Below are 144179 nucleotides of genomic sequence, written 5' to 3'. Positions count from 1 at the left end.
GAGAAGTCAATGCATGGCTTTAAAGCCTCAAAAGACAAGGTGACTCTCTTATAAGGGGCTTATGAAGCTGGTGACTTTAAGTTGAAGCCAATTTTTGTTTACCGTTCTAAAAATCCTTGGCCATTAAGAATTAGGCTAAATCTACTCTGCCCGTGATCTATAAATGGAACAAAAAATGTTCATGGCACATCTGTATAAAGTGTGGTTTTATGAATAGTTTAAGCCCACTGTTGAGACCTACTGCTCAGAACAAAAGAATCCTTTCACAATATCACTGCTCATTGATGATGTATCTGGTCACCCAATACCTCTCATGGAGATGTATGAGGAGATTAAAGTTGTTTTAATGCCTGCTAGCACAGCATCCATTCTGATCAAGGAGTAATTCTGAATTTCAAGCCTTATTACTTAAGAAATACATTTCATAAGGCTGCAGCTGCCACAGATAGTGTTATTATGATGGATCTGGTCAAAGTAAATTGAAAATCTTCTGGAAAGAGTTCATCATTCTAGATGCCATTAATAGCAATTGTGATTTATGGGAGGAGGGCAAAATACCAATGTTAACAGGAGTTTTGAAGAAATTGACTCCAATCCTCATGGATGACTTTGAGGAATTAAAGACATAGTAGAAGTAGTAATGCCAGTTGTGGTGAAAATAGCAAGAGAACTAGAATTAGAAGTGGAGCCTGAAAATTTGACTGAATTGCTCTAGTCTCATGGTAAAACTTGAACAGATGAGAAGTTGCTTTGTGTGAAGGAGCAAAGAAAGCAGTTTATTGAGGTAAAACATATTCCTGGTGAATATGCTATAAACATTGTTAAAATGACAATGGAAGATTAAGAATATTATATAAACTTAGTTAATTAAGCAATAGAAGGGTTTGAGAGGATTGACTGCAATTTTGAAAGAAGTTTTACTGTGGGTAAAATGCTTCAAACAAGACCACATGCTATGAATAAATCTTTCATAAATAGAAGCGTCAGTCAATGTGGGAAACTTTATTTTTATCGTAATTTTCATAATTGCTACAGCCATTCCAACCTTCATCAACCACCACCCTGATCAGTAAGCAGCCATCAACATCAGGGCCAAGACCCTCTACCAGCAAAATGATTATGACTTGCGAAAGGCCCAGATGATCTTTAGCATTTGTAAACAAGAAAGTATTTTTTCTTTCAAGTATTTACATTGCACTCTAGACATGATGCTATTACATACTTAATTGACTAGAGTATGGTATAAACATAGCTTTTATATTAACTGGGAAGCCAAAAAATTTGTCTGACTAAATTTATTGTGATACTCACTTTATCATGGTGGTCTGACACTGAACGTGTAATATCTTTGAGCTATGCCTATAAGAGTGCCTGGTTGGAAATGCTTTATGAATATTACATATTTCATTAATTGTAAGGAGTTCAAAGAAGAGAAAAGCCTAATGCCCCTCTTCTGTACTATAAATGGAACTGTGCTTGTTCCACATACTTGAAACACATGGATAATAGAAGAGTATAGAAGTTGATTTAAGCAGTGTATGTTGCACAAAAGCTGGTAGTACTAAAATTATGGTACCTGGCCAATAGCTTGAGGAAAATAAGATTTAAAACATCATAATCCCTGACAATAGTCTAAGGGGTTTGTCAGGGTGTACTACAGCTGTTTATTTGCATCATTTTTAGCTTCCAACATCATCCATGTCCTTGGGAATTGAATCAGGAAGCAGTTCAATAGTGGACTCTATTTTGCAGGCACAGGCTCTTCCCACCTCTTGAAAGGTATATTAAGAGAATAAGTAACAAATAGAAGCATTTTCTCTTCCAGGGAGAGCACACCTGGACTTTGCTATTTAATTCAGGAACATTCCCTGCAAGATATCTTTCAATATAATCATGAAAGATGTAAAGTCAGTGCCCACAGTATTGTGGTTTGTTAACCATCAGATCCCTTTAATCATTCAATAAAGCCACCCTGAACAAGAGCAAAATGTGTATTTCTGAGTTATAAAAATTAAATTTACCTTTCTGTTGTAATTTTAACCATTTGTGTTGCATTTTCCCTCTTTTAGAATAATTGTTTTTGAGTAAATGGTAAAATAAATGCCTCTTTAGAGAGCCAGAATGCCTTCAATATTTTTCTCTTTAGCCAGTAAGAATGGCAAGCTTGATTTGTTAGAAACCTTGTATGGAAACCATCTGTTCTCTTTTAGCTGTGGGACAAACGGTACACCAACTTCCTGTCTTCCCTTGTGAATAATTAACAGTGAATCTTAAGGAGATCCTTCTCTCTGTCTTCCAAACAGGTGCATTTTGGTATGTTAACACTCTTAAACCACTGCTTTTGTTCTCCCAGCTGGCAATTTTGTACCTTGAACCAACTCAGAAGATTTATATTCATGAAGCATGTGTTTTTCAAGCTATAACTTATTTCGTAGACCACATCAGGTCTTGGTTAAGGCAGCTTGGGATGTGACACAGAGTATAGTCAAAATTAGACTATCAATACATCATGGCAGGGTATCTTACTTAGATGGGCATTAAATTAGGAAAATACAGGAGCTGCTTCAGGCAAGAGGTGTCTAGAGGTCAACATTAGAGGGGCATGATTTAAGGCAAAGAGACAGAAGGTCATGACCAAAGTCTCAAGTATGTGGTCCACCAGTTTAAGGAAAGATGTGCACAGCTCAACATATTCAACACACATCCTGGGGAAAATTTTTTTTCTAAGAGATTCTGAAGGCAACTGAAGGTTTTCATCCACAGAACCGTTTTGATTGACTTCTCATTCTAATATGATACAGCATGACAAATGGTCTTCAGAGTCACTTTGAGGCTGAGCTAAACCTTTTGAGAAGTTGGTAAATTAATCTCATTTAATTGATTTCCATATGCTCAGTGTGTAGATCCACCCTTTTTTTCAATGAATCCCTTCTCTATGAGACAGTCACGAATAAATAAAACAGATAGTGTCATCTTCCAGCTTAAAAATTTTCTTTAAAAAACATAAAACATATTTTGTTTTTAATTGACACATAATTATGCACATTTATTGGGAACAGTGTGATATTTCAATACATGTGTACATTGTGTAATGATCAAATCATTATATTTGGTGCATCTATCACCTCAAACATTTATCATTTCCTTGTGGTTCCCAAGTCCTGATTAAAATTCTTAAATGATTTTCCCTTTGTTCTCAGGATAGCATTCAGAACTTTATCCACATACAAAGTCCTTTATAATCTCAGACTGCCAACTTCTCCAACCTCATAGCCTGACACTTTCTCTGCTTGCTCTCTGTGCTTCAATAAGAAGGAAGGGACCAAGTGCATGGTCTCCCAGTAGCTCCATGCACTCTTTTAACCCCAGGCCTGTGCACTGCTCTTTCCTCAGGAGCCAGGTTTTCTATCTTGCTGGTCTGTGTAACTCCCAATTCATCCTCCAGGTCCAGCTTAGATGGCACATTTCCCGGGAAGCCTTCCATGAATTCTCCAGTCTAGATTAAGTTACCTTGTTTTCATGTACCTAATAGTACCCTGTATTCCCCTACAGTAGCATTCCTCATGTCTGATTTTAAGTATTTACTTATAAGTTTTTCTCTTCCACTAATTTGATAGTTTACTCAAGAAATAGTTTTCTTTGATGTATCTCACTCTCTCCAACATGTAGTCCAAAAATTGGTACCTAAAAAGTAGCCTACTACTTGCCACGAATAAATGCATGGCAAAATGAATTAACAAATGAAGAAAAGAAGAAATTTATCTAGAAGCTTTTAATCTTTTGTTGAGTGATACATTAATATTGGCTAACTTGACCTAGAATTCCAAAGAGACGTTCATCTCTTTCAAGAGTCTTCATTGAACTATTGCCACTCGGGCTTCTCTGTCTCCTAGGGTAAGAGAAAGGGACCTTGGTCCTATAAAGCTGTTTTATTCTGTCCTTATTTTGTTCATTCTACAACAGGGCTCAGTAAAATGTATGACCTTGAATAACTGTACAGGTTAAGCCTAGCCAATAAACACTACATGCAAGTTTAAATCATAACTATGGGAGAAAAACAGCACCAAGTGAAAGTTGAGACTCCTGGAGGACAACCCTGGATCCAGAGCCTGAGAGACCTTACTTCCCTGAAGGGAAGGACACAGGCCAGGCTGGCTTTGCCAGTGGCTGATTGTAGAACCCCCAGATACTTAAGTGAACATAGGCAGTAGCCAAGGAGTGGTTACAACAGGTCTTGGGTGAGACCCAATGCTGTGTTGGATTCAGGTCTAACCCAACACAATTATGCTGGTGGCGGCCACAAGGGTGCTTGTGGCACTCCATCCCCAGGTTTAGGTGGCTCATAACAGAGAGACAGAGGTTGTTTGCTTGGGAGAAAGTAAGAAAACAGAACATGGGTCTTTGACTGGTAATCCAGAGAATTCTGAATCTTATTCAACCAAGTGGTACCTCTACAAAAATATAAAAACTACAGCATTACTGAACATTGGGTGCTGTGATGGTTAATACCGAGTGTCAACTTGACTGTATTGAAGAATACAAAGTATTGATCATGGGTGTGTCTGTGAGAGTGTTGCCAAAAGAAATTAACATTTGAGTCAGTGTGCTGGGTTTAATCTGGGTGGGCACAATCTAATCAGCTGCCAGCACCACTAGAATATAAGCAGGCAGAAAAATGTGAAAAGAGAGACTGGCCTAGCTTCCCCAAGGTGCATCTATCTCCCTTGCTGGATGTTTCCTGCCCTCGAATATTGAACTCCAAGTTCTTCAGTTTTGGAACTCGGACTGCCTCTCCTTAATCCTCAGCCTACAGATGGCCTATTGTGAAACCTTGTAATCATGTGAGTTAATACTTAAATGTAGATAGATGATAGATGATAGATAGATAGATAGATAGGAGGCCTACTGCATTCCTACTTAATTTATACAAGCAGAAAACTTCTAGGTCGGATGTAAAAAACACTAATTTGAATTATCAAAACAGAGAATCACAGCCCCTCAATCAATTTCCAGACTTGAGCCAGTTTACAGACCCAGAACCCCTTGAATAAAGGGGAGGCCAGGTCCCCTTGAGGAAGGACCTCACTACATTACCGATAATTTATGCAGTGACTCTTTCTCCCATTCTTCTCCAAGGAGACTTTCAGCCCTTTACCAGAGCAACTGTGCATTGGAGAAAGGGAACTGATCAAACATTTTGGGGTCTACTGAACACCCCCTCTAAGCTGACATTGATTCCAGGGGACAGAAAACTCATTGTGGGCCTCCAGTTAAAATAGGAGCCTATGGAGGCCGGGTAATTAACAGATTTTTAGCTCAGGTCTGACATACAGTGGGTCCAGTGTGTCCCCAGACTCATTGTGTGGTCATTTCCCTGGTGCCAGAATGCAAAATTGGCATAGACATACTTAGAGCAGGCAGAACCCCCACACTGGCTCCCTGACTGGTAGGTGAGGACTTTTATGGTGGGAAAGGCCAAATGGAAGCCATTAGAGCTGCCTCTACCTTAGAAAAATAGTAAACCAAAACAATATTGCACCCCTGGAGCGATTGCTGAAATTAGTGCCACCATCAAGGCCTTGGGAGATGCAGAGGTGGTAATTCCATTGCATCCCAGTTAAACTCTTCAATTTGGCGTTTACAGAAGACAGATGAATCTTGGAGAATGACAGTGGATTATTGTAAGCTGAACCCAGTGGTGACTCCAATTGCAGCTACTGTACCAGATGTGGTTTAAGTGCTTGAGCAAATTAACTCATCTCCTGGTACCTAGTATGCAGCTATTGACTTGGAAAATATCTTTTTCTCTATTCCTGTCCATGAGGCCTACCAGAATCAATTTGCCTTCAGCTGGCCAGGCCAGCAATATACCTTTACTATCCTACTTCAGGGGTATATCAACTCTCCGGCTTTGTGTCATAATCTTATTCAGAGAGACCTTGATCACTGCTTGCTTCTGCAAGATATGACACTTGTCCATTACATTGATGAAATTATGCTGATTGGTTCCAGTGAGCAAGAAGTAGCAAACAAACTGGACTTATTGGTAGGCATTTGCATGCAAGATAATCAAACATAAATTCAACTAAAATTCGGGGACCATCTACCTCAGTAAGACTTCTAGGGGTTCAGTGGTGTGGGGCCTGTCAAGATATACCTTCTAATGTGAACAATAAGTTGCTGCATGTGGCCCCTCCTACAACCAAGAAACAAGTACAACACCTAGTGGGCCTATTTGGATTTTGGAGGCAACACATTCTTTAATTGAGTGTGTTTCTCTGGCCCATTTATTGAGTGACCTGAAAGGCTGCCAGTTTTGAGCAGGGTCACGAACAGGAAAAGGTTGTGCAACAAGTCCAGGCTGCCATGCAAGCTGCTCAGGCACTTGGGCAATGTGACCAAGCAGATCCAATGGTGCTTAAGGTTTCAGTGGCAGATAGGGATGCTGTTTGGAGCCCTTGTCAGGCCCCCATAGGTGAATCACAGCAGAGGCCTCAAGGATTTTGGAGCAAGGCCCTGCTATCTTCTTCAGATACCTAATCTCCTTTTGAGAGACAGTTCTTGGCCTGTTACTGGGCTTTGGTGGAAACTGAACATTTGAGTATGGGTCATCAAGTCACCATGTGACCTGAACTGCCTATCATGAACTAGTTGCTTTCTGACCCATCTAGCTATAAAGTGGGTTGTGCACAGCAGCTTTCCATCATCAAATGGAAGTGGTATACGAGTGATTGTGCTCAAGCAGGTATGAAGGAACAAGTAAGTTACATGAGGAAGTGGAACAAATGCCCATGGTCTCCACTCCTGCCACCCTGCCTTCTCTCTGCCAGCCTGCAGCAATGCCCTCATGAGGAGTTCCCTATGATCAATTGAAAGAGGAAGACAGCCTGATTCACAGATGGTTCTGCATGATTTGCCGGCATCACCTGAAAGTGGAAAGCTGCAGCATTACAGCCTCTTCCTAGGACATCCCTGAAGGACAGCAGTGAAGGGAAGTCTTCCCAGTGGGCAGAATTTTCAAACAGTGCACCTGGTTTGCAGTTTGCACGGAAGGAGAAATGACCAGATGTGCAATTATATACTGATTCATTGCCTATAACCAATGGTTCAGCTGGATGGTCAGGGCCTTGGAAGAAGCATGATTGGAAAATTGGTGACAAAAATTTTAAGGAAGAGGTATGTGGCTGGACATCTCTGACTGGTCAAAAACTGTAAAGATAGTTGTAGTTCATGTGAGTACCCACCAAAAAAGGACATCAGCAGAGAAGAGGATTTTAATAATCAATTGGATAGGATTACCCATTCTGTGGATACCACTCAGCCTATTTTTCCAGCCACCCCTGTCATCACCCAATGAGCCCATGAACAAAGCGACCATGGTGGCCGGGATGGAGGTTATGTATGGGCTCAGCAACATGGACTTCCACTTACCAAGGCTGACCTGGCTACGGCCATCACTGAGTGCCCAATTTGCCAGTAGCAGAGACCAACACTGAGCCCTCGATATGGCATGATTCCTCAGGGTGATCAGCTGGCTAACTGGTGGCGGGTTGACTATATTGGACTTCTTCCATCATGGAAAGGGCAGAGGTTTATCCTCACTGGAATAGACACTTACTCCAGATATAAGTTTGCCTATCCTGCATGCAATGCTTCTGTCAAGACTACTATCCATGGACTCACAGAATGCCTTATCTACCACCATAGTATTCCACACAGAATTGCCTCTGACCAAGGCACTTAGTTTACAGCTAAAGAAGTTCACCAGTGGGCTCATGCTCATGGAATTCACTGGTCTTCCGGTGTTCCCCATCCTTAAGCAGCTGGATTGAGAGAATGGTGGAATGGCTTTTTGAAGTCACAGTTACAATGCCAACAAGGTGACAATTATTTGCAAGTCTGGGGCAATGTTCTCTAGAAGGCCATGTATGCTCTGAATTAGCATCTGATATATGGTACCATTTTTCCCATAGGCAGGAGTTACGGTTCCAGGAATCAAGGGGTGGAAGTGGAAATGGCATCACTCACCATCTCCCCTGGTGATCCACTAGTAAAATTTTTGCTTCTTATTTCCAGTAAATTAAGTTCTGCTGGCCTAGAGATCTGAGTTCCAGAGGGAGGAACGCTGCCACCAGGAGACAAAACAATTCCATGAAACTGGAAGTTAAGATAAGATTGCCACCTGGACACTTTGGGCTTCTCCTACCTTTAAGCCAACTGGTTCAGAAGGGTGTTACAGTGTTGGCTGGGATAATTGACTCGGACCTACAAGATGAAATCAGTCCACTACTCAGTAACAGAGTTAAAGAAGAGTATGCATGGAATACAGAAGGTCCATTAGGGCTTCTCTTAGTATTGCCATGCCCTGTGATTAAGGTTAATGGGAAATTACAACAGCCCAATCCAGGCAGGGCTACAAATGACTCAGACCCTTCAAGAATAAAGGTTTGTGTCACTCCACCAGGAAAAATAAAAAATAATAATAAAAAAAACAGGGCCTGATGAAATGCTTGCCAAAGGCAAAGGGAATACAGAATGGGTAGTAGAAGAAAGTAGTCATCAATACTAGCTACAACCACATGACGAGCTGCAGAAATGAGGACGGTAATTGTCATGAGTATTTCCTTTTTTGTGAAAAACATGTTCGTGCATGTATACATTTATACTAAAAAAAAAACCTTCATTTTGTTTCCTTTCTCCTTTATCACGTGACATAAGATTTATTGACTTCACATTAGCATTTAAGAATCATTAGCTTTGTGTAGTATTATTTGGGTTGGGGATTGGTGCGTTTCTGCTTGTACAAAAGATAATTGTATTATGTTAGGCATAATTATGACCTTATTATTGTCTTTATTTGAAGATTATGTATGATGTCAGGAGATATGTATGGGTTCAAGTTGACAAGGGGTGGATTTGTGATGGTTAATACGGAGTCTCAACTTGATTGGATTGAAGGATACAAAGTATAGATCCTGGGTGTGTCTGTGAGGGTGTTGCCAAAGGAGATTAACATCAAAGTCAGTGGGCTGGGCAAGGCAGATCCACCCTTAATCTAGGTGGGCACAATCTAATAAGCTGCCAGCATGGCCAGAATATAAGCAGGCAGAAAAATGTGAAAAGAGAGATTGGCCTAGCCTCCCAGCCTACATCTTTTTTCCGTGCTGGATGCTTCCTGTCCTTGAACATCAGACTCCAAGTTCTTCAGTATTGAAACTCAGACCGGCTCTCCTTGCTCCTCAGCCTGCCATCAGCCTATTGTGAAACCTTGTGATTGTGTGAGTTAATACTTAATAAACTCTCATATATACATGAGATCTTTCTCATATAGAGAAAGTTCTTTCCCTGTAGAGAACCCTGACTTATACAGGTGCCCCATAAAGCACTCAAGCTAAGAGCGCAACATCAAAGTCATTTCAAATATCTGGAAAGCCTTCTTAAAAAAGATGGGTATAAATGAGGCCAGACAATGCTGACTACAATGACTCTTCAATCCCCATACAATGAAGAATATCTACTAGTGTCATCATGATCCAGGAAAAGATGACCTCACCAAAAAAAAAAAAAAAAAAAGTGGCACCAGCAACCAGTCCTTGAGAAACAGATATGTGACCTTTGGGAGAGATTCAAAATAGCTATATAGCTATGTAGAGAATACTCAAAGAAATTTAAGATAGGACAGAGAAGAAAATCATAATTATATCAGATAAATTTAGCAAAGAGATTGCAATAATTAAAAAGAATGAAGCAGGAATTTTGGAGCTCAAAGACACAGCTGGCTTATTGAAGAATGCACCAATGTCCTTTAATAGCAGAACTGATCAAGCGGAAGAAAGAATTACTGAGCTTGAAGACAGGATATTTGAAAATATACAGTCAGATGAGACAAAATAAAAAAATAATAAATAATAAAGCACATATACAGGATCTAGAAAATAGCTTCAAAAGGGCAAATGTAAGAGTTATTGACCTCAAAGTGGAGGTGGAGAGATAATAGTAGAAAATTTATTGAAAGGAGCAATAGCAGAGAAATTTTCAAACGCAGAGAAAGATATCAATATCCAAGTACAAGAAGGTTATACTAAGCACATTTAAACCAAAGAAGACTATCCAAAGACATTTAATAATAAAACTCAAACAGTCAAGTATAAAGAAAGAATCTTAAAGGCAGAAAAAGAAAAGAAACAAATAACTTACAATGGAACTTCAAAATATCTGGCTGCAGAGTTTTCACTGAAAACCTTTCAGGCCAGGAGAGAGTGGCATGACTATTTTAAAGTGCTGAAGGAACAAACAAACAAAAAACCAAAAAAACCCAAAACAATAAAAAACTTTTATTCTACAATAAATAGTATCCAGTGAAAATATTCTTCAAATACGAAGGAGAGGAAAAGGCTTTTCCAGAAAAACAAAAGCTTAGAAATTTTATTAGTGCCAGACCTGTCCTATAAGAAATGCTAAAAGGGAGTACTTCAATCAGAAATAAAGGATATCAGTGAGCAATAAGTAATCATCTGGCAGTACAAAACTTACCGGTAATATTATGTACACTGAAAAAGACAGAATATTATAACATTTTAATTGTGGCGTGTAAACTATTCTTATCCCAAGTAGAAAGACTAAACAATGAACCAATCAAAAATAGTAACTACAACTTTTTTTCAAGACATATTTAGTACAATGAGATATAAATAGAAACGACAAAGAGTTAAAAAGCATGGTGACAAATGTAAGGCATAGTGTTTTTATTAGTTTTCTTTTTGCTTCTTTTTTTGTTTATACAAACTGTGTTAAGTTGTTATCAGGTTTAAATAATAGGATTTAGAATATTATTTGTAAGCCTCATGGTTACTTCAAACCAAAACACATACAATTGGTTGGTCCACAAAAAATAAAAATCAAGAAACTAAGCATATAATAAAAATTATTTTCACTAAAGAAAGACAGGAAAGAAGAAAGACAAGACCATAAAACAACTATAAAACACATAACAAAATGCAAGAGTAAGTCCTTACCTATCAATAATAACATTAAATGTAAATGGACTAAACTTCCCAATCAAAAGACACAGAGTACTTACATGTTTAAATAAAAAAGACTTATTGATACATTGCCCACAAAAAGCACACTTTACCTATAAAAACACAGATAAACTGAAAATAAAGAGATAGAAAAATATATACCAATGGAAACCAAAAAGGAGCAGGAGTCCCTGTACTCATATCAGACAAAATAGATTGTAAAACCAAAATTATGAGAAAAGACACTGTATCATGGTAAAGGTCACTGTATAATGGTAAAGTGGTCAATTCAGCAAGAGGATCTAACAATTTCTAATATATATTCACCCAATGCTAGAGTACCCAGATATATAAAGCAAATATTATCAGAGCTAAAGAAGGAGATTGGCTTCAATACAATAGTAACTGGAGACCTCAACACCCCACTTTCAACATTGTACAGATCTTCCAGACAGAAAATAAAGAAACATCAGACTTTATCTGGACTATAGACCTGATGAATCTAATAGATATCTACAGAACATTTCATTCAATGGCTGCAGAATACACATTTTCTTCTTCAGTACATGCATCAATCTAAAAGGTACTCCATATGGCAGGTAACAAAATAAGTCATAACATATTCAAAAAACTAAAATAATATCAAGCATCTTCTCTGACAGAAATGTAATAAAACTAGAATTTAATAACAAGTAATTTTGGAAGCTATACAAATACAGAAAAATTAAACAATATGCTTCTTAATGACCAACTGGTCAATAAATTAAGAAGGAAACTGAAAAATTTCTTGAAACAAATGATAATAAAAACACAACATACTGAAACTTATGGGTCACAGCAAAGGAAGTAAAAGGTAAGATTCTAGCTATAAATGCCTACATCTAAAAAGAGAAAAAACTTCAAACAAACAGTCTAACAATGCATCTTAAAGAACTAGAAAGGCAAGAGAAAACCAAACTAGAAGAAAACAACAATGAAGATTAGAGTAGAAATAAATAAAATAAAAATGAAAACAATACAAAAGATTAATGAAACACTTTTTTTTTTTTTTTTGAGATGGAGTCTTGCTCCATCACCCAGGCTGGAGTGCAGTGGTGTGATCTCAGCTCACTGCAATCTCCGTCTCCCGGGTTCAAGCAATTCTCCTGTCTCAGCCTCCTGAGTAGCTGGGATTACAGGTGCACGCTGCCACACCCAGCTAATTTTTGTATTTTTAGTAGAGATGGTGTTTCACCATGTTGGTCAGGCTGGTCTCAAACTCCTGACCTCAGGTGATCCACCCACCTCGGCCTCCCAAAGTGCTGGGATTACAGGCGTGAGCCACCGCATCCAGCCCTTTTTTTCTGGAAAAGCTTTGCAAAATTGACAAACCTTTAGCCAGACTAACTAAGTAAAAAAGAGAGAAGATTCAAATAAATAAAATAAAAATAAAAAAAGAGACATTGCAACTCATACTGCAGAAATGCAGAGTCATTAGTGGCTACTATGAGCAACTATATGCCAATAAATTGGAAAATCTCAAAAAAATGGATAAATTCTTAGACATATGCAACCTACCAAGAATACACCAGGATGAAATCCAAAACCTGAACAGACCAATGCAAAGCATAGTGATCATAGTTACACTAAAAAGTCTTGCAAAAAAGAAATATCTGGGACCCAATTGAATCCCTGCTGGATTCCATCAAACATTTAAATAATAACTAATACCAATCCTACTCAGACTATTCTAAATAAAAGAGGAGAAGGGACTATCTCCAAATTCATTCTACAAAGCCAGTATCACCCTGATGCCCAAACCAAAGACACAACAACAAAGAAAACTATAGGCCAAAATCTCTGATAAATGTGAATGCAAATACAGTCAACAAAATACTAGCAAACTGAATACAATAAAACATTAAACAAGATTACTCATCATGACTTAGTGGGATTCATACCAGAGATGCAAATATGGTTCAACATATGTAAATCAATGAGATACATGACATCAACAGTATGAAGGGCAAAAATCATATGATTATCTCAATTGATGCTGAGAAAGCATTTAATAAAATTCAACATTCCTTCATTATAAAAACACTAAAAACTAAATATAGAATGAACATGCCTCAGCATAATAAAGACATATATAACAGACCCAAAGCTAGTATCATACTGAATGGGGAAAAACTGAAAGTCATTTCACTAAGATTTGGAACATGATAAGAATGCTTACTTTCACCACTGTTATTCAACATAGTACTGTAATTCCTACTTTGTCTATATATTATTTTGTTTATTTAGGTAGCTTTTCTCTTTTTTGTTATTCTAACTAGAAGATTTTTTATATATACTTTCAAAAACAAACTTTTTGTTCTATTGATCTTTTATATTGTGCTTTTAGTCTCTATTTTAATTAGTTATTCTTTGATCTTGTGTTTTTCTTCTATTAATTTGATGTTTAAAAAATTATTGAGACTTTTTTATGTCATAACATATGTTTTATCCTGGAGAATGTTTCATGTGCTGATGAAAATAATGTGTGGATAAAATGTTCTGTGAAGATCTGTTAGATTGATTTAGTCTAATTTGCAATTTAAATCCAATATTTCTACATTAATTTTCCGTCTAGATTATGTGATTATTGCTGAGAGTGGGGTGTTAAACTTCCCAACTACTATTGTCTTAGAGTCTACCTCCACCTTTAGATCTAATAATTTTTGCTGTTTTTTTAAAATTTTTATTGTTTTTGAGATAGTATCTCACTCTTTTGCCCAGGCTGGAGTGCAGTGGCATGATCTCGGCTCACTGTATCCTCCACCTCCCAGGTTCAAGCTATTTTCCCATCTCAGCCTCCTTAGTAGCTAGGACTAAGGTGTGGGCCGCCATGCTCAGCTAATTTTTTTTTTTTTTTTTTTTTTTTTGTAGAGATGGGGTTTCACCATGTTTCCCAGGCTCGTCTCAAACTTCTGGGATCAAGTAATGTGCCTGCCTCAGCCACCCAAAGTGCTGGGATTACAGGTATGAGCTACCATGCCTGGCCTAATATTTGCTTTTCATATCTTCTGCTACAGTGTTGGGAACATATGTGTTTATAGTCATATTTTCTTGCAAAATTGATCCCTTTATCATTATATAATGAGATTTCTTATGTCTGTTTGTACTATTTTTTTACTTGAAAGCTGTCTTATGTGCTATCAGTATACCTATTCTTACTCACTTTGCTTTCCATTTGCACATAATGTCTTTTCTATTTCTTTACTTTCAGTCTGTGTGTGTGTGTGTCTGTGTGTGTGTGTGTGTGTGTGTGTGTTTCAAAGGAGGTGAGTTTCATATTTTTGGTATGTTGTGCTTCCATTTTAGTTTTCCTCAAGGTATTTTTTATTATTTACCTTATTTTTTGTCCCAATAATTGTTCAGAAACATACTGCTTAATTTCCACATATTTGTATTTTTTATTTTTTTTCTGTTAGTGATTTCTATTTTCATACCGTTGTTGTCAGAAAAGATACTTGAGATGGTTTTGATTTTAAATTTGTTAAGACTTTTTGGCCTAACATATGATCTGTCATGGAGAATGTTCCCTCTGCACATAAAAGAATATGTATTCTGTTGCTGTTGGATAAAATGTTCTGTATATGTCTGTTAGTTTCATTTGGTCTAAAGTGAAGTTCACATTCACTGTATTTTTATTAATTTTCTGTCTGGATGATGTATCTATGATTGCAAATAGGGTATTGGAGTACCCTATCATTATTGCGTTGCAGTCTGTGTCTCTCTTCAGATATCTTAATGTTTGTTTTATATATTTAGGTTCTATGATGTTGGGTGCATATATGTTTACAATTGTATTTTCTTAATGAATTACCACTTTATTGCAGTAGAAACTACCTTATTTATCTCTTGCTACAATTTTTGACTTAAAGTTTATTTTGTCTAAAATAATTATAACTATCTCTAATCTCATTTAGTTTTCATTTGCACGGAATATCATTTTCTATCTCTTTGGTTGCAGTGTATGGGTCTTTTAAGATGAACTGAGTCTCTTGTAGGTAGAATATAGTTGGGTCATTTTTTTTTTTTTTTTCATTCAGGCACTCTGGGTTTTAGTGAATAATGTAATCCATTTACATTTGAAGTAATTGTTCATAGGTGAGGATACTCTTCTGCCATTTTAAAAATTGTTTTCTGGGTTTTGTTTTTGAACCCTGTTTCTTTCTTCTTCTGTTCTTTCTTCCTTTGTGGTTTGATGACTTTCTGTAGTTGTAATACTTTGAATATTTTAATAATTGTTTGTGTATATTATAGGCTTTTGCTTATAATAGATGATAATAATATCATAATTATCTAATTATAATTATAATAGTGGTTACCCTGAGGTTTACATAAAACACATTGAGAGAAATTAGCTAGCTTGCCTTAGGTAGACAGCAAGCAAAGGGTCTCTGGAGAGCCCCTGACCCATGAGTCAGTGCCTCTTTCCCATATAACATAAAAAGCAGCCCAGGAAAAAAATCAAGCTGTGGCATTGATAAGGGAAGTAGCACAGGATGTTGTGCCTGGAGACATGCCTGTGGCTGCACAGATAGGAGAACCTCCAGCCCACTCAGATAAAAACTTGCACAAACCTCCGGCTCATTCAGGTAAGGGAATAAGGCCTGACACACAAATGCTTTTGTACTTTGTGTAATCAGGAAACTGCCAGGAACAAATTTATTTTTCTTTTCTGGGCATGAACACTGTGGGCTCTGGTGGGTCCTGGTAGGCACTTGTCCTTTGTGTTTGTTTGTTTTTTGGACTGTGAGCCCAGCCTTTATGAATTATCCCTTCAGTTCCTAATTGGTCCTGGGCAAAGCTTTCACTTCAGCTCCTGATAGGTACTGGGACAAGCTGAGTAGCCCCTATGAATCATTACTTCAGCTCCTAATTGGTCCTAGGCCAAGGTCCTGGACCAAGCTAAATCATGCTTTCTCCAAAACAGCCCATGGACTATGCATCTTTCTTCCACTTCCCAAGCCATAAAACCCCCAGAACCCAACCTCATAAAGGGCAACCCATTCAGGCCCCCTCTCTACTGGCAGAGAGCTTTCTTCTTTCACTTATTAAACTTTTGCCCCAATCTCACCATTGTGTCCATGCTCCTTAATCATCTTGAATGTAAGAAAAATAATTCTGAGTATTATCTTAGACAATGAGAGACTGCTATAATGTGGTGCATTGGCGAGACAACAGTATTATACTTATAATGGGCTATTTTGATTTAATAACAACTTTAATTTTGGTTGCTTATATAAACTCTATAATTTTACTCCACCTTCACCCTCATTTTATATTTTTTACTTCATACATTACATCTTTTGTACATTTTATCCCTTAACAAATTATCATAGCTTCAGTTGTATTTAATAGTTTTGCCTTTTAACCATGATATTAGAGATAGAATTAATTTACCCACTAATGTTACAGTATCAAAGTACTCAAATTTAACAATGTACTTTTGTTTTTCAGTTAGCTTTATACTTTCATGTGCTTTTATGTTACCAAGTAGTGTCCTCTTTATTCAGCTTTATGAACTTCCTTTATCATCTTTAACAGTTCTTCTAATGTAGGTCCAGTGGCTATAAACTGTTTCAGATTTTATTTGTTTCAGAAAATTTTTATTACTTCATTTTGTAAATACAATATCAATGGGCACAGTATTTCTCGTTGGCAGGCTATTTTTCTTTCAGGAATTTGAATATAACATTCAACTCCTGGCTGCCAAGGTTTCTGCTGAGAAACCCATTATAGTTGTATAGATTTCCACTTATATGTGATGATTTACCATTCCTTTCTCACTATAAACACTCTCTGTCTTTAACTTGGACAAATAGATTATAATGTGGCTTAGTGTAGGGCTATTTGCATTCATCTTATTTGGTTTCCTTTTAGCTTCCTGGATTTGGCTTTTTACTTTCTTCTTCAAGTTTGTGACATTTTTTACCACTATTTCTTTGAATATATTTTCTGTTCTTTTTTCTCTCTTTTCTCCTTCAGGCAAGCTGATAATGTGTAAATTGTTCTGCTTGATGGTGTACCAAATGCTATCTTCTCTCTTATTTTTTTTTCTTTTCACTCCTCATGTTGGATGACTTCAGTGATTTGCCCTTGAGTTCACTAGTTCTTTATTCTGCTTGTTCTAGTCTGCTGTTGTATATCTTTATTGAATTTTTTAGTTCAATTATAATATTCTTCAAATCTATGGTTTCTGTTTGGTGCTTTTTTATACTCTCCGATTTTTTGTTCAGGGTGTTAATTTGTTTCTGCACTGCTCCCCTAACCTCACTGATCATCCTTATGTTCATTAGTTTAAATTTTCCGTCAGATAAGTCACACATCTCAAATTTACTCAGGTTGGTTTCTGTGGATTTATCTTTTTGTTTTATTTGGAATATATTTCTCTGTTTCCTAATTTTTGTTGACTCTGTGTGTTGGTTTCTTCTAAAAAAAATATGGTAGCCACCTCTCCCAGTCTTTTCAGACTATCCTTGTACAGAAGAATAATCTTGCCAATCCATTTCGCAGAGATTTTAAGATGCCTCTCAAATCATTCTGGTTGTCCAGACTGCTGTCTATATTTTTGTGGTCCCTTGAACATTACGATATGTTATGTACTCTCAGAACACTGTAATTAGTAAGGCAGAAAACAGATGCTCTAGATGTAGCTGGAAATCTTGAGGTGTTAGATTTTAGTTCCTTCTATCCTCATGTTGAAACTGAGTGTGGGTATTATTTTCCTGCTTTCTCTTCACTTAGCCAGGAAGAGCATCTGTGACAAGTATCTGTGGTCACTTTTGTGCTGGACCCTTTCATTTTGGAAAATTGCTGCTGGAAGTGGACCCATTGTATATTGACCTCATTGTTTTATGTGGTTTAAGGAGTCAGGAATAATTGGCTCTTAAAGTTAGGTCTTTAAAGATACAATTCATTGGGTGGGAGATACAGAAGTTGTGGCATTTGGTGCATGGGCAAACTCCTTTGCAAAAAGATGGGTAGACCTGTATTGATCACCAAATGAGCTGGAGGAAAGGGTAAGGACATGCCAAGTTCCTGCTCAGATTGCCTCAGGGCCACTGTTTGTCTTCAACATTAGCTCTCTGATGGAAGTCTGTTAAAGGCCTGGCTATCAAGTAGCCACTGGAAGTGTATGCAGTAAAACTTCTCTAGAATGAAAATGGGAACAGTACATCCCAGTCTCTTTTCGACACTGTTCTTAAAATGTGTGGCTCCTGGAAGTGTTCGTGCTTCTGTTTAAAAACCACATCTTTTTCTATGATTTAAGGAGGCTCACACATGCCTAGTCCCTTTTGCTCTCCAGATATGAGGTTTGGAATGCTGTCCCTCAGGTGGATGCTATAAAAGTTGAGATATTCAGTGAATGGATAAACACCTTCCAGAAGTGATTGGTGAGCCAGAAGTTATTTCTCCGGCAATCTGAGAGAAAGAGCTTAAGAGTGCTGAGTTACTGCTCAGGCTGCAGAAGGCTGTATTTTGATTACCTTTTAAAGTCTCTGATGCTGATTAGTTAGAAGGCAGGCCATCAAGCAGCCATTGAAAGAGTGTGCCATAAACCCCTTCTGAGGAGATATGGGGAGCTTCCTTTTTAAGGCATTCTCTGCGTTGCTCCAGTTGGGGGTGGGGGTGTAACCCCTATGAGTACTTGCTTACTTTTTAAAAATTACACTATGTTCTGTAATCTAAGGCGATACGCACATGCCCAGTGTCTTCTTCTCTTATAGCTAAGAGGTTTAGCATGCAGTTCCTCAAGTGTAAGCGATAAAAGTTAGAGTGCTCAATGTCTGGAAAAACTTCTTCCAGGAGAGCTTAATAAACCTGGGAACTATCACTAGGGTAAGTTAGGGTAGAAATCTTTGGAAGTGCTAGTCAGCTTATCAGGCTGGCAGCAGGGTAATGTTCCTATGCCTCTTTAACTCTCTGATGCATGTTAGTTAAAATTGCAGCCTTCAAGTAGTCATTGGGAGTCTGTCATAAACATCTTCTGGGGTAAAAGAGGGAGCTGCATTTTTAAAGCCTGTTCTCTGCAGTGCTCCTGGGGGAAGAAGCCTTTGGAAGTACTTCTGATATGGAAAGGGGGCAAGGAAGTGCTGGGAAGGGAAGGGCATGGTCCCCGGCTAGGGCTCCACCCTCGGGCCTGTGCCCAAGAACCTAGGTGAGGACAGGCATTTCTGTTTTCCTACCCAAACATTGCATTTCCCAAGACCACCCTGGCCTGCCCTGTCCCCATCTTGTGCCTATAAAATCCCTGAGGCCCTAGTGTGCAGAGACAAAAGCGGCTGGACATCGAGAGAAACACATCAGAGGAAGAACACACAAGTGACTGGATGTCAAGAGGACGTGGAGGGGAGCATGCTGACGGAAGAGCACAGTGACAGATGCCGGCAGGCTGGCAGGCCATTGGCTGGCAGAATGATGTGGAGTTTGGCCGGGGCGGTCAGAGAAGAGCCTGGGCCACTGAAAGATCCACCACCAAGGGAAAACCGCCTTCTCACTCCATCTCCCTTCTGGCTCCCTCATCTGCTGAGAGCTACTTTCACTTAATAAAACCTTGCACTCATTCTCCAAGCCCACGTGTGATGCGATTCTTCTGGTACACCAAGACAAGAACCCCAGGATTGCCAGGCGCGGTGGCTCACGCTTGTAATCCCAGCACTTTGGGAGGCTGAGGCGGGTGGATCACGAGGTCAGGAGATCGAGACCACGGTGAAACCCCGTCTCTACTAAAAAAATACAAAAAAATTAGCCAGGCGTGGTGGCGGGCGCCTGTAGTCCCAGCTACTCGGAGAGGCTGAGGCAGGAGAATGGCGTGACCCCGGGAGGCAGAGCTTGCAGTGAGCCGTGATCGCGCCACTGCACTCCAGCCTGGGTGCCTGGGTGACAGAGCGAGACTCCGTCTCAAAAAAAAAAAAACAAAAAACCCCAGGATACAGAAAGCCCTCCGTCCTTGCAGTAAGGCAGAAGGTCTAATTGAGCTGACTAACACAAGCCAACTATGGACAGCTAAACTAAGAGAGCCATCTGTAACACATGCCCACTGGGGCTTCAGCTGTAAACATTCACCCCTAGACATTGCAGTGGAGTCAGGGCCCCACAACCTGCCTGTCTGCATGCTCTCCCTAGAGGTTTGAGGGGCAGGGCACGCAAGAAGTGAGCCACACTCCATGAACATGCCCTGCCAGAGGGAAAAGGGAAGTTTTCCTGTTTTAACTGGGCCCTCATCAGGATCTCCAAAGGTGAGTGTGAGTGAATGTGAAACTGTTAGATCTGCCTCTCTTCCTAAAACCTGCCACCCCTCTCTTTCCTGTCAGTAAGGGCTCTGTTTCCTTTTGCAGTGTTTTAAAAACTCCGCCCTAACCCAGCGGGTCAAAACCCCCAGACTTCAGCTCTTTTCTCTCTCATATAGTTTGAAATGGCTTTTATCTCTTTCTTTATAATGTTAAAAGTTTTGCTACAGGCTGTGGCAATGTTACTAAATAAAATGAGCATTTGGCTCAACTGCCAAAGATGCAAATCAGAAGAACAGTTCTCAGAGGTATGGTCCGTGCCTCCATCTTGACAGCCACAGGCACGCATGACTCAGGGCACCTCCTGTTATCCTTTTTCCTCCCAGCTGAGGTTCCTGGGATTGCCCGCAGCAGGCAAAGGCCACACCCAACAGCTGGGGGAGGGGGGAGGAGGGAGGAGTGGAAGGGGGGGTGGGTGGAGGCGGGAGAAAGCTGCAGCAGTAGCCATGACCCCACAGGGATAATGGATGGTTGCTTCTCACAGCACCAATGGAACGTTTCTCCCCTAGCCAAAGAATCCAATCTGATCTGAACCGGAAGAAAGATATAAAGATTAGAAAGGCGCACTTGCACTAACCAAGCTATTATTCCCCCAGGATCTCCCCTTTTTGCCCCTTAAACTATTTTTCTCTTTTTTCCCTTTTCTAAGTGAGAGCCACCCCCCCCCACCACCCCCAGCTCTGTTTCTGATAGGAAAGTTAATGGTGGAGCGACCCCTGCCGGCTGATAACTGCAAATTCAGCAGGGCTTATTTGAGATGCTCTGAACAGATGTAAACAGCCTTTAAAATAGCTTTTGAGGCCAGGCGCGGTGGCTCACGCCTGTAATCCCAGCACTTTGGGAGGCCGAGGCGGGCGGATCACAAGGTCAGGAGATGGAGACCATCCTGACTAACATGGTGAAACCCCGTCTCTACTAAAAATAAAAAAATTAGCAGGGCGTGGTGGTGGGAGCCTGTAGTCCCAGCTACTCAGGAGGCTGAGGCAGGAGAATGGCTGAACCCGGGAGGCGGAGCTTGCAGTGAGCCCAGATCGTGCCACTGCACTCCAGCCTGGGCCACAGAGCAAGACTCCATCTCAAAAAAATAAAAATAAAAATAAATAAAATAAAATAGCTTTTGAGTCCCAAATTCGATTTGAAGCTTCAGGCTGAGGCCGTAGAAAGAAAGACCAGGTCAAAGGGATCCAAAGCCAGGCAACAGGTACAATGTAAATGGGCAAAACCAATTCCTGCCAACTAAATCCCCCCACCCCACGGAAGGAGGCCATGCTTGATGGCATAAACAGGCCCAGAGAACTCAAAGTCTGCTGACAGCTGGGAGAAAGGGAGGCAGAGGTGAGGCCAGTTAATTCCTATTCTCCAGGTTTTCCTCGCTTCATGTGTACATACCGCATTAGTACCTATGGCCAGCACCTGTCAAGGTTGCCGGAGCTAAGGGATAAGAGGTGGAAAGTGAAGAAAGGACTCCCCCTTTCTCTCTCCATCACACTGTAAGTTTTCACTGAAAGAAAGAAGGGAATGAGAGACGCCTCTATTCCTTGTCTTTCAGAATGGGCAACCAGTTCTCTTCACTACCCCCAGCTTATACTCCTCTGGAGTGTATCCTGAAACATTGGAACTGCTTAAACCCTCAGAATCTAGAGGAAACGTGCCTCATTGCTCTCTGCGCAAAGGTTTCACCAAATTATGATTTACAGGAAGGACTGGCTTGGCCTCAGGAAGGAACCACTTATTTCCATGCTATATGACAGTTGGAACTTTTCTGTAGACATGAGGACAGATGGTCTGAGGCCCCATATGTGCAGGCTTTCTAGAACTTGCAAAGCAATCCAAACTTTTGCTGACAATGTAGAATTGATCCAGCCCTCCTGTTTGCAATCTCAAAGAAGGCGTTGCGAGGGACAAGCCCAGGGAATTAAAGATGTGAGTCCCAGACTAATCCTCTGATTCCGCAGCAGAGGAGCCAGATCTCTCCAGCCCAGCTCCTCTGAGTCCACCCCAACCTCCCTATCCAGCTTCAGCCTCTCACTTGCCCTCTCCTAGAAATCCTCGCCCTAAACAAGCCCCAGTCTCATTGTTGCTCCTCCAACAGATGCCCAGTGAATTTGGACCCAGTAAGGTCCGGGTTCCTTTTCTCCCTATAGAACTTAAAGAAAATTAAGGGGGGCCTTGGCAAGTGTTCAGATGACCCTGATAGATACATAGAGGCCTTCCAGAATTTCACCAAGATATTTGAATTCTCCTGGAGATAGGTTATTTTGCTTTTGAATCAGAACCTGATGGACACTGAGAAACAGGCCACTCTGCAAGCAGCAGAGAGATTTGGGAATGAGTTTTGTATCACATATAGCATCAGGGAAGGGGGTGACTATCATACAACTGGAAGAGAAGGAGTACCAGTGAATAACTCTAACTGGGATCCCAGTGATGAGATGGAAGACTGGAAAAGGAGACACTTTCAGGTGTGCATAACGGAGGGTTTACGTAGGACCAAGACCAAGCCTCTCAGTTATGCTAAGTTGTCCATTATTGACCAGGGATTTGATGACAATTCTACTGCTTATCTGGAAAGCTTAAGAGAGGACTTGGTAAAGCGCACCGCTCTGTCTCCTGATTCAGTCAAGGGACACCTAATTCTAAAGGAAAAATTTATTACTCAGGCAGCTCCTGACATCAGGAGGAAGTTGCAGAAATTGGCCCTAGGATCAGATAGCACATTAGAGGACCCTCCTGAAAGTGGTCACCTTGGTCTTTTTTTTTTTTTTTTTAATGAGACGGAATTTCACTCTTGTTGCCCAGGCTGGAGTGCAATGGCGCAATCTCAGATCACTGCAACCTCTACTTCCTGGGTTCAAGCGATTCTCCTGCCTCAGCCCCCCGAGTAGGTGGGATTACAGGCATGTGCCACCATGCCCAGCTAATTTTGTATTTTTAGTGAGATGGGGGTTTCTCCATGTTGATCAGGCTGGTCTCGAACTCCTGACCTCCGGTGATCCGCCCGCCTTGGCCTCCCAAAGTGCTGGGATTACAGGCTTGAGCCACCATGCCTGGCCCTCAGTCTTTTATAATAGAGACAGGGAGGCCCAGGAAAGAGAGAGGAAATACAGGAAAGAGACAGAAGCTTTAGTGGCCATCATGAAAGCCCGCAAACCCCAGAATTCCCAGGGTGCACCTGTTAACTGCTAAAGACATGTCAAGAACAGTTATCTCATTCTAAAAGTGTATCTGCTCCCATGCAAGGTTTAATTTCTTTCACCAGGTTGAAACAGCTCGGGGTACAATGTTATTGTTAGTATATTTTACTTCTTAGCTCTGTAACCTTTGGCACTAGATTATTTCCTTTTATAATACATATGTTTAACCCATGCATACTTAACCTTATAAAACTTGGTTTTTCTCTGACACCTAGAAGCCATCAAACTCCAAACTCTCAGACCACCAGAGCCTCGGACGACGGCTCCCCTTTGCTAGGAACCCTTAGATAGACCTCTGGGAGGGCCAATTTCAATAAAACAGTGCCTCCTGTCAGCAGGAGGTAGCTAAGACCAGTCATCCTCCATATTCTAATGGCAGCTAAATGTACCTCTTCAGAGGGAGAAAATAATATGTAAGGGGGGCAGGGCAGGGCAGGGAAGTGCTGGGAAGGGAAGGGCCTGGTCCCTGGCTAGGGCTCCACCACCACATCTGTGCCCACAGACCTAGGTGAGGACAAGCATTTCTATTTTCCTGCCCAAATATTGCATTTCCCAAGACCACCCTGGCCTGCCACACCCCCATCCTGTGCCTATAAAGACACCGAGACCCTAGCAGGCAGACACACAAGCAGCTGGAAGTTGAGAGGAACACATCAGTGGAAGAAGACACAGTGGCTGGACATCAAGAGGACACCTGCGGAAGAGCTCACCGACAGGCCACTGATAGGAGGAATGACATGGAGTTTGGCTGGGGCAGAGGGAGGAGAGACTGGATCACTGAGCAGCCCGATTCCAAAGGAATAGCACCTTCCCGCTCCATCCCCCTTCTGGTTCCCCCATCTGCTGAGAGCTACCTCCACTCAGTAAGACCTTGCACTCATTCTCCAAGCCCACTTGTCCTCTGATTCTCCCGATACACCCAGGCAAGAAACCCTGGGATACAGAAAGCCCTCTGTCCTTGCGATAAGGCAGGGGTCTCATTGAGCTGACTAACACAAGCCGCCTGTAGATGGCTAAACTGAAAAAGCACCCTTGTAACACACACACACTGGGGCCTCAGGACCTATAGGCATTTACCTAGATGCAACTGTGGGGTCGGAGCCCTACAACCTGCTGGTCTGCATGCGTCTCCTAGAGGTTTCATCAGCAGGGCGCCAAAGAAGCAAGCCACATCCCCAACACTCCTTCTGTGAGGGGGACAAGGGAACTTTTCCTGTTTCACTTTCATGCCCACACAAAAACATCATGTTTCCCCTTTGTCCTAAAGAGACTTGCATATACCTAAAGCTCTTTTTTCCCAGATTTCGGAAGTTAGAAATGTAGTCTCTCAGTTGGAAGCTGTACAAGTTGGGGCAATCAATGTGTGAAAAACTCCTTTAGGGAGGAATTAATAGACCTTGAGTTATTGCTGGATGAGGTGTCTCAGGAAGTGCAAGTCCATGCCTACGTGTGCCTCAGCTTTTCCCAACCATTAGATGTAAATATTTTATCAGTTTCCCGGTAGGTAAGAGTTTTACAAATGATTTCTGACTTTCTCTTAGACATCATGCCTTAAAATGTCATCATTACGGGCTAACTTTTGTGGAAAGTATAAGGTCTGTGTCTAGGTTCATTTTTCCTATGGCATGGGTTTGTGAATTTCCAATTGTACCAGCACCATTCATTGAAAAGGCCATCCTTTCTCCACTGAATTGTAATTTTCTCTATTGGTAAAGATCAGTTGACTGTTTTTAGATCTAATTTTATATTATAAGGAAATTTATTATTCATCACAAAACTGAAACCGTTGAAAAAATTCCAAGAACCATAGAGGCAGTCTTGTATACTGGCAGTTGGCCATCATGTCAACGTTTCTTTTTATATATAAAAAAAAATTTAAATAACTGTTTACCCTATGATTCAAGGTACTTTACAATATGTTATTCAAGTCTATCTTTCCAGATTTATACTGACTCTTCCTCCTTGTAATTCTTTTCTCATCACATGGGCAACTCTTTTCACTCTAAATATACCCTATACTTTTCCACGTGCATAATTTGTCTTATATTATTACATTTGATAGAATTCTCTGCTATCCCAAAATTCTACTTGAAGGATTCTATCCACTCTTGAAACCTATTTATTTTTATTTATTTTTATTTTTTAGATGGAGTTTCGCTCTTGTTGCCCAGGCTGGAGTGCAATGGCGTGATCTCAGCTCACTGCAACTCCTGCCTCCTGGGTTCAAGCAATTATCCTGCCTCAGTCTCATGAGGAGCTGGGATTACAGGCATGCGCCACAATGCTCAGCTAATTTTTTTTTTTTTTTTTTTTTTTAGTAGAGACGGTGTTTCGCCATGTTGGTCAGGCTGGCCTCGAACTCCTGACCTCAGGTGATCCACCTGCCTCAGCCTCCCAAAGTGCTGGGATTACAGGTGTGAGCCACCGCGCCCAGCTGAATCCTAATTCTTCTATAAAACAATTCCTGACTACCATGATATGTCTTCTTTTGCCTTTGAACCCTCAGAAAGTGATGTTTTTACCTTTTCCAAATGTATATTTATCTCATACGTACATAAATTGCTTAAATTTAATTTTAAAATCTTTTGCTTTCAATGTGTCTCATATATCCCCTTCTTTTTTTCTGTGAAGTAAAATTTGTGAGTCATTTATTTATTCATAGCCAAGGATCTCCAAATCTTCTGTCTCAGTAGTTTCTCTTGATGTGTACAATGATTGAATTACTATGCCCAATTTTTTATGTATAATGTCACTTGCTCTGATTTAATCACAACATAAGCTTATCACTTCTCCCATTTGGTGGCTATGTACGTACTCTTTTTTTTTTTTTTTTTTTTTGAGACGGAGTCTTTCTCTGTCCCCCAGGCTCTTAAATGAGGGGGAACTAACTATTATGATAACCATCCAATCAGGAGCAAGGTACAGGGAAGTAAATGGGTTAAACTAAGAATTCTAATGTAGACACCACTTAAAAAAAAAAACACACATTACATAGTAAACCCAATGAGCTTCCATTCTCCCAAAGGATCTAGGTGATTTTATTTTGTATTCTCTAATATTTTCTTATATATTATAAGAATAATATCTTCTCTACCATCTAGGCAATTTCAAGCTCATTTGAGGTGTTCAGATATTTAGCAAAATATTTAATTGTTATAGTAAAACAATGTTTTATAATCCTGAACATGAGTTCATGGATTTATTATCATTAATATTGTCTATATTAACCAAATAACCTTTGTATATTTTGTTTGTTATTTTGATTCTAAAGTATGCTTAACACTTTAGTAGCCATTAAATAAACATTTGTTGAATGAATGAAACAGACCCGAAACATAAATATTTTCTTGAGTGTCAGTAAAGACTTAAAAACTAAATTGCATCTGTCTCTGAAGTTAAACATTTGGAATTGAATTTTTTTTACATTTGATCTATTTGAGTATGCATTCTCATTTTTATGTTAATAAAAATATAGATATGATCTATAGAGAAGAAAAGTACCAGAAAGACTATGTCAGGATATGACCAGAAAGCTATATATCAATTTACAGTCTCTCTAAGAGCTATTCCTTCAAATAAATGCGCTCAGAGAACAAACTGGTTTTATTTAGGGTTCAGGTGATGCACGTAGTTCTAATAATCACACTGGTCCCAAGTGCAGGTCTGATTGGAGACTACCTCCTAAAGATTGGAGTTTGATTTCTGAATCAAAATAAGTAGAGATAGATTTTAAGGAACTTGATATACGTGTATGTGAATTGGGTACGTGTGTCATTGAATTGTCATATCTTCCGGAGACACTGTTGCCTCTTTATTGTTACTGAATGTGTTTTCGAAGCTTGGGATCAGAATGGCTGCAAGCACCTGGGTGTCTCTAAAGGAGCAGTTCCTATGTTGTGGGTGGGAGCTAATGCCAAACTGATTTCAGTTACCCCTCTAAATCTTACCTAAGCTCCTTACGACATGAGCGCCTTTGCTAGAAATAACATAGAAAAGAGAGAAAGATTAGCACAGCGATGCTCGTGTTTTGCAGCATGAATCATGACAAACCTGATTTTGAACCTGTTAACTAAGATTTATGGAAATAATGTGAATTTGATCGTCAACTCTAGATTATTAACATTAATTATTAGTTATTTAATACATTTCATATTACTGCAAACAAAAACTAAAGCAACTAGACCTAAACGTGTAGACTGCTATAGCTTTATTATTCTTGATTGTGAGATATTTGGAACAGCAGTATTCTGTAGATTTTCTTAGTTTATCTATATTCATCTAATAACAAAAGCAAGACATGTAAACCAAATTTTAAGATAACTGATAATCAATATATTATCCTGTTTAAGTGGGGCTTAATCAATTCAAGATTTTACTACCTGCTGGCTAATAAAAGAGAGAAAAGCAATTTTAATGGACTTTTCTCATAACACTTCTTTTTTTTTTTAATAATCTCTCCAGCTATTGTTTACACAACCTTCTCAATTTTCTCTGTATGTAAAACTTATATGGGCTGTGACCAAAGACAAAACCATCTTCTTTTATGATCCCCAAACCACAGTCACTCAGAGACCCAAAATAGAAAGTAATTTTAGTGAGCTCATCCAAGCTTTAGCCTACGCAGTTTCTTTTTTGCACAAAATGACTTGGCTAACATTCCAACCAAGGACCATAAACCAGCAGTGTGCATAGACACTGAGAATAAAGATATATTTAGATAGGTTGCATGGATTAAAGAGGCCTAAACCATCTGTCTTTAACACAGGAGAATGTCATTTTCTTTAGTCAAGGGCCTGGATTTTCCAGCAATATTCCAACATTTAAGGATGCAAAGAGGTGTTTTAACAATTAGATGTGCGTATCGTCTACAGCGAAGTTGTATACATCTGTTTCTCTTATTATTACAGACTGTTATAAACTCAGAACATCTTAGTTATGGTTTCAGAAACAATTTGTCATGGGCTTTTTTTTTTTTCTTTCATGCTTCCTCGGAAACTGTTACTCTCTGCTATTCTAAGCATACTGTTTTATAAGAATTTGTTTACAGGTTTACCTCCTTCCCTGGATAGTGAGCTTCTCCAGGGTGGGGAGTGGGCTTTATTTACCCTGTGACCCCAGTGCCCGGTACTTAGTAAGTGATCTATCAGTTTATGAAGATGCGTATTGAATAAATTGCTTATTATAGAGCCCATGGTCCATAAGGATTGTGTGCCTCAGGGGAGTGATGTAAAGAATAATTCAGGTGGTTTGGCAGCCTCTCATGAGCTAAGATACAATTCTTTAACAGATGCCCCATCTTATAGCAATAGGGTTGCCAGATAAAATATAGGACACCAGTTAAATTTGAATTTCAAGTAAATAACAAATATTTTAAAATAAAAGTGTATACCACATATTGTTAAGTCCCAAAAATTGCATCCAAATAGTGCATATCTTATTTGTTGTTTATCTGAAATGTAAATTTTTCTGGGCATCCTGTATGTTTATTTGCCAAATCTGGCAACTCTGTCAATAAGGGTGGCTTGCCCAATAGAGCATGGGGTCTGAGAGAGCACCCTCACTCAAATGAACTGATATATTTTCCTGTGCAAGTAGAACATAATTAATTCAAAGCCTTCATGCCTATGATCTTTCTGATAGTCAGTCTGATTAGAATTTATTTAAAGGAATTAAAATGTGAGAAATATTTTGAAATATCCCCAATCTGATCTAATAATTTTCTAAGAAGAACTGTACTCTCTGCTAAAAAAAAATAATATATATATATATATATAAAGTAAAAAGGAAAAAAAAAGCTATTGACTAGAGAACTCTTAAGATACCTATAGACCTTTAAAGGGTAGAGATCTGCAAGACATTGTCAGAAAGAAGAAATATTTAGAGTCACATGATGTGAGTGACACCGAACAAAACAGATTTAGCTAACATAGTCAGTTCACGATTTTGCCTTAAGAACCCTTAAGGCCGGGCGCGGTGGCTCACGCCTGTAATCCCAGCACTTTGGGAGGCAGAGGTGGGTGGATCACGAGGTCAGGAGGTCGAGACCATCCTGGCTAACACGGTGAAACCCCGTCTCTACTAAAAATACAAAAAATTAGCCGGGCGCGGTGGCGGGCGCCTGTAGTCCCAGCTACTGGGGAGGCTGAGGCAGGAGAATGGCGTGAACCCGGGAGGCAGAGCTTGCAGTGAGCTGAGATTGCGCCACTGCACTCCAGCCTGGGCGACAGAGTGAAACTCCGTCTCAAAAAAAAAAAAAAAAAAAGCCAAAAAAACCCTTAAAAAGTGTGCAGCACATTTCAGGTAAGTTTTTTTTTGGGAGAGGCAGCGGGGAGTATGAGTCAGAAACATAAAGAATTTTCACAAATAGCACAATAAATAAGTACATAAGAAATGGCATTTTTGCCATTTGATTTCAAGGGAAGGATATAGTCATTTAGTCAATCCAACAGTTTCTAGTCAGCATATGTCATGTGGAATACATTTGAGTTGTGTATCATATTTGGATGAACCTAAAAACTTTTACCTGGTGTAGGCACACCACACGAGTGGGATGAAAATATAGCATATTTTGCTATTCTTTAGTCTATTATGCACATTAACTATTTCCATGGAATTGAAAGTGCCCCCATGTTCAACCTCCATTTCGACCTAAAATGTTATTCTATATTGTAACTTTATTTTTAATACAATTATAGTGCAAGAATACTATAAAGTCCCAAATGTTTGAAAACTTGGTGAATAAATAGCACAGGAAAAAAAATAAAATGAATGAGAAAAGCTTTAGGCATTAAGTAAAATATGGTTGTGATGAAGAGGCTTGAAAAGATGTGGAAAAAAAATATTTACCTCTCTTTGGGATTAGCTCACCCTACTGGGTATAAGATATTAAATGCCTGCCCGAAGGTCAATCATCTGAGTTCTCACCACTTTCTAAAGAAATATTGTGCCTCTCCTTCTCAACCAATCGCCACCCACTATCACGTCTTTCCTTCTTCCCTTGGTGAGTATAGCAAATCCTCACTGCATTACACTTAATGTATAAAACCTTCATTTGAATTGAAATTTGTATGCATTGCTTACGTGGACTTGAATTCCATTGCTTAGCTTTTATTTATTCTGTGATAAATGCTGAGATATTTTTGGCTGGTATAGAATGCATAATTATTTTACTATTTAAATTAACACGATTTTAGAAATTCAATGGTTTTTCACATAGATGCATGGTTTCCAGGAGTATATTATATTTATCAAAAAAGCTTATATGAAACCCATTAGATAAAAGACTTAGCAATGCGGATGATGAAAGGTTATTGAATCATGAATGTGTTTTAATGGTAGAGGTACCAGGTGTATTCGTTTACTAGGACTAGTACCATAAAGTGGGAGGCTTAAAACAAACAAAATTACTGTTCACAGTTCTGGAGGCTACCAGTCCAAAACCAAGGTGTCAGAAGCCATGGTACTTTTTTTTTTTTTTTATTATACTTTAAGTTTTAGGGTACATGTGCACAACGTGCAGGTTTGTTACATATGTATACACGTGCCATATTGGTGTGCTGCATCCATTAACTCGTCATTGAACATTCGGTATGTCTCCTAATGCTATCCCTCCCCCCTTCCCCCACCCCACAACAGGCCCCAGTGTGTGATGTTCCCCCTCCTGTGTCCATGTGTTCTCATTGTTCAATTTCCACCTATGAGTGAGAACACACGGTGTTTGGTTTTTTGTCCTTGTGATAGTCTGCTGAGAATGATAGTTTCCAGCTTCATCCATGTCCCTACAAAGGACATGAACTCATCATTTTTTATGGCTGCATAGTATTCTATGGTGTATATGTGCCACATTTTCTTAATCCAGTCTATCATTGTTGGACATTTGGGTTGGTTGGTTCCAAGTCTTTGCTATTGTGAATAGTGCCACAATAAGCATACGTGTACATGTGTCTTTATAGCAGCATGATTTATAATCCTTTGGGTATATACCCAGTAACGGGATGGCTGGGTCAAATGGTATTCCTAGTTCTAGATCTCTGAGGAATCGCCACACACTTTTTAAACAATGGGTATTTTTCCTTCCATCTCTGGTTTTAGTCTCTGGTAGTTTGCTGGCAAATTTTGGCGTTTCTTTGCTTGCAGTTATATAACTCCCATATGTGTTTTTATCAACACGTAGCATTCTCTTTGTGTATCTCTGTGTCTTCACACGGCACTCTTTTTATGAGGAAGTCAATCATTTTAGATTATGGGCCATCTCTACTCCAGTAAGACCTCATCTTAACTAATAATACTTAAACAGATCCTCTTTTTAAATAAGCTCACATTCTGAAGTACTAGGAGTTATGACTTCACAGTATCATTTTTGGGCAGATACAATGCAACCCATAGAACCAAATTTCCCTAACAATCTGACAAAAAATTGGAGAAAAGTAGGCAACCTCCATATTTTCTTTATCTAGTCTACCATTGATGGACATTTATGTTGATTCCAAGTCTTTGCTATTGTGAATAGTGTCGCAATGAATATGTGCATGCGTGTGTCCTTGTAATAGAATGATTTCTATTTCTTTGGGTATATACTCAGTAATGGGGTTTCTGTGTTTTTTTGATTATACTTTATCTGGGATACATATGCAGAACGTGCAGGTTTGTTACATAGGTATACACGTGCCATGATGGTTTGCTGCACTAATCAACCTGTCATCTACCTTAGGTATTTCTCCTAATGCTATCCCTCCCTCAGACCTCCACCACCCAACAGGCCCCGGTGTGTGATGTTCCCCTCCCTGTGTCCATGTGTTCTCATTGTTCAACTTCCACTTATGAGTGAGAACATGTGGTGTTTGGTTTTCTGTTCCTGTGTTAGTTTGCTGAGTATGATGGTTTCCAACTTCATCCATGTCCCTGAAAAGGACATGAACCCTTCCTGATTTACTGTAGCCTTGACCTCCCAGGCTCAGGTGATCCTCCCACCTCAGCCTCCTGAGTAGCTGGGACGACTACAGGAAAGTGCCACCATACCTGGGTAATTTTTTGGTTGGTTAGTTGTTTTTATTGTGTTTGTAGTGATGGGGTTTTGCCATGTTGGCAAGGCTGGCCTGGAACTCCTGGGCTCAAGTGGTCTGCCCACCTTGGCCTCCCAAAATGCTGAGATTATAAGCATGAGCCAGTGTGCCTGGCCTTTTTTTTAATCTTTGACTTTTCTAATTTGCACCCTCATGCTGATCCTCATTACCATACACCTTGACTATAACAATTGTCTATTTTCTTTCCTTGCCTTAAATATTTCTGCCCCATAATTCCCTGCATCTGGCATATATTAGGCACCTGACAAGTATTTGGTTAATTAAATCCAATTAAAACTATTAACCACCACATATTGTGATATTCCCACTTCAGAAGTCATATCTCTATTGTTCAGTATCTGACCCTATATTTTCTAAATCCAGTTTTATTTACCTGTACTCTTCTTAGTGGATTTTAATAGAGTTGCCTAGTCTTCTATTCCATGTATATTTTATGCAACTCTCAGTTCCTTTATACCCAAACAAGACACACTATTAAAGCCTAATAAAGTGCTACTTTTTTTGAAATATTCTTTTAGCTTCTCAGCTGACATAATTTTTGTCCACATCTGACCTCCACAGTATTGTATTCATGCCACAATGGTGCGCTGTAATGTAAGTATTGGTGTACACAGTTGGGTCACATGTTAAACCAAATAAGCTTCCTGAGGTCAGGGCCCACATTTTACACTATTTTATTTTCCCTGAAGTACCTATCACTGAAATTTGAAGGACTGTTTTATAATTGAGTAAATGGCCTATTAGGATATGAGATATGAATACTTTCATAAGCTTATTTATCATAAAATTGTTTTTTCTTCTGAGTGGTTGTGGCCAATTCAGAGCTAAGTAGGCCAACTTATTAAATTCTAATCACTTGGCTGAACAAAAGCTGATTTCATAAATCATAGTTTAATAGCCTGTCTGTAATTTCTTTAGGGTTTTTCAGCTGCACAGTAATGCTTATTTAGCTAGTCAGTTCAATAATTGAAATTATACAGCCAGTAGTAAAGGTAGTAAATAGCCTGTTCGGTTTGGGTCATCAAGCCTTATACTAGAAATATCTATGCTGAGATTTCTTGGATAACCACCATATCTAATGCTATTCTCCATGTACACTGATACCAAACACATTATTTGTTGTTTCTATAAAGGAAGGGAATCTAGGCATGTGATTTTCCTAATGTGCCTTCATATTTTTAGACTTGCAGTCAGATTTCAGATCTTTCTATTCTGCTTCCCATAAATTCACTTAGTTTGAAGAATGTCTAACTCCTCTAAATAATATATCCCTATTTCTTTATCAGAGGCTGCATATGGAGAAAATAAAATCATAGTATTTAAAATTAACTGTAGGGTTTACATTATGACCCTAAATTTTTACTAATCTAAGGACAGATATTATTACACTCTCTCTCCCCCACTCCACATGTGTCCATTTGTGGTAAACTCTTGGTAAGTAACTTCTGAGAAAAACTCCCAATCTTAGGTCAAGAACCCTACAGGACAACACACACACACACACACACACACACACATATACACACACACTGGAGTCAAAACTTTCATTCTTTGGTCATTGTGTCACTAGGCTATTTTCTAGAGTAATTACATCATCTACTTCTAAGATATAACATTGGTGAATACAACTTAGTCGAATCAAACAATTTGAATTTAGAATATAATATTATGGTTAAAATGTAAATGTCTGGTTAGAATCTAGCTCTGTGTATTTAGAGAACTGGTGAGATATTTTTGCCGATTGTGGCTCAATCCTCGGATGTCTGGCCATGAGGATATGCTTGGAAATTACAAGCTGGTCATAATCAAAATAATTTGTCTGCTCTTTTTCTTTCTCCCCTTTCTATTTTCAACAAGAGGACTACATTCAAGTGACTTTATAAGAAGTTGAGACCTCAGTGGCATACTCTCTTGTTTTTCCTTAGGCAATAAGACAGACACAAGGCTCGTGCTGATGTTAGTACAAATGTTCATATCTCGTATCAGAAATGCTGGCTCTCATTTGGCCAAAGAAGAAAACATCCAAGACTTTTTATAAGAAAACTTATCCCCGTGTCTGTAATTCTAGCACTTTGGGAGGCCGAGGCGGGCTGATCATCTGAGGTCAGGAGCTCAAGACCAGCCTAGCCAACGTGGCAAAACCCCGTCTCTACTAAAAATGCAAAAATTAACTGGGCATGGTGGTGTGTGCCTGTAGTCCCAGCTATACGGGAGGCTGAGGCAGGAGAATAGCTTGAACCCAGGCGGCAGAGGTTGCAGTGAGATCACGCCACTGCACTCCAGCCTGGGCGACAGAGCAAGACTCCACCTCAAAAAGAAAGAAAACACATCCCAATTATCTACAATATATATCATGTACTCTGTGGAGAGGTAGTGTGCTTTGGGTTGGGCCTCTTCCCCACTGGGTTTTGAAAAGATATTAGCAGTAGTTCTAAAGCTTATTTTGTCTTTATACTGTGAACCTGTGTCTCTGTATAAAGATCAACTAGTCTAGGGAAGCAAAAAATTAAATTATTTTACTTTTGCCGTAAACTGGAAAAACTAACCATTTTTCAACCAATAAAGTTATTTAATAAAATATTTTTGGATGTATACCTGGGAGTATTATTATTGGGTTACATGGTAACTCTATGTGTAACTTTCTGAGAAGCTGCCAAACTGTTTTTCATGGTGGCTGTGTGATTTTACATCCACACCAGCAGTGTATGGGGGTTCCAGTTTCTTCGTGTCCTCATCAATATTTTAATCTAAATGTCTACTTTTAATTACAGCCATCCTAGTAGTGTGACAGTCTTGACTTTCATTTCTTTAACAGCTGATAATGTGAAGCATTTTTAATATCCTTATTGACAATTTCTTGACAGAAATGTCTACTCAGATACATTCCTTATTTTTTAATTGGTTATTTTTTGTCTTTGACATTGAGCTATAAGAGTTCTTAGCAGATATATCTTTGCAAGCATATTCTCTCATTCTGTGGGTTGTCTTCTCATTTTCTTGATGTGTTTTGAAAGCAATATAGTTTTATTGTTTATAATGTCCAATTCATCTATGATTTTGCTTGTGCTTTTGGGATCATATCTAATAAGTCTTTGCCTAATTTATGGTCATGAAGATTTACACTTATGTTAATTTCTAAGGATTTCGTAGTTTTAGTTCTTACATTCGGTTTCTTAACCATTTTGAGTTTTTTCTTTTTTTATTTTTTTTTGGCAGAGTCACTCTGTTACCCAGGCTAGAGTGCAGTGGCTCAATCTCAGCTCCCTGCAACCTCCGCCTCCCAGGTTCAAGCAATTCTCCTGCCTCAGCCTTCCCAGTAGCTGGGATCACAGGCACCCGCCACCATGGCCCACTAATTTTTTGTATTTTTAGTAGAGATGGGGTTTCACCATGTTGGCCAGGCTGATCTCGAACTCCTGACCTCAAGTGATCCATCCACATCAGCCTCCCAAAGTGCTGGGATTACAGGCGTGAGCCACTGTGCCTGGCCTTGAGTTATTTTTTATATGGTTTGAGGTAAAGGTCTAAATTCATTCTTTTGCATGTGGATATTCACTTGTTATAAAACTATTTATTGAAGATAATATTTTTCCCATTAAATTATCTTGGCATTATTATTAAAAATCAGTTTACTATAAATGTGAGATTTTATTTCTGGATGCTAAATTCTATTCAGTTGATTATACATGTATATGTATATGTATATCTGTATCTGTATTGAAACTTCTTATGCCAGTACTGCAATATCTTGATTACTGTAGTTTTATAATAACTTTTAAAATGAGGAAGTATGAGTCCTCTATATTTATTACTCTTTTTTAAGATTCTTTTGGCTTTTATGGATTGCTTACATTTTTATATGATTTTTAAGATCAGCTTATCATTTTCTGGAAAAAAAAAAGCCAGCTTGGGTTTTGATAGGGATTGTGTTAAATGTGTAGATCCATTGGAAGAGAATTGCCATGTGAATAATATTAAATCTTCTGGCCCATACACATGGAATATTTTTCTATTCAAAGTTAGCCTCTTCAATTTATTTTAATGATGTTTTATAGTTTTCAGTGTACAGGCCATGCACTTCTCTTGTTAAGTTTATTTTAGGTGTTTGATTGTAAATAAAATTATTTCTTAATTTCATTTTTTATATTTTTACTGGTATAGAGAAATATCATGGGTTTTTCTATATTAATCTTGTTTTCTGCAACCTGGTTGAACTGCTTCTTTTTGGATTGCTAAGGATTTTTTATATACCACTCATGTCATATGTAAATAAAAAGATATTTGCAATTACTATCTGATATGGGTACCTTTTATATCTTTAAATATTCCTAGTTATTATTTCCAGTACAATTTTGAACAGAAGTGGTGAACACAAACATCTTCATTTTTTCCTTGTTTTTAGGGGAAAAAACTATCATTCTTTCATCATTAGGTATGATGTTATATTTGACTTTTTTGTAGATTCCCTTTGTCAGGTTGAGGAAGTTTCTTTCTATTCCTAGTTTGTTTAGTTTTTTTTTTAAATAAAAAAATGGATATCATTAAATACATTTTTTACATCTATTGAGATGATGATATAATTCCTATCCTTTGTTCTTTTAATATGCTGTATTACACTATTGGAATTATGGATATTAAACCAACCTTGAATTTCTGGGCTAAATCTTACTTGGTCACTATATATAATTATTTTTATTTATTGCTGACTGTAGTTTGCTACTATGTAATTTAGGATTTGTTACACATATTGAAAATGGATATTCATCTCAAGTTTTCAATGTCTCCATTTGGCTTTGGTATCAAAATAACATTGGCCTCATGGAATGAGAAGTGTTCCATGTTCTATTTTTTGGAAAAGTTTTTGAATAATTTATATTAGATTTTCTTTAAATGTTTGGAATAATTCACTTATTTCTCATCTTTTCTTTGTTGAAATTTAACTGATTTTAATTTACATATAATTTTTAAGCTATCTAATAACAGTACTCCTTCTGGTATCTATTGCTTGCCTTGAAACTTGTATGGTCATAAATCCTTGTCTCAATTTACCACTGTTATATCTAAGACCAGAATACAATATTTAACAATATCTACTGTAGAACTGAGTATAACACAAATAAACTACTCTTCATAAACTGTCCCAAAACCATATGTTTTCTCATAGAGTCCAGCCAAGTTATCTCACGTTCCTCTTCTCATCTTATGCCCTGGCCTGCAAACATTTTCCTGTAGGTCTTACTATGGTTCACCTACTCTACTAACCTGGTCCCAAATCCTCAAGATTAGATATAATCAGTTTAGTTTTATGAGCTGCATAGATGTTACCCTGCTATTTCTGTATTATCCAGACACTTTGGCATTCCATTTTGTAATGAGATATACTTTTAATTTTGCAAAACTAAAAGGATCATTCATCTTTTTCTCTTACTCTAGAACAAAGATATTTCCTTCTCTCAAAAGTGAATCCATGTCACCATTTCTAGAGAAAAAGGAAATAACAAAGAAATAAAAACATAGTGCTAGTCTAGTCATTTAGATTTTTTAAAACTGTGATCCTGTCGTTCTAAGACACATTGGGCCCTATTCATTTAAATCATATCATCATGGAATGTTTAGAAGAAGAAGAAATCTTAGCAGTATTTGGATAACTGGCCAGGTGTGGTGGCTCATGTATGTAGTCCCAGCACTTTAGGAGACCAAGACAGGTGAGTCACTTGAGGCCAGCAGTTCAAGACCAGCCTGGACAACATAGAGAAACCCTGTCTCTACTAGAAATACAAAAGAATTAGCTTAGCATGGTGGTGCATGTCTGTAATCTCAACTACTCGCAAGGCTAGGGCATGTGAACTGCTTGAACCTGGGAGGTGGAGGCCGCAGTGAGCCGAGGTCATGCCATTGCACTTCAGCCTGGGCAAGGGAGTGAGACTCTGTCTCAAAAAAAAAATTCCGAAATACTTAGATAACTGATAATAATTAGGTCAATTAATTACATTGTTAAATAAATTGATACTCATAGAGGTTAAGAAATAAAGTGACTTGCCTAAAATATTGTGGATAACATCCGGTACTTACTGGAACTCAAGATATACACAAATATCCTCACACACAGTCACACAGACTCCCCATTCAACATATTAAAGCTATTTATCCTACCTGAATTAAAAATAATATTTGATTAATGCTGAAAGAAAGGGTGCAAATAACAGAAGCCTTTTTCTTTTTCCTTGGGGTTAACTTTAGCTTTTTTATTCATCTTAACCTACACATCTTGCGTTTTGCAGTTAATATCTGCTTATCAGAGCTGTACTACAGTACCTATTCCAAAGTTAAATAACTAAACTCAGCAATATTTGCAAGTTTTACACTAAATAGAAATATAAAAATGATAGCTATCATTTTCAACACATAAGCCTTACAACAACACTTTGAGGGGAGAAATACTATTTCTTGATTATTAACTTTTATATTTATGCATTCATATTAGTTATACATATTTATGAGGTATATGGGATATTTTGATGCAGTCATACAATATGTAATATCAAATCAGGGTTACTGAGATATGCATCACTTTAAACATTTATCATTTATTTGTATTAGATACATTCCAATCCCATTTTTCTATTTATTTTTAAATGTATAATAAATGATTGTTAACTATAGTCACCCTATTGTGCTACCAAACATTATATCTTATTTCTTCTCTCTAACTGTATCTTTGTATCCATTAACCAACCACTTTTTATCCTCCATTACCTACCACTCTTCCCAGCTCCAGTAAGCATTATTTCATCCTCTATCTCCATGAGTTCGTTTTATTAAATCTCGCATGTATGAATGAGAACATGCCGTATTTGTCTTTCTGTGCCAGACTTATTTCACTTAACATAATGACTGCCAGTGCTGTCCATGTATTTGCAAATGACAGGATTATATTATTTTTATTATCATCTTGTTATGTATCATTTTATGGCTGAATGATGTTCATATATATTTATATTTATATATATATATATATATGTATGTATATATATAACATTTTCTTCATCCATTCATCCATTGGTGAATGCTTAGTTTGCTTTCATTATCTTAGCTATTGTGAATAATGCCGCAACAGACATGAGAGTACAGATACCTTTTCAATATATTGATTTCATCTGGGCATATACCTAGCAGTAGGACTGCTGAATCATATGTTTTTTTTTGTTTTGTTTTTTGTTTTTTGTTTTTTTTGAGACGGAGTCTCGCTCTGTTGCCCAGGCTGGAGTGCAGTGGCGTGATCTAGGCTCACTGCAAGCTCCGCCTCCCGGGTTCACGCCATTCTCTTGCCTCAGCCTCCAGAGTAGCTGGGACTACAGGCACCCGCCACCACGCCCGGCTAACTTTTTTGTATTTTTAGTAGACATGGGGTTTCATCGTGTTAGCCAGGATGGTCTCGATCTCCTGACCTTGTGATCAGCCTGCCTTGGCCTCCCAAAGTGCTGGGATTACAGGCGTGAGCCACTGTGCCTGGCCCATATGGTTTTATTTTTAGTTTTTTGCAAAACCTGCATATTGTTCTCCATAGTGGCTGTGCTAATTTACATTCCTGGTAACAGTATACGAGGATTCCCTTTTCTCCACATCCTCTCCAGCATTTGTTATTGTCTGATTTTTTAAAGGTTAACCTATTTATTTTACCACGAAGATCTTTTTCACACCATAAGCAGTAGCAACAGTCAATAGCTTTTAATTATTTTGAGAATGTATTTTTTAATTTTCTATTTTTTTGTACATTTGTTATTTATAATTTGTGTGGGTACCTAGTAGATGTATATATTTATGGGGTATATAAGATGTATTGATAAAGCCATGCAGTGCATTATAATCACATCATGGCAGATTGGGTATTCATACCCTCAAGCATTTATCCTTTGTGTTACAAACAATCTAATTGCATACTTTAAGTTAATTTAAAATGTACAATTAAGCTATTAATGACTGTAGTCACTCTGTGGTGCTATCAAATAGTAGGTCTTTTTCATCCTATCTAACTATTTTTTTGTACCCATTAACAGCCCCCACTACCCTTCCCAGCCTCTGGTAACCATCCTTCTACTTTCTGTCTCCGTGAGTTCAATTGTTTTTTTTTTTTAGACCCCACAAATAACTGAGAACATCCAATGTTTGTCTTTCTGTGTCTGGCTTATTTAACTTAACATGATGATATCCAGTGCCGTCCATGTTGTTGTAAATAACTGGATCTCATTCTTTTCTGTGGCTGAATAGTACTCCATTGTGTATATGTACCACATTTTCTTTATCCATTCATCTGTTGATGGAGACTTTGATTGCTTTCAAATCTTGACTATTTTGAACAGTGCTGCAACCAACACAGGAGTGCAGATATCTTTTCAATATACTGATTTCCTTTCTTTTAGGTATATACTCAGCAGTGGGATTTCTGGATCATATGATAGCTCTAGTTTTATTATTTTGAGGAACCTCCAAAGCGTCCTTCATAGTGGTTGTACTAATTTATATTCCCACTAATAGTATACAGGGTTTCCCTTTTCTCCCCATCCTCACCAGCATCTGTTATTGCCTTTGTGATAAAAGCCGTTTTAATTAGAGTGACAGGATATCTCATTGTAGCACTTCTCTGATAATTAGTGATCTTGAACATTTTTATATACCTTTTCACCATTTCTGTGTTCTTTATTAATAAATGCTTCTTCAGATCTTTTACCTATTTTTAATCAGATTTGTTTTCTTTTTTGTAATGAGTTGTTTAAGTTCCTTATATGTTCTGGTAATTAATTCTTTGTCAGATGTGTTGTTTGCTAATATTTTCTCCCATTCTGTGTGTTGTCTCTTCATTTTGCTCGTTGTTTCCTTGCCTTTGCAGACACTTTTTAACTTGATGTGATCCCATTTGTCCAGTTTTGCTTCAGCTTCCTGTACTTGTGAGGTCTTAAAAAATATTTGCCCAGCCCAGACCAATGGTATCTAGAAATTTTTATGCTACAAATCCTCACCATGATGTTCTACCACCTGAAACAAATAGATGAGGCTTCCGAAGAGGATGATATACTCTGGATGAATAGTAATCCATCAAATCTTGGCTACTGTGAACAGTGCCACAACTAACATGAGAGTGCAGATATCTCTTCAGTATACTGATTTCCTGTGTTTTTCTGTTTCTTTTTTTTAATTCCCAGAATTTTACCTCCATTTTAGCTGTCTTACAGTGTAACAGCTGAAATTTTTTGTATGGGAAATCAAAAGTATCCTTGAAGGTCAAAGCCACATCTAAGGGACTGTAATTTTGTATCATTCTTTCACATGCTGTTGTTGTTACTGCTTCACTGCTCATACAATCATATGCAACATTTCTACTGTGAGCTCTTGGTTTTCTCTTTTAACTGTCTCTTGATTTGATATGTTGGCAATGACAAACTCTACTGGGCTTGGTTATGGTCTCAACCTTTTCTTTAATCTTTCTGTTATTTTCCTCATACCCAGATGTATCATCTGACTCTGGCTCATGATGTGGATCAGTTAACACTCATGAATTACAGCAAAGCCTAGGGCACATACTCTTGTTTATTGGCTGATTCGTTAATACATTCATGAATTCCTGCACATTCAGTTTCATTTTACAAACGTTTTACAAATCATTTAACGATTATCTTCCTTTACACTGTAAAGGTAATGATGAGAGAACCCACGTATTATCTTGAATTAAACCCCAGAAATTTCCTCCCCAATAAGATCCTTCCCCCAACTTGGCTATTACAAGTAATTGCAATACTATTCTTCTAATAATTCAGTCCAAACTCCTGGGAGGCACTGATATTTGATTTCATTCTTTCTTTAGTATCTCACATCTAATCCATCAGCTAATTTTATTGTCTCTGGCTTCAAATCATATACATAATATGGCCACTTAGCATCATCTCCACTGTTACCAGCCTAGACCAAGACACTACCCTCTCTTTCTTGGATTATTGCAATAGCATCTCTAATGTCACCCTGCTTCTGTACTTAACTCTCTCCAGTGTCTATTCTCAGCACATTAGCTAGGTGATCCTTTACAAATAAACATATGTTCATGTAATTCTTCTGCTCGGATTTCTCTTCTGGCTACCCATCTCAATAAAATAACCAAAGTTTTTTTTTTTTTTTTTTTTTTTTTTTTTGATGTTTTTTTTTTTTCTTTTTTTTTTTTTTTTTATTATACTTTAGGGTTTTAGGGTACATGTGCACAATGTGCAGGTTTGTTACATATGTATCCATGTGCCATGTTGATTTCCTGCACCCATTAATTCGTCATTTAGCATTAGGTGTGTCTCCTAATGCTGTCCCTCCCCCCTCCCCCCACCCCACAACAGTCCCCGGAGCGTGATGTTCCCCTTCCTGTGTCCATGAGTTCTCATTGTTCAATTCCCACCTGTGAGTGAGAACATACGGTGTTTGGTTTTTTGTCCTTGCGATAGTTTACTGAGAATGATGTTTTCCAGTTTCATCCATGTCCCTACAAAGGACGCGAACTCATCATTTTTTATGGCTGCATAGTATTCCATGGTGTATATGTGCCACATTTTCTTAATCCAGTCTATCGTTGTTGGACATTTGGGTTGGTTCCAACTCTTTGCTATTGTGAATAGTGCCAAAGTTTTTATAATAGCTTTTAAGGCCCTTAGAATTTTGCCATAAATTTTTCATTGTCCTTATCCCTTACAGCTTTCCGCTTCATCCCCACTCAGCATAAGACACAATGGCCTTCTTGCTATTTATTGAAATGACCAGTCAAACAAACCTTTGTCTCGAGACAGCACTTGCTGTTCCCTCTGTTACAAACACTCTTCCTCCCTTAGATATTATTCAAATTGTTGACTGACTCTCTCACATTCTCTAAGTCATTTGCCCAAATATTTTCTACTCAAGAAGGCATTACAGACTAACTTTAAAACACACCCACTCAGGCAAGCAAAGTAACAGTGTAAACCCTCATCACTGCTAAAAAGTTCATTGGAAAATGTGAGGCCAGGCATCAGTCCTTGTTTCTTGAGCCAGAATATCAATGCAAAAGAACCAGAAAAGAGGGTGCTTTCCACTAGGGCAAAGGCTGCAACACGTTCTCCATGGGTAACGTCTTTGTTCCCAATCCAACACAAGACCCAACCTGCCCTCTTCTTGACACAGGCATCGTTTCAACGGCATTGAAGATAAATTCCCTTTGTTTGTTATCTTTAATATGTGTCAATAAGGAGACTATTTATGTCAGAATGTATGTTTTCTATAGCAATTTGAAAGCCATAGAAGCAGAAGGTTTCTGTAATCTGAACTTCTTGAACAAATTGTTCCACCAAGTTTTCATCTATTATCCCATCACATGCTGCAAAGAAAGCCAGAATATGGGATATAAAATATCTTTACTCAGGCTTCAGGGCTTCCCAGTGCCAAATGTCCTTGGACAGGTCCACCTCCTGGGCCATCCAGAAAGAGACCTCTACTTTCTTATACATTTTCCAAATATCATGACAGACCATCAGAGCAGATAGTAAAGTAAGTAATTATCAAAGCTGCTAGGATAGAACAGGAGTTCCTCACTGAGGACTTGCCAGTGAAGCTCATTAGGATGAACTGCACTTTAATGAAGTAATACATTGAGTTTGTGGCCGACAGACTTATGTTGGAACTGGGTTTTAAGACTTAATGGAGAATATTTCACTGGAAGGAAAGATTAAGTTCTTTGAGAAGAGAGTAGGTGAGTATCAAAAGATGACAGTGATATCAAGTGCAATAGATAATTCTTTTACTTTGGATGCCGACTTCTAAATAAGCTTAATATAAGCTGTTATTTTGCTGATTTTTTTCCTCTAAACAAAAAGAAAACAGCTGAAGTGTGTCAACTAGCTACACCATCAATTGTCCATAGCGTTCATTAACAGCATCTTTAAAACTGTATAGCTACCTCACAATCAATACTGTTGATTTATAATGCTAGTGGTATCACCTAGAAAGGGAGAAATTTTAAGACAAAAGCTACTCAAATTATTTTAAAAGAGCTTGCCCATTTTTCGCTTTTGTGGGATTGCAGTGACAGTGGTAGCCTTGGCTTTAAAGTGAGTGGCAACCCTCTAGTGAGCTTGGGCCAGTAGGATTAAACATTCACATCCTAGCACAGGCAGTTGAAAGATGCAGCCCACTGCTACAAACAGATTTTAAAGTTTACTTAGCTAATTTGTATATAAAATGTTTGCTTTACAACCACAAACATTGTTTGTACCGTCAAGGTACTAGCCTAATTTATTTGGTTTCTACACCAAATACAAAGTATTCTATTGACCACCAACGGGAATTAATTTGAAATTTACTAAATAACGAAAGTAATTAAACTCGTGTAGACTAAGCATGTAATTTCTAAGTTTTACTTTCTTTAATGAATTGAAATACTGTTTTTTCAACTTTAAAAACACTCCTGTGCATACTTAGGTATTAGTCGATTGGTACCACATAAAAGACAGGTTGTTATTTATCCTGTAGTCTAGGTAGAGTGTCATGAGATTCTGTGCCCCACATGAGGTAGAGTACTATGGGATAAGAGTTGGATAAAAGATAAAGGAGTATCTTTCAGGGCAAGAAGATTCTAACTTAAATCCTTGGAAATTTAGGCTTGTTCAGCCGGGTGCAGTGGCTCACGCCTGTAATCCCAGCACTTTGGGAGGCTGAGGCGGGCGTATCACGAGGTCAGGAGATGGAGACCATCCTGGCTAACATGGTGAAACCCCATCTCTACTAAAAATATAAAAAATTAGCCGGGCGTGGTGGTGGGCGCCTGTAGGAGCTTGCAGTGAGCCGAGATTAAGCCGCTGTACTCCAGCCTGGGCGACAGAGAGGGAGACTCCGTCTAAAAAAAATAAATAAAAATTAAAAGAATTTAAAAAAATGGAAATTTAGGCATGTTCTGGGTCTTAATATGTGTGAGGGGCCGTATCATTTTATTTCTCATATTTTGTTTTCCCCGACTTCTAGTTCATATGAAAAAACCCTTGAAGTGTGTTTTATACGTGGGAGCTAAGGTGGTATTGTAAATTTTCAAGTCATCCTTGAACAAAATGAACCATCTTGCTTCTGTTAAATGGTAAAATCAGGACTGAAGTTGTATCTTCTAAAGGTTGTTTTTTCTTGTTTTGTTTAATTTATGTGTAAGTAGATACTATTGAGTTAATTCATTTATATTTACTACATTTTTAGAAAACATTTTTTATTATTTATGTCTTTTTAGATTGTACCTGTAGTTTATACTTTGAAATACTCACCAGGTAGTGTGTTATAATTCTAGCATGTGTCTAAATGTGAGCATCATGTGGTGGAGTCGTGAACTTCAGTAGGATAGTCTACAAGTTATTAATACATTTTCCAACCAAATATTAATTTCAGAAGGAAGTATGAACTAATATATATTCTTAAGAGGGCTAATTTGAATTAATCTGGCTTTATGTTTGGAAAAAAATGCTGAGACATTGCATGAAAGAATTAGATTTTGGTCAGCTTTGTTAATTGATTGTATTGTATACTGGTTGTTTGACATTTGCCCTGTTCTATTGTCAGTTTTCTTCATTATTTATTTTGTAGTCAATTTTAAAATTCCTATGAGACCTTTTTTTATTTTATTTTATTTTTCTTGGAGATGGAGTCTTGCTCTGTCACCCAGGCTGGAGTGCAGTGGAGCGATCTTGGCTCACTGCAACCTCCGCCTCCCAGGTTCAAGCCATTCTCCTGCCTCAGCCTCCTGAGTAGCTGGGACTACAGGCGCCCACAACCACGCCCGGCTAAACTTTTTGTATTTGAGTAGAGAGGAGGTTTCACTGTGTGGCCCAGGCTGGTCTCCAGCTCCTGAGCTCAGGCAATCTTCCCGTCTCGGCCTCCCAAAGTGCTAGGATTACAGGCGTGATCCACCATGCCTGGCCTTCTATTTTTTAATTGTTACTTAAAGTTAATAAAACCAAATTATATGGTCAAAAAAATAAAATAAAAAGTAAAACACTCCCACTCTCACCAACATCCTTCCTACCTCCCCAAACACAAACACACACCTGCCACTTCTCTCTTCCCTCCTTTTTTTTGCGCCTTGAAGCATATCATTGTACACGCACTGTACACACACCCTGTTTTACCTATTCATTGCATATATTTTTCTGAACCTTACTAGAATATAAGCTCCACGAAGGTAAGTTGCACTTATTTTATTTTTATTTTGTTCACTGCTGTATCTATACCACCCACAAAAGTATCTGGTACAATATAGAAGTCACTGACTATTAAATGAATGAATGTGTGATTATATGAGTATAATTAATTTTCAAAAACAATTACATTTAGAGTACTTTTATAAAGAGAAAATATATAAAAATCCATTGGAACATCTAGGAATAAATTTAGGTTCTACATGAAGAAACTCAAAATGCTTCCTTGGCATATAAAAGGTGACTTGATTAAAAGGATGTTCCAGTCGTTAAAGGGGTGTTCTCATGTTCGAATGTGGAAAGGCTAAATAATAAAAAAGGCAATATAATTTAAAAATTAATTTACAAATTTAAAATAATGAAATTATATTTCCTGAAACATCCCAGCACCTAAAACAATTTTTGTCACCTCAATAAATATGTGTTAATAAATGACCCCTGCCCTCAAGGAGCTCACATTGTAGTGAGGTGCATATAAGTGAACAGGTCAAGGCATTTAAACAAAAAAGAGCAACACGTAAGCAAGATAGACAATCTCTCTCTCTTCTATGTCTCCATAATGATTAATACCTTACTTTGTTGTAATGATATGCACACATATATGTCCTCTCTTACGCTTAAATCCGTTCTTATTGAAACTATCCCTTTATCATTTATATCTCTTTTCTCATCATGGAACTTTAAACATAACAGAAACTAAAAAAATGCATATTGCTTTGTCTCCTATCACTTCTCAATGTAACTTTTATTGTGGCCATAATAGATGTCTCTCTCCCCACCCACCATGCACTGATATACGTCTAAGTATAATTGTTTCTTAATTCCCCACCCTGTGAAATCCTAACCTTCAGAGGCCCAATCTAAATCATCTCTTGCTTTTTGAAATATCCTCTAGTCTCTCAGGAAGATTTAATCACCTCTTCACCTCTTTGTTTCTGTAAAATTTGTTCATGATGCTGTCAATTACGAAGATGAAGGCAACTTCCTAAGTATGTGAAAGCCACAGGATATAATGATCCTGGTTCCTTGACACTAAAGAATACGACACATGCATACCAGTCCTGACAATTTAATGGAGCAGAGCTAGGACACCAGCCCACACATTTAATTCAGAAAGAAATAAACAACTATCTTATTTGGGATCTTTGCTACCCTCATCCAAATATACAGCTTGAGATTTTAAAATATTTATCAGAGTATATCTCATCAACACTTGGACTGTTCACAGTAAAATACAACCTCCTAAGCAGCTTACAAAGCCCTGCATGATCTGGCCCCTGGCAATCTTCCTTACCTTTTTCTGTCAACGTGCTTTCGCCATAGTGTCCTTATTATTGTTGCTCAACACATGAAGCTTATTTCCATTTTAGGGTTTATGCACATGATAGTCTTTCTCTGGCTAAAGCACCTCTCCCGGATACTCCATTGGCTCACTTTGTCACTTCATTTATAACTCTGTTCAAATGTCATCTCCTTAGAGGCCTGTGCTGACCATATAATCCAAAATGTTCCTCTAGCACTGAGACCTTTACCCTTATTTAGTTTCTTCATTGCACTTATCACTGCCTGGAATTGTATTTTATATACGGTTGTTTATTGTCTGTTTCCATTGCTAGAATGTTACCTCCATCAAGGCAGCATCTTGGTCTGCTTTGTTTACTGTTGCATCACTAGTGCCTAGTATTGTACTAGTCACACTGGAGATTATAAAATTGTTTTTGAATGAATGAATAGATGTATGGACTTGGAGAAGCTCAGATTGCTCAAGTATTCTTACTTTGTTGACTAAATCTGCCTCATACTTGTTTTTGTCTTAAATGTAATAGCTTTCTCTATTTTTGTTTTGTTTCATTTCATTATTTATTTTAATTATCCAACAACCCTGTGAGGGAGAAAGGCATGCTTATTTTTTTAATTTATAGATTAAGAAACTAATCTAACTTAAAGTAAGTTTAGTAATTTATCTCAATTATGACAGCTAATAATAGTAGAAGCAGGAATTCATGTCTGACTGGTTCTGGAGGCCATGCCCTTTCGCATACACAACTCTACATTTTTGGAAAGACCCTCAACACATCTATTATTTTTCCACATAATGGCTCTTGAATATTGATAATAATAATCACCCTTACTTATACTTGTTCACAGTATATTTGTTCATTTTCTTTAAACGTTTCCCTTATAATTTCCCAATTACACAGTATCCTAGCTTTTCTCATCTAGATGCACTCCAATATGTACATGCCCTTTAAAAGGCAGAGCTCAGTTACAAACAGTCTTTGAACTGTGGCCTGGCTAGTCACAGTAACAGAAGAATTATTAATCTAACACTCTGAGATCTGATTTTTTATTATTGTAGCAGCTACTTGCATTGGATGCTAAGAAGACAACTGGAGAACACCACTGGATATTGTGATTGACTTTGTCAGACAAAGAGTTTCCTCCATTTCACCTTATAGTCATTGACTGAAAATCTATTTCGTATAAGCAATCTAAATATAAAAAAATTTAATTTATTATTCTTAGAATTTATTTTGTTTATTTTATTCAGCCTATCAGTCCAGGTTGTTAGGATCACTATGGATCTTGGTTTTTGTCTTCACTCTATTCTGTAAACCATCACGGAATCATCTCTAAAATAACTTCCTTTTCAATATCATTTGCTCAGTCAAAATATGTAAAATCATTGTATTTGACTTACTTAACTTGATATTTAAGTATATTTGACCCCATTGCCAAAGTCAGATTTATAGTCCTGGAATGTCAATCCTTTTTCCCTCTGCCTAGTCAGAATATTAACTAACTCCCAGTCCCATTTTCACCAACAAGTAAGACTGTGTCTGTTTTTCTTTGGTCACTTTGAATGTAGGCATGATTTCACATTATTTAGCTCTTAACTTTTATTTTAGTTTTGTATTCAAAGGTGGTTTCTAAGCAGCAGATGGACAAGGACTAAGTCTTATGATTATCTATGTACCCATGATACAGCCATAGATCTAGATGTATTGCAGATGCCCTGCAAATATTTTGTTTATGAGCAATCCTTTAGAGTGTCAATGATCAATCCATATTAACCTGCAAGTTCTAGGATATATGGGAATATAAATCTGCTTTTGCTTGCAATTGTATCCTCAGTGCTAAATACAGAACCTGGTAAATAGCATATGATCAGTCAGTGTTTGGCGAATTAATAAATGGAGGTAGAAAGAACAGCATGGGTGAACACTCTAATCAAAGTCACGTTTTAAAAGCCAGAATTCATCTCAACATCCATCCAATCATCTACCGAGCATTTACGGAGTGTCTATGTGCCAGGTACTCTTTTTGGCCTTCAAACAACTTACTTTCTAGTTGGGAGAGATACAATAAGGAACCAAGAATCCAATAAAATTATTCAGATAAAGACATGTGCCCAGGAAGAGTATAGGACAGGGTGATTATCTTGATGTGACAAAAATTGACATGGGGATTACTCAACAATTAATTTTCTTTCTTTGCAAAGAAGGGTATTTATGAAATGATAGCAAGGGTCTTAGATCCCACTCCTGGGACTTCCAAGAAACAAATGCTATATGAATCCTTCACTTGAGGCCTTCTCTGCTCTAATTATCTGAGCTGTCTATAGTGGTTTGATTAGTGTTTCCCCGGAATTTGTTCATCAGGATTAGGGGGTGCTCTAATCAACTGACTAGTGTCTATTAGAAGAGGGAAATTGGGATACAGACACACAGAGGAAAATGCCATATGAAGACACTGAGACACACAGGTGGAAGAAGTTGTGATAACTAAGGCAAAGACTAGAGTGATACAACTGCAGGTCAAGGAATGCTAAGGATTACCAGCAATCACAAGAGCTAACAAGAGGTAGAAAATAATCCTTCCCTAGGGCCTTTCAGAGGAAAGAGGACCCAATCCATCCATTGGTTTCAGACTTCTATCCTTCCAAACAATAAGAGAGTAGATTTCTGTTGTTTTAACCCACCCAGTTTGTAATACTTTGTTATGGCAGCCCTAGCAAGCGATTATGTTGCCACAGCTCTGGAAGTGTTTTCCTTTGAAGTACATACTTCATACTAATTGCTAGGCAGGGTTTTGGCTTAGAAAACTAGGAATAATGGCTGTTATTTGCATGTTTAAGTATTTCTGCCATAGATAGTACTCTTTGGTAAAATTTGTGTGCCTGACCTTTCATTAATGCAATTGAAGGACTTCCCACAGATAAAAGTTAAGGAATTAAAACAAACCTAGGTCAAATCTTAGAGCATAAAGCATCAAAGGAAATAAGAACATTATTTGCCACTCATGATTTATACCTTTACAGTCAAGAAGGGCTAGAAATTTTAACATAAATTAATAAAATTGTATAAAGCCCTATTCAAAGTCATCCCAAATGCACAAATATAAAGAGGAAGCAACACGATACCTTGGCTTTGGAAATGAACAATCCAGGCTTGAATCTTGAATCTTACTTCCTCTATGTACTCACATCTGATCTTGGTCAAGGCACTTAATAGCTCTGAGCCTCAATTTTCCAAGCTATAAAATAGGAATAATGACAGCTTTCCTTCAGTAATTTTATGAAAAGTAGAGAGAATGTATAAAAGTGCATATTAAAGTCCCTGACAAATGTTATGCCCTCCATAAACAGTAGCTATTATTAAACTAGGTTAAACGAATATTGAGAAGTATAGGAATACCTGTTTCAGAGATATAAACTAGATTTGGGAAATTATTTGGGTTATAAAGTGCAAAGGAAAAATTAATTATGATCAGTTTCAATTTAATTCCATCCACAAAATTAAACTTTCAGTCTTTTTTTCCATCTGGTCTTCAAATTTCTTATACTATTAATTGATTGATTTTTTTCCCATTAGCTCTGCTGGATGTTTAACATTTATTTGATCCAGTTTTGTTTTAAATCTAATATATTCATGAAGTCTCTTATAGTATTTTATTGCACATTGTCGATTCCCTAGCTTTGATATTAGCCATAGCTAAAGAGAAAATTCCTCAATTTAGTGGTGAGCATTTGTAGTAAAGTTTGAGATTGAATCTACTGCAAAGCTAAAAGTGGTGATTGATTCAGATTTATTTCAGATGTCAGAGTTTTCTCTTTAACTTTATCCAATGGTAGGGTACAAGAGCAGATTAGGAAAAAGGCAGCAGAAAAGACTTCAGATGGGTTAAGGTGTTCTGACATCATTGCCAACTGTAGTGTTCTGGTTTCTTTTTACCCATCCCAATGACACCATGTCCCAGTGCATAAGTATCGTGGCATTTTGCAAAAACATTTCAAGTCGAAGGTTCTTTAGTTGCCGTATTCGTCTTGCTATCTTCTTCCCACAGATGCTCTCCTCACACAGTGTTCCCTTTGAAGTAAGCTAGCCAGAAATCTTCAGCAGGGAGGGAACAAGCAAATTGCAAGAGTTCGAACAGTTTGTTTTGCTTACTGTCTGCTCATTTGGGAGCTTTTAGATCTGTCAGGCTGCAAAACAAGTTCTGCATTCAAACACTTCACCAGAGACCTGGGGAGTAACATAGCAATAATTGTCTTGAAGCTGAAGAGGAAATATTAGCACAATTAATATTACACCAGCATCAAACGTTAATATCAAGAGACAGTATAGTGTAGGATATCTGTTTTCAAAGTGTGGTCTAGAGATGACTGGTGGTCCCTGAGATCTTTCGAAAGGATCCACGAAATCAAAACTTTTCCATAACACTAAAATCTCCCATGCCTTTTGCATCCTTTTTCTTTAACAAGTGTAAAGTGTTTCAAATGCTCCATGTCATGTGATATTGCAATAGGCTGAATGTAGAAGCAGATATGAGGGTCCAACCATCTATTAAACAAGGCCTTAAAGAGATTTGTGATAATGTGAAGCCATAGCACTTTTCTCAATAATTTATTTTTGGAAAATGGAATTATTTCCATTAAAATGTTCTGCATGTGTGGATGTAGTGGTTTTGTTATAGCTATTTTAATTAAGACTTACTTTTAGATGATTTATTGTATATTCACATGAAATGAGTTGTAAGAAATAATGAAGGAAGATAATGTGTATGCTTTACCTCATTTACCTTGATGGTAACATCTGGCAAAACTGTAGTATCATATCACAGCCAGGATATTGACATTGATTCAATCAAGATGTAGAATATGCAGAACCACAAAAATGGAGATCTTTTTATAGCCACACCCATTTCCCTTCCTCTGCTGTAGCTGCTGGCAACCTGAATCGGTTCTCAATTTCTGAGGACCGATTCAGAAATTAACACAAATAACAGTATTTGTGTTAATTAAATGAATTAATAAATAAGCATAGCTCCTGGCAACCTGAATCTGTTCTCAATTTCTGTGAATTAATAAATAAGCATTTTTATTTCAGTTTAATTTTTCGTATGGAAATGATTGGTGGGCATAACTCACAATAATAAAAGGTCCTTGGGACATTCAAATATTTTTCTCAGTGAACTGAGATTCTGAGACCAAAAAGTGTGAGAAATGCCAGAGGTACAGTTAGGAGGGGCACAGACTCTCAAGACAGACTAGATGGGCTTGACTCCCAGCTCTACCACTTAATTGGGCATGTTATTAGCCTCTATATCTATCAGTTTAATGATCAGACTAGATCATTAGGATTCAATGAGTTTGCCATTTAGGTTACCTAGAACAATGTTTGGTAGTTAATGACTATGAAAGTGTTAGAAGTTATTTTTTTATTAGGTGCCCAAGGTCTAGCCTTGGTCATGGGTGGATTTGCCAACTAAAAGGCAGCAATGCATCCCTACGCAACCCCAAGTACTTGGAATAATTTCCTCTCTTTTCTGTTCATGTTCAAATCCGACCAATTTTAAATGATAGGGCAAATTATACTCCTTTCACTCACTGTTTCTTGAAACCCTTTGCACTCTATGAAAACCCAGGTCACTCATTGTGGCTCTTACCCAAGATTGTATTTAATTACATGCTATACTAGGTGAGTCTTGAACTATTTCACATGTGGGTGTGTCTTGACAGCACAACTAGATTGTAAGAGTCTGAGACTCTTAGAGGTTTTCCTTTATTCTCCTTATTGCCCTACATGCAATCAATGCCTAGGATATCCCTTTTGAATGAATGAACCATGTCAAAAAATGATAACTATATTAATTTTGAACCTAAACTTTCTATTTGATAAAGAATTCCAAGATTGAGGAATCTACCAAACTCAGTACTTTGTAAAATAACCTTTGAAAATATTTACTAAGCAAGGTCTAAGTTAATTACTGAATTGTGTTGGGAACAATTATTTAATTTTATATCACAAAGAAATTATGGTTTTACAACAGGTAAAAAGAATGGAAAAGTGTGAAGAAAAATTACAAGGTTAAACTGATGTAAACTCATTTCTCAATATCTATTAGAAATAAGAATATTCTCTCTCTGTATGTATGTGTATATATATTTCACTACAAAAACACAGTTGTGTTACTAAGCTACCACATTCAAAAATATGTGGGCTGTTTCTGTTTATTAAATGTATAAACGTAGCCATATAAGGCTAGAGATTCACAAATAACGAAAGAAAAATGTCAATCTAAGTCATATCCTGATTCTTGGGTAAACTTCACAGAAAGTAACAACATCCTTACACAATGCACATGCTTTATTCCTGTATCTGAGAATGTTTTACACATGAAAAATGGAAAAGTAAAACAACAATGTAGAATACAAGCTCAACATAAACCAAGAATAACCCAAAATGTCTGATGTAGCAACAACCTTAAATTGTAAGAGAAATACATATGCTATGACCCTGGGGAGTAGAAGGCTTTTGGGCCTGGTGCCAGGGTTAAAACTGATATTATGGGTGATCATACAGCTTGGTGGCTCATTTTAATCAGTCTTTAATACCACAGACCTCCCAACTCCAGTGCTTCCAATGTTAAACTGTAATAACACCACAATAGCCTAGCAATGTCAATTACATATCAATAAAATCACATGACTATGTTTGTGCTGTCCTTCTATCTAAGCCACAAGAACAATATCCTTGGAAACTAACTAAAATTTTACATTCGTGTTCAATGTTGGTAGAATAATGCTCTCTATTTTCCCCTTTTTCTACTCATTCAGTAATACTTGAATATTGTCTTCTTAATGCTCTCTCATATAGCACCAGCCATAAATCTTTATTATAGCATGTGTCACATTAGTATACTTATTAGTTTCTACGTGTCCTTCCCCCAATACTGAGTTCTTAGCCCTATGTGATGTCACAGAAACCTTTAAAAATCCCATTAAAGTTCTGGATTCAAGCCACAGGTAGTGCAGGAGTAGCAGACAGCAGTAGGTTAAGCATGTAGACTCTAGAGATGCACTGCCTGAATTTGAAACCCAGCTCTGCCAGGACACTGTGACCTTGAGGACATTACTTCATCTCTCTGTGACTCAGTTACCTCATTTGCAATAGAAGCATAATCAAAATGGTACAAACGTAACAGAGTTTTTGTGAAGATGAATTGAGTTAATGTATGTTAAGCATTTAGAATAGGGTGGGGCTTATATTGAAAATAAATGAGTGAATCATACCTATGTAGTTTTGCATAGCATTTTACAGCGTTTGTAGACTCTATGGTCCTATATGGATCCATAAGACTTGTAGGGTCACAGAAATAAACATGAGAGAAAAATATACTTGTATTTTATTTAAACCACTGTTTTTGTTTTGTTCTTTGAAATAGGCAATAAGATGCCAAATTTTACAGACTGGCAAGCTAAAATTTATTGAGATCAAATGACTTGTCTAAGATCACACACAACTAGTAGGTAACCAACCTGATATTCAAAGACAGGTATGTCTTACTCCAAACTCTGTTACCTTCATATTATACCACACTATCTCACATTACTACTTGATTTGAGGCTTTATCCCTGACCTACTGAGTGAGACTATGGGTTGGATATGACCATCTACTCATATGCTGAAAAACCTCACCAATCATTTTGATGAGCAATCAGAATCACTTTTGTAAAAAAAAGTGTTAAGTACCATTAAAAATAATTTAGTAAAAAATACCTAGGCGATTTTCCTTTGCTTTATATACTTGCTAGTAACTGATCCATTTTTAGTTATTACAATTACTGATATTTCAAACCTATATTTCCTTCTACATTTCCTTCTTCTGTGTAGCTCACTACAGAATTTGTTATTGTTGTTGTGTGCTGGCGGTGGTCATGGTGATACAGCTATTCTCTTGTCTTTTTGGCTTTTGCTCTTCTCTCTGATGAACTGACAGATTATGGTTAAGGAAAAGGTGGAAACTACCAGGGGTAATAACTTGAGTTTAGAGGTCAGAAGAATCAGTACCTAGTCCAATTCAAGAAAGTTATCTGAGACAAAATGGAGTGAAAGCAAAATGATTGTGAAAGCAGGATTCAAGACAGAATCAAACAGAACAGACAGATTTGGACTAAGATCTTTAACAATATCTTGGCAATTCTCCTGAGAGCCTACAACTTAAAAAAAAAAAGTCTGATATTGCTTGTTGCTCAGGAATTCTCTAGTGAAATCTATGCAAAGACCGTGACAGTGCTAGACCTGATCTCTAGCACAGAAAGCTGACACATATCATATCCAAAACCCTTGGGGACTGTGATCATAGGCTCATGCCTTCCATCTGGGTCCCAGATGGGATTTTTTGGAACACTGGTGAATTTGGCAGGATTTGAAGCTCTTCCTCAGTAGAGCTAACACAGGGGTCTTGGCATCAGAGAATTTGATAACTGTTCCTTCCATTGAGACTGGTGTAAGAGAGATCCTCACAAAGGTATCAGGTTTTAAGACATATTCTTTAATATAAAAACATATTTATGGCATTAATTTCTACATAATGCTGTCTCTGCCAAAATAAAGGCATTTGTTGCAATGTTTGAGTAAAAGCAAATTTAACTGCAAACTGGATTCAAGGTCAAGGGCTTAGGGCTTTCATGTTAAAAGTCTAGAGAGAGGATGTTTCAGAAATCAGGTGGACGGGCAAGATAACAAAGTCAAGTGAGGAGTCAAAAAAGTAGGCAGGCAAAAATGTTAACATTTATAGAGACAGAAGAGACACAGAAATGTAGATATTTAATAATCTAGTCAAATATTTGGGAATGGGATGGGCAGAAAATGTCTGCATACTAAATATTAGCAGCAGGAAACAACCAAGTTCTCAGATCAAGACGTTTATGAGTCTCACTTAAGAATAAATCCATTCCTTTGGGGTTTTCCCAGAGCCTGTTGAGAGAAAATAGGTAATTGGGATCATCTGATTGAGGTCAAAAGTTATGTTATTGGTTGAAATAAATGGCTTTGTACAGATAAAATATAATTTTGCATACAATTAAATCAACATTTATTAAGGTCTTCTGGGCTAGACCTCATTCTAGTTCATGACGGAATATTTATAAATTATAGTCCTTCTTTATAATTCACTGTCTTTTATGGAGAAAAAATGTCATCAACAGTTGGACTACAATATTTTATGAAAAATGACATAATGATGTACAGGTTGTTATGCAAGTCCAGAGAAAGGGAGATAGATCAGAGAAGACTTCATGGAAGAAGTGTAACCTGGGCTGAGGTTTAGTCAGGTGAATAACTGGATAGAGGCAAAATATAATATAGGCTGAGGGAAAAATAAAAAGGCATGAAAATTTGAAAGATATGGCTGTTTTGAGGATTCATTTATTAAGTATTTACTGAGCACTGAAATTGTGCGAAGAACAGATCTAGGTATTAAGAATATAGTTAAAGTTGAGACAGACAAGATATTTAACTCATGAATCTTGCAGTCTATTGAGAGAGACAGACAACTAAATGGAAATTTAATACAGTGTGATAAGCACTTTGGAATGGAAATAGCAGAGTAGCAAAAGAGCACAGAAGGAGGGTATTTTTTGCAGAATGGGAGAGAAGGAAGGAGGCAAAACGTCTAGGAAAGCAACCCTTAGAATGCAACTGAGTCTTGAAGGATGAGTATGAATTAACCAGGCAAAAAATTTGGAGAAGTACCAACAGTGGAAACAACAAAGACAAAGAAAAGAAGGCAAAGGAGAACCTAGAGTCTTCAGGCAACTGGGAATATTTCTGGGATCTGAAAAGTTTTGTAGGAGAGTTGTTTCAGTGATTGACCATGAAGTCTAGGTTGGAAAGAGAAAGTCTATAAACTCAGAGTAAATGAAAATAAAGGGCAGAAAAGTTTTCTAAACTTAAAGAGCAACTGTAGGAATAACAAAGGAGTAACGGGCCGGGTGCGGTGGCTCACACCTGTAATCCCAGCACTTTGGGAGGCCGAGGTGGGCAGATCACAAGGTCAGGAGATCGAGACCATCCTGGCTAACATGGTGAAACCCCGTCTCTACTAAAAAAATACAAAAAATTAGCCGAGCGTGGCGGCAGATGCCTGTAGTCCCAGCTACTCGGGAGGCTGAGGGAGTAGAATGGCGTGAACCCGGGAGGCCGAGCTTGCAGTGAGCTGAGATGGCACCACTGCACTTCAGCCTGGGTGACAGAGGGAGATTCCGTCAAAAAAAAAAAAAAAAAAAAAAGAAAAGAAAAAAGAAACAAAGGAGTAAAGAAACTAGAAATATGGTTGGTTGGAATTAGTGTGTGGAGAATATGATTCTATTATAAAAGGATAAAAGGTAGAGATGCTCTTGTTGAAGACAATAATCTGACTGTGACAAGAGAGTGTAGAGGACATGAAAGTCACTAGAGATGAGTAAGAAACCTAGAGGTCTATGCATTGGATATATTTTACACATAGATGTGGAATCACATAGATAGTGACAGGATTTGGAATAAGGAGAAGGCCAGGTACCCAAGTCTTTAGCCCACAGAATCCATAGATAATAGCAACACAGAAGAGTACAATGTGGTGTATATAGAACACATGAGATTTTACAAGAGGATGGAAATAACATTGGAAATGGAAATAAACACAGATTTCACTTGCTATCCTGGCAGCACATCATGCTGTAGGACATGCAGATGGACTCAATGGACAGCTGGTTTTCAGTTAAGACAGAAGATAAAGAAATGCATAATTAAGGGGTTAAACTTGCAAAGCAATTCACAGAGAAAGAATTTCTGGGAGAAGGAAGCAGAGGTTAGTCAAGGGGGATGAAGGGTCACAGCAGGATGGGGAGAATGTGATGGAATAGGTTGAAAGAATACCTGCATAGGGAGCAGTATACAGCTTGGCAAAGATGAGAAGTCTGGTGGGTTTAATCAGATTTACTATTCAAAAGGGGAGGCTGAATGCATCTGGATCAGACCCAGTGTAGGCTGTGGGAGTCATTGCCCCGGCAGCAATATGCATCTGTGGAATACTGGCCAACTGCAACACTGTGTCGCCCCTATTTCCTCTTCTGTTAGTCTCCCTTTCCTGCCTGACAAGTTCAGGCCAACTTAACACAAGGTTGAGTTTTCTAATGAACCTTATTTCTTCTGTAAGGGATCTTTACTGACATTCAATAGGCTACTTCTCACAACACCTGCAGCAAACCCTTTTAAGTGTAGATTCTAAGCAAAACCCACAAGAAAAAAAACCCAAAGCTCTAACTGCTTCACAACTGCTCAATCCTTCTCGAGAGAATGAGGCCAGAGTGACTCAAAACACATTTAAGCCTTCTCCAAATTTCTGTGTCTCAGTGGGATCTATGTCTCATATAGAGCATACAGCTGCTTTGTGGGGAAACTCCTCACAAGCCCAAGAGTCCAAAATTGTGAGTGAATCCTGCGTTCCCAAGTTGCTCTTTCTCCCTACTTAGTTGTGTACGTTCATATTTCTTATTTATCTTTCATCTTAAAACTCAGATGCCTTTATATTATATACAATTGATTTCTAATTTTCAGCTTGGATTTGCTAAACAATGCCCAAGATAGATGTTAATATGCATTCATTTTTCATGTTTCAATTTGTAGAGATCCTAATAGCACTTTACATTTACAGAACATTTTTTTTTCTCCTAAGTGCTTAAGGCACTTAACAAAAAACTATTTACCAACCTCATAACATCCTTGGAGATAGACATATGATACCTAACTGCTGCACCCTCAAAAACGCATTTTCACTTAGAATAACCTTTATTGAAAACAATATCTGAGCAACTATCAGCTGAATTTTCTGGATTTATGTACAGTAATTTAGCTTATCTCTAAATCATCAGTATACCTTCCATGTCCACAATGAAGTTATTTATGAGTTTGAGGCTTGGTTTGCACCATGTTTTTAAATTAAATAATCTTATCCTTTTCGTATCCAATGTTGATAACAGAGCTAGAGAAGATTTTCAAAACAGAGATTTTTTTTTTATTATTATACTTTAGGTTTTAGGGTACATGTGCACAATGTGCAGGTTTGTTACATATGTATCCATGTGCCATGTTGGTGTGCTGCACCCATTAACCCGTCATTTAGCATTAGGTATATCTCCTAATGCTGTCCCTCCCCCCTCCCCCCACCCCACAACAGTCCCCAGAGTGTGATGCTCCCCTTCCTGTGTCCATGTGTTCTCGTTGTTCAATTCCCACCTATGAGTGAGAACATGTGGTGTTTGGTTTTTTGTCCTTGCGATAGTTTACTGAGAATGATGGTTTCCAGTTTCATCCATGTCCCTACAAAGGACATGAACTCATCCTTTTTTATGGCTGCATAGTATTCCACAGTGTATATGTGCCACATTTTCTTAATCCAGTCTATTGTTGTTGGACATTTGGGTTGGTTCCAAGTCTTTGCTATTGTGATTAGTGCCGCAACAAACATACGTGTGCATGTGTCTTTATAGCAGCATGATTTATAGTCCTTTGGGTATATACCCAGTAATGGGATGGCTGGGTCAAATGGTATTTCTAGTTCTAGATCCCTGAGGAATCGCCACACTGACTTCCACAATGGTTGAACTAGTTTATAGTCCCACCAACAGTATAAAAGTATTCCTATTTCTCCACATCCTCTCCAGCACCTGTTGTTTCCTGACTTTTTAATGATCGCCATTCTAACTGGTGTGAGATGGTATCTCATTGTGGTTTTGATTTGCATTTCTCTGATGGCCAGTGATGATGAGCATTTCTTCATGTGTCTTTTGGCTGCATAAATGTCTTCTTTTGAGAAGTGTCTGTTCATGTCCTTTGCCCACTCTTTGATGGGGTTGTTTCTTTTTTTCTTGTAAATTTGTTTGAGTTCATTATAGATTCTGGATATTAGCCCTTTGTCAGATGAGTAGGTTGCAAAAATTTTCTCCCATTTTGTAGGTTGCCTGTTCACTCTGATGGTAGTTTCTTTTGCTGTGCAGAAGCTCTTTAGTTTCATTCGATCCCATTTGTCAATTTTGGCTTTTGTTGCCATTGCTTTTGGTGTTTTAGACATGAAGTCCTTGCCCACGCCTATGTCCTGAATGGTATTGCCTAGGCTTTCTTCTAGGGTTTTTATGGTTTTAGGTCTAACATGTAAGTCTTTAATCCATCTTGAATAAATTTTTGTATAAGGTGTAAGGAAGGGATCCAGTTTCAGCTTTCTACATATGGCTAGCCAGTTTTGCCAGCAGCATTTATTAAATAGGGAATCCTTTCCCCATTGCTTGTTTTTGTCAGCTTTGTCAAAGATCAGATAGTTGTAGATATGTGGCATTATTTCTGAGGGCTCTGTTCTGTTCCATTGATCTATGTCTCTGTTGTGGTACCAGTACCATGCTGTTTTGGTTACTGTAGCCTTGTAGTATAGTTTGAAGTCAGGTAGCGTGATGCCTCCAGCTTTGTTCTTTTGGCTTAGGATTGACTTGGCGATGTGGGCTCTTTTTTGGTTCCATATGAACTTTAAAGTAGTTTTTTCCAATTCTGTGAAGAAAGTCATTGGTAGCTTGATGGGGATGGCATTGAATCTATAAATTACCTTGGGCAGTATGGCCATTTTCATAATATTGATTCTTCCAACCCATGAGCATGGAATGTTCTTCCATTTGTTTGTATCCTCTTTTATTTCATTGAGCAGTGGTTTGTAGTTCTCCTTGAAGAGATCCTTCACGTCCCTTGTAAGTTGGATTCCTAGGTATTTTATTCTCTTTGAAGCAATTGTGAATGGGAGTTCACTCATGATTTGGCTCTCTGTTTGTCTGTGATTGGTGTACAAGAATGCTTGTGATTTTTGTACATTGATTTTGTATCCTGAGACTTTGCTGAAGTTGCTAATCAGCTTAAGGAGATTTTGGGCTGAGACAATATGGTTTTCTAGATATACAATCATGTCATCTGCAAACAGGGACAATTTGACTTCCTCTTCTCCTAACTGAATACCCTTTATTTCCTTCTCCTGCCTCATTGCCCTGGCCAGAACTTCCAGCACTATGTTGAATAGGAGCGGTGAGAGAGGGCATCCCTCTCTTGTGCCAGTTTTCAAAGGGAATGCTTCCAGTTTTTGCCCATTCAGTATGATATTGGCTGTGGGTTTGTCATAGATAGCTCTTGTTATTTCGAGATACGTCCCATCAATACCTAATTTATTGAGAGTTTTTGGCATGAAGGTTGCTGAATTTTGTCAAAGGCCTTTTCTGCATCTATTGAGATAATCATGTGGTTTTTGTCTTTGGTTCTGTTTATATGCTGGATTACATTTATTGATTTGCGTATGTTGAACCAGCCTTGCATCCCAGGGATGAAGCCCACTTGATCATGGTGGATAAGCTTTTTGATGTGCTGCTGGATTCGGTTTGCCAGTATTTTATTGAGGATTTTTGCATCAATGTTCATCAAGGATATTGGTCTGAAATTCTCTTTTTTGGTTATGTCTCTGCCAGGCTTTGGTATCAGGACGATGCTGGCCTCATAAAATGTGTTAGGGCGGATTCCCTCTTTTTCTATCGATTGGAATAGTTTCAGAAGGAATGGTACCAGTTCCTCCTTGTACCTCTGGTAGAATTTGGCTGTGAATCCATCAGGTCCTGGACTCTTTTTGGTCGGTAAGCTATTGATTATTGCCACAATTTCGGAGCCTGTTATTGGTCTATTCAGAGATTCAACTTCTTCCTGGTTTAGTCTTGGGAGGGTGTATTTGTCGAGGAATTTATCCATTTGTTCTAGATTTTGCAGTTTATTTGCGTAGAGGTGTTTGTAGTATTCTCTGATGGTAGATTGTATTTCTGTGGGATCGGTGGTGATAACCCCTTTTTCATTTTTTATTGCATCTATTTGATTCTTCTCTCTTTTCTTCTTTATTAGTCTTGCTAGTGGACTATCAATTTTGTTGATCTTTTCAAAAAACCAGCTCCTGGATTCATTAATTTTTTTGAAGGGTTTTTTGTGTCTCTATTTCCTTCAGTTCTGCTCTGATTTTAGCTATTTCTAGCCTTCTGCTAGCTTTTGAATGTGTTTGCTCTTGCTTTTCTAGTTCTTCTAATTGTGATGTTAGGGTGTCAATTTTGGATCTTTCCTGCTTTCTCTTGTGGGCATTTAGTGCTATAAATTTCCCTCTACACACTGCTTTGAATGTGTCCCAGAGATTCTGGTATGTTGTGTCTTTGTTCTCGTTGGTTTCAAAGAACGTCTTTATTTCTGCCTTCATTTCATTATGTACCCAGTAGTCATTCAGGAGCAGGTTGTTCAGTTTCCATGTAGTTGAGCGGTTTTGAGTGAGTTTCTTAATCCTGAGTTCCAGTTTGATTGCACTGTGGTCTGAGAGACAGTTTGTTATAATTTCTGTTCTTTTACATTTGCGGAGGAGAGCTTTACTTCCAACTATGTGGTCAATTTTGGAATAGGTGTGGTGTGGTGCTTCAAAAAATGTATCTTCTGTTGATTTGGGGTGGAGAGTTCTGTAGGTGTCTATTAGGTCCACTTTGTGCAGAGCTGAGTTCAATTCCTGGATATCCTTGTTAAGTTTCTGTCTCGTTGATCTGTCTAATGTTGACAGTGCGGTGTTAAAATCTCCCATTATTATTGTGTGGGAGTTTAAGTCCCTTTGTAGGTCACTCAGGACTTGCTTTATGAATCTGGGTGCTCCTGTGCAAAACACAGATTTAACATAACATGGAGACTTTAGATTTTGTTATTTTAGGAGACAGTGTGCAAAAAGAGCACACTAGTATGGTAGAAAGAACATGGCCCCATGCACCAAAAACTTTGACCAATTTAATTTAATACATATTCATTTGTTATCTGTATCCATAAGGATTGGCTTGACTGCAATTAGCAGGAAAATCCCAAAGGAACAGTAATATAAATACTGTAGACCTTTTTTTCCATATAAAAGTCCAAGGGGAAGGCAGTCCTGGCTTGACCTGTCAGCTGTGCTCCATTAGGTCCAAAGGAACTCAATTTTATTCCAGTTCAATACTCTGCCTTTCTGTACCCTCATAGATCAAGATGATAGTTGTATTCCAAGCAACAGGAAAAAGGAAGACTTATAAAGAACAAGGACAGAGTAGGTGTTTCAGCCATTTCTTACAGGAAGTTCTTAAGAACAGCCACAAGATGTGACATTTTTATATACTCTCTGTTGTCCAGAACATCATCACATTATCACATCTAACTATTAGGGAGTTTGGAAAATTTAGTCAATTGGAGTGGCCATGTGCTCAGACAAAAGTTCTATTACTATAGAAAAAGGGAGAACAGATGTTAGAAGCAAACTAACAGCCCATTGCAATAATGGTTACCTGAAATCTCTACAGTGAGAGTGTTTGCTTTTTCACTGAGGTGCTCTTTGACCATGGGCAAGCCAATTTTCGTTTTTGGACCATAGTTTTCATCTGCCTATAAGAGAATTGTACCGAATGGTCTTCAAACTCTCTTCTGTTTCTAATAGTCTGTGGATAAATAAGTGAATGGCCAGATGAATGAATAAATGATATCAAAGTGGCTTAAGAAGAATCTTCAGAAAGAGTCCAATAGGCTCCACAGGTACATTAGATCCATGCTCTGGGACTCTGACTTAATTACTATGGGTTTAAGCAGGTCTCAAGGCAATGAATGACTCTTTTTAATCAATAGGTATTTAATTCCTTAGTTATACAATATGATATGTATTTAGAAATGTACAAAACACAAATTTATACTTTAATAAATAGCTATTTTTAAAATCACATGTAGTCTTATCTCAAGCCAAAAAATATATAATGCATTGCCAGCACCTCAATAGTCTCTCATGTGTCCCTACTAGATTACAAACCTCTCCTTTCCTGAAAGGTTCTAAAGCTTAGAGATAATTTTACCATAATTATTGTGATTAGCTTCCTTATTTTCTTCACAGTTCTACTACCTAAGTATGTATCTCTAATTATTATAATTTAGTTATTTTTACTTTTGAAACAGAAGACCAAGATAATTTTGTGTATCTTGTGATACAGATCTGAATTTCAAATTATGCTTGTGAGATCCATACACATTGCTGTGTATAGCTTTATTCTGCTCACTTTGATTGCTAATTGGTTGTATGAGTCCATTCTCACACAGCTATCAAGAACTATCTGAGACTGGATAACTTATGAAGAAAAAGGTTTAACTGACTCACAGTTCTGCAGATTTAAAAGAAAGCATGACTAGGAGGCCTCAGGAAACTTACAATCATGGTGGAAGGTGAAAGGGAAGCAAGCATGTCTTACCATGGCAGATCAAGAGACAGAAAGAGCAAAGTGGGAAGTTCCACACACTGTTAAACAACCAGAACTCATGAGAACTCACTCACCATATGAGAAAAGCAAAGAGGAAGTCCATCCCCATGATTAAGTCACCTCCCACCAGGCCCCTCCCCCAAACCCATGGGGATTACAGTTCAAGATGAGATTTGAGTATGGACATAGAGCCAACCATATTATTCCTACCCAGCTACTCCAAAATGTCATTTTTTTCACATTGCAAAGCCAATCATGCCTTCCCAACAGTCCTCCAAAGTCTTAACTCATTCCAGCATTACCTCAAAAGCCCAACAGGCCCCATGCAATTCCAAAATACATCAATGCAGTCATTAAATCTTAAAGCTCCAAAATAATCTCCTTTGACTCTGTATCTCATATCCAGGGCATGCTGCTGCAAGTGGCAGGCTCGACAGCCTTGGGAAACTCTGTACCTGTGGCTCTGCATGGAATGGCCCATGCAGCTGCTTTCATGGGCTGGCATTGAATTCTTGTGTCTTTTCCAGGTACATGGTGCAAGCTGTTGGTGTATCTATCATTCTGGTGTCTGGAAGATGGTGGCCCTCTTTTCACAACTCCACTAGGCAGTGCCCCAGTGGGGAATCTTTGTGGAGGTTCTAACCCCACATTTTCCCTATGCACTGCCCTAGTAGAGGTTCTCCATGAGGGCTCCACCCCTGCATCAGACTTCTTCCTGGACATCCAGCAATCTTCTGAAATCTAGGCAGAGTTTCCTAAACTCTTGCGTTCTGTGCACCTGCAGGCCCAACACCATGTGGAAGCCACCAAGGCTTGGGGTTTGCACCCTCTGAAGCAACATCCTGAGCTCTACCTTGACCCCTCTTAGCCACAGTTGAAGCTGGGGTAGCTGAGATGCAGGGCACCATGTCCTGAGGCTGCACAGAGCAGTGGGGCCCTGGGCCTGGCCCAGGAAACCATTATTTCCTCCTAGGCCTCTGGGTCTGTGATGGGAGGGGTTTCCACAAAGGCCTCTGACATGCCCTGGAGACATTTTCCCCATTTTCTTGGCTAATAACAATAGACTCATTTTTACTTACGTAAATTTATGCAGCCAGCTTGAATTTCTCTGCAGAAAATTTTTTTTTTCCACTGTACAGTCAGGCTACACATTTTCCAAACTTTTACACTCTGCTTTCCTCTTAAAATATAAGTTTTACCTTTAGGGCAGGGGCAAAATGCCACCAGTATCTTTGCATAGCAAGAGTGACTTTTACTCCAGTGCTTAACAAGTTCTTCATCTCCATTTGAGACCACCTCAGCCTGGACTTCACTGTCCATATCACTACAAGCATTTTGGTCAGAATCATTCAACAAGTCTCCAGGAAGTTCCAGTCTTTCCCTCATCTTCCTGTCTTCTGAGCCATCCACATTTTTCCAGCCTCTGCCTGTTACCCAGTTCCAGAGTGGCTTCTGCATTTTCAGGTATCTTTATAGCAATGCCCTACTTTCCTGGTACTAATTTTCTTTATTAGTCCATTGTCACAATGCTATAAAGAACTACCTGAGACTGAGTAATTTATGAAGAAAAAAGGTTTAATTTACTCACAGTTCTGAAGGCTTAATGAGATGCATGACTGGGAGGCTTCAGGAAACTTACAATCCTGGTGGAACCTGAAGGGGAAGCAAGCAAATCCTACCATGGCAGAGTAGGAGACAGAGAGAGGGAGAGAATGAAGGGGGAGGTGCCACACACATTCAAACAACTAGATCTCATGAGAACTCATTCACTATCACAAGAACAGCAAGAGGGGAGTCTGCCCCCATTATTCAGTCTCCTCCCACCAGGCCCATCACCCAACACGTGGGGATTACAATTGGAGATTGGATTCAGGTGGGGACCCAGAGGCAAACCATATCATTGGTATTCTGTTGTATGGTACATGCTACAATTTATCTATTCTTTCAATGTTGATGACATTTGAATTGTTTGAAAATTTTCATTCATATGAACAGTGCTGCTTTTAATATATTTATGCATGTTTTGTAGCGTGCTTATGTAACATTTCTCTACAGTAGAAATTCCTAACCAGGATTCATTGGACACCAAATAAGTTACTGGGTCATAGGATTAGAAACTTACAATTTTCATAGTAGTTTTAGCAATTTACATTCCATTCAGCAATATTTGTGATTTCCTGTTGCTCATCCATTCTGTCTAGCCCTTGATATTGACAGACTTGCTAATATAGTCCGTCTATAAATGTGAGCCTTATCAACTAGGACTGGTCTGATTTTAGGAAAGACATTAGCAGTATACGTAGCCTTAATTAATATGGAAGCAAACGAATAGAAAGAAGAGTAGCATTTCTACAATAAGGATTCTTAAACTTTAGTGTGCAAAATATGATGTCACTGGTATATTCATTCATTTATTCATTCATGCAATCAAAAATATTAAGTACCTACTGAGTGGCAGGTATTATGCCTGATGTAATAAAGCTTAGAGCCTTGATGGAAAGAGAGACAACCAAATAATCACATGGATTGACACTAAGTGCTTGAAGTAATGCGCTTCTACAAGAGCACATGAGAAAAGTATAAACTAGGGGAAAGAGTAATATGGTAGAAGAACAGTCCCCACCAATCATCCCCTTCACAAGAACACCAGGTTTTAGCAACTATCTACACACAGAAAACAGTGTGACAAGAACCAAAAATCAGGTAAGCAATAACAGTACCTGGTTTTAATTTTATATCCCTAAAAGAGGTGTTAAAGAGAGTTTGAAAGACAGTCTTAAATAGCTGATGCCAATACTCCCCCACCCCCCAGAAGAGGATGAGAAGCACAAACGGTCTGCCAACCTGGGAGAGGGAGAGCACGGCAAGTGGGGGACTTTAAATTGGACTAAGTGCTGCCCTGTTACAGTCGAGAGAAGTCATGCTGTTATCAGCCAATGCCTGCACATGAAGGGAGCATTTGGAGCTGACTTAGCCAGAGGGGAATCACTCAGCGCAACAGTCAGAACTTCAGTCTCTTGGCAATCCTCATCATTGTAGCCAAAGTGCTCTGGGATCCTAGGTAAACTTGAAAAGCAGCCTAACACACAAAAATTGCAATTCCCAGGCCACTCCTAGTACTGGGCTAGGCTCAGAGTCAGTGGACTAGGATGACACGTGACCTAGGCAGACATCAGCTATAGTGGCTAAGGGAGTGCTTGCAACACTCCTCCCGTAACCACAGGCAGTGCAGCTCACAGCAATGAATGTAACTCCTGACTTCTGCTTAAAGAGAGGAGAGTGAAGAGTAAAGAATTCTTTGCCTTGCACCTTGGATACTAGCTCAGCCATCATAGGATAGGGTACCAGGCAGAGTCAAGAGGCCCCCCATTCCAGGACCAAGCTGCCAAATGGTATTTCTAGACACACCCTGGGCCAAAAGAGAGCCTACTGCCTTGAAGGGAAGGACCCAGTCCTGGCAGGATTTATCACCTGCTGAGCCCTTGGGCCCTGAATAACCAATAACAATACCCAGGGAATACACCATAAGCCTTGGGCTCTGAGATGTGCTGACTTCAGGTATGACCTAGCACACTCCCAGCTGCAGTGGCTACAGTGAAAGACTCCTTTTTTTTTTTTTTTGAGAAAGAGAGACAAGTAAAGGGGACTTTGTGTTGCACCTTAAGTAGAGGCTCAGCCACAGTGAGGTAGAGAAACAAGCAGGCTCTTGGGGTCCCTGAGTCCAGGCCTAGGCTCTTGGACAGCATTTCTGGACCTACTCTGGGACAGAGGGGAGCCCACTGCCCTGAAGGATGAGTCCAAGGCATGGAAGCATTCACCATAGGCTAACAGAAGAGCCCTTGGGCTTTAAGTGAACATCACTGGTGGCCAGTGGTGTTGGTGGTGGTCACAGGAAGAGGCTCCTCTGCATGTGAAAACAGAAGAAAGAGTGGGAAGGACTTTGTGTGGTGCTAGTGCACCAGCTTAATCACAGTAAAATATAAAATAAGATAAATTTCAAAAGTGTTTTACTTCAATTCCTGGAACTCAGACTGCATCTCTGAACCTGCCTAGGACCAGGGGGAGCTCACTGCACTGAAGGGAAGAAAACGAACCTGGCTGGCTTTGCCACCTGCTAATCATAGAGCCCCAGGGTCTTGAGGAAGCATTGGAAGTAGCCAGGTAGTGGTTACAGGTTACAGTGGTCTTGGCAAGACTCAGTGATGTGCTGGCTTCAGGTCTGACCCAGTGTGGTCCCAGTGATGGTGGTTACAGGGAATCTTGCATCACCACGCTCCCAGTTCTAAGCAGTTCAGAAAAAAGAGAGAGAGAGAGAGAGACCATTTGTTTGCCAGAAAGTAAGGGAAAAGAATGAGAGTCTCTGAATGGTAATCTAGAGAATTCTTTTGGATCTTATCCATGGCCACCAAGGTGGTACTTCTATGGTCTGCAAAAACCAAAGCATTACTGGGCTGTGGCCCAAGTCCCTTCTAATACCTGAAAATGTTTTTGAATATCTGGAATGCCTTCTCAAAAAAAAAAACCAGGTACAAACAAGCCCAGAGTGTGAAGACTGTAATAAATACCCAACTTTTCAGTGCCTGGACACCAAAGAACCTCTACAAGCATCAAGACCACCCAGGAAAACACGACCTCACCAAATGAACCAAATAAGGCACAAAGGATAAATTGTGGAAAAACAGAGACTGGTGACCTTTCAGATAATTCAAAATAGCTGTTTTGAGGAAACTCAAAGAAATTCAAGATAACACAGAGAAGAAATTCATAATTCTATCAGATAAATTTAACAAAAAATTGAAGTAATTTAAAAGAATGAAGCATAAATTTTGGAAGTAATAAATGGAATGTATTTACTGAAGAATACATTAGAGCCTCTTAATAGCAGAACTGATCAAGCTGAAGAAAGAATTAGCGAACTTGAAGACTGGACATTTTAAAATACACAGTCAGAGGAGACAAAAAAGAATAAAAATAATGAATTACACCTACAAGATCTAGGAAATAGCCTTAAAAGGGAAAATCTAAGAATTATTTGCCTTAAGGCAGAGGTAGAGAAAGAGATAGCAGTAGAAAGTTTACTCATGGGATAAGACAAAAGAAGACACAAAGAATGTCATTATATAATGATAAAGTTGTCACTTCAACAAGACAATATAACAGTTGTAAATGTGTATGTACCTAATACTGGAGCACACAGATATATAAAGCAAATATTACTGGTGCCAGAAAAAGAGACAGGCATCAATACTATAATAGCTGGCGTCTTCATCACCACACATTCCGCATTGGACAGATCTCCAAAACAGAAAATCAACAAAGAAACATCAGGCATCATGTGCACTGTAGAACAAATGGACCTAATAGAGATTTACAGAACATTTCATCCACTGGGTACAAAAGACACATTATTCTCCTCAGCATGTGGATTATTCTCAGGGATAGACCTTATTTTTGGTCACAAAACAAGTATTAAAACATTTAATAAATGGAAATAATATCAAGCATCTTCTCCAACCACAATGGAATAAAACCAGAAATCAATAGCAGACGGAATTTTGGAAACTTTACAAACACATGAAAATAAAACAATATGCTTCGTAATTACCAAATTAAGAAATTAATAAGGAAATTGAAAAAATTCTTGAAACAAGTGATAATGGAAGCACAACATACCAAAACCTATGAGATACAGCAAAGCAGCATAAAGAGGGAAATTTATAGCTATAAATGCCTACATAGAAAAGAAGAAAAACATCAAATAAAGAACTTAAGCATGACTGTTAAAGAGCGAGAAGATCTAGAGCAAACCAAATCTGAAATTAGTAGAAGAAAATAAATATTAAAGATTGGAGCAGAGACAAATGAATTTGAAATGAACAAAACCATGCAAAAGATCAATAAAACAAAAAAGGTGATTTATTTCTATTTCTACTTTTTTAATAGAGACAGGATTTTGCCAGGTTGGCCAAGCTGGTCTCAAACTTCTCACCTCAAGTGACCTCCGAAAAAGTGCTGGGATTACAGGCGTAAGCCACCATCCCTAGGCCCCAAAAGTTGATTTTTGAAAAGATAAATGAAATAGACAAACTTTTACCCAAACTAACTTAAAAAAAAGGGAGACACAAAAAATAAATAAAATCATGGATAAAAAAGAGACATTATAACTGACACTGCAGAAATTCAAAAGATTATTAGTGGCTAACTTGAGCAATGATATGCCAATAAATTAGACAATCCATAAGAAAGAATACATTTCTAGAAACATACAACCAACCAAGATTGAACCATGGAGAAATCCAAAACCTGAATAAACCAATAACAAGTATGATTGAAGCCATAAGAAAAAATCTTCCAGTAAAGAAAAGCCAGGGGCACAATGGCTTCACTGTTGAATTCTACCAAACATTAAAAATAGAATGTATACCAATCCTACTCAAACTGTCTTCAAAAATAGAGGAGCAGGTAAAAATTTCAAACTAATTCTACAAAGCCAGTCTTACCTTGATACCAAAACCAAAGACACATTAAAAAAAAACTATAGACCAATATCTCTGATGAATCTTGACATCAAAATTCTCAACAGAATACTAGTAAATTAAATTCAACAATACAATAAAAATATCCTTCATTATGACCAAGTGGGATTTATTTCTGGGATGCATGTGTGGTTCAACATACATAAATCAATCAATGTGACACATCATATTAACAGAATGAAGGACATATATGATGATCTCAATTGATGCTGAAAAAGTATTTGATATATTCCATCATCTCTTAATGATAAAGACACTACAAATTTGTATAGAAGGAACATATTCAACATAATAAAAGCTATATATGACAGACTCACAGTTAGTATCATACTAAATAGGGGAAAATGACAGCACTTCCTCTAAGATCTGAAATATGGCAAGGATGCCCACTTTACCACTGTTTGTTAGGAAACATGGTAATGTAAGTCTTAGCTAGAGCAATAGGACAACCAAAAGAAATAAACGGCATTCATATTAGAAAATAAGAAGTAAAATTGTATTTGTTTGCAGTTGATATGATCTTATTTTTAGAAATATCTAAAAACACCACACAAAGTGATTATTAATAGAACTGATAAACAAATTGAGTAAAGTTGATGGATACAGAATCTATATACAAAAATCAGTAGCATTACTATATACCAACAGTGTACAACCTGAAAAGAATTCAAAAAGTAATCTCATTACAGTAGCCACAAATAAAATTAAATAACTAGAAATTAACTTATAAAAAGTGAAAGATCTTTACAATGAAAACTATAAAACACTGATGCAAGAAATTGAAGAGGACAACAAAATGGAAAGTTATGTCATATCCAGGAATTGAAATGATCAATATTCTTGATATGTCCATGCCACTGAAAGCAATGTATCATTTCAATGCTATTTTTATTAAAATACCAATGACATTCTTCAAATAATTATAAAAAAATTTTAAAGCTTATATGAAAAAAAGATGAACACTGGCAAGAATCACATTACCTGACTTCAAATTATACTACAGAGCCATAATAGAGTATGGTGCTGGAATAAAAATAAACATATAGACCAATGGAACAGAATACAGATCCCAGAATCAAATCCACACACCTGCAGTGAACTCATTTTCAACAAACTTGCCAAGAACATACACTATGGAAATCATAGTCTATTCAATAAATGGTCAAGAGAAAACTGGATATCCATATGCAGAAGAATGAAACTAGACCACTATCTCTCACCGTATACAAAAATAAAATCAGGCCGGGCACGGTGGCTCACGCTTGTAATCCCAGCACTTTGGGAGGCCAAGGCGGGCGGATCACGAGGTCAGGAGATCGAGACCATGGTGAAACCCCGGGAGGCGGAGCTTGCAGTGAGCCGAGATCGCGCCACTGCACTCCAGCCTGGGTGACAGAGCGAGACTCCGTCTCAAAAAAAAAAAAAAAAATAAATAAATAAATAAATAAATAAATAAATAAATAAAATCAAAATGGATTAAAGTCTTAAATCTGCCGAGCGCAGTGGCTCACGCTTGTAATCCCAGCACTTTGGGAGGCCGAGGCAGGCGGATCACGAGGTCAGGAGATCGAGACCACGGTGAAACCCCCTCTCTACTAAAAATACAAAAAATTAGCCGGGCGTGGTGGCGGACGCCTGTAGTCCCAGCTACTCGGAGAGGCTGAGGCAGGAGAATGGCGTGAACCCAGGAGGCAGAGCTTGCAGTGAGCCGAGATTGCGCCACTGCACTCCAGCCTGGGTGACAGAGCGAGACTCCATCTCAAAAAAATTAAATAAATACATAAAGTCTTAAATCTAAGACTCCAAAATATGAAACTACTACAAGAAAACTTTGAGAAAATCTCCAGAACATTGAGCTGGGCAAAAATTTCTTGCACAGACAACCAAAGCAAAAATAAGCAAATGAAATCACATCAAGTTAAAAATCTGCACAGCAAAGGAAACAATCAAAAAAGTGAAAACACAGCCCACAGAATGGAAGAATATTTGCAAACCACCCATCTGACAAGGGATTAATAACTAGAATATATAAGGAGCTCAGACAACTCTTTAGGAAAAAAAATCTAATAATTCAATGTTAAAATGGGCAAAAAATCAGAATAAACATTCCTCAAAAGAAGACATACAAATGGCAAACAGGCATATGAAAAGGTGTTCGATGTCACTGACAATGACAGTAATGCAAATCAAAGCCAAAATGAGATATCACCTCACCCCAATTTAAATGGCTTTTATTCAATAGACAGGCAATAACAAATATTGGTGAGAATGTGGTGGAAAAGGAATCCTCATACATTGTTGGTTGGAATATAAATTAATACAACAGCTATGGAGAATCGTTTGGAGGCCTCAGAAAACCAAAAATTGAGCTACCATATGATCCAGCAATCCCACTGCTGGGTATATGCCAAAAAGAAAGGAAATCCGTATATTGAAGAGATATCTGCACATCCTTTTTTTTTTTTTTTTTTTTTTTTTTTTTTTTGCAGCACTATTTACAGTAACCAAGATTTGGAAGCAACCTAAGTGTCCACCAACAGATGAATAAGTCAGAAAAAATGTGGTTCTTATACACAATGGAGTGTTGTTCAGCCAGAGGAAAAAATTGAGATTCTGTCATTTGGAGCAACATGGATGGGACTGGAGGTCATTATGTTAAGTAAAATAAGCCAGGCTAAGAAAGACAAACATCTGATATTCTCACTCATTTGTGGGATCTTAGAAACAAAACATTGAACTCATGAAGATAGAGAATAAAAGTGTGGTTACCAGAGGCTGAGAAGGGTAGCAGAGATATGGCGGGGAGGTGGAGACGGTTAATGTGTACAAAAAAAAATAGAAAGAATGAATAAGACCTACTATTTGACCACACAACAGGGTGACTATTATCAATAATAACTTAATTATGCATCTAAAAATAACTAAAAGCATGTATAACTGTACTGTTTGTAACACAAAGGACAAATGCTTAATAGGATAGATACCACATTCTCCATGAGGTGATTATTAGAAATTTCATGCCTGTATCAAAATATGTCATGTAACCCATAAATATATACACCTACTATGTACCCACAAAAATTAAAAAGAAAAAAAGAAAAAAAAAACCCAAAGTGTAAACTCATACTGGGAGATGAGAGAAGTGACTACAGCTGAGAAATGATAAATGAGGTAGGGTTAACAGATAAATACTGGAGTGAAAAGAGCCTTGTAGATGAGCCTAAGGGCATGGATTAGGAAAAAATAAATAAAACTTTTTCAAGAGTCCACTGTGTGTGACAGGCACTCACACAGCCAGTGTGGCTAACTGCAGAGTGAAGGTGAGAGATAAATGAAAGTCAAGGAAGGAATCAGGATATACAGAGACCTAAAGATCATATTAAGAAAGGTATTGGCAGGGCGCGGTGGCTCACGCCTGTAATCCTAGCACTTTGGGAGGCCGAGACGGGCGGATCACGAGGTCAGGAGATCGAGACCATCCTAGCTAACACGGTGAAACCACGTGTCTACTAAAAATACAAAAAAATTAGCCGGGCGTGGTGGTGGGCGCCTGTAGTCCCAGCTACTCAGGAGGCTGAGGCAGGAGAATGGCGTGAACCCGGGAGGCAGAGCTTGCAGTGAGCCGAGATCGCGCCACTGCACTCCATCCTGGGCGACACAGAGCGAGACTCCATCTCAAAAAAAAAAAAAAAAAAAAAAAAAGAAAGAAATGTATTCTAATTTATAACCTAATTTAGAATCTCTGTAGTGATTTAAATTTTGGGGTGTCACATGATCAGATTTTTATTTTACAAAGAACAATCTGCAAAAGTGAAGAAAAGAGGCCATGGTAACTTGGTCTTGAATTGTGGTGGAAGATGAAAAAAGATAGATACATGATAGTTAGATGATAGAGTGATAGGTAGATAGCTAGATACATAGATCAATTTTGTAATTATTTAGTAGGTGTAATCAAAAGGATTTGGTGTTACATAGGTGATATGAGGTGAGAGTGAAAATATCAGAGTTGACGTTTACGTTTCTGGCTTTCACACCTGGGTAAATGGAGTCAACATGAACAGAGAAAAAGGAACACTGGAAAAGAACAGGTGCTGGGAAGGGGAGATCATATTTCATCTTGGACACATTGAGTTTAAAGTACCTTTGATACTTGAGTAGGGTTCTGCAACAGACTGCCTGAATTTGAATTTAAGGGTAGCCACTTGTGTAACCCAGAGAAGGTATTTAACACTGTTGTGCCTTAGGTTCTTGATATGTAAAACATAAATAATAATTAATAGTAACCGCATATAACTATTGTAAGGAATAAATACAAAATGCACAGAGGAGAGCTGGTATTTGTTATGTATTCAAAACATCTTAGCTGTTTTTATTTCTGTTTACTATTATCATCTAAGAGGTGATGTAAATTAAGTAGTTGCATATAGCAAGGTTCAGCTGAGAAAAAGCAATGTAGCTATTTACTCTTATTTTATATTACGAAAATTTCCAAATATTTACAAAAGTAGACGGAAAACTAGAATAAGCAACATGTATGCATGCTGCATCTTCAACAAAGATCCATTCATAATCAGTTTTATTTTTTCTATATGCCCACATACTGTATCTCTATCCAGAATCATTTTGAAGCAAATTCTAGATATCATATCATCTAGTCTATCAGGGTACTAGTATGTATGATGAGATGCTTTTGAGTGTCAGCTGCATATATGAAGGCAACTGAAATCCAGGGAGTGGATATGATTGCCAGAAGGGCAAGTGTAGGGTGAGAAGACAAGAAAGCCTTGAGACATTCCAACGTTGGATGGCTGAACAGAAGAGAGTGGGACTACAAGGAAGCAGAGAAACTGTATATAAATATTTTATTGGCTTCTTATTTCCACAGACTGCTATCCTGATTACCCATTTTTGTACCCACATACTGTTGCACTGCATACACTCCCATGCAGAGGCATCCTATAGGTTATGCAGGATTCTAGCTGATTAGCTCTAAATTCACACATTTTTTGCTTATTACAGAAAAATCATACTATACTTCCCTGGTCAATTCAACCTTCCCTTCTTCTATATTTCGTTCATTTTTCTCTCTTCTCACACCTCCAAAACTTCCTCCTCCTCCTCCTCCAATTTCATGCTCAGATGATGACTTTTCTTCATACCTCACTGGAAAACTAAGCCCGTCAGAAGAAAACCTTCCTAGATGTGCTGCACCGTATTCACTCAGCCACTTATTGTCTTTGAAGAATGTGGTCCTAGGTATTAGGTTTTTGCCATTACTTTTTATGGCAAAAACAGCAATTACTTTTGCACCAACCTAATATCTCACCCTTTGACTACTAGATGCCACATGTTTCATTTCAGTGCACCATCAATATTCACCTCTCTACAGAATTATTCACATCAGCACAGAAATATTATTTAAGTTTCTTCCATATCATTCCACAAACAAGCAAAAAAGTAAAATGCTTTTCCTGATCCTCTTGCAGTTACTGTCGCATGTCCATTTTATTCTTTGCAGGGAAACCTCCTGTAAGAAATATCTATATTCACTGTCTCCAATTCTTCACCTCCTATTGCTTCTTAAACCCACTTCACTCAGGCCCTTGTCCCCAGCATTCCACTAAAACTGCTCTCACCAAAATCACCAGTGACCTCAACATTTCTAGAATCACTAATAATTTCTCTGCTTCACCTTACTTGACTCATCAGCAACATCTGACTCATTTGATCACTCCCTCCTTTTTAAATATGCTGTCTTCACTTGTTCTCCAGGGTGCTACACACTCTTCATTTTATGTCACTGAATGCTCTTTCTTGGTCTCTTTTTGGGAAGTTTTGCTTGTCTTCAGCCTTTTAATGTAACACTGCTTCAGGGTCCAGTCCTTGGTCTTAGATACTCAATTGCTTGGTGATCTCATCCAGTCTCATGTATAAATCAGACGCTTCATAGGCAGCTTGAACCTAACAAGTTTTAGAAAAAAATCTTGGTTTCCACTCCCTAAATCTACTACTCTCATTGTCTTTTACGTCTCAAAAAAAATGGCACGTCCATTTTTCTAGCAGCTCAGGCCACCCACATGGAGGTTATTTTGACTCCTGTCTTCCTCCCATGCCCCACATCCAATCCATTAGTAAATTCTGCTGGCTCTACCTTCAATTATATCCAGAATCCTACCACTTCTCTCCATCTGAACTGTTTCCCGCCCTGCTCTGAGAAACCATTACCTTTCAGTTAATTCACTGGATTAGTTTTTAACTGCTTGCAGCAATATTATATTAGAGTTGGGGAGGGGCATACCTCTTCTGACCTTATGCCTGGGTTCCATGTTAGAATTAGTCTCTGTATGTGGGCTTGCATTTGAGTAAGAATCATATATGGGAAACCCTGAAATCAAGGTAGAAATGCGCACTCAGGGTAGGCATTGCTGCTAAGCCAATAACGAAGAGGCAAACATCAAATCCTTGATTAATTCAGGCAGAGAATTCCAACTGACGGCATAAAGAGGATGAGTGAGAGCTTATAATAAGTGGCAAGAACAAGGCCTGAGTGAAGGGTGCCCTATTTGGGGGTAAGGAACATGTATGCTTGGGGAGAGCCCCGCCCAAAGGAATTCCTATGCAGAAAAGAGTAAAAATCTGGGTTGGCATTTGTGGTGACTTATGAATAAGACAAGGCAGAAGTAAATAATATCCTGTTAAGATTGGAGGAATGATAGAAATTCTTTAATGAGGCAAGAGCAGAGTCATTTAGGACCAGCTAGGGGGAGGGGATTCCTTTGAGATTGCATGCATCTTCTTTGCAACTGGCCATTTGGGTCACACTTAGAGACCTGCCATTGAAATCCTGATAGTATCTTTAAACATATCCCTAGGAAGCACAAAGACTGAAGGAAAAAAGCTCAGTGTATTTGAGAGTAATTTATTTTCTTGATTTAGACTATTGTCTCTTTATAGAATTACGAATGTAGCACTCTTTCCAGCAAAATTTGAGGGTATGAGAATTCTGATACCAAATTTTGCCCTTTAGGTCTGCATGACTCCATAGGGCAAAGGGAATGGATCTAGATTCCAAGTCATGTTTTTGCAGAGGTTAGGAGCTACCGTTGGATCCTGCATTGATTTTTCTTTTTTTTTCCAAACGGAGTTAATCATGACAGCTTTCTCCATTAAACTCTGGCTGGAGGCACTGAACAATGCCTGCTGTGCTGGAATGTTCCAAGAAAGCCCACTGAGAGCACTAGCAATGAACAAGTAATAGTATTTGGGCCAATTCTGTTGCACTCTGTAGAAAATTACAAGGACAAAGTTGTCTTGTTGGCATTTTGAATGAGCGTAGGCAGTGATTCAGAGTCTTTTCCTACAATTAATATTCGTAAAAACTTGTTAACAATTTAACTATCTTCCTTAATAGCCAAACTAATTAAAAGTGAGCCTTTTCCTTCATATGATGAATTAGTCATCCACAGTAAGATAATAATAATATTGATGGCATTTACAGATAATTCTATCACCAGTGGGAAGAAGAAAAGCTAAATATCAATTCTTCAAAATGTGATAGAAGTAAACAACTTTTAGTCACAAATGTTAGTGTTCATATTTTTCATATTTCTAAAAATATTTCTCAAATTATATGAAATTTTCAGAGAATGTAATTTATTCTTCAACAAGTCTATTTTATGTACTCTTCAACAAGTATATTTTATTTACACATTATACATATTTTTCTTTTAGATTTTACTAAAATATGTTTGTTACTATACTAGTTTAATAAAACCAATACATTATTATGAATAAGGAAAGAGAGAAAGAAATATGAAACATGCACCAGTTAATGAAGCCTTATAGGCAATATGTTCCTTCTTGTGAAATTGGTTTCATTGTAATATGATTTCTCATAATTAAAGTGTTAATTGTATTTGTAATAACTTTTTGAGATAGTCATCATTAAACCCATTTTATAACTAGAAGAATTCAGTTCTGAAAAATTTGATTTTTTCACAACGTCACAACAAAGTTAAAGCTGTAGCCTCAGGAATAGAACCTCAAGATATTGATGTCTTGCTTCCACATGGCAACACACTATGGTATGTGATTGTATGAATTTGCGTTTGCGTCTTGGGGGTTATTTCCCAATATTGTAACTAACTAATTTTACCCTTAGGAAGGAGAAAAATAATGCCTCACCTCTGTTTATATTCTGGGACCCAGTATGTGACTATCTGTATGTTAAGAGTAGATATTCCCATAATAAGTTGGCAGAAGATCCTGGGAAATAATTGTTTCAAGAGTTTTTCCAAGGACAGCACCCAGTGCTTTCTCAAGGGAACAGTGTGTCCAAATAAATCTCATTGTACTGATTATCTTAAGTTTTAGTCCCAGGTCAAATGTCCTAGCTGTGTCAATAACTTGCTCTGTAACTTTGAGTAACTCACTGAATCTCTATGGTTCCTTTTAGCACAAAAATCAGAGATTTAGATTCTATGCAATGGAAAGTGACATTACACAATGCTGGCTTGAAGGTACACTGACAGTTAATCTGAATAATTAGTTTTATTGTAGTTGTTCTGGGATCTTAAACCAATACATTTTCTTCCTCTGCCTTGCTGCTTCTCCTTACGTAAATTTATTTAGATTACCTCAGGGTTCATGACCCACACAATCCTGATCAGTCTAGAAATATTTACTCCTATGTTTTCTTAGCTGCAGCATTTACCTCTCTAGACACTTTGCAATTAGTGGTGGTTCCTCCTGTGGTTGATAATGTTATTGCCACATATAGTAGCATTGAGAGAATATTGGAAGGGAGCCCAGCGATTTAGTCCACTTGAATCCATTATCAAGGGTTTTTAGGGGTTATATAACCCAGTTCCTCCTAGTTATAGTCCCCTGTTACAAATTAACCATCTGGCTTGGTAGAAGCTGCCTTTTAACTGTTTTTCATTTGGCCTTCGTGCCAAATGTTGGTTCCCATGGAAATGATTTAAAACATGCATTAAAATCTGGGAATGGCTGTGTTTTCTTCATCTAAGGGCTTCCATTGTCTTTATAACATCAAAGTTTTTTCTTTTATTGATAGTTTCATAATTGTCACCTGTTCAAGTCACTACCAGAATAGGCAGGGATGTAGGGGCATGAATCCACTATCATAATTTCTACCTTCCAGGATTATAAATGTATAATTATGGAGCAAATATATAGAACAAATTAATTTGCCTGTTACAATTAATGAGTAAAATATTTACAAACTGTTCATAAAAACACAATATTTTATAAACAAATATTTTAGGGGAAATTCTGAAGGACTAAAATCCCCCATACTCTTAGAAAAAATTAGTTGAGCAGAGCTGTCTAAGGTGAAATAAATTATTTTTCATTGACCAAACATCTGTTTTTCAAGCTGTCATGCCCCTTAGCTTTCATACTAGTAGGTGTTAGTACTCTAGTACCCTTACCATTTTCAGCAAGTAGCTTTTCTGGAAAAAAAAAGTGTATGTGAAACCCGAATTAAGGTATCAGAATATCTTATACACTTGACATATGAATATATTTTCAAACTCAACTGGTGGAAGTCCTCTAGTAAGCTAGGGCAGCAGATCAATTCCACTATCATACCAGTATCCACTTTCAGGAAAGTTACTGGAATTAAAAAGCAAACATTTAATAACTAATAAAGGTTTAAATATAATTCATTCTGTATGCAGTCAGATGATCTGCAAATTAAGAGCAAAAGAGAAAAAAATGAAAGTGTACAGGGGGATAAAAATGGTTTCATGTGGGACATAGACCTGTTTTAGTTAATATACACATGTGAGAGAGAGTACCTCATTTATCAAGAGTTTGAGGGATATGAACTAGCCTATCAATATATTTTTCATAAATGAAATCTGTTATTTAATAATGGTATTGATAGTAGCCTTTTAGGCTTTTACTGTGTTTGAGTTATTGTGGCAAGCACCGGCCGTACGTTAATTTATTTAATTCTAATAACATACCTATGAGGTAGGTAATATCACTATCTCGATTTTACAGATGAAGAAACAAGCAGGGAGAGTGTTGGTGTCTTGTTAAATATCCCTTGTCTAGGTGTATGGTAGCAGTTATAAACCTGGAGTCTAGCATTTCTCTCATTTTGCTGACTCTCATAGAGCTAGCATCTCCATGTGTAGCCATTTTGAACAGAACCAGAACATTCTTCCTAACCTTCCTTAAGAGCATCACCAAACATTACTTAACTTTTCTCTGATGGCTGAGAAATGACTTTTTCTGAGAGACCATCCAGACTAATCCAAACGTTCCCTCTAATCCTTGTTTACCTTACTCATTACCGGGTGCCTAAATTCCCCAGACATTTATCTCCATGTAGCTTTGTACATAATTTAATCTTACTCAATGCCCATCCTTCTCTGATCTTCCAAAATGTTCCACTGTGCAATTGAAACCCACAGTCCTCATTCAAATTTTCACTACAATTAATCTCTTTCTGTATTTTCTTCATCTTCTTGGTCTAAATGAAAGCTGGCTTTCTACTGACAGTGCAGACTCCCTGCATCCCCTCTCAACTGGTGAGCGATTTTTGCTTTCTTCTTGTCATTTACTTTCACCCTCTGTAGATTTTAACAGTTGATGTTATGAACTGAATATGTGTGTCACCCAAAAATTCATTTGTTGAAGCCTTACTCCCTAATGTGATGATATTTGGAGGTGAGTGATTTGGTGTACATTAGTGTCCAAGAGGAAGAGGCTTACATGATGGTGTTTATCTGTAGTCCCAGCTTCTGGAGAGTCTGAGAAGGGAGGATTGCTTGAGCCCAGTAGTCTGAGATTATACTACACTATAATCACACTTGTGAATAGCCACTGCACTGGAATCTGGGCAGCATAGTGAGGCTGGTTCTATAAAGAAAATAAAATTAGAGGAATACACGCCAGATTTCTTTCTGTTTCCTTCTTCATCATGTAGAAATACAGCAAAAAGGCAGTGGCTATCTGAAAGTCAGGAAGAAGGTTCTCAAGGGGAATTTGAATCAGGCAACACCTTGATTTTGAACTTCTCAGTCTCTAAAACTCTGAGAAATAAATGTCTGTTGTTTAAGCCATCCAGGCTATGGTATTTGGTTATGACAGTCTGTCTTAGTCTGTTTGGGCTGCAGTAACAATCCACCCCATACTAGGTAATTTATCAATAGTATACATTTATTTTTCAAGTTCTGGGGGCTGGAAGTTCAAAGTCAAGGCACTAGCAGGTTCAGTGTCTAGTAAGGGCTTGATGTCTGCTTCCAAGGTGGCACCTTGAATGTTGTGGCCTCACATGGCTGATGCAATGGAGGACAAAAAGGGGCTGAGCTAAGCCTCTCCAGCCCTTTCACAAGATTGCTAATCCCATTCACCAAATCTCCTTCCTCATGACTTAATCACCTCCTAAAGGCCCCACCTTTTATTATCACATTGTCATGTAAGTTCCAATATATGAATTTTGGAAGAAAACATTCATTCAAACCATAAATCAAACTTAACTTGAGTTAAGACATCTGGATTTCTGATTTATTTTTATGTCTACTATACCTTCTGTCAACATTCTCAGTATAGATCATACATCTTTGATATCTAGAGTATTTCCATTGGTATTTTATTCCACTTCACTCCAACTACCCAATACCATAGAAACTCTCCAGGTCTTGTCATTAGAGATAACAGCTTCAAAGCCCAAACCTCTATTTCAGGCCTCCTCTTTCTGAACAATGCTGCCATCTTTTTAGCTCACTTGTAGGACCTCCAGCACCACTTATTTTAAACCAACATGACTTTTAATTGATTGATTATACCACATTTTGTTTCATTGCTCATTCTCAATCCCATGCCACAATTTCCCTTCTTACCCAGTTTATATAATATGCTAATTCATTAAAATCACCCTCTTACATGTGCCCTTCACTCGCTTATACCTCTGTACTCTGTCTCTCTTGCCAGTTTCCCACAAAGCATGAAGCTGCCCCTGAGCAGCTCAGTGTTGCCAGAGGAAAGCACATAATTGGGCACTCGAAACTGCCTGGTAATCCTGATGCCTTTCCCAGTGTAATTATTCTCTTGCCCTTCAAGAAGAGCATTTTAAACTTTTCCACTCTTATTAAAACTCTCTTAGCTTCTTCCACTTTTAACTTTCAACTAAAGGTCTCACTTTTTATTTCACCAAGAAAGTACAAACAATCAAAAAAGAAATAGCTCTCACATTCTCACCACCAAGCCTATCAACCTAACAACACCTGTAGCCATATATACTGCCCTTCAAATTGTTATACCAGACAAATATCGAATGACATATTCCTACTTGGGCCATGGATCCCCATCTTCTCTGCTATACTCAAAGACTTTGTTCCTACATTTCTTCCAACTTTCTCTGCTTTATGATCAATTTCCTCATTCTTATTAGATAATTCCCATCAATAATACCACTTCCTATTATAATTAGCTGCTAACTTTAAAAAAAAATAGACAAAGCCCTCTGTTAGAACCCACATCCTTTTTATCCCTAGATGCAAGATAGTCTTCCTCCTGATTTACCTACTTTCCTTCATAATCAAAACTCCTGTGTCTTACCACCCATAGCCTCCAGGTGTTCTCCGCCACTCCCCTGAAACCACATCTTTCAGGATCACTAGTGACCTCCATCATTCCCAATTGTTTCCACTTACATATTACTCATCTTTTCAGAAGCAGTTTACAAAATTCATCACTCACTTCTTAATTTTTTTTTCTGTATTTTGGAGACCCCACAATTGCCTTGCTTGCCTTTCAATTCACATGTTATTTCACTTCATTCTCTCTTGTTGTCTTTCCTCCTCTTTCTAATCTCTAAATAATGGAACATATTTCAGGAACCATCCTGTTTTTCTTATTTTATATATATACATGTATTTTACTCATCCAATACCATGGTCACACATACACTGTAAGAATGAATTTATTTTATGAATAGAACTCAAGTCCAGTGACTATTGACATCAAGATTCACAAATCTAACTGCATATGCAGTATCTCCACTTAGAAGTCTAAGAGACATTTGGCTTTTGATATGGTTTGGCTCTGTGTCCCCACCCAAATCTCATCTTGAATTATAATCCCCATGTGTTGGGGAAGGGACCTGGTAGGAGACAATAGGATCATGGGGACGGTTTCCCCCATGTTGTTCTCATGACAGTGAGTGAGTTCTCATGAGATCTGATGGTTTCATAAGTGGCAGTCTCCCCTGCACTCTTTCTCTCTCACCTGCCACAATATAAGATGTGCCTTGCTTCCCCGTCACCTTCTGCCACAACTGTAAGTTTCCTGAGGCCTCTTGGTCGTGTGAAACTATGACTTAATTAAACATTCTGTCTTTATAAATTACCCAGTCTTGGGTAGTATCTTTATAGAAGTGTGAAAACAGACTAATACAGCCTTTGACATGTCCAAAAGAGACCTATATCTACACTCCAGTTCCAATCTCCCATTCCAATATTTTCCATCTTTGTCCTTTTACTGTTATACATGGACTTGATTTTTCAAAGAACCTTTTTTAGGTTCAGGGGTACATGTGCAGTTTTTTATATAGGTAAGCTCATGTAATAGAGGTTTGTTGTAGAGATTATTTCACCACCCAGATACTAAGCCTAGTACCCAATAGTTACTTTTCTGCTTCTATCCCTCTTCCCACTCTCCCCCTAAGAGCATAGCTAATCATGGAGGTGAAAAATCTCTACGGTGAGAATTACAAAACATATGGAACCAAAAAAGACTGCAAATAGCCAAGATAATTCTAATAAAAAAAGTACAAGGCAGGAGTCATAACACTATCTGTCTTCAAGCTATACCACAGGGCTATAGTTTTTTCTAGATCTGTGAAGAATGTCATTGGTAGTTTGATAAGAATAGCATTGAATCTGTAAATTGCTTTGGGCAGTAGAGCGATTTTAATGATATTGACTCTTCATTTCCATGAACATGGAATATTATTCTATTTGTGTAATCCCTGCTTTCTTTGAGCAGTGTTTTGTAATTCTCATCGTAGAGATTTTTCGCCTCCCTGGTTAGCTGTGTTCTTAGGTATTTTATTCTTTTTTGTGAAAATTGTGTCTGGAATTGCATTCTTGATTTGGCTCTCAGCTTGGCTGTTTTTGGTGTATAGGAATGCTGGTGATTTTTGTATGTTGAATTTGTATCCTGAAACATTGCTTAAGGTTGTTTATCAACTAAAGGGGCTTTTGGGCTGAGATATGAAGATATCTTGATATAGAATCCTGTCATCTGCAAGCAGGGATAATTTGACTTGCTCTCTTCTTTTTTGGATGTCCTTTATTTCTTTATCTTGCCTGATTGCTCTAGCCAGGAGTGCCAACACTACGTTGAACTGGAGTAGTGAGAGAGGGCATTCTTGTATTGTATCAGTTTTAAAGGGGAATGCTTCTAGTTTTTTCCCACTTAGTATGATGTTGGCTGTGAGTTTGTCATAGATGGCTCTTCTTATTTGAGGTATCTTCCTTCAATACTTAGTTTGTTGAGTTTTCAATAAAATATGTAAAATTCTATTGAAAGCATTTTCTGAATCTATTGAGATGATCTTCTAGTTTTAGTCTTTAGTTCTGTTTATGTGATGAATCATGCTTATTGATTTGTGTATGTTGAACCAACCTTGAATCTCAGGGATGAAGCATTCTTGCTTGTGGTAGATTAGCTTTTTGATGTGCTGCTGGATTTGATTTGCTAGCATTTGTCGAGGATTTTTGTATTGATGTTCATCAAGGATATTCACCTGACATTTTCTTTTTCACTGTGTCTATGCCAGGTTTTGGAATCAGGATGATGCTTGTCTTATAGAATGAAATGCGGAGGAGTCCATACTCATCAATATTTTGGAATAGTTTTGGTAAAAATTGTAAGAGCTCTTCTTTGTGTATCTGGTAGAATTCAGCTGTGAATCCATCTAGTCCTGTGCTTTTTATTTTATATTTTTTGGTTGGTAGGCTATTTATTACTGATTCAATTTCAGAGTTTGTTATTGGTCTGTTCAGGGATTCAAATTCTTACTGGTTCAGTCTTAGAAAGACGTATGTGTCAAGGGATTTGTCCACCTCTTTTGGATTTTCTAGTCTGTGTGCATACAGGTATTTATAATAGTCTCTGATGGTTATTTGTATTTATTTAAGGTCAGTGGTTGTATCTCCAGTGTCATTTCAAATTATGATTATCTGAGTCTTCTCTGTTTTTTCTTTATTAGTCTAGCTAGTCATCTATCTATATTTTTTTTAAGACAAAACATCTACTGGCTTTGTTGATCTTTAGAATGGTGTTTCATGTCTTAATCTTCTTCAGTTCAGCTCTGATGTTGGTTATTTCTTGTCTTCTGCTGACTTTGGTGTTGTTTTTCTCTTGGTTCTCTGGTTGTTATAGTTGTGATGTTACGTTGTTAATTTGAGACCTTTAACTTTTTAATGTGGGCATTTAGTGCTGTAAATTTCTCTCTTAACACTGCCTTAGTTGTGTCCCAGAGATTCTGGTCCATTGTATCTTTGTTCTCTTTTGTTTCAAAGAAGTTCTTGATTTCTGCCTTAATTTTATTATTTACCCAAAAGTCATTCAGGAGCAGGTTGTTTAATTTCCATGTAATGGTATAGTTTTGAGTGGTTTCCTTAATCTTGAATTCCATTTATATTATGCTGTGGTCTGAGAGTGGTTGGTATGATTTCAGTTCTTGTGCATTTGCTGAGGATTGTTTATGTTTGATTATGAGATCGATTTTAGAGTTCGTGCCATGTGCAGAAGAGAACAATGTATATTCTGTTTAGGGGTAGAGGGTTCTGTAGATTTCTATGAGGTCCATTTTGTCCAGTTTTTAGTTTAGGTCCTGAATATCTTTGTTAATTTTCTGTCTCGATGATCTGGCTTGTAGTTTCAGTGGGGTGTTGAAGTCTCTCATTATTATTTTGTGGGGGTGTAAGTCTCCTTGAAGATCTCTATGAACTTGCTTTATGAATCTGGGTGCTCCTGTGTTGGACGCATATATATTTAGGATGGTTAGGTCTTCTTGAATTAAACCCTTTACCATGGTGTAATACTGTTCTTTGTCCTTTTTGGCCTTTTTTTGGTGTTTTAATGTCTGTTTTGTCTAAAATTAGGATTGCAACCCCTGTTTTTTCTGTTTTTTTTTTTTTAATTGTTTGGTAGATTTTTCTTCAACCCTTTATCCTGCAGTCACCCTGTGACTTTTAATTGGTGCATTTAGCCCATTTACATTCAGGTTAATATTAATATGTGTGGGTTTTATCCTGTCACAGTATCTTAAGGTAGTTATTATTCAGACTTATTTATGTGGTTTCTTTATAAGTGTCTCAGGTCTGTGTACTTAAGTGTGTTTTTTTGGGGGGGGATATTTTGTTTTGTTGTTGTTGTTGTTGTTGTTGTTGTTGTTTTGAGACAGAGTCTCGCTCTGTCGTCCAGGTTGGAGTGCAGTGGAGCAATCTCGGCTCACTGCAACCTCTGCCTCCCAGGTTTAGGTGATCCTCCTGCCTCAGCCTACCGAGTAGCTGGGACTACAGGCGCACACCACCATGCTCAGCTAATTTTTGTATTTTTAGTAGAGACGGGGTTTCACCGTGTTGGCCAGGATGGTCTCGATCCCTTGACCTCGGGATCCACCTGCCTTGGCCTTCCAAAGTGCTGGGATTACAGGCATAAGCCACCGCGTCCGGCCTTAAGTGTGTTTTTATAGTGGCTGATAATGGTCTTCCATTTCCATATTTAGTGCTCTTTTCAGAAACTCTTGTAAGAAAGGTTTGGTGGTAATAAACTCAATCAGCATTTGCTTTTCTGAAAAGGATCTTATTTCTCCTTTGCTTGTGAAGCTCAGTTTGGCTGGAAATAAAATTCTGTGTTGGAATTTCTTTTCTTTAAGAATGTTGAAAAGCCGGGGGCAGTGGCTCACGCCTGTAATCCCAGCACTTTGGGAGGCTGAGGCGGGAGGATCACGAGGTCAGGAGATCGAGACCATCCTGGCTAACACGGTGAAACCCCGTCTCTACTAAAAATAAAAAAAAATTAGCCGGGGTGGTGGTGGGTGCCTGTAGTTCCAGCTACTCGGGAGGCTAGGGCAGGAGAATGGCGTGAACCTGGGAGGTGTAGCTTGCAGTGAGTCATGATTGTGCCACTGTACTCCAGCCTGGGTGACAGAGCGAGACTCCATGTCAAAAAAAAAAAAAAAGAATGTTGAAAATAGGCTCCCAATCTCTTCTGGCTTGTACGGTTTCTGCTGAGAGGTCCACTGTTAGTCTGGTGGGCTTCCCTTTCTAGGTGACCTGTCCTTTCTCTCAGCTGCCTTAACATTTTTTCTTTTATTTCAACCTTGGAGAATCTGATGATTATGTGTCTTGGAGATGTTCTTGTGAAGTATTTGTAGGGGTTCTTTGCATTTCCTGGATTTGAATGTTGGCCTGTCTTGCTAGGTTGGGGAAGTTCTCATGGGTGGTATCCTGAAATATGTTTTCCAAATTGGTTCCATTCTCCCCATCTCTTTCAGGCATACCAGTGAGCCATAGATTAGATCTCTTTACATAATCCCATAATTTTTTAAGGTTTTGTTTGTTACTTTTTTCTCTGGCTCCTCAAGGTGAGGAACCCTCTGCACTTGGGGGCTGAGGTGCTCCCAGACTGCTTGTCACAGCACTCCAATGATTGGTGTCAGCCAAATCACTTCACAGGGTGGTATCAGTGGGATCTGGCCTCATTTGCTTGTGCCAGCAGCAGTGGTGGCAGCAGCATGGCAGGGTGCATGCTCCTCAGCTGCGACAGGGCTCTAGTGGGTGCTGGGTTGCCAGCCTCTGTATGGGTGTTTAGAGGAGGAGCAGTGGCAGCATGGCTTTGGGGAACAGGGTACCCCCACTTGCAACTGTTCATGTGTTCATATTGGTGGTGGTGTTAGTATGGGGCCAGGGCACTGGTGGGCACAGGACTGTATGCACCCTCTGTGCACATTCACTCCTGCAGCATTGGCTTTTCAGGGCAGGGTTGAGTTTGCTGTTCTTCCTGCAGCAGTGTCAACACAGGGGTGGGGTGCTCATGGGGTCAGGGCTGGCAGTCTGTGTACTCACCAAAGTGCCAATGACAACTGCAGTGTAACAAGGGGAGGGTGGGTGGGGTTCAGTCACACCACCAGCAGTGGCATAGAAGGATGTATGCGCACAGCTGCAATGGCAGGGAAATGAAGGCAAGGTCCACCTACACATTCACATGCCAGTGATGTGATATGGGGGATGGCTATGGGTGTGTGTGTGCTGGCAAAGTGGCACGGGGTAGGCTACAGTGGGGAGAGGGCCCAGGAAGGCTTGTGCATGTCCATGGGGGCTGGTTTTCTGGAGCACTCTGCCAGTCAGGTGTGGTCTGCCAGCATAGGAGCCATGATGGAGGCCTCCAGCAGGTAACTGGGGGCTGCATTGCAAGTGGGCATGGCCAGGCTGCAGCCCCAGGAGGGGCCAGCAGACTGAGGGATGCTCTGGTTGAATTGGCCCCATCTCATGAGCAAGACTACCCTGCAGAATTCAGGTCCAACAGTTCCTCTAGGGCTAATGTCTCCTATGAGAGCAAGTTCAGCCTAGGGATATGGGAATCCCTCGTCGTGTGGTACTATAAATCCTTTTACACCAAACCTTTTGGTCTCCTCAGTGACTTGAGCTCTGCCCCTACCACTTCTCTAAGCAGCTCTTCCTGCCAATTCAAGTGTCTGTGGTGGTTAAGGGGTTTCTGCCTGAAGGGATTCCAGAGGCCTGTGGCAAGAGCAGGTTGCTCCTTGCCTGTTCAACTCACCTCTTCTGCAGGAGTCATTGGGGACCAGGAATGAGTCCTTGTTCATGGTAGTTCCAGTCCATGTTCCTCTCCCTCTGTGTCTTCCCTCCATCTGCTCTCAATGCCTTCTTTCTGAAGATCTGATAGGAGTATGCCAGTCTTCCTGATGTCCCAGTCCCTCAGTGGGAGATGTTCCCTCTGGCCATGTCTAGCTGGCCATACTGGGGAGACCAGATCTTTATTTGGGTCTGTCTCACAGGGTTCATATTGTGAAAATTCTGTTGAGTCTACCTTCAATATTTCTTCCAAGTTTGGCATCCTCATAAAGTCTCTACAACCTAACAGCCAAAAGGATCTTGTTAAAAGTTGAGGCAGATCTTAATAAAAGCCAAATTCCGAGTAAGACCCTATGATTCTCTACATTTTGACCTCGTGTTTTATCTACTGAACAGCTTCCCTGCCACTCTCTTACCTTGTTATATTGGACATCCTGGTGTTTCTCAGAAAACTGGACAAATTTCCACCTCAGAGCCTTTGCACTTACTATTTCCTCTGCTGGGAAGGCTCTTCTTTCAGATATCTTTATCTCTTTCAAGTCTCTGGTCAAATATTACATTCTCAGAGATGACTCCTCCCACTATACCTTCTAGAAAAACACTTATTCTCTCTAGTTAAAAATTCGTTATCCACCGTCTTTTTTTCTTCCTAACACTTATCTATATATGAAATTGTATTTTATAAATGTATGTTTATTCTATTTTTGTTGATTTTTACACTACAATGTAAGCCTAAAGAAGACAGATAATTTGTCTGTTTTGTCCATTCTTGTATGTCCAAGAGCTCAAACAGTGTTTTGCACACAGAAGTTGTTCAATAAATATTTGTCGAATAAGGTGTTATCTTGTTCTTGTGTTCTGCTCAGATGCACCTTGCCTGAGGAGAATTGAATAGCAATGTGACAATCCAATCATCCTTGAAAGTTTATCGTACAGCTAGCCATTGATCAGGTACTCCTAAAACGTTAAATGACCCTTTATACCTATGGACAGATTTTAGAAGAAAGAAAATGTCCCAGATACCTCAAATATGCCCACTATTTCTTCATGGCTTGAACATTTTTATAATGAAAAACAAAGATTTTTATTCAAATTCAACTAATTCAGTGAACATTTTAGGCACTTTTATGTACCTAACCTGATTTGAAAATCAAACTAATGCTATCCATAAGATAGTATTCTTACTTTGCTGATGAGAAAACTGGAACTCTGTGATGTCACAACTTGCTTAAATTTCTTATCTTAAGTGACATAGCCAGAACTTAAATTCACATCCTGCATACTTTTGACTAGGTCAGGGTGGTGTTATTTATTTGTTAAGTTTTGTTTCTTTTCTTTGCTGTTTATGTACTGGAGATAAGCAAAAACTAGAAGAGTTAATACATTGGTCTAAGTGGGTATCAAAATATTTGATATCAGAATTGATTACTGCTAAGGTGCGAAGGAGTTTAATAACAGGATGGCACAAAGAACAGACAGCCATAGAAGAGTGAAAAAGCTACAGCAAAATTTACTCACTTCTTAAATATAATAAAATGTGTGTGTGTGTGTGTCTGTGTGTTTAGTATGGACTAGCATACTATAACTTTATGCAAAGATATAACTGAACATAAAATTATTTTATGAAATTATGATGATTAATATGACTATCAATGAGTATCTGCAATATAATAAAACCCTCAGGATGTTTGAATTTCATTGGGCTATTTGTTCATATGTTAAGTAGCCTCAAATAAACTGTTTTTCAGTTCTTGCATTTTATTTTAAAAATTGTTTTTTGTGAGAATCTTTACTCCTCTCTTTCTATCTCATCTATTTAAATAATTTGTTATAGGTTTCATCATACTTAGAAAGATATAAATGCATGCATATGTACATTCATGGTGTACATATGGGGCATGCACACCATGGAACAAATGGGACATGCTGTATATATTAGTTTGCGACTTACCTGTTTCCTTTAATATATCACAGCTATAGTTCTATGCTAAGTACATATAGTTATAACTTGCGTTTCTTTGTCTTAAACATTACATGGTTATAATGTGGCTGTATAATATTTTATCTTCTATTCTTTTTATTAACATTATTTTTCTTTGCATTTTTACTTTCTTTTTTCTATTGCAAACAGTACTGTAGTGAATATCATAATAGTATTTTTAAGCACTCACACTTTTATACATGTAGGATAAATTCCTAGAATTTGAAATACGGGCTCACAATACATTTATACTTTCTTTTTATTGATACACAATATTTGCACATATTGATGGGTTACATGTGATATTTTGTTACACGAATAGTGTAATGATCAAGCAAGTGTATTTGGGATGTCCACCTCCTTGAGTATTTGTCATTTCAATGTGTTGAAAACCCTTCCAATCTTCTCTTTATCTATTTTGACATAAATACACAATACATTCTTGTTAACTAGTAGTCACTTTTCTCTGCTATCAAATATTAGAACATACTCCTTCTATCTAACTGTATATTTCTACCCTTTAACCAACCTTTCTTTACCTACTTCACTCCACCCCTTTCTGCCTTGGATATCAATCATTCTATTCTTTACCTCCCTGAGACTAAAATCTTTAGCTCTGTCATATGAGTGAGACGATGCAATATTTGTTGTTCTGTGCCTGGCGTATTTTACCTAACATCATGACCTCCAGTTTCATCCATGTTGCTTTAAATGACAGATCTTTTTTCTATAGCTGAATATTATTTCATTGTGTATATATACCATGGTTTTGTATTCATTCATCTGTTGATGGACACTTAAATTGATTTCATATCTTTGTGATTTTGAATAGTGCTGCGATAAATATGGTAGTGGAGATACCACTTTGATATACTGATTTATTTTCCTTTGAATAAATACCCAGTAGTGGGATTGTTAGACCATATGGTAATTCTACTTTTAAATTTTTTTTGAGAAATCTCCAGGCTGCCTTCCATAGTGTCTATGCTAATTTACGTTCCCACCAACAGTGTATAAAAGCTCCCTTTTCTTCCCATCCTCACCAGAATCTGTTAATGTTTTGTCTATTTAGTAATAGCTGTTCTAATTGGGGTAAAATAATGTCTCACTGCAGTCTTGATATGCATTATCCCCATGATTAGTGGTGTTGAGTATTTCGTTAAATGCTTTTTGACTATTTGTATATCTTCTTTTGAGAAATGCCCATTCATTCATTTTGCCCACTTTTTCTTTTTTTCTTTTTCTTTTTTTTTTTTTTTTGAGACAGAGTCTCACTCTGTTGCCGAGACTGGAGTGCTGTGGCACAATCTCAGCTCACTGCAACCTCGTTTCCTGGGTTTAAGTGATTATCATGCCTCAGACCCCCGAGTAGCTGGGATTACAAGCAAGTTTCACCACACCCAGCTTTTATTATTATTATTATTATTAATTATTCGTGACAGGGTTTCGACATGTTGGCCAGGCTGCTTTCAAACTCCTGGCCTCAAGATTCTGCCCGTCTCTGCCTCCTAATGTGCTGGGATTACAGACGTGAGCCACCGTGCCTGGCCTATGCCCGCTTTTTTAGTGAGATTATTTCTCAACTGCTTTGGTTCCCTTGGATCACGGCCCTCCTCCTACCGGCGGCGATGGCGACGGCCAGAGTTGGGCTGGGGGCGACCGGACTCGCCTCTTTCAACTCGAGATCAATATGGAAGACTATTTTGTGTGTGTGGTTGGCTGGTTTACTGTTGGGTTGTTTGAGTTCCTTATATATTCTAGGTACTTGTGCCTTGTCAGATGAATAGTTTGCTAATATTTTATTTTATTTAACATCTTGTTTCTTAACTCTGATTTTTTTTCTTTCGCTGTGTAGCTTTTTAGTTTACTATAGTCCCATTTGACTATTTTTGCTTTTGTTGCCAGTTGTTTTGAAGTTTTAGCCATAAAATCGTCATCTATATGAATGTCCTGAAGTACTTCTCCTGTGTTTACTTCTAGTAGTTTTAGAGGTTCAGGTATGTTTAAGTCTTTAGTCCATCCAGAGTTGATTATTTTATATGATGAGAAACAGGGACCCGGTTTCATTCCTATCTCCATGTCAATATCTAATTACCCCAGTATCATTCACTAAAGAGTGTGTCCTTTCCACAGTGTCCATTCCTGGTAACTTTGTCAAAAATCAGTTGGCTGTAAACATGTGGATTTATTTCCGGATTTTCTATTCTATTCTCTTTGGCTATGTGTATTTTTTTATACCAGCACAATGGTGTTTTGGTTGCAATAGCCTTGTGTGATATTTTGAAGTCAGATGGTGTTATGCCTCTAGCTTTGTACTTTTTGCTCAAGACTGCTATGGCTATTCAGGGCATTTTTTTGTATCATACAAATTGCAGCATTTTTTTTCCTATTAATGTGAAAAATGGTATTGGTATTTTGATAAGGATCACATTGAATCTGTAGACTACTTTGGGCAGTATAATTTTTTTCAACAATATTAAATCTTCCAACCCATGTACATGAGATATTGTTTTCATGTCTTTGTGTCCTCTTCCATTTCTTTCATCAGTGTGTGTAGTTTTCTTTGTAGATGTATTTCACCTTCTTAGTAAGATTATTCCTAGTGTTTGGTTCTTTTTGTAGCTATTGTAAATCAGATTTCCTCCTTGATTTCTTTCTCAGCGCAAAGCCAGAGGCATCACACTACCCATCTTCAAACTATACTATAAGGCTACAGTAACTAAAACAACGTGAAACTGGGTACAAAAAACAGACACACAGACCAATGGAACAAAATAGAGATCACAGAAATAAAGCCACACACTTACAATCATCTGATCTTTCTTTGACAAAGTCAACAATAATAAGCAATGGGAAGAGGGCTTCATTTTCAATAAATTGTGCTTGGATAATTGGCTAGCCAGAGAAAAAAACTGGACCCCTACCTTTCACCACACAGAAAAATTCACTCAAGATGAATTAAAGACATAAATGTAGGACCTCAAACTAAAAAGTCTTATAAGAAAACCTAGGAAATGCCCTTCTCAGAGAATAATAATTTTGGCTAAGTCCCCCAAATCAGTTGCAAGAAAAACAAAAGTTGAAAAATGAGATGTAATTCAACTAAAGAGTGCCCACACAGCAAAAGAAATTATGAACAGAGTAAACAGACAACTTACAGAAAGAGAGAACATATTCACAAACTATTCATCTGACCAAGCTTTAATATCCAGAATCTATGAAGAATTTAGACTAATCAGAAAGAAAAGCAAAGAACCCCATTTAAAATGGGCAACAGAAATGAATGGAAATTTATCAAAATAAGACATACACACAGCCAACAAACAGGTGAAAAACACGCCCATCATCACTAATCCTCAGAGAAATGCAAATCAAAACCACAATGAGATACCATCTCACACCAGGCAGAATAGCTATCATTAAAAAGTCAAAACTAACAGATGCTGGCCAGGCTGCAGAGGAAAGGGAACACATAAACTTTTGGCAGGAATGCAAATTAGTTGAGCCACTGTGGAAAGCCATTTGGAGATTTCTCAAAGAATTTAAGAGAGAACTACCATTCAACCCAGCAATCCCTTTACTGGTATATATCTGAAGGAAAATAAATCATTCTACCACACTCACACACATGCTTGTATGTTCATCACTTGGCTATTCACAATAGCAAAGACATGGAATCAACCTAGGTGTCTATCAGTGGTGGATTGGATGAAGAAAATATGCTCCATATACACCATGGAATACTACAGAGATATAAAAATGAATAAAATTATGTCTCATAAAGCAACATAGATACAACTGGAGGCCATTATCCTAAGCAAATTAATGCAGGAACAGAAAACGAAATACTGCATGTTCTCACTTGTAAGTGGGAACTAAACATTGAGTACATATGGACATAAACATGGGAACAATAGACAATGTGGAGTACTAGATGGAGTAGGGAGGGAGAGGGGTAAGAGTTAAGAAAAAAACTACCTATTTGGTACTATGCTCACTATCTGGATAATGGGATCCTAATCCCAAACCTCAGCATCCTGCCATATACCCATGTAATGAGCCTGTATATGTACTCTCTTTATATAAAATAGCAGTTGAAATTTTAAAAAACCTTTCCGTTTTGTTGAATTTTCATATTGGTATTTTAGTCTCTATTTTATCTATTTCTGTTTTGATTTACATTATTTCTTTCCTTTGATTAATTTTGTGTTTCTTTACTTCTTTCTTTTCTAGATCCTTGAGGTACATCATTAAATTATTTGGAATCTCTACTTCTCTAGTTTAGTCATTTTTTCCTATCAGCTTTTCTCTTATCACTGCTTTTGCTGTATCTCATAGGTTTTGGTATATTGGGTTTTCATTTTCATTTGTTTCAAGACATTTATTGATTTTCTCCTTAATTTCTTTGTTTCCCCAGTGGCCATTCAGGAACATGTTGTTTAATTTTCATGTATTTGTAGTATTTCCCAGGTTTCTGTTTTTGACTTCTAGATTTATTCTGTTATTGTCTGAGAAGACACATGATATTATTTAAGTATTTAAAAATTTGTTGAGTTTTGTTTTGTGTCCTAACAGGTGGTATATCATGGAGAATATTCCATGTGTCTATAAAAAAATTGTATTTTGTAGTTGTTAGATGAAGTGTTCTGTGAATGTCTCTTAAGGTCCATTTGGTCTAATGTGCAGGTTAAATCCAAAGTTCCTTTTATAATTATTAGTCTAGAAGATGGAACTAATGCTGGAAGTGGGGTGTTGAATTCTCAAACTATTATTTTATTAGAGTTTATCTCTCCCTTTAGATCTAATAATATTTGTTTTGTATATTTTGTGTATCTATTGCTCTGGTGTTGGGTGCATATATGCTTACATTTTTTATATTCTCTTGCTGATTTGTCTTATTATTATGTAGGAACCTTGTTTATCTCTTTTAAAGGCTTTTAATTAAAGTCTGTTTTATCTGCAATAAGTATAGCTACTCTATTCACTTTTGGTTTACATTTGAATGGAATATCTTTTTCCGTTGTTTACTTTCAGTCTAGATGTGTCTTTACAGGTGAGATCAGTTTCTTTTAGGAAAGATATATTTGGGCCATTTTTATCATTCATTCAGCCAGTCTATATTTTGAAGTAGAATGTTTCAACCATTTACATCCAAATTTTATTATTAATAAGATAACTTATTATTTTATTAACTGATTTCTGGTCATTTTATGTATCTTTTGTTCCAGTCTCTCTTTTGCTTAACATTGTTGTTTGGTGGTTTTCTGTAGTGGTAAAATTTGAGTCATTTCTCTTTCTTATTTGTGTGTTTGCTCTACTGGTGGGCTTCATACTTTCTTGTGTTTTTAATGATGACACTGTCCTTTCACATCCAGTGTAAGAGTCTCTTAAACATTATTTCTAGGGTCTGTCTAGTGGTGGTGAATTCCCTAAGCTTTGTCTTATCTGGAAAGACTTCATTTCTCCTTCACCTATAAAGGAAAACATTACTGTGATAGTATATTTTCCCGGCAGTTTTTTTTTTCTTCTAGCACTTTGAATTTATCATTCATTCTCTCTTTACCTGTAATGTTTCTGTGGAGAAAGCTGCTGTTAATCGGATGGGGACTATATTCTAAGTGATTAGTTACTTTTCTTTTGATGTTTCTAGAGTTCTCTGTTTCCAACTTGTGACAGTTTGACTCCAATGTGCTATTGGAAAGACACTCTTGAATTGTGTCTATTTGTGGTTCTCTGAACTTTCTGTATCGGATAACTAAATCGCTTGCTAGACTTCAGAAGTTTTCAGCTATTATTTTGTGAAATAGATTTACTAGCCTTTTCGTTTTCTCTTGATCTCCTGGGCAACCAAAATTTGAATATTTTGTCACTTTATGGTGTCCCATATGTTATGAAGACTTCGTGAATTCTTTTTTATTCATTTTTGTTTATTTTTGTCTCACTGGATTCCAAAACACCTGTAGTCATGTTCTGGAATTATTTATTATGCTTGTTTTTGTCTACTCTTGAAAACTTTGCATGTATTTTATATTTTACTTAATAAATTCTTTTATTCCAGAATTTCTGCTTGTGCTTTATTTGTAATATTTATCTCTTTGGTAAATTTCTCATTCATATTCTAAATTATTTCTCTAATATTTTTCTGCTTTTTGTTCTGCATTCTCTTGCATCTCACAGACTTTCTCTAATATCATTATTTTTAATTATTTTTCTAAGATTTTATAACGTTTTTATTGGAATCTGTTGCTAGAGAATTATTACGTTTCTTTGGAGGTATCATTTTTCTTTGCTTTTTCAGAATTCTGGTGTCCTTACGTTGATATCTGCATATCTGATATAACATATCTGATATACCAGTTTCTTGAATTTGCTTCTGTAGGAGAGGATATTTTCCTCAAGATACATCTATTATGTTGGTTAGTGTATCCTTTTATTCTGGGTGCATGCAGTAGTGTAGTTTGTGTATGAGTTTTTTTGTTTTGTTTTGTTTTTTTTACTGTAATAGCATCAGAGGTGTCTATGATTTCTTCAGTAGCTTGGATGCAACTGTTATTGGTGGCTATGCTGAAGTTTTGCCAGGAATAAAGATGCCACATGGGCTTGTCCTTGGGCCCCAGGACAGCCAGTAACTGCATTTATGTGAGTCCAGTTTGGCCAATTATTGGGTTTCCAATCCACTTGTTTGTATCTCATTATTGGCAGCAGTAAACTGTGTGGGTAGGTAGATTATTGGGCCCCTGGGAAGCAGGCATGTTGTAAATGATGGCAGTAGCAATAATGGATGACCCTCTGGCTTCCATGTGTTCTGTACTGCCATTGGCAGTGTCTAAGACAGACTGGGTGGGTGTCCCAGTCCCCAGGCCTGCAGGTGGCTTATGTGGGTAGGAGCCAGCTGTCGAGTTAGTGACAAGAGGGCAGGCCTGATTATAGGTCCTTAGGAGGAGTGCTCATGTGCTAATGGTAGATTTGGCTGGTTGGTACTCAGGACTTCTGGAAAATTTGCTTGTGCATTGGGACAATGAAGTTGGGCTGGATTGGCTAGTCAACAGGACCCCTAGTGGTGTTTGCAGGTTCTAGCTGTGGTAGGCAGAGTCAGGGTGATCCCCAGGCCTTGGATCAAATGCTCAGATGTGAGCAGCGGTGGCTGTACTGCAGCCCTGCTATTGAGGATGGTGGGGTTGCTTTTATTTGCAGTAACTTTAAGCAGGTGTCTGGGGAGTATGTGCCTTGCTCACACTCTGGTTCTGGCAGTAACAGGCTGCATTGATGGTGCTGCAGGCAAGGGAGTTTGTCCTCAGGGTTCTTGAAAGTGCATGGTAACTGCTGCTCGGTCAGTGTGGTTGTTGCTAATGACTGATGTTTCAGCCCCGGCAGCAGCATCCAGCTTCAGCAATGTCTACACTTGAGGGATGTCATTGTGGCCCCAAGGATGTGGAGATGCAGGTACTGTTGAGCACTCAGGAAAGATGCAGCCTGGTAAGGGCTGAGCTCTCAATATAGCATCATGCAGTCATTGTTTGGGACGCAGAGGTTGTGTGGGAACCAGCATGAGCTTCCTCTCTGGACCAATGCTTTCTCAAGGTCTCCATGAAGCTCTCTATGTTAGTCTCAGTGCCTTTAAGGGTTAAGGAACTCCCGTGCTAGGATTGCAGAAGTCTGCAGTGAAAATATAGAGCACTGGGTGTCTCTTACTTACACTGGGGGAAACTCTTCAGGATCCCACTCAATCCTAGCTGAGCAGACTGCCTTGAATCTCTCTCCTTCTTTGCTTTAGGCATTTGCAGCCACTTCTTTGTTGAATTCCAGTGTTCTGTCTTAAGTGATCTACTAAAAGTATAATTATCTACTCATTATTTTGGTTTTCTTTGTGGAGGTGGGGAGTACAAGGTGCTTCTAGTCAACCATCTTGAAGTCTCCCTATATTTTCACATTTAAGAGTTGCTAAAAGATTACCCTTCATTTTTTTAACCAATCTACAATCACAAAATGATGAATACATTTATTTATTATACTTTCATACAAATTGGGTGTTCTAAAACTTTCAAAAAACTTTGTCAGGTGGAAAACCATCTCATTTTATTAATTTTTTCTTTAACTATTAGTGAGGCTTATTAGCAATTTATATCTCTTCTGTAAATTTCCAGTGTATCACTCAGGGTCAAGGCCAGAAACATATGACATACCTGTATCTATATGCCACATATGTGGCAAATTTAAAAGAGTTAAATAAAAGTGGCATTTTATAACGGCAAGTAAATCGTTTTAGGCAATGGCTATAAAACATTCGGACTCCAGAAGTCTTTATACTCTTAAAATATTTTAAGGGCCTCAATGAACTTTTAGTTATGTGGATTATCTATCAGTATTTAACATATTAGATAACACTGAGTATTTTAATATCTATTTTATCTAAAACATGAATAAACTCATTATATGCTAACATAAAAGTATAATTTATGACAAATAACTCTTTTTTTCCAAAATAAAATTAGTGGGAACAGTTGCATTCTTTTACACTTTTGCAAATTTCTTTAATGTCTGGCTTAATATAATATAGCGCTGTATTTACTTGTATATTTAATCTGTTGTGGAAAGAGTAAATAACACTTTAACATCATCTTAACATCATCTTGAATGTAACTTTGATTTGCTATTGAGAGAAGTTAGCTAGCTTGCCTTAGGTAGATAGCAAGGGAAAGGTTTCCAGAGAGCCCCCGACCCAGGGATCAGTTCCTCATTCCTACATAACATAAAAAGCAGCCTGGGGAAAAAATCAAGCTATGGGTACTGATAAGGGAACTAACACACAGGGTTGTGCCTGGAGACATGCCTATGGCTGCACAGATAAGAGAACCTACAACCCACCGAAATAAAAACTTGCACAAACCTCTGGCTCACTCAGATAAGGGAAAAGACCCAACATAGAAATGCTTTTGTCCTTTGTATAATCAGTGGGCTCCCGAGAAAAAGTTTCTTCTCCTTTTGTGGGCATGAACATGGTGGGCTCCAGTGGGTTCTGGTGGACACTTTCCTTCTTTTTTTGGACTGTGAGCTTGGCCTCTATGAGTCATTAATTCAGCTCTTGATTGGTCCTGGGCGAAGGTCCCTGGCCGAGTTCCAACTTCAGCTCCTGATTGGTCCTAGACCAAAATCTCCAACCAAGCTGAATCACACTGTCTCCAAGACAGCAAACAGAAAAAGCACATTCTTTTCCCTTTCCAGTCCATAAAAACCTTGGACCCCAGCCTCATAGTGGGCAACACATTCGGGCCCCCCTCTCCACTGCAGAGAGCTTTCTTCTTCAGTTATTAAACTTTTGATCCAACCTCACCCTTTTGTCTGCACTCCTTAATTCTCTTGGACGCGAGACAAAGAACTCCTGGTACTATCTCAGACAATGAGAGACTACTATAGTGTGGTTCATTGGTGAGACTACAACAATGTAGCCAACGGAAGGGTGACAGGATCCTAAGTTGTCACATTTCAGGGACCACTGGTTTAAGGAAACCAATGACGGATAATGCAGTACTCCAAGGATAATAACAATGGGGAGATCTTTAACACCACTAGACCTGAAAAGGCAAGAAGTGGCCTAGCTGGTAAGGAGAGTTGCCTGACTGGAGCTGTGTTCTTTGGTACAGAGAGACAGCCAACCCATAGTAATATTGTAGGAAGACAACTGGAGTGAAAACTACCCTTCTTCATTCTCTTCTTACCCTAATCTGCTACAGTTTTCCAAATCTCATCAGAAGCTATGGACAATGGAGCTGATTGATGCAATCCATATGAGCCAACCTCTTTGAAGATGGAACTATAAAGAGAAGGGCAGGGAGTAGATCTAGAAGGGTAAATGGAAGAAAATTAGTGCATCCATTATATTTTCTTTGTTGTTTGTATTGTATTCTTGTTGAACTCTGAGAGCTCTTTTTATATTGGGGTGAATTAATCTTTACTATGTAGCACTTTTTTACTCATTAAGAACTTACATTGAATGTTGTTTATGAAATATTTAATAATAACATTGATTTGCTTTTGTAGTTATGTTCTGAAACCTTCCATTTTTTGTTTAAGTGTCTTCCATTCAAACTTTATTTATGTGAATTTCTTGACATATTCTTTCAATAACTTAATATTTATGCTTAATATGTCTCTAGAATACATTTATTTGTATATGGAAAAATATAGGAGTCTATTTATATTTTATTTCAAACTTGTCCCAAGGTCATCTAATTCATTTGTCTCTCTGTGATTTAAAATGTCACCTTTATGATATATTGTATCACATATATGATATATGATATGTATAATGATATACATCATATATGTTATCTTATATTGAATATGATATATTCAATTTATAGATAGATTTATATATATATATATATATATATATACTTCCAAATGTTTTATTTCATTTCTGATCTGGTTTTCATTACTTGTTTCAGAACTATCCCCAAAATTTGTAGTTATAATGTTTTTATACTATATTTTAATTTTGTTGAGACATCATCATCTTTTACATATATAGATACATTTACAATCTTGTTAACTTTTTTTTTGTAGTGGGAAAATTTAAGCTCTACAAAAAACAAGCATTTCCTTCTATGAGTGCATGGGTAGAGGAAAGTGTATGTCTTTTAAGGTATAAACTTTCCGATCTACAACTTCAAGGGTTTGTTTTCCTGATTACTATATCTCATCAAATGGATTTTTAAAAGTTCAGGTTGACAAAGATAAATACCTCCCCAAGAAGTCCGTTTGCTTCAGAAAGAAATATACATATTCCTGTAAAATTATTTTCCAGTGCTTACCCAATTTTTAGGAAGGAGGAACCTTTCTGCTTCTGAATTTCTTGTTGTTTTGCTGAGCAGCATAATTTTTTGAGACATAAAATTGAAAAATCTAAGGAACAGGGATTAAAATATTCAAAATAATGTATACATAGAGAAACTGGTGAAGAAAAATAAAATATCCAGAAAGTAAAATGACGAAGTAAGAATCACCAAAGGAGGAATAATCTCATGAAAGCAACTAGACAAGAGAGTTTCGGGAGAAGAGAAAGAGATCAAAGTAGCTATAGTTAAGTATGGATTTAGAAAAAAGTGATGAGGAAAAAGTTTTAGGGAGTTTGGCTATGTGATTATGCTATTTTTCTTCTTTGTATCTTCAAGACTCCATCGAAAAAGATGTACATTGTTCTGAATGGATTTTTAGAGTCCAGTTGAAGTTTTATTTCCATGTGTCTCCAAATTGAAACATGCTTTAAATTGAGAATGAGAATGCCCAGTTTTATCTGGGTTATGCCTATGACCATTGGCTATAGCTATTGATTTTTTCTTTCAACTTCCTACTAAGAGTTGTTTCTATCAATTGGAATTTCAATTGACATTCAAGGATAAAAATATTTGATGGAAGATGCGACTCTGTTGGATTTGTCAGTTGTTTACTCGTCCAGCGAAATATTCAGGGTAGAAATATATCAACATTGTTGAGTTTGTAATGGAGTTCTTTAATGGTGTCTTCTTCATGTCTCATTATTGACTATAACCATGAGTTACAGTTTATAAAGCATTTTTACACAAATTATCTCATTTTCTCTAAACATTCTGTGAGATAAGAAAAACAGAACTTTGTGTGAGTGTGTGTTCCCTTGTGTTTAATCATCATTTTATTAATAAAGAAACTGAAGGTAAGATAAGTTTAGTGGCTTGACTCTAGAATCACCCACTTATGTGTTTGTGCGTGGATGTGTGTTTGTATGAGAGAGAGAAATATACACTTGTTATGTACACTTCATAATTTTTCCCTACCAATTCAGTTAATTAGTGATTTAACACATATAAATTTTCTAGTATAATAAACACTTTACCTTTATGCAGTATGCAATCATAAAATTGGTTTCTATACACTGATATAAGGAGTAATAATATTAGATCATTTTCCTGACAAATTCTGTTTTAATTTTGATACCTGTGTGTTTTTTTTTTTTTTTTTTATTTCTTTTTTTTTTTTATTATACTTTAGGGTTTTAGGGTACATGTGCACAATGTGCAGGTTTGTTACATATGTATCCATGTGCCATGTTGATTTCCTGCACCCATTAACTCGTCATTTAGCATTAGGTGTATCTCCTAATGCTGTCCCCACCCCACAACAGTCCCCGGAGCGTGATGTTCCCCTTCCTGTGTCCATGAGTTCTCATTGTTCAATTCCCACCTATGAGTGAGAACATGCGGTGTTTGGTTTTTTGTCCTTGCGATAGTTTACTGAGAATGATGTTTTCCAGTTTCATCCATGTCCCTACAAAGGACACGAACTCATCATTTTTTATGGCTGCATAGTATTCCATGGTGTATATGTGCCACATTTTCTTAATCCAGTCTATCGTTGTTGGACATTTGGGTTGGTTCCAACTCTTTGCTCTTGTGAATAGTGCCGCAATAAACATACGTGTGCATGTGTCTTTATAGCAGCATGATTTATAGTCCTTTGGGTATATACCCAGTAATGGGATGGCTGGGTCAAATGGTATTTCTAGTTCTAGATCCCTGAGGAATCGCCACACTGACTTCCACAATGGTTGAACTAGTTTACAGTGCCACCAACAGTGTAAAAGTGTTCCTATTTCTCCACATCCTCTCCAGCACCTGTTGTTTCCTGATTTTTTAATGATGGCCATTCTAACTGGTGTGAGATGGTATCTCACTGTGGTTTTGATTTGCATTTCTCTGATGGCCAGTGATGAGGAGCATTTCTTCATGTGTTTTTTGGCTGCATAAATGTCTTCTTTTGAGAAGTGTCTGTTCATGTCCTCTGCCCACTTTTTGATGGGGTTGTTTGTTTTTTTCTTGTAAATTTGTTTGAGTTCATTGTAGATTCTGGATATTAGCCCTTTGTCAGATGAGTAGGTTGCAAAAATTTTCTCCCATTGTGTAGGTTGCCTGTTCACTCTGATGATAGTTTCTTTTGCTGTGCAGAAGCTCTTTAGTTTAATGAGATCCCATTTGTCGGTTTTGGCTTTTGTTGCCATTGCTTTTGGTGTTTTAGACATGAAGTCCTTGCCCACGCCTATGTCCTGAATGGTATTGCCTAGGTTTTCTTGTAGGATTTTAATGGTTTTAGGTCTAACATATAAGTCTTTAATCCATCTTGAATTAATTTTTGTATAAGGTGTAAGGAAGGGATCCAGTTGCAGCTTTCTACATATGGCTAGCCAGTTTTCCCAGCACCATTTATTAAATAGGGAATCCTTTCCCCATTTCTTGTTTTTGTCAGGTTTGTCAAAGATCAGATAGTTGTAGCTATGCGGCATCATTTCTGAGGGCTCTGTTCTGTTCCATTCATCTATGTCTCTGTTGTGGTACCAGTACCATGCTGTTTTGGTTACTGTAGCCTTGTAGTATAGTTTAAAGTCAGGTAGCGTGATGCCTCCAGCTTTGTTCTTTTGGCTTAGGATTGACTTGGCGATGCGGGCTCTTTTTTGGTTCCATATGAACTTTAAAGTAGTTTTTTCCAATTCTGTGAAGAAAGTCATTGGTAGCTTGATGGGGATGGCATTGAATCTATAAATTACCTTGGGCAGTATGGCCATTTTCACGATATTGATTCTTCCAACCCATGAGCATGGAATGTTCTTCCATTTGTTTGTATCCTCTTTTATTTCATTGAGCAGTGGTTTGTAGTTCTCCTTGAAGAGGTCCTTCACATCCCTTGTAAGTTGGATTCCTAGGTATTTTATTCTCTTTGAAGCAATTGTGAATGGGAGTTCACTCATGATTTGGCTCTCTGTTTGTCTGTTATTGGTGTACAAGAATGCTTGTGATTTTTGTACATTAATTTTGTATCCTGAGACTTTGCTGAAGTTGCTAATCAGCTTAAGGAGATTTTGGGCTGAGACAATGGGGTTTTCTAGATATACAATCATGTCATCTGCAAACAGGGACAATTTGACTTCCTCTTTTCCTAATTGAATATCCTTTATTTCCTTCTCCTGCCTGATTGCTCTGGCCAGAACTTCCAGCACTATGTTGAATAGGAGTGGTGAGAGAGGGCATCCCTGTCTTGTGCCAGTTTTCAGAGGGAATGCTTCCAGTTTTTGCCCATTCAGTATGATATTGGCTGTGGGTTTGTTGTAGATAGCTCTTATTATTTTGAGATACGTCCCATCAATACCTAATTTATTGAGAGTTTTTAGCATGAAGGGTTGTCGAATTTTGTCAAAGGCCTTTTCTGCATCTATTGAGATAATCATGTGGTTTTTGTCTTTGGTTCTGTTTATATGCTGGATTACGTTTATTGATTTGCGTATGTTGAACCAGCCTTGCATCCCAGGGAAGAAGCCCACTTGATCATGGTGGATAAGCTTTTTGATGTGCTGCTGGATTCGGTTTGCCAGTATTTTATTGAGGGTTTTTGCATCAATGTTCATCAAGGATATTGGTCTGAAATTCTCTTTTTTGGTTATGTCTCTGCCAGGTTTTGGTATCAGGACGATGCTGGCTTTGTAAAATGTGTTAGGGAGGATTCCCTCTTTTTCTATCGACTGGAATAGTTTCAGAAGGAATGGTACCAGTTCCTCCTTGAACCTCTGGTAGAATTCAGCTGTGAATCCATCAGGTCCTGGACTCTTTTTGGTTGGTAAGCTATTGATTATTGCCACAATTTCAGAACCTGTTATTGGTCTATTCAGAGATTCAACTTCTTCCTGGTTTAGTCTTGGGAGGGTGTATTTGTCGAGGAATTTATCCATTTCTTCTAGATTTTCTAGCTTATTTGCATAGAGGTGTTTGTAGTATTCTCTGATGGTAGATTGTATTTCTGTGGGATCGGTGGTGATATCCCCTTTTTCGTTTTTTATTGCATCTATTTGATTCTTCTCTCTTTTCTTCTTTATTAGTCTTGCTAATGGTCCATCAATTTTGTTGATCTTTTCAAAAAACCAGCTCCTGGATTCATTAATTTTTTGAAGGGTTTTTTGTGTCTCTATTTCCTTCAGTTCTGCTCTGATTTTAGTTATTTCTAGCCTTCTGCTAGCTTTTGAATGTGTTTGCTCTTGCTTTTCTAGTTCTTTTAATTGTGATGTTAGGGTGTCAATTTTGGATCTTTCCTGCTTTCTCTTGTGGGCATTTAGTGCTATAAATTTCCCTCTACACACTGCTTTGAACGTGTCCCAGAGATTCTGGTATGTTGTGTCTTTGTTCTCGTTGGTTTCAAAGAACATCTTTATTTCTGCCTTCATTTCATTATGTACCCAATAGTCATTCAGGAGCAGGTTGTTCAGTTTCCATGTAGTTGAGCGGTTTTGACTGAGTTTCTTAATCTTGAGTTCTAGTTTGATTGCACTGTGGTCTGAGAGACAGTTTGTTATAATCTCTGTTCTTTTACATTTGCTGAGAAGAGCTTTACTTCCAACTATGTGGTCAATTTTGGAATAGGTGTGGTGTGGTGCTGAAAAAAATGTATATTCTGTTGATTTGGGGTGGAGAGTTCTGTAGATGTCTATTAGGTCCACTTTATGTAGAGCTGAGTTCAATTCCTGGATATCCTTGTTAACTTTCTGTCTCGTTGATCTGTCTAATGCTGACAGTGGGGTGTTAAAATCTCCCATTATTATTGTGTGGGAGTTTAAGTCCCTTTGTAGGTCACTGAGGACTTGCTTTATGAATCTGGGTGCTCCTGTGTTGGGTGCATATATATTTAAGATAGTTAGCTCTTCTTGTTGAATTGATCCCTTTACCATTATGTAATGGCCTTCTTTGTCTCTTTTGATCTTTGTTGGTTTAAAGTCTATTTTATCAGAGACTAGGATTGCAACCCCTGCCTTTTTTTGTTTTCCAGTTGCTTGATAGATCTTCCTCCATCCCTTTATTTTGAGTCTATGTGTGTCTCTGCACGTGAGATGGGTTTCCTGAATACAGCACACTGATGGTTCCTGACTCCTTATCCAGTTTGCCAGTCTGTGTCTTTTGATCGGAGCATTTAGCCCATTTACATTTAACGTGAATATTGTTATGTGTGAATCTGATCCTGTCATTATGATGTTAGTTGGTTATTTTGCTCGTTAGTTGCTATAGTTTCTTCCTAGCCTCGATGGTCTTTACAATTTGGCATGTTTTTGCAGGGGCTGGTACCGGTTGTTCCTTTCCATGTTTAGTGCTTCCTTCAGGAGCTCTTTTAGGGCAGGACTGATGGTGACAAAATCACTCAGCGTTTGCTTGTCTGTAAAGTATTTTATTTCTCCTTCACTTATGAAGCTTAGTTTGGCGGGATAGGAAATTCTGGGTTGAAAATTCTTTTCTTTAAGAATGTTGAATATTGGCCCCCACTCTCTTCTGGCTTGTAGAGTTTCTGCTGAGAGATCAGCTGTTAGTCTGATGGGCTTCCCTTTGTGGGTAACCCGACCTTTCTCTCTGGCTGCCCTTAACATTTTTTCCTTCATTTCAACTTTGGTGAATCTGACAATTATGTGTCTTGGAGTTGCCCTTCTCGAGGAGTATCTTTGTGGCGTTCTCTGTATTTCCTGAATCTGAATGCTGGCCTGCCTTGCTAGATTGGGGAAGTTCTCCTGGATAATATCTTGCAGAGTGTTTTCCAACTTGGTTCCATTCTCCCCATCATTTTCAGGTACACCAATCAGACGTAGGTTTGGTCTTTTCACATAGTCCCAAATTTCTTGGAGGCTTTGTTCATTTCTTTTTATTCTTTTTTCTCTAAACTTCCCTTCTCTCTTCATTTCATTCATTTCATCTTCTATCAGCGATACCCTTTCTTCCAGTTGATCGTATCTGCTACTGAGGCTTCTGCATTGTTCGCGTAGTTCTCGAAACTTGGCTTTCAGCTCCATCATCTCCTTTAAGCCCTTCTCTCCATTGGTTATTCTAGTTATCCATTCTTCTAATTTTTTTTCAAAGTTTTTAACTTCTTTGCTATTGTTTTGAATTTCCTCTCGTAGCTCAGAGTAGTTTGATCGTCTGAAGCCTTCTTCTCTCAACTCATCAAAGTCATCCTCCATCCAGCTTTGTTCCGTTGCTGGTGAGGAACTGCGTTCCTTTGGAGGAGGAGAGGTGCTCTGTTTTTTAGAGTTTCCAGTTTTTTTGGTCTGTTTTTTCCCCATCTTTGTGGTTTTGTCTACTTTTTGTCTTCGATGATGATGATGTACAGATGGGTTTTTGGTGTGGATGTCCTTTCTGTTTGTTAATTTTCCTTCTACCAGACAAAACCCTCAGCTGCAGGTCTGTTGGAGTTTACTAGAGGTCCACTCCAGACCCTGTTTGGCTGGGTGTCAGCACCGGTGGCTGCAGAACAGCGGATTTTCGTGAGACCACAAATTCAGCTGTCTGATAGTTCCTCTGAAAGTTTTGTCTCAGAGGAGTACCCGGTTGAATGAGGTGTCAGTCTGTCCCTACTGGGGGGATGCCTCCCAGTTAGGCTGCTCAGGGGTGAGGGACCCACTTTAGGAGGCAGTCTGTCCGTTCTCAGATCTCCAGCTGCGTGCTGGGAGAACCACTACTCTCTTCAAAGCTGTCAGTCAGACAGGGACATTTAAGGCTGTGGAGGTTCTCGCTGAGTTTTTGGTTGTCTGTGCCCTGCCCCCAGAGGTGGAGCCTACAGAGGCAGGCAGGCCTCCTTGAGCTGTGGTGGGCTCCACCCAGTTCGAGCTTCCTGGCTGCTTTGTTTACCTAAGCAAGCCTGGGCAATGGCGGGCGCCCCTCCCCCAGCCTCGTTGCCGCCTTGCAGCGTGATCTCAGACTGCTGTGCTAGCAATCAGCAAGATTCTGTGGGCATAGGACCCTCCGAGCCAGGTGCGGGACACAATCTCCCAGTGTGCCGTTTTCCAGGCCCGTTGGAAAAGCGCAGTATTAGGACGGGACTGACCCGATATTCCAGGTGCCGTCTGTTTCCCCTTTCTTTGACTAGGAAAGGGAACTCCCTGACCCCTTGCGCTTCCCGAGTGAGGCAATGGCTCGCCCTGCTTCGGCTCGCGCACAGTGCGCTTCACCGACTGTCCTGAACCCACTGTTAGGCACTCCCTAGTGAGATGAAACCGGTACCTCAAGCAGAAATGCAGAAATCACCCGTCTTCTGTGTCACTGGGGCTGGGAGCTGGAGACTGGAGCTGTTCCTATTCGGCCATCTTGGATACCTGTGTGTTTTACAAAGCTCCAAGCAATATGATTTTACTGTTATATTTGTTATCCTAGCAACAGAAATTTTTGCAATTTAGTTTGCATGGCAAGATTACTAATTTTCAATAGTAAATGGCTACAGTAATAAAAATGAATCATCAAATTGCTTATTGAGTCTAGCTTATCAAATGATATGCCATAAAACCATTTCAAAAGCCAAATTTATAATTAAGTAAAAACTATCATTGAATGTACAAAATTCAATAAACATCGGAATGGGACCATCATCTATATATGTGAAATGCCAGGCATGCACCTTTATGTTATTTAGTGGGTCAAATTTAGCCCATTTCTGTATGGATTCAAGTTTTCATTTTTGTACAATGTTTCCTAATGGTATTTTGTAGTACCTAATACTTTAAATAGGAGAAGAACTTGCTCTTGAGAATTACACAAAATAGTATAGTTAAAACTTGACATAGTCTTTTGAATTTAGATACAATATTTTAACTGTTAAATGAGAGTGCAATAAATGTTGAAACTTTCATTATGTTTCAGATAGATGAAATGTTAGGTCATAGGCTATTTCACTGAAAAAGGTAGGATTTAATAGGTATTTGTTACTCTTCTATCTGCTTATTTCTCTTCTGTCTGGAATTTACCTCTCACATTTCTTCACACCAAGATATTTACTTGAATTTTTTTTTTCTAGGAAACCTTACCTAAATGTCCTGGCCAACAGTAGATTCTCCTTTCATGCTGGAAGTATTGTTGTGTCTACCTCTCTTTTGGTATATGCTATTGAATTTTTACATTATTAAATACTGTATGTACATAGTAGGGGTATATATTTATGGATTACATAAGCTATTTTGATACAGAAATGTAATGTGTAAAATCACATCAGGGCTAATACATTAATACAGTATCTATAATCTCAAGCATTTATTCTTTGTGTTTTGAACAATCCAATTATACTCATAATTATTTCAAACTGTACAATTAAATTATCTTACTATAGTCACCCAGTTCTACCAAATATTAGGTCTTAATCATACTTTCTAACTACTTTTTTTACCTCTTAATTCCTACTCCTCCTCACTCTGTCACTACTCTTCTCCATCTCTATGAGTTCAATTGTTTTAATTTTTAGATCCTACAAATAAGTGAGAATATGCAATGTTTATCTTTCTGTGCCTGGTTTACCTCCAATTCCATCTATATTTTTGCAAATGAAAAGATCTCATTCTTTTTACAGCTGAATAGTATTCCATTGTGTAATGTATTACATTTTCCTTATCCATTCTGCTGTTGATGCACACTTAGGTTGCTTTCAAATCTTGGCTATTATGAACAGTGCTGCAATTAACATGGGAGTGAAGATATATCTTCAATATACTGATTTCATTTTGGGGGGGGGGGTATATACCCTGTAGTAAGATTGTTTGGTTGTATAGTAGCTCTATCTTTGGTTTTTGGAGGAACCTCCAACTGTTTTCCTTAGTGGTTGTACTAAAATACATTCCTACCAGCAGCGTAAGAGGGTTCCCTTTTCTCCACATTCTCACCAGCATTTGTTATTGCCTGTCTTTCAAATAAAAGCAATTTTAACAGGGATGAGATGATGTCTCTTTGTAGCTTTGTTTGCAATACTCTCATGAACAATGATGTTCAGCACAATTTCATAAAACTGACATTTGTATGTGTTCTTTTGAGAAATATCTATTCAGCTTTTTTACCCATTTTTAATAAGATTATTAAAATTTTCCTAAAAAGTTGTTTGAACTCTTTGTATATTCTGTTTATTAATCCCTTGTCAGATAGAGTTTGCAAACATTTACTCTTATTTTGTGGGTTGTCTCTTTAAATTGTTGATTGTTATCTTTGCTGTGTGGAAGGTTTTTAACTTGATGTGATCATATTTGTTCATTTTTACTTTGCTTGTCTGTGTCTGTGGTCTCAAGAAGTCTTTGCCCACTCCAATGTCCTGAAGAGTTTCCCCAAGATTTTCTTTTGGTCATTTTATACTTTGAGGTCTTACATTTTAGTCTTTAATCTATGTTGATTTGATTTTTTTATATAGTGAGAGATATGGGTATATATTTTCTATTTTGCATGTGAATATCCAGGTTTCCCAGCATCATTTATTGAAGAGACTGTTCTTTCCCCAAAGTATGTTCTTGAAACCTGTAGAAAATGAGTTCATTGTAGATGTTTGGATTTATTTCTGGGTTCTCTATTTTGTTCCAGTGGTTTATGTATCCATTTTTATGCCAATTACCGTACCATTTTGGTTACTATATCTCTGTAATATAATTTGAAGTCAGATAATGTGAATCCTCCAGTTTTGTTATTTTTGCTGAAGAGAGCTTTGACTATTCTTAGTCTTTTGTGTCTCCATATACATTTTAGCATAGTTTATTTTTTCTTTTTTTATTATACTTTAAGTTTTAGGGTACATGTGCACAATGTGCAGGTTATTTCCATATGTATACATGTGCCATGTTGGTGTGCTGCACCCATTAACTCGTCCTTTAGCATTAGGTATATCTCCTAATGCTATCCCTCCCCCCTCCCCCCACCCCACAACAGGCCCCAGTGTGTAATGTTCCCCTTCCTGTGTCCATGTGTTCTCATTGTTCAATTCCCACCTATGAGTGAGAACATGCAGTGTTTGGTTTTTTGTCCTTGCAATAGTTTGCTGAGAATGATGGTTTCCAGTTTCATCCATGTCCCTACAAAGGACATGAACTCATCATTTTTTGTGGCTGCATAGTATTCCATGGTGTATATGTGCCACATTTTCTTAATCCAGTCTATCGTTGTTGGACATTTGGGTTGGTTCCAACTCTTTGCTATTGTGAATAGTGCCGCAGTAAACATACATGTGCATGTGTCTTTATAGCAGCATGATTTATAATCCTTTGGGTATATACCTAGTAATGGAATGGCTGGGTCGAATGGCATTTCTAGTTCTGGATCCCTGAGGAATCACCACACTGACTTCCACAATGGTTGAACTAGTGTACAGTCCCACCAACAGTGTAAAAGTATTCCTATTTCTCCACCTGCTCTCCAGCACCTGTTTCCTGATTTTTTAATGATCACCATTCTAACTGGTGTGAGATGGTATCTCATTGTGGTTTTGATTTGCATTTCTCTGATGGCCAGTGATGATGAGCATTTTTTCATGTGTCTTTTGGCTGCATAAATGTCTTGAGAAGTGTCTGTTCATATCCTTCACCCACTTTTTGATGGGGTTGTTTGTTTTCTTCTTGTAATTTTGTTTGAGTTAATTGTAGATTCTGGATATTAGTCCTTTGTCAGATGAGTAGATTGCAAAAATTTTCTCCCATTTTGTAGGTTGCCTGTTCACTCTGATGGTAGTTTCTTTTGCTGTGCAGAAGCTCTTTAGTTTAATTAGATCCCATTTGTCAATTTTGGCTTCTGTTGCCATTGCTTTTGGTGTTTTAGATATGAAGTCCTTAGGAATTGCATTGAATCTGTAGATTGCTTTAGATTGTATAGACATTTTGACAATAATGATACTTCCAATCCATGAACATGGAATATCTTTTGATTTTTTTGTGTCCCATTCAATGTCTTTTATCAATGTTTTATAGTTATCATTGGAAAGATTTATTGTACTTATTTTATTACATTAATTCCAAGTTATTTCATTCTATTTGTAGCTGTAGTTAATGAGATTATTTTGTTGATTTCATTTTCATATTGTTTGCTGTTGAAATAAACAAGTACTACTGCCTTTTGTATGCTGATTTTATATCATACAACTTTACTGAATTTGTTTATTAGTTCTAATATGTTTTGATGAATTCTACATTTTTTCAAATATAAGATTATATTATCTGTAAACAAGAATAATTTGACTTATTTATTTTTAATTTGGATGCCCTGTATTTATATCTGTTGTCTGATTGCTTTAACTGGGACCTTTAGTATATGTTAAATAATACTGGTGACAGTGGGCATTCTTGTCATGTTTCAGGTTTTAGAGAAAAGGCTTTCAGTGTTTCCCCACTCAATATGATACTACCTGTGGTTCTGTCATATGTGGCTTTCATTATGTTGAGTTATGCTTCCTCTATACCCAGTTCTTTGAGGTTATTTTAATCACGAAAAATGTTGAATTTCATCAAATGCCTACTCAGAATTAATTGAAATGATAATATGGATTTTGTCCTTTATTCTCTTGTATTATGTATATAACATGTATTGGTTTGCATATGTTCAACTGTCCTTGCATCCTTGGGATGAACCCCACTTGATCATAATGAATAATATTTTTAATATATTGTTGAATTTTGTGTGCTAGCATTTTGTTGAATATTTTTACATTGATATTCATTTGAAATATTGGTCTGTAATTTTTTTTATTGTTATTTCATGTGTCTTTGTTTGACTTTGGTATCAGGGTAATGCTGTCCTCATAGAATGAGTTTACAAGTATTCTTTCCTCCTCTATTTTTCCACATAATGTGAATAGAATTTGAATTAATTCTTCTTTAAATGCTTGGTAGAATCCAACAGTGAAACCATTGGTTTCTGGGCTTTTCTATACTAGTAGACTTTTATTACAGCTTTGATCTTGTTACTTCTTATTGGTCTGTTCAAGTTTTGGATTTCTTCACGGCTCGAACTTGGTATATTGTATTTGTCTAAGAATTCATCAGTTTACTCTAGATTTTCTAATTTACTGGCATAGAGTTGCTCAGATTAGCCATTAATTATCCTTTTTAATTTATGTGGTATCAGTTTTCATGTTTCCTTTTTTATCTCTGATTTAATTTATTTGGGTCTTTGCTACTTTTAGTTACTCTGGCTAAAGGTTTCTCTATTTTGTTTAACTTTTCAAAAAAACAAATTTTAGTTTCCTTGCATTATTAGGTTATTTATTTGAAGTTTTTTTTTGTAGGCACTTATAGCTATACTTTTTTTAGTCCTGATTTTGCTGTATTCTGTATGTATTCATATGTTGTGTTTTCATTATTGTTTCTTTGAAGATATTTTAAAATTTCTTTCTTTCTTAATTTCTTCATTGACCCACTTGTCATTCTGGAGCATGTTGTTTAATCTCCATGTAATTGTATAGTTTCCAGAATTCCTCTTGTTATTTGTTTTTAGTATTATTCTATTGTGTTCAAAGGAGGTACATGATATTATTTCAATTTTTCTGAATGTTTTGAGTCTTGTTTTGTGGCCTAAGATAGGCTAGCCTTGCAAATGATCATGTACTGTAGAAAAGCATGTGTATTCTGCAGCTGTTGGATGAAATGTTCTGTTTATAACTATTAAATCCATTTGGAATAGTGAAAATTAAGTCTAGTGTTTTCTTGTTTATTTTCTATCTGGAAGATCTGTCTAATGTTGAGACTGGGATGTTGAAGTCTCAAGATATTTTGTTGGGGTCTAGCTCTCTCTAGCTCTAATAATATTTGCTTTATATATATCTGGGTGTTCAATTGTTGAGTGTACATATATTTACAATCATTATATTCTTTTTTGCTGAATTTACACTTTTATCATTATATCATAACCTTCTTTGTCTCTTTTTACAGTTTTTGTCTTAAAATCTATTTTGTCTGATGCAAGTGCAGCTACTCCTTCTCTGTTTTGGTTTCCATTGGCATAGAATATTTTTTGTCTTCAGTTTATTTTAAGTGTATAGGCATATTTTTAGGTGAAGTATGTTTCTTGTAGGCAAAATAACATTGCGTCTTGTTTTTTGCTCCATTCAGCCACTCTAAGTCTTCTGATTGGGAATTATGTAGTGCATTTATATTCAATGTTTTTATTGAAAATCATTGAATTCGTATATTGAATTTATTTATACATTTATAGTCCATTTACATTCAGTGATTTTATTGAAAAGTGACAACTTACTCCTATCATTTTATTTCATTTCTGGTTGTTTGTGGTCTTCTCTTACTTTTTTTTCTTACTGTCTTTCTTTTAGTGAAGACAATTTTCTTTTGTAATGTGATTTAATTTTTGCTTTTTTGTTTACATTTTATTTTTTTTTATTTGAGGTTACCACAAGGTTTGCAAATGCTGTCTCATAATTCATTATTTTAAGCTTATAACATAATAACACTGTTTGCATAAAACAAACCAGCAAAAATAGAACTAATAAGAATGTTACAACTTGAGTGCATGCCACTATTTAATATTCTCTTGTTTCTATTCATGTCTTATTGAATTGACTATGTCTTAAAAATTTGTCATATTTGTTATATTTGATTGGTTTGTTTTTATTCTTTCTACTTGAGTTGTTTAAGGGCATCAGTTACAGTGTTATAATCTGTGTTTTTCTACGTACTTACTATTACCAGTGAGTTTTGTGCCTCCATGTGATTTATTACTCATTAATGTCATTTCCTTTATGATCAAAATACTCTCTTTAGCATTTTTTGTAGGATAGGTCTGGTATTCATGAAATCGCTCAGCCTTCATTCATCTGGGAAAGTCTTTAGTTCTCTTTTATGTTTGAAGGATATTTTCACCAGACGATATCCTATTTTGGAGTGAAAGTTTTCTTCCTTTATCATTATTTTAAATACGTCATGCCATGCTCTCATGACCTGTAAGATTTTCACTGAAAAGTCTGCTCCCAGAGGTATTTGAACTCCATTGTATGTTATTAGTTTCTTTTCTCTTGCTGTTTTTATAATCCTTTATTTATCTTTGACTTTGAAATGTTTGATAATAAAATGCCTTGAGGTAGTCTTCTTTGGGTTAAATCTAACTTTCTTCTGATAGAATCGTGATTTATTTCTTCATGTTGTGTTGAATTTCTTTGAGTTTCTTCAAAATAGTTATTTTGAATTCTATTTCTGAATGTTCACGTATCTCTGTTTGTCCAGAATTGTACTCCTGCCTTATTTAGTTTATTTGATGAGGTCATGTTATTCTGGATGGCTTGTAGATGTCCTTCAGCGTCTGGGAATTGAAGGGTTAGGTATTTATTGTAATCTTCACTCTCTGGGCTTGTTTGTACCCACTTTTTTGAAAACTTTCCAGATATTTAAAATGTATTGGTTGCTGTTTTCTAAGCTGTATCTACTTTAGGGTGCACTCCAAGCTCAGTAACACTGTGGTTTTTGCAGACTTGTAGAGGTACCACCTTGATGTTCTTGGACAAGACCTAAAATAATTCTCTGGATTACAAAGAAGAGACTCTTGTGTTTGTTGTTGTTGTTTTCTTACTTTCTTCCAAATGAATGAAGTCACTCTCTCTGTTCTGAGTCACCTGGATATAGGGATGGAGTGACACAAGCACTGCTGTGGCCACTACCAGTATAACTGTGCTGGGTCAGACCTGAAGCCAGCACAGCACTGAGTCTCATCCAAGGCCTGCTGTAACCACTCCCTGTTTATGGCCTATGTTATCTCAAGGCCCTGGGGCTCTACAATAAGCATGTGGCAAAGACAACCAATCTTGTGCCCTGCCATTTAGGGTCATGTGTTTTCTGAGGTTCTGGATGTATCCAGAGCTGCCATCTCAGAGACAGGGACTAGAGTCATAATTCTTTCTTAGAAATCTACCTGATATTCTTTTGTAATACGGCTAAGCTGGCACTCAATCTATAAGACATAGTTCTTCCCACTATTCTTCCTCCTTCCCAAAGGCAGATAGACCTCATCCTTTGGCTACCACCACCACCCAATGGTTGGGACTCACCTTTCAGCAATTTAGGCTTCCCTCTGACCCAGGGCAGGTCTAGAAATGCTGTCCAAGAGCCATGTCCTGGACCTCAAAAGCCCATTTGGTGCTCTACCACCCTGTGGCTAAGGTGGTATCTAAGGTGCAAGAAAAAAGTCCCCTTTACTTTCCCCATTACTTTTCCCAAGCCGAAGACATCACCTTTTCTCATAGCCACCACAGCTGACAAAGTTCTGAGTCTCACTTGATTGTAGCTATTGTCAGAGTGTCACCTAAGTTGCATGATGTACAATCTGCATATTGCTGCTGGTTATTTAGAACTTAAGGGGTCTTTGTCATCCAGTGATGTATCCTCCTTGGACTGGGTTCTTTCCTTCAGGGCAGTGGGTTCTCTTCCGGCTCAGAATGTGTCTAGAATTGTTATCCAGGAGAAAGGAGAGTGGAGAGCAGCTTTTTTTGTGTGAGAGAGAGAGATCTCTGATAAAAGCAGTGAGGTGGTAGACCGCAGCAGATTTTATAGGCAGGCTGGATGGATTTGTTCAGGTATGACATCTGCATAGTTTGTGGGGAAAGGCTGGTCACCCCACCTTAATCTTATTATGCAAATGAGCTTTAGGATGGATAGGTGCAATCTTGTCTGCTTCTTACTGTACACATGGCCAACAAAGAGAGGGAAGATGGAGCCACTATCTTGAACATGATTGGCACAACTGTCAGTATCTATGTCTGCAGCTCGATTTTACAGGCTGCTCTTCATTGGAAAGGAAAATAATATGGGGCTGCTTTTCATTAAAAAGGAAAGCCTTACCAAGAACTCCCATGCCCTTGCTATCTATCTATCTGCTTAAGTAATTCCTTCTTAACTCCTATATCATTACTAAGAAGTCAAAAATCGATATATGCTGGCAAGATTGCAGAGAAAAAGAAACACTTTTACACTGTGAGTAGGACTGTAAATTAGTTCAACCATTGTAAATGACAGTGTGGTGATTCCTCAATGACCTAGGGGCAGAAATACTATTTGACCCAGCAATCCCATTACTGGGTATATACCCCCCAAAATATAAATTATTCTGTTATAAAGATACCTGCATATGTATGTTCATTGCAGCACTATTCACAAGGGCAAAGACATGGAATCAACTTAAGGTGCCCATCAATAATAGACTGGATAAAGAACATGTGATACATGTACACTATGGAAAACGATGCAGCCAGAAGAAAGATTGAGATCATGTCCTTTGCAGAGACATGGATGTAGGTGGAGGCCATTATCCTCAGCAAACTATGCTGGAACAGAAAACCAAACACCCCATGTTCTTATAAGTGAGAGCTGAATAATGACAACACATGGACACAGGGTGGCAAGGGGAACAACACAAACTGGAGTCTCAGAGGGCTGGCGTTTTGGGGAGGGACAGCATCATGAAGAATAGCTAATGGATGCTGGGCTTAATACCTATTTCATGAGATGATCTGTGCAGCAAACCACGATGGCACATGTTTACCCATGTAACAAATCTGCACATCCTGCTCATTTACCCAAAACTTAAAAATTGAAGAAAAAAATAGAAATAGCATTGAATCTATAAATTGCCTTGGGCAGTATTACCATGTTAACAATATTGATTTTTCCAATCCATGAGCATGGAATGTTTGTTTTGTGAAACATTTAAAATATTTACATGTTTATGTTAATTATTATAGTACAGTCTTTGAAAATCAGTAGATCAGCTACTGAAATGTCTGATTTATTTTTTCCCAGGTTTATTGCGATATAGTTGGTATACAGAAAAACTCCACATATTTAATGGATTCGATTTGGTAAGTTTTGACATATTTATACGCTTGAGTTGCCATCACCACAAGCAAGCTAACAAACATATGCGTAACCTCTTTCCTTGTGTTCCTTTTTTTTGTTTTTGTGGCAAGAGCACTTGAGATCCACCCTTCTGACAAATTTTTAAGTACACAATACCTTATGTTAATTATAAGCACTATGTAGTACAGCAGCTTTCTGGAACTTATTCAACTTATATTACTGTAACTTTATACCCATTGAAGAACTCTCCCTATCCCCCTGCCCCCAGCTTCCGGTAACCATTATTCTATTGTTTACTTTTGTAACTTTAGCTATTTTAGATGCCTCATATAAAAGGAATCATTCAGTATTTGTCCTTTTGTGGCTGAGTTATTTTACTCAGTATAATGTCTTTCAGGTCCATCTATATTGCTGCAAATGGTAGAGTAAAATGCAGTGCCCAGTACTAAATTATTGTCAGGTTTTAGAAAAGTACCCAATTTAGTTTCCAATAGTGAATTACCATAGTGAATGTGTACAGTTTACACAGAGTTACCAAGATGTATACAATGAACAGAATTTCACTTGAACTTGAAGATACCTCTTTAGAATTTTTGAGTTTTCTACAACTAATAATTTAATGCTAACACGAGTACTAGTTGTCAGTCAATGAAGATATCAGCTATGACTCCATAGTCAGAAAGTAAGTACTAAATGATATGCCTGTGGCCTGAGAGAAACAATGTGTTCATGACTGTGCATAATGTGAAAATAGAGCATAGACCTCAGGCAAAGTTCAGTTGTGAGTTAAGGATTAAATTTGCAAAGGCAAAAGCCACCAACTTTGGAGGTTGCTTGAGTCTCAGTTTATCAGGGAATAGTTTCCTGAACCTATCAAATTTAAGACACTGTGTTAGGCATCAAGTAATTCAAGAAATGAGTTATAACATCCTCTGCTCTCAACAGAAAATACCCATTATCCGTATTACTCTTGAAAACTCCTGAAAGCTCGAAACAATCACAGAAGAAACAACTCAAGTAATACCTTAAAATATGTGTGTAAATTTTTTTAAAAATTGTATTTATTGCACTTTCACATAAATGACTATCATTAACCCAGAGATTTTTAACTAAGCTATTTTTATAAAGGTGTCCTTCTCCCTAAGTCGTGTTTATTGACTGACTACAAATCAATACTGCAGTAATAATGGTAAGATTCACATTAATGTAATACATAACTATAAATACTGGAGAATTAATTTATGAAGTTCTACTCCAGGTCATTGTTTTACTGCCCCTCCTGTCCAAAATGCATTCAAGATTTATTCAGGCACGCTTTTTCTCATGCTATCTGGCTCTGTATTCTTTATGAAAATTTAGTAGGGGTTTCAAAGGGTGTCACATGAAATTTGTAGTGTAGTACATAACGTGTATTTCAGATCATGAGTATAGAATTGTTAAAAGAGTGACTATGACATAGTTCAAAGAAGTAATAGACTGACAGATTTATATTTTCATGATAAATAATCCTAGTAAAAAGAGCAAAACAATTTCAGCTCAAACCTCATAAGTTATTATATGAAATATGGCAAAGGAGAAAATATATGTCCTCTATCCAGAAACTATCCTGTAAATCATACACCAAAAGGAAGACATTAGACTTATAAGATAACATAGATTGATTATTATTTCAGCTAATATTTCTATAATTTTTATGAGAGAATTCTACAAAGTTATATACATTCAAACTATATATTTTCTTAAGTATAAAGTTAAAACCATCTTTTCTAATGAAGGAACACATAACCAGAGATGGTAAGGTCACAGCCAAATATATTTAGATTCAAAATCAATATTAAATTTGGTAAAATACTTCATGTTTTTTGAGGGTTGTTAGTTATCAAGCAGAAATCATCTACCTTAATTATTTTTAAACAGATCATAATATTATTAATTAATTTACCTCAAGCAATTCTTTATCTATCTTCACCAATATCACTAAGTGGTTTTTGTGCATATAGAATATTTCAAATCACAAAGTATTTACTTTATACCCCTCATATTTTTATCTAATGCCTTCTGCATGAATCTGAAGTATGAACTAAGCCTAAATACCAAAGATATTTTAAAATTTAACAAACAAACAGACATGGCCAAATTCCAAGCATAGAAGTGTTTATCTGTGTATGCAGTTTGATACGGTTTGGCTGTGTTCTCATGCGAATCTCATATTGCAGTTTTCATAATCCCCACGTGTCATGGGAGGAACCAAGTGGGAGTTAATAAAATCATGGGAGCAGTTACCCCCATGCTGCTCCCATGATAGTGAATGAGTTCTTACAAGGTCTGATGATTTTAGAAAGGGGTTTTCCCCCTTTGCTCGGCACTTCTCGCTCCTGCTGCCCTGTGAAGAATAACGTGTTTGCTTCCCCTTCCTCCATGACTGTAAGTTTCCTGAGGCCTGCCCAGCCATGGGGCACTTTCGCTCAAATAAACCTCTTTTCTTTTTAAATTATCCAGTCTTGGTAAGTTCTTCATAGCAGTGTGAGAACAACCTAATACACAGTTTAAGGTAATTAAGGGAGTTGTTGATAATTTCTGCTTTTTGAAGAGAAGCTACACTGAGAGGCAGAAATTTTAAAGTTATTAAATGTAATTTGCATATTATGAGAAACAAGAGATTTAATATTTTTATAGTTTGTTGTTAAGAACTGTAAAGTTATTTGTCAAAATTATGAGTACTAGTGATGTCACTCCCAATACTGTTATCATTACTACTATTTATTGAACACTATTCTATGTCAGGCACTGTCTTAGACATATTTATGCATTTGGAATTGTCACAGAACTCTAAGAGATACATGTGATTATTCCCATATATCAGATGAGGCAATAGGGATTTGACAGGATAAAGTAAATTGACCAAAATCACATAGCAATAAAATGGCAGAACCAGTCTTCAAACCGAAGTCTCCCTGATCCCAGCATCATCTCTATAGAAAATTCTTAAACATATATTACAAATGCTCATAGTTCTAGAAACTTACTTACAAAAATTAATAGGGTACTGGATAAAGAGGACTGCTCCGAAAAAGGCCCTATGAAGTGTTTTAGATGATTCATGGTGTGTCTTTAAAATGAAACCAGATAGTGACTAGGTTATACAGGAAGCAATGACAATCACTAGGAAGGGTAAATATGTAAGGAAACAGGAAAGGCATTCCTTAATTTTTTCCCTTTGAAAGACAACCAATTATTCAAAGCAAAAATAATAACCTTATATTGTGGAGTTCACTGCATGTGCAAATGTAAAATATATTAAAATAATAGCCCCCAAAATCGGGGAAATTGATTTTTTCTGTTCTAATGTTCTTCCATTTATATGAATTTTAACAATACGAGCTCTAAGTAGACTGTGATATAATTATACCTACTGTAATCTGTAGGAAAAAAAACACTTGAAATAAATGAATTCTAGTTAAACATGCAATAGGGTAATTAAGATTGAATATTTAATATATTTGATTACCCAAAATATGGCAGAAAAAGAGAAAATTTTAAAAAGATAACCATAAATAATAGCAAGTTGTTAGATTTAAACCCATGCTGATCAATAATTACATTAAATTCAGAACAATTAAGCAAGCTAATTAAAGGAAGATATTGTAATAAAGGAAACACCTGTTATATAATTGAACTAAACACAGACACCATATTTTGTCCCCTAGGTTGTTTATTTCTCTACAGCAGGCTGAGACCTGTTAGCTCAAAAGACAACTCCTGACAAACTCAAATTTTTACACATTCAATTATTTTAAAAATAACCCAAACACACAGATTTTTAGCCATTTAGGGCCTTCCTACTTTGCATATCCTGCAAAAAAAACTCACCTAACAACAGCTGTTGCCCATTAAGAAAGCGCCTTATAATTATGAGACTCCAAGCTGCCATAATCCTTCAGAGCTCTCTAATTCATAGAATCTCCACTGTGCTGCTGACAGACATTACCTAGACACTTAAGTACGCTCTTTGATCCCTCTCCCCGCTTAAAAGTTAGTTATCTTGCCCTTCTCCCCTTTTGTATAATGCCCCCTATGCCTTAGCCTCTGTATGGCCATTCTCTAAGAGACTTCCCTTCTCATGAAACTCTAAGTAAGTGCCATCTAATAAAAGCTTGTTGTGTGTTACTACCTCTGGTGATCATATGTTTTCCCTTTTGATCAATCTCCAATTGCTGAAACTCACTACAAAAATCACACCATGCTGTCTACAAGATAGGCACTTTATCTCTTAATATTCAATTTTAAATTAAAGAAATGTTGCAAGACCAGTACAAAAACTCCTATATACCCTTCACGCAAATTTGTTCAGTTCCTCTAATTTTTTAACACTTTATCATATTTTTACTCCCTCTTTTTCCCTACACTTCCCTGTTTCTCTTCCTACCTCCCTCTCTCTCTTCTTTCCTCTCTCTCTCAGGATGCATATATGTTGTATTTACATACACACATAAGAGTTCTCTGAATAATTTGAGAATAAGTAGCATCCACTAAAAATTTTAGTGCATTTGCCCAAAATAAAGGAACTCTCTAACAAACATACCCCACTACAATCATCCGAATTAAAACATTAAAAATGATGCTACACTCTCAAAAATATGCAGCCCTCATTCAGATTTTACCAACTGCCTAACAATGTCTTTTTTACTTTTTGATCCAGAATATACGCTAGTACTTTACAATATCTTTAATTGTTACATCCTGTTGGATTTATTTTATCTGAAATAGTCAGTCTTGCATAGTTTCTCAATAGCTTGAGAGTATTTAAGGTTTCAAGTGTTAAATCTTAAACATTGCAAGATGTCTTTTGATCTAAGTTTATCCAATGCTTAATCATGACAAGACTCAGGTTACTTATTCTTTCTTGGCAGACATGATAATGCAGGGACTTCAAAATGGCTGACTGGAAGCATTGTGTGCCTGCTTCCTCCACTTAGAAGAACCAAGATAGACTATAGACAAGCACTCTTGGAATACATTCTCCAAGAGAGAACATGTTAATTCAACATAAAAGTGGCAGGAAACACCAAAAGCAAGGAAGAAGATGGAAGAGAGGCAGGCAGCTTGGCCAGGATCAGCTGGAAGGTGGGAGTGACTTCCCAGTGTGAGGAAAGGGTGAGAGAGGTTCAGCAGCCCGCATCTCCAGCACGGAACCATGCAAACCTGGCCACCAGAGAAACCATCAACACTCTTATGGGACAGAACTGCTTAATAGGCTGTGGGAGCACTGAGCTCCACACCCTTTTTGAGAATTAAGTGGTGACAGCAAGGTGCCTTTTTTTTTTTTTTTTTTGATGGAATCTCGCTCTGTCACCCAGGCTGCAGTGGTGCCATCTCGACTCACTGTAATCTCTGCCTTTTGGGTTCAAGTGATTCTCCTGTCTCAGCCTCCCGAGTAGCTGGGATTACAGGCATGTGCCACCCCGCCCAGCTAATTTTTTTATTTTTAGTAGAGACAGGGTTTCACCATGTTGGCCAGGCTGGTCTCCAACTCCTGACCTCAGGTGATCCACGTGTTTCAGCCTCCCAAAGTGCTGGGATTACAGGCGTGAGCCACAGTGCCCAACCAGGAAGGTGTCATTTTAAAACCTAGCGTTTGGCAGACTTAAGGCTATCCCGGAACCCAGCAATGCTGGAAATGAGGAATTAGAAAAATTCAAGCTGTTGCTGCTAAGACTGAGGCAGAAGCTGGGAGTGCTGCCACAGCTGTGGCTGTGACGCAACTGAAGTATAGGCTGTGGTTGTTAATGCTAGTAAGTGAATGCCACCAGGACTAGAAGGGACATAAGCATAGGGTGAGTAGCCACTTAGCCATCAGCTGGGAAGGAAATAATGCAGCCATGGATGCGGTGTGAGTTAGGTGCAAGCTACTTACAGAAGGGCTAGGGGTAAGCCCCACCTAGAATGGGACATGAGAGCGACATATGTGCCCCATCCCCCAGCCCAGGCTGCAGCAACCAAGATGTGCCCCAACCTCTCCAGTGGAAGGGCCTCAGTGTGGCTGGCACAATCCCTCAAATAATTGCTCCACCTGGCCTTGAAGACCACCCCAACCCCACCCACCACTGCCAACTGCTCTCCCCATTAGGGGGCCTGAGCACAAGCCTACCCAGTCGGGTTTTGCTACCCATCCAAGACAAAGAACACAGTCAAGGCTCTTGGGGATTGCACAACCTAGTCCACCACTTGGGCCCCTGAGCACTCTTCCCAGGAGCATGCGGTTGGCCCTAAATTTCTGGATGCTACCCTGTCAGCTGGCACATCCCTGAAAGAACCACATGCAGTCTGGACACACTAAGCCCATTGCAGCCACTGCCAACACTAATGCACACATCTTGGGACCCGAAGAACCACTCCATGAAAGCTACTGCCATCATCCATGCCATCATGGTTGTCTAGAGGCTCAAGAAACTGCTCACCTGCACATCCTACTGCTGCCACCCTCAGCATCTGAGCAAGCTACCTGTAGGTACAAGAATCTTTTTGCTGATAACTGCCATACTGGAGTGTATTAGGCTGTTATTGTTTGCTATAAAAATACATGAGACTGAGTAATTTTTTATTAAAATAAAGGCTTAATTGGCCCATGATTCTGCAGGCTTTATGAAAAGCATGGTGATGACATGCTCGACCTTTAGGGAGGCCTCAGGATGCTTACAATCTTGGCTGAAAGCAAAGGGGAAGCAGACACGCCACATGGTGAAGACAGGAGCAAGCAAGTGAGAGATAGAGTAGGGCTGAAGTGCCACACACTTTTAAATGACCAGATCTCACAGGAACTCATTATCACAAAAACAGCACCAAGCCATGAGGGACCCACCTCCATGACCAAAACACCTCTCACCAGGCCCCACCTCTAGCATTGAGGATTACAACTCAACATGAGATTTGGAAGGGGACAAATATTCAAAGAATATCATTCCACCCCTGGCCCCTCCCAAATCTCATGTCTTTCTTACATTGCAAAAAACAATCATGCCTTCCAAATAATTTCCTAAAGGCTTAACTCATTCAAGCATTAACTAACTCAAAAGTCCAAGGTCTTTGGGTAAAAATATCTGTTCCAAAAAGATAAATCAGCCAAACATACAGGGCTACTGTCCACATGCAAGTTTGAAATTGAGCAGGGTAGTCATTCAATATTAGAGCTCCAAAATAATATCTCCAGTGAATCCATGTCCCACATCCAAGGCATACTGGTGTAAGGGGTGGGCTCACAAGGCCTTGGGCAGCCCCACCCCTCTGGCTTTACAGAATTCAGCCGCCAAGGCTGCTCTCACAGGTTGTTGAATGACTGTGGCTTTTCCAAGGGCAAAGGGCAAGCTGCTGATTGATCTACCATTCTAGGGTCTGGAGGTCAGTGTCACCTTTTTCACAGTTCCACTAGGCAGTGCCATAGTGGGGACTCTCTGTGAGGGCGTCCACCCTACATTTCCTTTTTTTTGAGATAGAGTCTTGCTCTTGTTGCCCAGGCTGGAGTGCAATGGTGTGATCTTGGCTCACTGCAACCTCCACCTCCTTGGTTCAAGTGATTCTCCTGGCTCAGCCTCCCAAGTTGCTGGGATTATAGGCATGGGCCACCACACTCAGCTCATTTTTTTGTATTTTTAGTAGAGATGGGGTTTCTCCATGTTGGTCAGGCTGGTCTCGAACACCCGACATCAGGTGATCCACCCACCTTGGCCCCCCAAAGTGCTGGAATTACAGGCATGAGCCACCACGCCCAGCCTACATTTCCTCTTGGCACTAACATAGTAGAGATTCTCTATGCAGGCTCTGCCCTTGCAGCAGGCTTCTGCCTGGGCACCCAGGCTTTTCTCTACATCTTCTGAAATCTACACAGAGAATGCCAATCGTCATTCACTCTTGCACTCTGTGTGCCTACAGGCTTAACACCACCACTTGGAAGCTGTCAAGGCTTATAGCAGCTTGTACTCTCCAGAGCAGCAGCAGAAGTAATATCCGAGTGCCTTTAAGCCAAGGCTGGAGCCTGAGCATCCTAGATATGAGAAGCAGTGTCCTGAGGCTGCCCAGGGAAGTGGGGTGCTGGGCCTGGCTCATGAAACCATTATTTCTTCCTAGGTCTCCAGGCTTGTGATGGGAGGGACTGCCTTGAAGGTTTTTGAAATTCCTTTGAGACCTTTATTTTTTCCTCATTTTCTTGGCTATCAATCAGCACTTGGCTCCCTTTTAGTTACGTGAATTTCTGTAACAAGTGGTTGCTCCACAGCTTGCTTGAATTCCTCTCCTGAAAAAATATTTTCTTTCTCTGCCACATAGGGTGCAGATTTTCCATACTTTTACACTCTGCTTCCATTTTAAATATAAGCTCCAAATTTAGTCATTTCTTTGCTCCCACATCTAAATGTAGACTATTTGTTAGAAGCAGCGAAGCTACATCTTGAACACTTTGCTACTTAGAAACTTTTTTTTTTTGCCGGATACCCTAAATCATCACTATAAAGTTCAAACTTTCACAGATCACTAGGGCATGAACAGAATGTAGCCAAGCTCTTTGCTAAGGCATACCATGTGTGACCTTTGCTCCAGTTTCCAATAAGCTTCTCATTTTCATCTGAGACCTCCTCACCCTGGCCTTTGCTGTCTGTATCACTACTGTCATTTGATCCTAACCATTTCAAAAGTCTCTAAGAAGTTTCAAACCTTCCCTCATCTTTCTGAGCCCTCAAAACTCTTCCAGCTTCTGCCTGTTACCCATTTCAAAAGTCCGTTCCACATTTTTACATATTTTTATAGCAATACTCAATTCTCAGTACCAATTTTCTGTATTTTTCCATTCTTGAACTACTGTGAAATAATACTTGAGACTGGGTAATTTATAGAATAGAGTTTTAATTGGCTCATGGTTCTGCAGCCTTCACAGAAAGCATTATTCTGGCATCTACTTTGCTTCTAGGGAGGCCTCAGAAAGCTTACAATTATGGCAGAAGATGAAGGAGAAACAAGCACATCACATGGTGAAAGCAGGAGCAAGCAACAATGAGAGACAGAGTTGAGGGGGTAGGTGCCACACACTTTTAAATAAGCAGATTTTGTAAGAACTCACTATCGCGAAGACAACACCAAGCCATGAGGGACCTGCCCCCATCATCCAAACACCTCCCACCAGGCCTCTCATCCAGCATTGGAAATAACAATTCAACATGAGATTTTGGTGGGGACAAATATTCAAACAATGTTATGAGGTCAACGTGAACTACCCTGGGCCATAAGAATAGGCACACTCAACCCACCACTGACACTCCTGAGGCCTGAAGACAGGCAAGCCTAGCATCCTAGTCACCAGCACAAATTTACCAGAGCTTCCAATAATAATCATACTCTAACCAACTAAGAAAATTACAGATACCATTAATACCATTTAAAAGCAAAGAAATCGTACAGCATCTAAACTACTGTGCAAACCCAAAATCAAAGCCAATGTACTCTACAAAACCAACACCATAGATACATCTTCAGGAAAAAAAGTCCTCTTCATGAAAGGAAATTCAAAAATAGGAAAAAGGCACTGTTGTATCAGATATACCAATATAAATGTAAAAATACCATTAATGCCATTTAAAAGCAAAGAAATCGTACAGCATCTAAACTACTGTGCAAACCCCAAATCATAGCCGGTGTATGCTACAAAACCAACACCATAGATACATCTTCAGGAAAAAAAGTCCTCTTTATGAAAGTAAATTGAAAAATAGAAAAAAGTCACTGTTGTAGCAGATGTACCAAAATAAATGTAAGGGCACAAGAAATTTTAAAAAGCAAGAAAATATGACACCTACAAATAAACAATAATTCTCTAGCAATTGAATTTAATCAAAAAGAAAATTTCAAAATTTCATAAAAATTGAAAATACTGATTTTCAAAGAACTCAGTGAGCTAAAAGAGAATTCTGAAAATCAATACCAAGAAATCAGATACATAAGATATGATCGGAAAATTTGCGATGGAATAGATACTATAAAAATAATAGAAATTCTGGAACTAAATAATTTATTAAAGTAGATACAAAATTTATTTAAAAGCTTAAACGATAGACTAGATCAAAAAGAAGCAAAGTAATGTCTTAACTTGAAGACAGGTCTTTTGAAATAATCCAGTAAGAAAATTTTTTTAAAAAAATTAAAAATGACTAGCAAAAACTTTGTGATGCTTGGGTCTACATAAAGCAAAAAAAAAATTATTATATTTATTGGTATTCCAGAGGACAAAGAGAAAATAAAAAGATTATAAACCTACTTAATTACATTATCGATAAATACTTTCCAATTCGAGCAAGAGACTTATACTTTCCAATACAGAAAATTTAATAATGCCCAGGTAGATACAACACAAAAGGTTTTCTTCATGAAACATTGAGATCAAACCACTCTAAGATAAATGATAAAGTGAAAATCCTAAAAGCACCAAGATAAAAACTTCTAGTTACCTATAAAGAAAACCCCATCAAACTAACAGTAGATTTTACAGCAGAAACAGTATGAGAGGTGACAGCGTGCTGGCAGTCCTCATAGCCCTTGGTCGCTCTCGGCGCCTCCTCTGCCTGTGCTCCCACTTTGGTGGCACTTGAGGAACCCTTCAGCCTGCCGCTGCGCTGTGGGAGCCCCTTTCTGGGCTGGCCAAGGCCGGAGCCGGCTCCCTCACCTTGCAGGGAGGTGTGGAGGGAGAGGCGCGGGCGGGAACCTGGGTTTGTTAGATCAAACCCTGGCCTTTAATGAAAAGAATGTGGCTTTAGCTGCAGCCCGTGAGTTTGGAGATACCTGGTATCTTAGTCAAGTAAATGATAGAATGACAGCCGAAGAAAGGGACAAATTCCCTACCGGTCAGCAAGCCATCCCCAGTATGGATCCCCACTGGGACCTTGACTCACATCATGGGGACTGGAGTCGTAAACATGTGTTGACCTGTGTTCTAGAAGGACTAAGGAGAATGAGAAAAAAGCCCATGAATTATTCAACGATGTCCACCATAACTCAGGGAAAGGAAGAAAATCCTTCTGCCTTCCTCGAGCGGCTACGGGAGGCCTTAAGAAATACTCCCCTGTCACCCGAATCACTCGAGGGTCAATTGATTCTAAAAGATAAGTTTATTACCCAATCAGCTGCAGATATCAGGAGAAAGCTCCAAAAGCAAGCCCTGGGCCCTGAACAAAATCTAGAGACATTATTAAACCTGGCAACCTCAGTGTTCTATAATAGCGACCAAGAGGAACAGGCCCAAAAGGAAAAGCGAGATCAGAGAAAGGCCGCAGCCTTAGTCATGGCCCTCAGACAAACCTTGGTGGTTCAGAGAGGACAGAAAATGAAGCACACCAATCACCTGGTAGGGCTTGTTATCAGTGTGGCTTACTAGGACACTTTAACAAAGATTGTCCAATGAGAAACAAGCTACCCCCTCGTCTGTGTCCACTTTGCCGAGGCAATCACTGGAAGGTGCACTGCCCCAGAGGATGAAGGTTCCCTGGGTCAGAAGCCCCCAACCAGATGATCCAACAACAGGACTGAGGGTGCCCGGGGCAAGCGCCAGCTCATGTCATCACCCTCGCTGAGCCCCGGGTATGTTTAACTATTGAGGGCCAGGAAATTGACTTCCTCCTGGACACTGGCACGGCCTTCTCAGTGTTAATCTCCTGTCCTGGACGACTGTCCTCAAGGTCCGTTACCATCCGAGGAATCCTGGGACAGCCTGTAACCAGGTATTTCTCCCACCTCCTCAGTTGTAATTGGGAGACTGCTCTTTTCACATGCATTTCTTGTTATGCCTGAAAGTCCCACACCCTTATTAGGGAGGGATATATTAGCCAAGGCTGGAGCTATTATCTACATGAATATGGGGAACAAGTTACCCATTTGTTGTCCCCTGCTTGAGGAGGGAATCAACCCTGAAGTCTGGGCATTGGAAGGACAATTTGGAAGGGCAAAAAATGCCGGCCCAGTCCAAATCAGGTGAAAAGATCCCACCACTTTGCCTTATCAAAGGCAATATCCCTTAAGGCCTGAAGCTCATAAAGGATTACAGAATATTGTTAAACATTTGAAAGCTCAAGGCTTAGTAAGGAAATGCAGCAGTCCCTGAAACACCCCAATTCTAGGAGTACAAAAACCAAACGGTCAGTGGAGACTAGTGCAAGATCTTAGACTCATTAATGAGGCAGTAATTCCACTATATCCAGTTGTACCCAACCCATATACCCTGCTCTCTCAAATACCAGAGGAAGCAGAATGGTTCACGGTTCTGGACCTTAAGGATGCCTTCTTCTGTATTCCTATGCACTCTGATTCCCAGTTCCTCTTTGCTTTTGAGGATCCCACAGACCACACGTCCCAGCTTACATGGACGGTCTTGCCCCAAGGGTTTAGGGATAGCCCTCATCTGTTTGCTCAGGCACTGGCTCAAGATCTAGGCCACTTCTCAAGTCCAGGCACTCTGGTCCTTCAATATGTGGATGATTTACTTTTGGCTACCAGTTTGGAAGCCTCGTGCCAGCAGGCTACTCTAGATCTCTTGAACTTTCTAGCTAATCAAGAGTACAAGGTGTCTAGGTCGAAGGCCCAGCTTTGCCTACAGCAGGTCAAATATCTAGGCCTAATCTTAGCCAGAGGGACCAGGGTCCTCAGCAAGGAATGAATACAGCCTATACTGGCTTATCCTCGCCCTAAGACATTAAAACAGTTGAGGGGGTTCCTTGGAATTACCAGCTTTTGCCGACTATGGATCCCCGGATACAGCGAGATAGCCAGGCCCCTCTATACTCTAATCAAGAAAACCCAGAGGGCAAATACTCATCTAGTCGAATGGGAACCAGAGGCAGAAACAGGCTTCAAAACCTTAAAGCAGGCCCTACTACAAGCTCCAGCTTTAAGCCTTCCCACAAGACAAAACTTCTCTTTATACGTCACAGAGAGAGCCGGGATAGCTCTTGGAGTCCTTACTCAGACTCGTGGGACAACCCCACAACCAGTGGCATACCTAAGTAAGGAAACTGATGTAGTAGCAAAAGGCTAGTCTCACTGTTTAAGGGTAGTTGCAGCCGTGGCCATCTTAGTGTCAGAAGCTATCAAAATAATACAAGGAAAGGATATCACTGTCTGGACTACTCATGATGTAAATGGCATACTAGGAGCCAAAGGAAGTTTATGGCTATCAGACAACCTCCTGCTTAGATACCAGGCATTACTCCTTGAGGGACCAGTGCTTCAAATACACACATGTGTGGCCCTCAACCCTGCCACTTTTCTCCCAGAGGATGGGGAACCAATCGAGCACGACTGCCAACAAATTATAGTCCAGACTTATGCCGCCAGAGATGATCGCTTAGAAGTCCCGTTAACTAATCCTGACCTTAACCTATATACCGATGGAAGTTCATTTGTGGAGAATGGGATACAAAGGGCAGGTTACGCCATAGTTAGTGATGCAACCATACTTGAAAGCAAGCCTCTTCCCCCAGGGACCAGTGCCCAGTTAGTGGAACTAGTGGCACTTACCCGAGGCTTAGAACTGGGAAAGGGAAAAAGAATAAATGTGTATACAGATAGCAAGTATGCTTATCTAATCCTACATGCCCATGCTGCAATATGGAAAGAAAGGGAGTTCCTAACCTCTGGGGGAACCTCCATTAAATACCACAAGGAAATTATAGGGTTATTGCAGGCAGTGAAAAAACTCAAAGAGGTGGGAGTCTTACACTGCCAAAGCCATCAAAATGGGAAGGAGAGGGGAGAACAGCAGCATAAGCGGCTGGCAGAAGTAGAGAAAGACCAGCAAGAAGGAAAGCAAGAAAAAGAAAGTCAGAGAGAAGGAGACAAAGAGAGGAAGAAACAAAGAAGGAGTCAGAAAGAGAGAAAGAGGGACAGACACAGAAAGTCAAAGAGAGAGAAAAAGAGAGGAAGAGACAAAAAGAAGTCGAAGAGAGAAAGAGAGAGAAAGAAATAGTAAAGAAAAAACAGTGTACCCTATTCCTTTAAAAGCCAGGGTAAATTTCTGTCTACCCAGCTAAGGCATATTCTACTTACATGGATCTTCAACCCATATCTGCCTCTCAGACAGTTTGCAAGAAATAACGAAATCTATTCCTACTTTACAATCCCAAATAGACTCTTTAGCAGCAGTGACTCTCCAAAACTGCCGAGGCCTAGACTGCCTCACTGCTGAGAAAGGAGGACTCTGCACCTTCTTAGGGGAAGAGTGTTGTTTTTACACTAACCAGTCAGGGATACATGCCACCTGGCGTTTATAGGAAAAGGCTTCTGAAATCAGACAACGCCTTTCAAACTCTTATACCAACCCCTGGAGTTGGGCAACATGGCTTCTCCCCTTTCTAGGTCTCGTGGCAGCCATCTTACTGTTACTTGCCTTTGGACCCTGTATTTTTAACTTTCTTGTCAAATTTGTTTCCTCTAGAATCGAAGACATCAAGCTACAGATGGTCTTACAAATGGAACCCCAAATGAGTTCAACTAACAACTTCTACTGAGGACCCCTGGACCAACCCACTGGCACTTCCCCTGGCCTAGAAAGTTCCCCTCTGGAGGACACTACAACTGCAGGGCCCCCTCTTCACCCCTATCCTGCAGGAATTAGCTAGAGCGGTCATTGGCCAAATTCCCAACAGCAGTTGGGGTGTCCTGTTTAGAGGGGGGATTGAGAGGTGACAGCATGCTGGCAGTCCTCACAGCCCTCGCTCGCTCTTGGCGCGTCCTCTGCCTGGGCTCCCACTTTGGCGGCACTTGAGCCCTTCAGCCCGCCACTGCACTGTGGGAGCCCCTTTCTGGGCTGGCCAAGGCCACAGCCAGCTCCCTCAGCTTTCAGGGAGGTGTGGAGGGAGAGGCGCGGGCGGGAACTGGGGCTGCGCGGTGCTTGTGGGCCAGCGCGAGTTCCGGGTGGGCGTTGGCTCAGTGGACCCTGCACTCGGAGCGGCCGGCTGGCCCCACCAGCCCTGGGCAGTGAGGGGCTTAGCACCTGGGCCAGCAGCTGCTGTGCTCCATTTTTCGCCGGGCCTTAGCTGCCTTCCTGCAGGGCAGGGCTCGGGACCTGCAGCCCGCCATGCCTGAGCCTCCCCCCACTCCATGGGCTCCTGTGCGGCCCAAGCCTCCCCGACGAGTGCCGCCCCCTGCTCCACGGCACCCAGTCCCATTGACCACCCAAGGGCTGAGGAGTGCGGGCGCATGGCGCGGGACTGGCAGGCAGCTCCACCTGCAGCCTCGGTGTAGGATCCACTGGGTGAAGCCAGCTGGGCTCCTGAGTCTAGTGGGGACTTGGAGAACCTTTATGGCTAGCTAAGGGATTGTAAATACACCAATCGGCACTCTGTATCTAGCTCAAGGTTTGTAAACACACCAATCAGCACCCTGTGTCTAGCTCAGGGTTTGTGAATGCACCAATTGGCACTCTGTATCTAGCTACTCCGGTGGGGACTTGGAGAACCTTTGTGTCGACACTCTGTATCTAGCTAATCTGGTGGGGATGTGGAGAACCTTTGTGTCTAGCTCAGGGATTGTAAATGCACCAATAAGCGCCCTGTCAGAACAGACCACTCGGCTCCACCAATCATCAGCAGGATGTGGGTGGGGCCAGATAAGAGAATAAAAGCAGGCTGCCCGAACCAGCAGTGGCAACCTGCTCAGGTCCCCTTCCACACTGTGGAAGCTTTGTTCTTTCGCTGTTTGCAATAAATCCTACTGCTGCTCACTCTTTGGGTCCACACTGCCTTTATGAGCTGTAACACTCACCGCGAAGGTCTGCAGCTTCGCTCCTGAAGCCAGCGAGACCATGAACCCACCGGGAGGAACGAACAATTCCCGACGCGCCGCCTTAAGAGCTGTAACACTCACCGCGAAGGTCCACAGTTTCACTCCTGAGCCAGTGAGACCACGAACCCACCAGAAGGAAGAAACTCTGAATACATCCGAACATCAGAAGGAACAAACTCCAGACGCGCCACCTTAAGAGCTTTAACACTCACTGCGAGGGTCCGCGGCTTCATTCTTGAAGTCAGTGAGACCATGAACCCACGAATTCCGGACACAAGTATAGGCTAGAAGAAAATATGATGACATATTCAAAATTAGTTCAGTCCCTGTGGAAATTTGGAGATTTCTCAAAAATTTAAAAATACAATTATTATTTCATCCAGCAATCTAATTACTAGGTATATACCCAAAGGTAAATATATCATTATATTAAAAAAAGGCTGGGTGTGATGGCTCATGCCTGTAATACCAGCACTTTGGGAGGCCAAGGTGGGCGGATCACAAGGTCAGGAGATCGAGACCATCCTGGCTAACACACTGAAACCCTGTCTCTACTAAAAATACAAAAATTTAGCCAGTCAATGGTGGCATGCGCCTGTAGTCCCAGCTACTTGGGAGGCTGAGGCAGGAGAATCACTTGAACCCAGGAGGCAGAGGGTGCAGTGAACCGAGATTGTGCCACTGCACTCTAGCCTGGGCGATAGAGCGAGACTTCATCTCACAAACAACAACAACAACAAAAAGATATCTGTATTTGCACATTTATTATAGCATTATACACAATAGCAAAGACATAGAATTAACCTAGATGCCCATAAATGGTAGATTAGATAAAGAAAATGTGGTATATATACACCATGGAATACTACACAGTCATAAAAATCATACAATCATGTATTTTGTAACAGCATGGATGCAGCGGGAAGCTATTAATTATCCTCAGTAAATTAACACAGAAACAAGAAACCAAAGACTACATGTTCTCACTTATAAGTGGAAGCTAAACATTGTGCACACATGAACATAAAGATGGGACTAAATACTGAGGACTCAAAAAGGGGGAAGAAAGAGAGGAGACAAGGGCTGAAAAACTACCTATTGGGTACTATATTGACTATTTGTGTGAAGGGTTCAATTAAAGCCAAAACCTCAGCATCATGCAATGTATCCAAGTAAAAAAACTGCACATGTACCCTGTGGATCTAAAATTTAAAAATAAATAAATAAGTAAAATCAAAATTTAAAATAATAAAAATGAAAAAAATACTGGAAGAAAAAAATACTGTCAGCAGAGAATACTATTCAGTGAAATGGTTCTCCATAAATGAACAAAAAATAGTCTTTCTGAGACAAGTTAATCTTGAGGGAATTTGTTATCACAACACTAGCCTTACAAAAAATCATCAAAGAAGTCCGAAACCTGGAAGCAAAAGGATCACCTTTACCATAATGGAAACACACAAATTACAAAATTCACAGGTAAAACAATCACAAAAAGGTAAAAGATAAAAGACTCTAATGGTACCAATACAGAAATCATCGAAATAAAATGACAATAAGAGAAAGAGAAGGGAATAAAGAATATATAAAAAATCAGACAACAATTAACAATATGACAGAAACAATGCCTCACATAACAATGGCCTTGAAATTAATTAGATTAAATTACTCTCTTAAAGTATATAGATTGACTGAATGGATAAAAAGAATAAAGCCCAGCTATATACTACTTACAAGAAACTGACCTTACCATCGACACACATATAAACTGAAATAAAAGGGCTGGGAAAAATATTCCAGGGAAAAGAAAACTAAAAGCATGCAGGAATAGCTATACTTAGATAAAACAGCCTTTAAGTCAAAAACAGGGAAAAGAGACAAAGAAGGTCATTATGTAATTAAGAAGGGAGAATATATTAGCAAAAATACTAACAATTCTAAATATAAACGTACCCAACACTGGAGCATCCAGATTCATTAAGCAAGTATTACTAGAACTGAAGAAAGAGACTTCAATACAATAATAGTGGTGGACTTCAACACCCTTCTATCAGCATTAAACAGATAATGCTGGCAGAAAATCAGCAAGAAAGCATTGGATTTAAAGTGGACTTTGACCAAAAGTACCTAACAGACATTTACAGAAGGTGACACAAACAAATGGAAAAGCATTTCCTGCTCATGGATCAGAATAATTAATACCATTTAAATTACCATACTGCTCAAATGATCTACAGATTCAGTGCAATCCATATCACAGTATCAACAACATTCTTCACAGAGTTAGAAAAAACAATCCTAAAATTCATATGAAACTAAAGAGGAGACCAAGTAGTCAATACAATCCTGAGCAAAAACAAAAACAAAGCTGGAGGCATCAAATTATTCAATATATATTGCATATATATATATTCAATGTATATTATTCAAAATACATTACAAGGCTATAATAACCAAAACAGCATAGGTATTAGAATTAAAATAGACACATAGACTAATGAAACAGAATACAGAACCCAGAATGAAGCGACATATTTACACTCAACTATGCTTTCACAGAGCCAACAAGAACATACATTGAGGAAAAGACACCCTCTTCAATAAATGGTGGTGATAGATTGCCGCATGCAAAAAGCATGAAACTGAACCCCTCTCTCTCACCATTTACTAACATCAAGTCATAATACATTATAGACTTAAATATAAAACTTGAAACTATGAAACTACTAGAAGAAAACATTGGTAAAATACCCCTGGACATTGAGTTTGGCAAAATTATTTTGTGTAAGATCTTAAAAGCACAGGTGACAAAAAGAAAAATAAATAAATGAGATTGCATCAAGCTAAAACACTTCTTCACAGGATATATATATAGAGAGAGAGGTCAAACAATTAAATAGAAACAAAATAGCAACAAAACAAATTATATGATTTATAAACAAGCAAATATCTAAATAGACTTTTTTTTGCGGGGTCAGGAAACAGAGTCTCGCTCTGTCACCCAGGTTAAAGTGCAGCGGTGTGATCTCGGCTTACCACAACCTCCACCTCCCGGTTTCAAGCAATTCTTCTGCCTCAGCCTCCCGAGTTGCTTGGACTACAGGTGCATGCCACCACGCCCAGCTAATTTTTGTATTTTTAGTAGAGATGGGGTTTCACCACATTGGCCAGGCTGGTCTCGAACTCCTGACCTCATGATCTGCCCGCCTTGGCCTCCCAAAGTGCTGGGATTACAGGCGTGAGCCACGGCTCGCAGCCTGAATTTTATAACACACTAAGAGTTCTTGGAAAGTCATCGTGGTGTGTGGTGTTTTAAGCAAGGGGGTAACAATCAGATTTGCATTTTAAAAGATCATTCTGTGTTGGTATGTGTGTGATAGATTGAGGGCAATGTGAAGAATCTGTTGTACTTAAGCACAATTATAAAATGAATCAGAAAACTGATGCAAGCAAGACATTTTGATGGCTTGGACTAGGTGGTGGTGGTGGAAGTAAAGAGATGTGAATGTGAATGGATTTGAGATATATTTAAGAGATAACATCTCTAAGACATAATGTAAGACTGAATGTAGGGAGGTTGCAAAGATAGTTCCTAGATTTCAGGCATGCATATATGGATAAATAATGGCGCCTTTAACTGAAATAGAGAACTTTGAGAAAAGAATGAGTGAATGAACCTATTCATAATAAAATTATTGGCAATTGAGAAATCAAGAGGGGATGTTTAAATATAATGGATATCTATAAAAATTTATAGGAAATATAATTATCAATAGTTAAATCTTCAAATGCTTCCCTTGAGGTCAAGGAGACTGGACTGCCTGTTATCACCACTCATATTCAATACTTTACTGGAGATAGATAAAGGAAATAAAAGGCAGAATAATTGGAAATAAAAAATTAAAATGTCATTACTTGAAATCATCTTCTAAAATTATAATGTAGCTTATATGCTATATGTTATATTATTAGTTTATATTTTACATATTACACATTTATAAACTGTGTATTATCATTTATGGCTCATGTATATGTGGTAATGTCGTTTATAGTAACATAGTAGACTTAACAAGGTTACTGGATACATAGTTAAACACAAAAGCAATTGTATTTCTTTATATAAGAAAAATATATTAAAATAATATTTTTAAAATATGCAATTTCGTATCAACAAACACTAAATATTCAAGAATTAATACTGTAAAGATTTGTAAGATTTATAACCCAAAAACTGAGAACAGACTATTTTAAGTAAAGAACGCAAATATAAATAGAAGAATATACCATGCTTTTAGATTCAGAAAAAATTTGGTAAAGACATCAATTATTTAAAAATTAACCTAAGGGTTTATTACAGTTGCAATAAAACTCAGAGCAGATTATTTTGGGGGAAATTGGTAAACTGATGCTGAGATTCTGATGTAAACTGATGTGAAGATATTGATCTGCCAAGTGAGGTGTGCCTAAATAAACAGATATTAGAAATGCAAATTTGGAAGAGACAATACTGTAAAAATGTCATTTATCTCTAAATTAATTTTTAAGTCAGTGTGATTACAATAAAACTCCCAATATTTTTTAACTTTGAAATTCTGATTATAACATACTGCAATTCAAATGTCTGCTAACACCTAAGACAATCTTAAAGAAGAAAAATAAGTAGAACTTCTTCTAGTAGGCATGAAGATTTAATAAAAGCGTATACTAATTAAGAAAATGTAACATGTTTACAGAAATAAATCAATGGAAAGAACAGATAGCCCAGAAAAAGACCCATGCATATATGCATATTTGAATTTTAATTAAAGAACCATTAGCAAAGATATTCACTTTACTCAAGCTGAGATGGTTAGATATTCATTTTGAAAAATATGAATGTATACGCCCACTTCACTCCACATACAAATATGAATCCGGTTGAGTTGAGTTATAGACCTAAATGTCAAAGCAAAACTATAAGCCTTTTAAAAGAAAATGAAAGTTGATATATTCATGACCATTAGGTAGTTTCTTAAATAAAACTTAGGAACACATACAATAAAAAGGGGGAAAAAAAGTCCACATTAAACCAACTTACATTTACCAAAAATGCCACACAGAGTATAGTTTAAAAAGCACAGAATGAGTGAAATACTTCCAGAACCTATAAGCAACAAAGACTTTGTATCCAAAATATTTTTGCAAAAGATACAAATCAGTAAAAAGAAAGAAAGAAAGAAAACCCAACAGAAAAAAGGATATGAATTTTAGTGGGCACTTCACAAGCAAGTAAATCCAAAATGGTAATGAACACTGGAATAGGCCTTATGCATCATTAATATTCAGATAATTAAAATTAAAGTTACATCACTAAATACCTACAGACTTAGCAAGAGTTGAAATACATTGAAATTGTCTAGAATGCAGATCAAAATGAAATCTCACACTGTTGATTGGAGGATAAATTGCTACAACCACTTTGAAAGATGATTTAGCATTATCACACACCGGAGCCTGTTGTGGGGTGGGGGGAGCGGGGAGGGATAGCATTAGGAGATACACCTAATGTGAATGACGAGTTAATGGGGGCAGCACACCAACATGGCACATGGATACATATGTAACAAACCTGTGCGTTGTGCACATGTACCCTAAAACTTAAAGTATAATAAAAAAAGAAGAAGTAAAACAAGTATAGTTTTGTGATTCTCAATTAGTCGTGATTGTTACAATAATCAAACCTATCAATTACTTCCTACAGTTCGATACGTGCATAATGTTTTAAATCCAAGGTAACTGAAAATAAGGCGGTGGCTGAAATTACTAGTAGTAATACTGTAGAGGGTACAGGTAATGACACTGTCCTAAAAACTTTATTTCTGTAACAATATGTTTGTGTGTGTACATCAAGGAAATGTTGCTTTTAACCTAGTGGCTTAAAAAAAAAAACATAGCAGGAAGTATACTGGGATTTTAAATATGATTTAAGGTAAAGCATCATAGATTTACCAGAAAGGAAAAATGTGTGTGTGTGTGTGTATATGTCTGTGTGTGTATATATATACGTATGTACACATACACACACACTCACACACCGATACACCTGAAAATAGCCATCGATTTTTCTTGGCCCATAGAAAAGCAACATTAATGCTCTTATTGGCACACTACCAGGGATTTAAGCCACTTTACTATTTCAAGACTTGTGCAACTGTGGTGATAACACTGACAAAGGAACAGAAATTGTACTTCGCTAGGGAAAAGTGACATTCAATTTTAAAATTTTATACAAAGGTGTTTTAATGGGAATGAATGCCCTGTCCAATATACAGGCTTACAAACCAGTTATTTAGAAATGGGCTGATATCAGCATCTGCCAAAATTCTTCTGAGGTCCAGAGTAAATTAATCATAAATGAGAATGAAAACTCATTAAATTTATTGCTGGACCCTGTATTTCTAATTCACAAATACAACACTATATTCTCTGAAAACTTCCAATGACATTGCAAAGGCAAAATATACTTCCAGGATGTATGGATGGATAGATACATAGATGATAGATGATAGATGATAGATAGATAGATAGATATAGATAGATAGATAGATAGATAGATAGATAATAGATATAGATAGATGATAGATAGATAGATAGATAGATAGATGATAGATAGATGATAGATAGATAGATGATAGATAGATAGATAGACAGATAGATAGATAGATAGATAGATGATAGATGATAGATAGATAGAATGATGTTCTTTTGAAAATTCTCTCATGGCCATGTTAATGAGACCAGAGCGAAAGTGACTGCATCCTATAGCTAAAAGATAGAAAACTGGTATTAGCCACAGCAGAAGTAGGCATTGCTATTTTGGCCACTTAAAATAGATAGCATGCTGGTATATAAGCTGGGTAAAAATGAGTTTCAGTTCTGAATGTGTATGATCTTGTATCATGGTCCCTCAAAAGAAAATTGACCATTTATAATTTTTGGTAGTGGGAGGGTGTCTCTGGGATTGTGTGTTCTAGAAAGATTGATAACATTTTAAAGGAACTGACTTATTTTAAAGCATGAACATTTTATGTAATAAAAGCAAGCCTCAATTTCAAAACAATCATCTGCTTGCTAAAAATAGGGACTCTTAGCCAGAAAGCATCTTATTGAATATAATTTCTATTGGTGTATTTTTAGTACACTGTGTGATTAGTACATTGTATGGTTAGTCAACTGTAAGTAGAAATAGAAATAAATAGTAGAAATGGAAGTTTCTTCTTTTCACCTACCTCCTCCCCACATGTTTTTCTCACTTTTGGCTGTCCCAACTACTGTTAAGCTCACTGAACTTCCTCGTCAGATTACACGTATCTTTCTTCCTTCTGATACACTGGACAGTGACTATGGCACACTGGCACCTACCAGTGCACCATCATGTGTAACAACTGTAAATTGACTAATGGGGACTTTTAAAGGTATATTTTAATGATGGCAACATTTCAAAAGAGTCCTTAATTCTGATAAGAATTCCCAAAGAATTATGCTATTAGGTGGGCAAAATGAAAGTATAGCTCACATCCCAAAAATAAGCTGTGGAAATATTTCATTCATTCAATATGTCATACCTTTTGTAGAACCAAGTGTTATTGCTTTCATTATTTCTGTTTTTGGACTTTGGAAGACACATTAATGAAAAAGCAGAAGAGAAAGTTAAGCTGTCAATTTTCTATATTTGTCTCTAGTTACACAGTACAACTTCAATAACATCTTTGCAAAAATATATTTTAGGACTATTTCTGAAAATGCTTAAGGTAATTAATTCAAGCTCAAATTAGAAAATGAACCCATCAGGGATATTACTTCTTAGGAAAAAAATCCCTTCACATCACAGCC

At 38.1% G+C, this 144179-nt stretch overlaps 1 pseudogene; it reads right to left on the bottom strand.

Annotated features, from left to right (window-relative positions):
* Window positions 1-43522: 43522 nt before the first annotated feature.
* LOC129475431 (ribonucleoside-diphosphate reductase subunit M2-like) lies at window positions 43523-44137 on the bottom strand (annotated as a pseudogene).
* Between the last annotated feature and the right edge of the window lie 100042 nt (window positions 44138-144179).

The sequence above is a fragment of the Symphalangus syndactylus genome, chromosome X (assembly GCF_028878055.3).
Source record: "Symphalangus syndactylus isolate Jambi chromosome X, NHGRI_mSymSyn1-v2.1_pri, whole genome shotgun sequence".
Lineage (NCBI taxonomy): Eukaryota > Metazoa > Chordata > Mammalia > Primates > Hylobatidae > Symphalangus > Symphalangus syndactylus.
This window is presented reverse-complemented; position numbering and strand designations above follow the sequence as displayed.